The sequence below is a fragment of the Lampris incognitus genome, chromosome 7, assembly GCF_029633865.1.
Source record: "Lampris incognitus isolate fLamInc1 chromosome 7, fLamInc1.hap2, whole genome shotgun sequence".
Classification (NCBI taxonomy): domain Eukaryota; kingdom Metazoa; phylum Chordata; class Actinopteri; order Lampriformes; family Lampridae; genus Lampris; species Lampris incognitus.
In genome coordinates this window covers 49,925,298-50,042,903 of record NC_079217.1, presented here as the reverse complement: position 1 = coordinate 50,042,903, position 117,606 = coordinate 49,925,298, and the positions used below count along the sequence as shown (strand labels likewise).

Here is a 117,606-nt window from a genome sequence, read left to right as displayed (position 1 = left end):
TTTCAGATACTTCTGCACTGAAGTTCTCAGGGAGGAAAAACGAAACATGCTGAGGTAAGACTGACCAGTGTGGACATCAGTTTTAAAACTTCTCAATAAATAACTATTAATTTCCTATCTTAAAACATTGTGTTGCTTCATGCCAAGAGTGAGTGCTGTACAGCAAAGTGGACCTTGAATAACTTCACTGGATTTTTATGCATTTGATACTTGCAAGCAAAACGGAATTTTTCTCAGATTACTGTTGAATGAGTCGGTGATCCGGTTTTTGGGACCCAGCTGAACTGTAATGAGAGCATTACCCATTTCAATAGACAGGAACAAGAAGGGAGGAATAATGCTGAGTAAAACAGACATTAAAGGCGTGATTACAGAACTTGGAGATGTAAATATGTCTGCCTTGATTTTGCAATACCTTTCCCCATTAGCTATAAAATACAAAACAGTTAAGGCTAAGTCAAGTCAATTTTATTTGTATAGCTCAATAGAATAAATTACAAATTTCCCTCAGGGGGCTTTGCAGCAACACAACATCCTGTCCTTAGACCCTCGCATCGGATAAGGAACTCCCTAAAAAAAAAGAAGAAACTGCAGGGAGAGAAACAGAGGAGGCATCTCTCTCCCAAGACAGACGTGAAATGGATGTTGTGTTTACACAATTTACAGAATACATTGAAAGAGGATAACAAAATTCTAAAATATATGAAGAATGTGATGAGGTTGTCCAGATGCCACTGGAACAGCCCAATACCCAAGGAGAGTCCAGGTGGTGACCACCATCACCATGAAGACCTGGGAGGAGGACAGACTGCACATGCACACAAGGGAGACTCCCATCACACCATTCACACACAGAAGAGAAAGGAGAAGACATTCAGAGAAAGAGAAAAGATAAGAGAGAACAGAACAGTTTGCAATAGCTAATAATCTCATCAGCAGAACAGTGCTTGGTAAATTCATTGAGACAGAAACAGACCCGCCATGCAGTATAAGTTGTGAAGCACTCAACTTAAAAGGCAACTAATTGTAGGCTAAGGCAAAAAAGATGAGTTTTAAGTTTGGATTTAAAGGACTCAAAATACTGATTGTCTGATGGCAGGAGGCAGGTAATTCCACAAGAATGGGGCCCAATAGGAAAAGGCCCTGCTACCAGCTAACTTCTTTTTAACGTTGAGAACACACAGGAGCCCTATATTTTGAGAGTGAAGAGCCCGAGATGGAATGTACAGTTAAAGGAGATCAGACAAGTAAGATGGGGCAAGCCCATTTAGGATTTTATAAGTCAGCAGAAGCCCCTTGAAGTCTGATCTAACAAGGATAGGAAACCAATGAAGGGAGGCAAGAATTGGTGTAATATGGTCAAATTTTCTAGTTTCAGTTAGAATTCTAGCTGCAGCATTCTGAACCATCTGAATACGTTTAGTACTAGCATGTGGCAGACCTGAAAATAGAACATTACAATAAGCAAGTCTGGATGAAACAAATCCATGTATTAGTCTCTGCATCAGCCATGGACAGGAAAGACCAAATTTTAGCTATGTTACGCAAGTGAAAAAAGGCAGTCTTGGTGATTTTTTTTTATGTGCTTATCAAAGGAAAGGCTGGAATCAAATTAACACCAATATTTTTGGCTGCCACAGATCGCAGAGTTGTTGGTTGTTATTGTTACTTGATCAAATTGGTGTCAGTGTCTAGCAGGGCCAATGACCAGCACCTTGGTTTTATCCAAATTTAAAAGCAGAAAGTTTAGTTGCATCAGATTTTTAACAGCAGCCAAGCAGGCCTCTAAATTAGTCATTTGGGAATGATCATCAGCCCTTATAGGCAGATACAGCTGAGTGTCATCAGCATAGCAATGAAAAGTTATTCCATAACTGTGTATAATTTGGCCAAGAGGTGAAATATAAAGAGAGAAAAGTAGAGGGCCAAGAACTGAGCCCCGATGTACACCATATGTAACATCAGAGAATTTTGATGTAATATTACTACAGCAGACACAATGTGTTCTTCCAGATAAGTAGGACTTAAGCCAAGAGAGAGCTAAGCCAGGCACACTAAAATTGCAATTTAATCTGTGTAATAGTATACAGTGATCAATGCTGTCAAAGGCCACACTGAGGTCTAGTAGTAGAAGCACAGAAGTGGAATCAGAGTCCACAGCTAGTAAACGATCGTTCACCACTGTGGTCAGAGCAGTTTCAGTGGAGTGACAGGCCCTGAAAGCCAATTGAAAAGGTTCATATAGATGGTTTTCTTCAATATCGGTCAAAGGTCGTTGACAGAAGAGTCTCTCTAGTACTTTAGAAAAGAACTTGTTTATGATCTCATCAACCTGATTGCAGAAAAAGTCTAGAAACTCATGGGCCGTGAATGGTGAGTAGCTAATAGACAGCTGCTTTTTAGACGGTTTAGATACAGTGTCAAAGAGAATCTGGGGTTATATTTATTGATATTGATTGAGAGAGATACGCTGCTTTTGCAGCAGATAAAGCGTGCATGTATTTCAATAAACACTCATGCCATTATAGGTAAAAAAAAAATTCCAATTTTGATTTTCACCATTCATATTCCAGTCTCATGCAGGCCCACTGAAGGGCAGGGGTCTCATCATTAAACCAGGGTGTAGGCCTCTTTAGTCACATAGCTCTGGTAGTGACAGCTGCAACTGAATGGCGGAGAGTAGAGAGGGCCACATTTAAGTCACTGGTGAAATTTTCAACACTCATTCGCTCCAGTGAAAGGAGCCAAGACTTATGGCAGCTGCTGGCCAAATGCAGCCACAGTGGCTACTATAGCTACAGGAGTGGCGAGTGGCAATCTTTGCCGACATTACCTGGACAGGCCAATAATGCTTCAAATTTGATGAGAAAATGATCTGGCACAGCAGATGTGGTTGGAAAGACATTCAGATCAGAAACAGCTATCCCTTTAGATAAAACCAAATCAAGGGTGTTACCACTGCAATGAGTCGATTCTTGAACAAACTGAGTGAACCCAAAAGTATCAACAAGCACCAGAAAGGCTTTACTTTGAGGATCAGCAGCCTTATTCAGATGAATATTGAAATCACCAAGAATTAGAATCTCATCAGAATGAGTAACAAGGCCTGAGACAAATTCTCCAAATTATTCAAGAAATGGTGAGTAAGAGCCAGAAGGTCGATAGGGTGTCACAATCTGGACTGAGCCGAGTCTATTCATAGCTAACCAAAGTCTTGTTCTTTCTTCTTTTTTTTTTGACCTATGCTTTTGGCAGGCTTGGCATACAACACAGATTTTTGCATGCCAATGTGTCCTAGACAGAGTCTAACCAGTGTCTTACAGGTCAGGTGTTGACGTCTGCTTGAGTCATTACAGCTCAAGTAAATCCTGACTGCACAGAGGAGATGATATAGCTCCACCTTTAAATGCTTAGCTTAATGTAGGCAATGTCAAAAGTGCAACAGATGTGAAAAGTATCTACATATTGTGGCAATCCAATTAATTTTCAGGAGTACTTCAATCTGCTCCAAGTGGCACTATGCAAGATGAATGGAGTCGAGCCGGGTACACTACAGAATTGATGCAAGAATAGCTCATATACAACAGTTTCATTCCTTAAGCTGTGAGGTTCTTCAACAGCCTGAAAACTTAGACCAGGGGTGGGCAATCTTATCCAGAAAGGCCCAGTGTGGGTGAAGGTTTTTGTTCCAACCAAGCAATTACACACCTGTGTCTCCTAATCAAGTTCCTCAGCAAAGACTCTACTGGTTGATTAGTGGAATCAGGTGTGTAACTGCTTGGTTGGAACAAAAACCTTCACCCACACCAGAGCCCTAGAAAGAGAGAGTTGCGTCAATGAGGGTTCAGAACGTGAGAGGTTCATGTAGCCGCCGAATAGTTCCAAACGAAGCTTGGCGGGTCATTTAAATGAACTGCTTAGCCGCGATTTCTGGTTACTACTAACCAATATTTTCAGATTTTTACATTTATATATAGATATAGATATATTCCAACGTGACACATATTCTATGCGCACTGTTTGGAACTATCCGGGGCTCCCATGATCCGCCATTGCTGTGGCCCATTGACGTCTAGGGAGTTGACGTAACACTCTCTTTCTAGGGCTCTGACCCACACTGGCCCCTGGATAAGATTGCCCGCCCCTGAGTTAGACCTTCCATAAAATGACTTTTTGACCTTATTGCTCACTGTACATGTCAGGTGTGCTTGTGATGTTTAGGTCTGTTAAGTAATTTTTGTTTTGAATGCACTTTTTGTTTTTACATTTATTGCATGTTATTTGTTTTTATGTGGCACTGTGATTAACGTGAAACATAATGTCGTTCCCTTGTAATGTATGACACATATATATAAGGCAATAACAAATAAAAGCAGTCTAAGTCTTAGTCATTTCATGGATATTCACATTTAGGGGTACAACAAAAAAACAAGACATCGACTTGACCTAATACATAGGTCAAGTCAATGTCTCTTCACAAGTCATTAACCACGTTCCCTTTCACATAAGTGAATTTCAGATTTGGAAAACAATAAAATGCAAATGAGGTGCGTTTCCACGAGTTGTTTTTTTTTTCTTTTTAGCAAATAAAGAGTGTGTGGCATGAATATGCCACACAAACTCTTAAAAACAAATCAGGAAAAAATGCAGAAGGGTGTATAAAAACTAGAAAAGGAGCTTTTCCTGAAGAAAATGCGTTTGATTGTCATATGTTAATTAGTTTGGTTTTGCATTGATGTCTTTTGCAATAGTTTGGCATTATATGCATTTGAAGTGGTCAATGTAGCATAACATTTGGGTGACTTATATTTGCATTTGAATGCAGCCATTTCCCATGGCTCTGTGTCATCATTATGAGTGTGCATGTTTGATCAGCATGTACATATGCTGAGCATTTAGAAAGTTGAATGGAGTTTCTACAGTATACAGTTGCTGTATTCTAAATACAATGGGAGTGGATGAGACTTTGTTGATTTTATAACTCAAACTATACATGTCAACATGAGAGTGTGCATGTTTGATCAGCATATCATATTGAGCATTCTGAAATTCAGAAGGAGCATCTACTGTATGCAATGGCTGACTTATAAATACAGTAGAAGTCTATGTAATTTTTTTATACAGTTGCTGAATTATAAATACAATGGGAGTGGATGGGGCTGCATTGACTTCCGTGTATTTCATCAATATAGTTATGTATGTTTGATTAGTATGCCAAATTGAGCATTTAGAAATTTGAATACATTTTTTACTGTATAAAGTGGCTGACTTACAATGGCAGTGGATGGGCTTCTTTGACTTCCATGTATTCCATAAATTAAACTATGCATGTCATTATGAACGTGTGCATATTTCATAAGCATGTCATACTGAGCATTTATAAATTTGAATGGCATTTCTACTGTACAGTGAGTGACTTATAAATACAATGGAAGTCTATGATATTGTATTTAAACGTTAATAACTAAAAAGTACAAGTTGTATCAATTAAAAACATGATAGCATACATCTACAAACGATCTCGCAACTCATCAGCTATTGTCTGATGATGATTTGCCTCTGGGGACAATGGTCAATATATCGGGGCTTCCGGTGTAGCAGCTGGCTGCTTGCTTCCACTTCCTCTGCCATGCACCCATCATTGTTTACAGTTGGATTAGAAACTTGAGATGTGAAAATTGAGTTGGAGTTCAGAGACGACTGCTGGGATAGGCTCTAACATCCTGCGACCCCAATTGGGATAAGCGATTTGGATAACTGGAGTTCAGAGACGACGTCTACGACCGGATTGTTTCACAAACTAGTCAACACGAGTCAAACGTTTCTCCACACAACACACAAACATCGATACTTTTTGTAGGCGTTTTAGGTCCAGACGATATTTCGGCCAATGCGTTCCACCTCTTTTGCTCCCCACATGGAGTGTTTAGTTGCATGCAACCAAAGCATGTTCCTGGTCAATACAAATCGGACTACAACAGACTACAACAAAAACGGAAACCAGAACACTTCCGATACCAAAATCTTGTCCCTTGCCAACAGATTCTATATTAATCTACAAAGAATTCTGCACGGTTTGACATATGGAACGTCTTCATAATGTAGCCCCTTTTACCCCATGACTATAGAGGGCAGGGCTCTAGGTTCTCTCACTATAAGCCAATTTACATTGATCTTAGTTTGGGTTCCCTAATTATAACAATTCCCAAGAAATGAATAACCTTTAGATAAATAATCAAATGAGACAAAGTTGCCTTCTTGGAGTCCCTCGGTGGTGTCCTGGATACGGCTCCGCCTCGGGACTCGATAGTTCTGCTGGCGGACTTCAATGCTGATGTGGGCAATGATGGAGAAACCTGGAGGGGTGTGACCGGGTGGAACGACCTCCCCGATCTGAACCCAAGTGGTGCCTTGTTATTGGACTTCTGTGCGAGTCATGGATTGGCCATAACAAACACCATGTTCGAACATAAGGTAGTTCATAAGTGTACTTGGTACCAGAACACTTTAGGCCGGAGCTCGATGATAGACTTTGTGGTCGAATCATCAGATCTGCGGCCATATGTTTTGGACACTCGGGTGAAGAGAGGAGCAGAGCTGTCAACTGATCACCACTTGGTGGGGAGTTGGATCAGATGGCGGGCAAGGCTGCCGAACAGACCTGGAAAACCCAAACGTGTAGTGAGGGTGAACTGGGAATGTCTGGCAGAGGCTCCTGTCCATGAGGTCTTCAACTCCCAGCTCCAGAAGAAGTTCTCGTGTATCCCGAGGGAGGCTGGGGACATGGAGTCTGAGTGGGCAATGTTCAAAGCCTCTATTGCAGACAGAGGCAGGTTCTGTGGTCATAAGGTCATCGGTGCCTGTCGAGGCAGCAACCTAAGAACCCAGTGAGGAAAGCCATCAGGCTGAAGAAGGCCTTTGAGGCTTGGTTGGCCCAGGGGTCTCCTGAAGCAGCAGACAGGTACCGGGAGGCCAGAAGGGCTGCGGCTTCGGCAGACGCGGAAGCAAAAACTCGGGTGTGGGAGGAGTTCGGCGAGGCTATGGAGGAGGACTTTCGGTTGGCCTCAAGGAAGTTCTGGCAAACCATCCAGCGACTCAGGAAGGGGAAGCAGCAGGGCTTGACTCAGGCTGTGTTCAGCAGGGCAGTTGAACTTTTGACCCGGACTGGGGATGTTGTCGAGTGGTGGAAGAACAATTTGAGGAGCTCCTGAACCCGGCAAACACATCTTCAGTGGAGGAGGTAGAGTCTGAAGACTCAGAGGAAGCCCCACCCATATCCCTGGCAGAGGTCTCTGAGGTAGTTAACAAGCTCCTTGGTGGCAAGGTGCCGGGTGTGGATGAGATTTGCCCTGAGACACTGAAGGCTCTGAACATTGTTGGGCTGTCTTGGTTGACACGCCTCTTCAGTGTTGCGTGGAGGTCGGGGACAGTACCTGTGGAGTGGCAGACTAGGGTGGTGGTTCCTATATTTAAAAAGGGGGAATGGAGGGTATGCTCCAATTATCAGGGCATCACGTTGCTCAGCCTTCCTGGGAAAGTCTACTCTAGGGTGCTGGAAAGGAGGCTTCAACCAGTTGTCGAACCTCGGATCCAGGAGGAACAATGTGGATTCCGTCCTGGCCGAGGAACAATGAACCAACTCTTTACCCTTGCGGAAGTGCTGAGGGGGACATGGAAGTTTGAGCAGCCAGTCTAAAGATTGTTTTGTGGACTTGGAGAAGGCATACAACCGTGTACTCTGGGGGGGGGGGGGTACTGCGGGAGTATGGGGCAGTTGCTACAAGCCATCCGGTCCTTGTATAACCAAAGTGAGAGCTGTGTCCGCATTCTCGGAACAAAGTCAAACACGTTTTCGATGGGTGTCGGACTCCGACAAGGTTGTCCCTTGTCTACGATTCTGTTTGTCATATTCATGGACAGGATCTCAAGGCGCAGCCAAGGTGAGGAGTGTGTCTGTTTTGGGAACCTCAGAATTGCATCTCTGCTCTTTGCAGATGATGTGGTTTTGTTGGTTTCATCAGAACGCGACCACCAGCATGCACTGGGGCACTTTGCAGCTGAGTGTGAAATAGCCAGGATGAGAGTCAGCACCTCCAAGTCTAAGGCCATGGTTTTCTACCGGAAAATAGTGGATTGCCCCCTCTAGGTTGGGGATGAGTTGTTGTCTCAAGTGAAGGAGTTCAAGTATCTCGGGGTCTTGTTCACAAGTGAGGGTAGGATGGAGCGTGAGATTGACAGGCGGATTGGTGCAGCATCAACAAAATGCAGATGTTGTACTGGACCATTGTGGTGAAGAGAGAGCTGAGCCGGAAGACAAAGCTCTCCATTTATCAGTCTTTTTTCCAGTCCTCACCTATGGTCATGAGCTTTGGGTAGTGACTGAAACGGCGAGCTCACGGATACAAGTACAAGCGGCTAAAATGAGTTTCCTCTGTAGGGTGTCTGGGCTCAGCCTTAGAGATAGGGTGAGGAGCTTGGACAGCCGGACGGAGCTTGGAGTAGAGCCGCTGCTCCTTCATGTTGAAAGGAGCCAGTTGAGGTGGTTTGGGCATCTGATTAGGATGCCTTCTGGGCGCTTTTTTTTTAGGTTTTCTGGGCATGGCCAACTGGAAGGAGACCCCGGGGTAGACCCAGAACTCGCTGGAGGAACTACATGTTCAATCTGGCCTGTGAACACCTTGGGATCCCCCCAGGAGGAGCTGGAGGGCGTTGCTGGGGAGACAAGACATCTTGAGTGCCCTACTTAGCTTGCTGCCACCGCGACCCTATCCCGGAGAAGCAGCTGAAGATGAATGAATGACAAAGTTGCAACTCGAAATATTTAGTTATTGTAAAACAAAAAAAAACAAAAATCAATAAATAGTGCACTTTCCCTATATCAGTCTCAATGCAGTTCAAATACAAATCTAGAAAAATGCTTTTCTACAGGAAAAGCGTGTGAATGCTGAGCTCCTGAAAGAAATCGCGAAAGCATTGCTGAAAATGGATAAATAGGAAAAGTCAGAAAATCACTAGCCTACCTGAAATACCTGGAAACTGAAATGTGAAATGGCTGAATATCTTAAAAGTTTTAAAGGTATAAAAAAATGAAACATTTGCCATAATGTGCTAAATACATAAATAGTTTGGTTGTTGAATGGTTTCTGTAGTTTAAAGTATGAAAAAGTGGAAGTGGTGCCACTAATAAAGGACTGCAAAGCAATAGCGGGAATGCCCAGCATTCACACTAATTAGGCTGGCAGTTGAGTTTCAAACTGATATGTGACGTCACGATAGGACTGAACATTCTGATAAGCAAAGTGTATGGCAGAATTGCTCAACTTTAGAGCTGAATTGTTCAAACACTATAAAATATTTGTAAAATCTGAATATGATTCTGAAAGAGCTGAATGTCCTGAACTGTTTAAGCTTTAAATGGGGTTTCTAGCTCAAAAAATGAAGGAGGACATACAGTTCAAAGGTGATGAGGGTTTCAACCTTTCCCTATAGACTTCCATTGTTTTGAAAAAGTAGAAAAAGCTTAATATGTCTAAAAGTATAAAAAATGTCAAAAAACCGAAACGTGAGCCTTAATGGGATTAAAGAGATGAACATTTTGATACCTGAATGGTTTCAGTGGCTAAAAGTATGAAGGAGTAAAAGAGGTGGAAAGGTTGCAAAAGTCCCCCATTGACTCCCATTCAAAAAATGGCTGAAAAAAGTTGAATATTTCAAAAAGTTCAAAAGGTATGAAAAATCTGAAAGGGGAGCAATAATGTCCTTAATGAGTTGAACATTTTGATAGTTGAATGGTTTCAGTAGCTAACAGTATGAAGGAGCTACAAAGTGTCCAAAAATGGGTGGAGGGAAATAAATAAATAAATAAATAACTGCAAAGCAATAGTGTGAATGCTGGGCATTCACACTAATTAAAGTAGGTTGCAGCCAGTACTGGACCATGCATTTCAAACCTAGCCTTTGGTGAGACATCACTTACCCAAAGACAGCCACCATATTGCCATGCTACAATGTTTTAGTCGCAAAAGTGGTTATCACAATCATCAAGTTATTTGACACTTTTCACTTTCACAACAGGGACATCGTGTGGCGACATGGTGTAACGTACAGCCTTACTGGAAGTAATCCCACTGGGCATATAGTAAATATGTTATCAAGAAACTCAACAAACACATCCCAGCCGAGCCGCTGAGCATAAAAACAATCAAACATTAAGCAAATCAACTAACTGTACAAAAAAATACATTTGACTCACCAGTGTTGTCTATTTTAAGACAAAAATACATTCTCCTTTCTTTCTGGATGAAACGGTCGCGCACACGGTCATAGAGCACTCCTTTGGCTTTTAAATCCATCAGAATATCCTTTAGCAATGGAGGCCAATGCTGTGAGTCGTGTCTGTCCCGTTGTATTCCCGGAATATGTTTTTATTTTTAAGTGATGAAAATGTCCTTTCAACAGATGCCGTGGAAACCGGGACTGTCACAGCTAAACAAGTGAAATGCCGCACATACGTCTTGAAAATGGTGTGACTAATAAAACTGCGACCACATCATTCACAAGTTCTCCTTGAGACATTATTGTCATTCACGGCTAGCTAGCTTAGCTAACTAAACCAACAACACAAACGCTAGCTACCATTAGCCACCAACTACTGCGATGTGCTGCGGAATACAACCACACCGGTTTCAACCGCAGACCTAGACGCTGCTGCTGATTGGCTGAACAGTCGGTCACGTAGGCTGTATGCAGCGAAGGCCCTATGACGCTGGGCAAGTATAAAAGAATACGCCCATCCGCTACACATCAAAATCTGATTGGTTGAGTAATCTATCAATCCAGTATTAATGCCTAACTAATTTAGATATTGGACACCTTCACTCGAGATGCCGAAGGCGCTGGTAGGAGGAGTCTTCTCACACGGTTACAACAGAGGGAAAAAGCTGATTGGATAATTTTTTTTTTGGCCGAGGAACTGCAAGCAGAGACTCCCGAATTCGTATGAGTAGTCGAAATCGAAATGTAAGGCGATATTAACAAATTGATTAGAAGATTGTATTATATTTATTAAAGTGCTTGCCTTTTTCTGTGGAGTCTTGGGCCTTCACCGAAGGCCTAGAAGGCCCTGACGGTTCGCCGCAGGTTGCAGCGGACTATATTGGCAAGATTCACCATAATAGGTTGACATTCTGCATTAGGTAGACGGGGGCCCTTTAAGAACGTGCTTTGATTGATTGATTGATTTTTTTTTTATTTCGAACATGCTAAAATAACAAAATAAAATACACAGGCAGGAATACAAGAACAAATGGAAATAATAGTGAACATATTTTGCAAACTCTGTAATAAAACAAGTAATAACTAGACCATGTTCGAAAAGGGCGTAGGATGAAGTTTTCTGGTCCTACCCCTTACTTATACTTTATCAATCAAATCAAACCAAACCAAAACTTTCAGGACAAAACAAAAGTGGCAAAAAAGAAAAGAAATGCCAATGCATAGAGCTCCAAATAAACACAACAGTACAAGTCAAACAAGGCACCCTACACGTCATGTATCATGTCATGTTACTCCAGTCCACCTCTTTGTTCATCCATCCTATATCTATTCAATATGTTGTTTTCAAAGAGTTGTTTAAACTTACTTATTGATGTACACATCTTTATTTATTTTTTTGTACAGTTGTTCCATAGATTGACTCCTTTGATGGATATACAATGAAGTTTGGCATTTATCCTCACTAGTTGTTTTCTGAATATACATATTCCTCTGAGATCGTGTTTACTTTCCCTCCTTTGGAACAACTTTTGGACACTGTTTGGTTACTGCTGTTTTTTTTACTCTGTGCATGATTTTAATTGTTTTGAAGTCAACCAAATCCTCAAATTTCCCTTTCACACTTGAAAGTCCAAACCAAGGTCTGAACCAGTCTGGTTCTGTTGCTTTCACGTTATTTTATAGTCATTAGGTTCAGGACTTTTGCTTTCATACCAGCGGACCTTGACTTGAACTTTTGGCTCGTTGTTGCCGCCAGACGCGCTCGTTGTTGCCAGGTGCGCTCGCTGTTGCTAGGTGTTACTGTTTGTTTTATCACTTCCTATGATTGATCCGAAAGTCCGAACCTTTGATTTCACATTAGACATTCATGAACCTTGGTCTGAACCGAGACTACCTCCTGAGTTTGGACCAAAGACCGAGTCTTTGATCCCTGTACCCTGGTCCAAGAGGTTTCACACCTGGCAATCTGGTTCGGACTTTTCTGGAAAGTCTGAAAGTCCGGACTAAACAACATAAGTGCGAATTAGTGCTTTCAGTGTTTTAGTGTTTCCGGGTTGACAGGGCGGAGCTAGGACTATGATCGTTGGAGCAGCGCCACGTTGCTCTCGTGGTGATTTCGTACGTTAGAATAAATGGCACACGCGTTCGTGTAGTCGGTGAGAGAAATCGTCCGTCTCCACTTTCCTGCAATTTCCACAAGGCACCTTTTTCGATATTCCAAATCAAACACATTAAACATTAACTAAACGAAAGTCGGCATCTATCAAACGAATAGAGAGGTCCTCAAAAACCCAATCTCTTCGCAGGCCTGATTTCACGATGTTATCGTCACTCTTGCGAGCTAAACGGAAAAACGTACTCACTCAGTTCAGCAGAACGGCAGTTCAGAATGTTCCCACAGCGACCGGAAATGGCGGTGCGCGTGTATGGTCCAGGCGGTGGGAAGCAAACAAGGCTACTACGTTAGCTACTTTAGCTAACTAGCTGGCTAACGACAGTCACGTTGAACTGGAGAATGACGCAGTAACGTCTAACCGACGTTCACTTTACATCCACCAGTAACACACGTATATCTTACACCTTCGCATAATGTGCGATTAAATTTGTAAACCATACGACTGACTTTTGCTACGTTTTCCAACTATCTCCTCTTCACAAGCCTTGAATCTCCCGTCTCACCCCTTCTTGCTTCTTCTTCTTCTTCTTCTTCTTCTCTCCTCTTCACAACCGCTTGCCCCGCCCTCCCTCACCGTGACCCTTCCCCCTTACTGCTGATTAGCCTTATGTACAACAGGTAAGTAAAATAAAACATATATAATCATATATACATATTTGAAATAACATTGACCATTTCAACCTATTTTAATCACATTTCAATATAGTACACCTGTACCAAAATAATAAACTTTATGAAACCAAAATAATAACCGGGTTACAAGTGAAAAAAGCCACAAAAGAAAGTGTGTGCTAAGGTTTTCACACTATGTGCTGACATGTGGCCTTGTTTATTTGTGTAAATGTGCAGGTCTCTGAGTCTTTACTGTAGTGCTATTGGCTTCCAGACAGCTTAGCAGTAATAAGGAGTTCTTTGCATAAATAGAAATTATAATCTGACTGCCTGTCTGGTGCCAATCAAACCTACACTGCATCACCTTCATCCCCTGGAGACAAAGAGAGGAATAGACAGAGAAATCGAAATGGAGAGACATTGAAAATTATCATTGGAAACAGGACTGGAGGGGGAGAATAAGATGCAGTGGGGACAGAAGACCGAAATATTCAGTGAAGAGACAAGAGTAAGAAAGAATCAAAGAGGAAGGCAGAGCAGAGGGAGGAGGGCAAAACAACAAAGGAGGATACAGAACATTCAGCAATAAAACGTTAACATCATGGATTTTACATTGAGTCACTTCAAGACATGACATCTCAAATGAGAAGGCATAACATGGGGCTGCAAATTAAAAAATCCCTTGTTAATGCTAGCACATTTAGACAAATAGTCTAAAAAAGGATTGCTGGCGACAATATGCAAAAATATAACTCAGAAACTAAGGTACCTTAGTGATTACAATAAGTAATACTACTGTAATAATGTAAGACCTTGTGATAAAACTTGGATGGAGGTCATTTCTATGCATGTTCAGGGGAAAATTCATAGAAGGCAGGGAGGCGAAGAATGTGTAGGACATAACATTGCCACTGTCAGAAATCAAGAAAATGACTTACAGGATGAGATAATGGGATTTAAATAGCTTGTGCGGACAAGATATTACAGACTTGTAAGGTGTGCATGTTCTGTTTACTGACTGTGAAAATGAAATGACAAAGTGTTCCTGATTCCTGATTATGACCAGGACAGGAGAAAGGAGAAGAGAGTAGGAGGAGAGAGCAGAGGAGATGAGGACTGCGACAGACAGATGAGACACCCAAAGAGCTACTAGAGAGGTGAAGAAGAAGAGAGTATATCACATAGATAAGACACAGAGTTAACACAGTTTGTCACTGTTCAAATTTGTCACAGTTCAAAAGAAGCCCTTGTCACACAAGAGAAGTAGAAGCTATCAAACCAGGGTTGGTCAGTTTTCAAAATTGAACAAAGCATTGGCAACATACTGTCTAGTATATGACCAGGCTTGGTGAGTAACGGAATGCAGTAACCTGTGTTATGTAATCAGGATACAAAAAAATGTAACAGTATTCCAATAGATACATTACATTACAGTGACTTTTTTTTTTACCTTCTTCCTTTTGCACAATAAACTGCACTGTCAGTCTAAACAGCACACCTACCTGCACAACTATCGCTGCCAGAAACTCCATACCGACTCTGCTGTCTGCGTTTGTACGTCTCTGACATAGGCAGGCTGGATCTCCGCGTCCCCGTCGCTCGTCAGGAATGCACACGCCTTGTTGCTCGCCTCCTCGGACACTTGTCGCGCGTCGTCCCGCCGCTGTCTCCGTCTGCAGGTTGCGTCCCGATGTGTGGTGCTTTTGCACCGACTACACCACCGCTTGCGTCGACATGCTCTGGCTTTGTGTCCTTTCAGGCCACATCTGAAGCACACTATGCCCGCACTCGCGGCTCCTCGATCAGCAGCCCTCGCCAGAGCGGGTCTCGCACACGGCTGCACTCGCGCCTTCGTGACGTTGTCGTCGGATGCTGTTGCGCGCATTTTCTCGGGTGTCCTCGTAGCTCCGTAGTTTCGTTTTGAATTCGGCAAAAAGCACCGTCACATCACTTTGCGTGACATGTATAGCGAACGGTTTGAATGATTCTGGTAGCCCCATCAAAATCATTGCTACTGTAAACTACTAATAAGACACGTTAGCCCCTAGCTTACGAGTCTTAACCCTTTAGCCGAGCGGTTAGGGATGTCGCCTTGTGGTGCAGCACACCTCGTCTCGAATCCCGCACCGGGCAAGAAAATAACCGGTTACACCACCATTCAACAGCCCATCAATGTCTCACCAGCGTTTCTCAATGCGGTGATGGCTGTCTCTGCGCGTATAACGTATTCAGTCACACTCTCACTGCTCGACTTCTGAAGTGACGTCAGTTCTGTGTACAGGCTAATTATACGCGGCTTCCTTTTACCTGCATAGTAGTCTCTCAAAAGTTTCAGCGCTTTCCGCCCATCGTCCGCTGCTTCCCGCATTACCAGCGACAAACTTTTATCATCCAGAAACTTAATTAGCTCCGCATAGACCTCCGGCATTTATACTTACTGCCCGCCCATCATTGTCGGTAGGCTCGTTTAAAAAATAGTGTCCTTCAGCACTTGCAATCGAAGATGGCCCAAACAGTTCATCTCCCACAGTTCACAGTTCTTTTCATCTCCGTCAGACTAGTCGAGACCAACGGCTACTCGGATCTTTCCATCCTGGGTCTTTCGCCCCTGCCATTTGACCCGGCGACCCCTCTACTCATGGTGCTAGCATGCTAACCGACACACGCAAAACGCTTGATAACTATCTCCGGGTAACTCTGGGCCCATAACCTGTCGTCAGAGTTGAATCGTTCAGCGATTCTGGCGTGTATACCCAATACCAGACCGAAATAACTGTTAACTTTACGGAGGAATAAATACACAGCGGAGCGTCAGCTCTGCTCTTACCGGGCTCAAACGTAGAGACTTTAATGACAGATGCGCTGTTATATACGCACAGACCACGTGTCAATCTCCGCGCATTTCATTGGCTGTTATCATTGTCCGTCACACAGTACCCGTATGTCCTCATGAAGTTTGCCTGCGTTAATACAAAAATTAAGATTTACTTCTATAATTGAGAGCACACATTTCATATATGTCAACACAGAGTAAAAAAATCAACTGATCTGAAGCCTGGAAATTTTTATTTAATCTTAGATTTAAACTTCTCATTGACTTTCTTTTCCATAGATGAATACAAATAAGAGTATTGTATTCCACTTAAGAGTTTCTGTATAAGACACTATCGTTGCTCAAATAAAGACTATATCCATCCATCCATCCATCCATCCATCATCCGAATTGCTTATCCTGCTCTCAGGGTCGCGGGGATGCTGGAGCCTATCCCAGCAGTCATCGCGCGGCATGCAGGCGGGAAGACTTTATCCATGTAATCCAATATTTCAGATATGGCTCGCCGTTCAAATATCGGCTGAAACATGTTTAATACTGAACCACTTAACAATAAAGACAAACAACTGAAACTCAAAGGGCCAAGGGTATGCATATGCTTTCCAAATAATTATTAAAGTTATGTAGGTAGGTAGGTCTTTATTTCAAACACAGCAAACAAGCAAACGTTACATGTGTGAAAAGGAGCAGAAGGAAGTTTCTACTTATAATATCCTGCCCCCTCTCCGATTCTCAATCTATACAGTGTCGTTAATAAACCTTTTTTTACACATCAGAGTATGCCTTACTCGTTTATCTTGTCAATGGGTAAAAAAAAGTTTTTAATAGTAATGATGGAAATTAAAAATGAAATAAAAATAAGAAAAATAGTGGAAAAATGAAATTAAATTGTGTGTGTGCGTGTGTGTGTGTGTGTGTGTGTGTGTGTGTGTGTGTGTGTGTGTGTGTGTGTGTGTGTGTGTAAGCAAAGGAATTAAAGCAATAAAAATGCCAAAAACAAGCAAAAAGAAGCCCAGACAATAAAAGCATGTAATAACGGTGTCCCATTAGAAAAAGAACGGTGACAGCAATGAAATACTGAGAAAACGAGAAAAAAATCCCCAATAATAAAAAAACAATAAATAAATAAACCACCAGTTAAATAATGTTATAAGAACGTTAATTCAAGTACATCAAACAGTTTGCTCCATGTCAACTAAGCCTACACGGTAAGTAATGTGCTAAACAAGCAACACAATTTTCAGAATTAAGGTGAATAATTCAGAAAATACCCCTCGATTTCTTCTTGTTAGTAGTTAAACAACTTTTGATGCAGACTCACAATTAGCAAACAGAGCTGATCCAAAAGTGTGAAGCAGTGTTACTTCTTTCATTTTATTGAGACAAGTATGACAAGAAAATGCAGCGTCATTATTATTTGGTTGTCCATCATTCACAGTGACACACAGCAGAGGCAATCGAGCTCTATCCGTCTTTTAAAGGAAAGAGAAGACACAATCATCAGGTTTTAAACAGAAACCTCAGGTGATTCCAAGTGGCTGGATAACACTGGGCTTCAATTGTTTTGTTTTTTCAAGATTATGCCTCCTACCGAGACACACAGCAGCTAAACATCTGCATCTCCTTAGCCAACGGACACCGGTTGACTTTCAGTGTAGGCAGCTACCAGCACATTGCACTGACAAACTAGTACGTTCTCTTGTCACGTATTTCAGATATACTTGTAAGTAGTTATTGCCATGAAGAATGTTTTAATGAGATTTTAAATTTAGGTATTTTATCTATACATGTGTGGTGTATAAATATTTCCATGTAAGCGAATGGAAAAATGAAAAGGGCACATCAAATGGAATAATACCGGGACACAACACGGCCAAATAGAATAGAACACAAAAAAATTCCCAGCAAACAAGAAACCAACAGGTCAAAAGCAAAGGCCACACGGCAATAAGGAAATTCTTCTCTCATGCAGTTTGTTACTGCACCGTCATGTTAGGATAGTGTTGGGAGGAGAAGCACAGCTGGATCTTTATAGTGAATGAGTGACGAATTAGCCTCAGATGCTTTTAATTCAAGCATGCATGTTAAACATGACTTTTATTTTCTATTTTTGCTTTGGAAAACAATATAGAAATGCACACAGCAAAAGTGTGGCAAAAACAACTTGGGAATCAATATTGAAGAGACAAACCCCCACCCACTCAAAATTTCAAAAATCATGTTTTCAGAGTGTTTTTTCCCCTGTGGTTCACACCCCTGGTCACCACAAGTAGAGCAAAAGAATAGAAACTCTACTCCTGCCAAACATGGCATCCAACCAGAAGGTCCATCACCTCATCCCACACCTCGTCAATAATCAAATGGGCACTGATTCATAAAAACTTGATTCTCTTTGTTCCAGTGTTTTTAGAATTTGGGGAATAGCATAGTCTTATTTTACTTTTGCACCCTGTTGAAGTCTTATCACACATTTTGGTACTTTTGCAAAGACTTCATTTAACTGAACAAGTCAGTTGAAGTTAATTTGAAAATTTCCGGCATTTTTGAGTCTATGTCCACTCACAGCCTCTGTGGTAGAATCGTCTTTTTTGTTGTTGTTGTCGTTTGTTTTGTTGCACAGGGGAAGTTTTCATGATAACACGGGTGTCCTTTCTCTCCATCTTAATTCTGTAACTCCAACATTTTTAATCTCATCTACTTCATGCAACTCAAAGATGTCTCATTTCGGGGCATCCAGGTGGCGTGGCGGTCTATTCCGTTACCTACCAACACGGAGATCATCAGATCGAATCCCCATGTTGCCTCCGGCTTGGTCGGGCGTCCCTACAGACACAATTGGCCGTGTCTGCGGGTGGGAAGCCGGATGTGGGTATGTTTCCTGGTTGCTGCACTAGCGCCCCCTCTGGTCGGTCGGTCGGTCGGGGCACCTATTTGGGGGGGGGGATAGTGTGATCCTACCACATGCTATGTCCCCCTGGTGAAACTCCTCACTGTCAGGTGAAAAGAAGCGGCTGGCGGCTCCACATGTATCGGTGGAGGCATGTGGTAGTCTGCAGCCCTCCCCGGGTCAGCAGAGGGGGTGGAGCAGCGACTGGGATGGCTCGGAAGAGTGGGGTAATTGGCCGAATACAATTGGAGAGAAAAAAAAAAGATGTCTCATTTCCATCACAGAGTTATCCATATTCCATGGTAACTTCCTTAGCAGTAGTTAGGCGACAGGCATGGGCGCAAGTCCATGAATGCTGGAATGTCATTGAGCGGTTTACCTGTGCCCCTGTCCCTAGGGTTAGTGGTTGTGTCAGGAAGAGCATCTGACGTAAAATTTTGCCAAATCAGTATGGCTTGACAAGACCATACTGGATCGGCCGAGGCCTGCCATTAGCGCTGTGCCCTCATAAGGTGCCGATGGAAATTATAAAATCTGCTGTGGTGATCCCTGAAAAAGAGGGAACAAGCCGACAGAAGAAGAACTTCCTTAGCAGTAGCAGAGCACAACAAACTTTTATCAGTAACTCTCATCTCTGGCAACTCAGTCCCGAATTTTAGATATCTTTCTGGGTCAGTTCTCTGAGGCACTCCTTCAGGTTGTCTACCCTCTCTACTGGGGCACTCTGTATCTTCTTCTCCAGTAGCCTCTCCACCTCCTCCTGCCCGCTCACCTGCACGGCACTGTGTTCAAAGAGAAACGACCTCAGGAGCTGGATGTGGTTGAGCGGGGAAAGCATACCGCTCAGGAAGCGAAGGGTCATGTCATATTGACCAAACGGGGAGCTGAGGGTCCGCTTCAATGCACTGGTGAACATCACCGCCAACCTAGACTCATCTTTGGCCATGTGAAGTCTGGAGATAGACTTCTTGTGATGCTCCAGGACATTCTTCCCTTCCAGGCGGAACATTGTAAAGATGTAGACAGCAGCCATAAACTCCTTGAGAGAGAAGAGTTTTTTAGAGTTGTTTCAAAAAGATTTGTCACTGGACATCTGGTTGGCTAAATTTGTTATGCATGTACAATGAAAAAAGCAGATAGATCCCACACTCAGCTCTCTTTATTTTTCCCCGTTTAAAAACAGATGCCGCAGCTTGTACGGCATGATAGGGAAAGTATCATCACAATAATCATAGGGAATTTTACACAATATTGATAGGCTAAGATATGACATCTGCTAAAATATGCAAAAATACCATGTTTAAGAACCCAGCTAAGGTTCATCACATTGAACTGTTTGGTAATGTGAAGTGTGATATCAAACCACAGATAGTTTTCAAATAATATTCCCTCAAACATTTCAATCCTCATTTTGTGGGAAATTTTAGGTAACGGATTCTTGTTATCCTTAATTTGGACAACAAAGCTATATCAGAATATCAAAATATCAAAATTTCATTCTAGTACAATACCATTGAAAGAAGAAATGATATGAAATGATACTTAATTATTGCCCTGCCCTTGTGTCAGCCCACCTCGGCCCTTGGTCTGGTCTTGGTTAAAATTTGAAACCAGAACTTTTTTTTAGCATTTTGGGAGATTTAGTTGGAAAAATAAAAAAATAAATGCCTGATATTTAAACATCTAGACTGGTGTCTATGGATTCTTTAAACATGTAGGATAGTTTTGGTCATAATTTTGATGTTACTTTTTGTCTTCCCTCTTCCAATATACCTGACTGAAAATCATTATTGTGAATAGGGAGATAGTATATCACTGCGGTGTCTGATTTCTCTAAACCTAAAGGCCATTTTGTCAAAAAAAAAGATAAATACAGGAAAATAGGGAAAGGAACAGGTATAGGAACCCAAGTGCCTGTACAACATGAATTGCAAGACCCATCTCAACTGCATCGACAAAGAAAGAAACGCGCTTCATGTTTGCCTCGCTACCAGCATCTCCAATAGCTTCTCCGATAGCTTCTATTTTCGTGTGAGTTTGGTGTGTTTGGTTTGGTTCAGTTGCAAATGACAAGTCAGGTGATGTGTTATCCCTTGTCTTGCATAGTCGCTCACCCTTCACCGGAACGGGACTATACACACTACTCAGTACCTTACTCTGTCTACTCCAGAATCGACTAGTTTTTAATGAGTAATGGTGAGAGCCACAGGGTCAAAGAGTGTAAAACTGGGGTGGCAGATGTATCAGATCATAATGCGACCAGCTTGACAATTCACCTGAATAGTAGGAAAATAAAAACGGTATGGAGTACCGCAGATAAGGCCAATTGTGTCTGTCGGGATGCCTGACCAAGCCAGAGGTAACACAGGGATTCGAACCAGTGATCCCTGTGTTGGTAGGCGACAGAATTAACCGCTACGCTACCTGGACGCCCCAAGAGAATATATTTAAAAAGAATTGGGAAAAATTAAATATTTATATGGAAAATGACACCAACTAAATGAATGCCTAATTAAATATTTGTTTGAATATTGAAATATTCCAGACAACTATTTATTGTTTTTTTTTATCTTACTGTATTCTTATCTTGCGTTGACGTTGTTGTACTGTTCTGTTTATCGTTTTGAAAACTCAATAAAAACTTAAGTGAGGAAAAAAAAAACGTCCTCTTTGGCTTTCCTCTTTTCCTCTCCCCTGGCAGCTCCATAATAATAATAATAATAATAACAATAATAGTGTCCTATTATTTAGTGATATTTTTACCTGATAGGTGAAGTGTATGAAGCAGAACTCCCTCTGATGCGAGGCCACGGTGGGGAGCTCGGTGCACAGGCCAGAGAACACAGTCACCTCCTTCAATCCTAAACCCACCTCCTCCACGTCCTCCTCAGAGAACACATTCGTATTCTTCTCCAGCATCTTCAGGGCCATCTTTCCCATCTTCGTCAATATACACCTGTCCTCATCTGACCATTTCTAAAAAAAGGAAACAGGCCATAGAAACCAGGCATGCAATTATTTGACTCCAACTTAACCACTGCGGGCATAAAAGCACAACTCATTGCCAATAACTTGTCATTTTTATTGACTGCTGTTAGACTTTGCCTCAATGTTTTTTCTATTGTCATCTTGAATTTTTGTTTGTTTCTTTCTCTAGGCTGAGACATCTTTATTAGTTCCTAAATCTTTTTAAGTCATCTATAAAGTCTAAGGTTAGGTTTTTTTTTTTGTGGATTTTTTTCCTTCTTTTTCTCCCGAACCAATTATACCCCACTCTTTCGAGCTGTCGAGGTCACTGCTCCACTCACTCTGCCGATCTGGGGAGGGCTGCAGACTAGCACATCCCTCCTCCATTACATGTGGAGTCGCCAGCCGCTTCTTTTCACCTGACAGTGAAGAGTTTCGTCAGGAGGATGTAGCACGCGGGAAGATCACGCTATTCCCCCCAGTTACCCCCCCCCCTTAACAGGTGCCCCAACCGACTAGAGGAGGCACTAGGCAGCGACCAGGACACATACCCACATCCGGCTTCCCACCTGCAGACATGGCCAATTGTGTCTGTAGGGATGCCCAACCAAGCCAGAAGTTACACAGGGATTCGAACCGGTGATCCCAGTGTTGGTAAGCAACGGAATAGACCGCTATGCTACCCGGATGCCCCTTTTTCATCTTTTCTGTACTGTATTATTATTATTATAACAGACAAATAAATGTAACCATGAGCACTGATGACCTAACCTGCCATGGTTGTTGCTGTTAACAGGGGTGCCGCCAGGGATTTTGCACCCCTATAAAGAATATGACTGAGCGCCCTTTATTTATTCAATTAATCAAATCATTATTTTATTATTTTCCTGACTTCTCTCAACATTAAACCCCTTCCTCTACCTTCATCCCATGCTACCAGCTTGCCCAACAATCCCCTCATCAACAGCTTCTCCAGTAAGGGACCCATCTTCTTAGTTTGACAAATTCACATTTAAAATGCTCTTAACAAAAAGGAATGTGATAACACCATAGCCCAGATTAAACCTGTGGGCTCTTTCCTGTGGATCGTGAATCAGAGAAGTCTTCGACAAGATCTGGCCATATGCCATTGGGTAATCGAGTGGGATAAGGGGAAAAACTAGAAATAAATTTATTACAAAAATTTTGAGCACCGTTGTGGTGCCCCCTCTTGTCTGGCGCCCTTAGAATCTTCATAACATTATACCCACTTACGGCGCCACTGGCTGTTAACCATGTTAGTCTCATCATCATCATCTGAACGTCCAGTGTTTTATAAAATTTAACATTGTACCACAATGCAGTAAGAAAACTGAATATCAACATTACGAGCTGTACTCTACCACATTGTTTTCCTGCTGTCCATAGTAGTGACACAGCTTGCGGTTTGTCTGGATGACCAAGAAGTGGATGTAGAAAGGTGTCAGCTTGGGTGGGTTTTGCCCATAGCCTGGGTCTTGGTAGAACCGCTCAAACAACGTAGCAGCCATCCAGCAGACAAGCGGCTGACGGCAAAGCATTTTAAGAGAAGGCGTGCATCTATAGTGGGCCACAATCTTTGCGGCTAACTCCTTATCATCAAAGCGCTGGGTCAAGAAATTGTCCTTCATCTCATCACTGTTGGACAAAGAAGATGAATTAATCAAGAGTTCAACTGAATTGGCTTGAATTAGAACTGAACTTAATGCTAACAGTTTTACAAATATTCTGAAAGGTCTTAGTATTTAAAATACAGCAACAATGCACGAAGACCACAATCAGGGTGAGTGTGCAATACCATGGATGGAAGCAAGAAACAGATGCCAGCATCAGCCTTAGGACAACAGCTATGTCAATAAAAAGCAGAAATCATCTTAACGAGGGCTGCACGATATATTGTTTCAGCACCGCCGTCGCAATGTGCGCATGCGTAATAGTCACATCGCAAAATGTGCAATGTGAAGTACGGCAAATAAGTAAGGCAAACTCAAACACCTCATGATACAATTTTTTGCTGCTTGATACAAAAAGAAAACTCACATGGTTCTCATTTTCCATAACTTATCTACAAGAGAAGTCTGTCCGATACAATCAAGGCTCAGCGTTTTCGGTTTTTACCGATTTTCACCGAAAAATACCCAGATTTTTTAAAAGGAGCAGATCGGCTTAAACAGATTTTCCCTCCGGATTTTATGTTTTCACGGATCCAAAAGTTGTTCCTGTTCGTGTGAGGTTATGTAACAGTGTCCTCTTGTGGCGAAATTCGGCATGCCGGATGGCTTTGAAAAATAAAAACCAAAAACGCTGAGCCTTGGACACAATTTACTCCCATTTCACTCCGTTTAGACAAATGACACATCGACGTGTTCATCCGCTTCTCGGCTAGTGATGCGTGGATTGCAGTTACAGGTAGTCCCCGGGTTACGAACGAGTTCCGTTTTGGGGTCTGTTCTTATGTCGAATTTGTATGCAAGTCGGAACAGTTATGTACAGTTCACATCTAGCATCAATTAGTCAAGTGTTTGTCTTATTTTACCTAAGACATCATAAACATAATAATGCAGTAATAATAATAAATGTAACTACAGTACAGTAAAATTGAGAGAGAGAATGTGTGTATAGGTATAAAAACACATCAATTACTGAAATGCTTATCTTAGTATATACTGTTGTAACCGAGTATTTTCTTGCCCGGTGCGGGATTCAGTACGGGGTGTACTGCACCACAAGGCGACATCACTAACCGCTCGGCTAAAGGGTCAGACCAGTTAGCTAGGGGCTAACGTGTCTTATAAGTAGTTTACAGTCGTCACCCTCTCTCGGAAGCGTACCCTCGCACTTTGTTATTCCCGCGCTCCGAAGAGACTTCTGAGGATCTGCACATTTCCAGATCCCACCGCTGCCACCAATGTAACCGAGGGTTTGTAGATATCGCCTATACTGTATGAAACTATAAAATAACAAATACGGAGGTTCCACTTTCACACGAGGACCACTTTATTTGGATTCTTCCCCCAACAGAACTCCACAGCAACAACACTGCGTACAGCACTTCCGCTCTCTCTTCAGCCTTCAAAATAAGAGCTCAAGGCCTATACTGTGGCATCAGCTTATAACAGGAACTTAAAATCACTAACAGGCAAGTCCAGAAAAATAGGTTACACTATATATTGTTCACCGTTATTAAAAAAAGCACACTTCAAACCATACAATGGAGCGTTGCTTTATTCACGGCTGTTGTTGGCCACAGCCACACCACACAGACAGCCATTAAACCTGACTCACATGTCATCTCTCTCTCCAAAGACCCGACCTAACCCTTGACCCAGCAACAGTATACCACCACCACCCCCCAGAACAGCAAAACATCTCCCCCAACTATGTACAACTAACATTTATGCCTCCCTCCCTTTATACCCCCCGGTGAACCTGAACATGCTAAAATATTTGACCTAAAACATCATGAACATATTGTGGCGAATTCGGGGGGCAGCCCGGCCGGACTGTCACATGAACTCGGATCTCCCGCACCGCAGGCGACAACGTTAACCAGTCGACTAAAGGGTCTGACCCCTTATCTAAGGGCTAACGTGGCTACTTATTCGTGTATGCTTACACTACCCCCCTCCTTCGGGATAGGATGTCCCCAGCCGGACCGTCACAGCCGGGACGCGAACTCGTATCTCCCGCACCACGGGCGACACGTTAACCAGTTGACTAAAGGGTCCGACCCGTTAGCCAAGGGCTACCGAGCCTATTCATCCGTGATCGTTACATTGCCCCCTTCCCTCGGTTAACGTTGTCGCCCGCGGTGCGGAATACAAGAGTTCGCGCCCCGGCTGTGACGGTCCGGCCGGGGATGACCTTCCCGAAGGAAGTGAACATATTTTAAGCTTCGTTTTTCGTCAGCCATGAATTACCAAACTAGACTCTCATTGTGGCGTCCATTTGCCTTACGCATCGATGGACACAAGAAAGATCTGAGAGAAATTTAAAAAAGGAAAATGCTCTATGTGTATGATAGCCACAAAACTGGTACCTCAAACATGGTGTAATATGTTACCATATCATCACGCTTGCATGTATATCCCACTGAGAGATAAAGGTAATGTGTGCTTGGGTGCGGGTCTCTACATCGGAGAAGATAATTCGTTCGGGTAGGTGGCGGTTGGATGATTTATATATGCTATGTGCGAATTTGGATGACGTCAGAGCCGATCCACACGCGACTATTCTCAGCCGTCGCTCCGCATCGTCTGTCTGGCTCCAATGGCCAAAATAGGCATCACTTTTTACAATTTCACAACTCCCCTACAAAACCACCCCAATCATTTTAGAATGATTCATTCTTTCCAAATAGAGCTGTTCAAGTCATCTGGTGAAAATTCCTGTATTTTTTTTTTATCACAACATAAATCGCAGAAGAAAAAAATGCAGTGCGAGTCCCCCCCCCCCCCCCAATATCGTGCAGCCCTAATTTCAACGGTCTTGGAAAAAATCATTAGAAAAGTATCACTGTGTAGATGTTTTTATGTATGAGCCCCTTGCAATACCACACACACAAATTTACACAGACAAGGTAGAATGGCAAATATAGGCACACACCTGTAGCCCTGTATTTCTGTGACAACATCTATAAGCTCAGCTGGTATATCTGAGACAGCCGCTCTTCTCCCCAGGATCCATATGTGGGCAGCAGGGAGCAGGTTACCTCGGATAAGATTTACAATCAGTGTGTCTAGAGGTACCGGGGTGTAGATGTCTGTTATGATGGGAGTACTCTAGAAAGATGGATGAGAGAGAAACAGAGACATAGAGGATTACCATTTTTTCATATATGCTGCGGTTTACCATTCGTTATCCTACCAAATAGCTCTTTGCTCACAGGAAATATGGTATGCATGCTTATTTGACCAATGCCATGATGTATACATATAGGTGTAACCACTGACCAACCCCTAAAAAAGAAGTCCAAAAAGTTAAAATAAACCAACCTGCAATCATTTAGAATTACTTAAACTGCACTATCAAGCAGCGAGAATATGCCCTACACCCACACATCAGGCAACTGACACACCAACAGCAGCCCAAATGCACATCAATTGTTGGAAATCTGTCATTTTTTTTCCCTTCATTTTATTTCCGCATTCACATGTATCGCCAAAGGGGAGCTTGGGGGCGCCCTGGTGGTTCACCTGGTAGAGTGTGTACCACATCAGGCCGAGTCCTTACTTCAGCAGCCTGAGTTCGAATCTGGCCCAGACCCTTTGCTGGATGTCATCACCTCTCCCTCCCCTGCCTTTCCTGTCTCTCTACTGTCAAATAAAGTGGAAATTGCTGAAAAAATAATCTTAAAAAGAAGAAAAAAAGCGAGCTTGAGGATAGAGTATTCTATTAATAAGAGGTTATTCAGTGATCACCAACTTATACAAGCCTAAGATCACATCCCAAGTCCAAATGTAAACCAAGATCTACCACTTGCAAAATGTGACGGAAAAAAACAAGCCCTCCTTTCTCTTACAGTGGAGTCTCTGTCAGCATACAAGCTGCCTCATATTTCTGGAGGATGTTAGGAAGTGTTGTGTTGCCAAAACTGTGGAGGTCTTGCATTTCTTGAAGCCAAAGTGAAGGATCAAAAATTAAAAATACTGTAATAAATGTAAAATCACTGAAGGTCCATATTTCCACTGTATTTTTGAGTGCCCTTTTATTAATGACTTCTGGGTCAAACTATGTAAATAAATTGATACTATATTAAAAAAAAAAAACGTTCCCTTGACCCTATTCTCTGCATTCTGGGAACACATTCAGCTGACCTAAATCTTAGACCTTCTTCACTGAAGCTGCTTAAGGTGCTTCTTAAGGTGCTTCTTTTTGGTGCAAGGAGATGTGTGCTTCTTCAGTGGATTTTGGACTCTGTCCCTATGGTTTCACATTGGATTCGGAGTGTTATGAAACTTATCCCTTTAGAAGCTATAAGCTTCTGAAGTGAGTGACCCCCCCCCCCCCCATCAGTACTGGTCACTCGTTGACAGACACCGGCTGTCAACATTTAAACTGAAATGGCACTTTAATGGACTGTGCTGCACCTGAATGGACTGTGTTGTTAAATTTTTTCTAAATTTCCCCCCCTTTTTCTCCCCGATTGTATCTGGCCAATTACCCCGCTCTTTTTGAGCCGTCCCGGTCGCTGTAGAAACACCCGACCAAGCCAGAGGTAACACGGGGATTCGACCCGGCGATCCCGTGTTGGTAGGTGTGTTGTTAATTGTTTGTGCTTTTTTTGTTTTGTTCTCTCTGTTTTTATGTTTTTAGTGGTATTATTTTTAGGGATTTTTTTTTCTTCTCTGTTGCACTGCTGTGGGCTGGCAGAAACGACATTTCATTTTTATTTATGTGCGCAGGTACATAATGAAAATGACAGTAAACTAAATCTTGAATCTTCTGGCTCAAGCACAAGCCATTCAAATTTTTTTCATATCTGGGATCCCTTTCTGGACTATATTGGAGACGACGGGGCCCAGGCCCTCTGAAGTGGTCTCTATGGTCCAGTATGGAATGAGATCTTGTATTACACCTCCATATAGGTCCTATTGTGATATGCCATTATCCCATCATCATACCTGATTACCCAAGCTATATCTAATTGTATTAACCTTCTGTCTTGATGTCTTATTTGTTTCGTATTTATGTATATGTATGTATGTATGCATCTGCATTGATAAATTGTTAAAATGTAAAAAAGAAAAAAGTGATATTGGTGTTGGTCTCGGACTGAAAATTGCAGACTTTATGAGGCTGTAGCCAGACTAGGGTTTGAACACCATGGGCCAGGGTCAGGCTAGTGCTGGAATTTTTGGCCTGCAGGGCTCTAGTGGGCAGGTCTATTAAACCTGCGAGCAAGTTCGGGTGGTTCCAGAGCTGACCCGCACATAACTAAATCCAGACTTAAAATATATCAGCTGAAATATAGTACAATTCTTATCATAAGGGGTTCCAACTTAAAACAGGGACAATTTTGGGTCAAGACCTGAAAATGCAAGAGACGTAACTACATGACTAAAATTTAACGTTCCTTGATATTGTGTCCGGAGCAAACGTGTGTCTATGTGTGAAATCACTGAGAAATACCTTCCAGTCTAGTGCATCTTGGTAACAGTCATAGCTATCCATTATGATGAGACATCTGCAGTCAGGCTCCTCAAGATATTTCGTGCCACAGAACACCACATAATAATACTGTATTACTTCCATAAGGGACATCTTCTTTGAGGGTGGAAGGTGATAATTTTGGAGAATCCAGAGGTTACTGAAAGAGAGGGGGATCACAAACTGCATGTCCTGTGAAAAATTGATGAGAACAAGATATTAGATACACAGAGAAAATCTCCCATAAAACACAATCCTCAATTGTCCTCATATAAAATAACCAGAAGGATTAAAAGCTGACAACCGATGTGTAATTCACTTGTCATATGCTTTGTACCTTCCATTATAAACACAAGGATGTGGAGCGGCATACTGTGTCATATATCAATGATAGTGCTTGAAACAACCTCTGTAAGGCTCAGGGATTTTCTGTCAACACTGGAGCTTCCTATGCCAAATATGCCTGCTCAGCTCATGTTGTGAGGTGCTTAATATCAATCCCCACTATCTAGGTTCATAACCCAGCCACTGAGGATGCACAAGCCAGTGCATTCTTAGTGCCGGTCCCAAGCCCGAATAAATGGGGAGGGCTGCATCAGGAAGGGCATCCGGCATAAAAACTTTGCCAGTCATGCGGCTCATAAATCAGATGTCCATAACAGATCGGTTGAGGCCCAGGTTACCAACAACCGCCACTGGTACTGCTGGCCAGCAGGCTGTTGGTGGAAACTATGCTACTGTCGGGCAAAGTAGAAGGAGAGGGGAAAGCATGTCCAGAGGCAATGGGAGAGGAGGAAGGGTAGGAGTGTGGAGGTGAGAGTCAAAACTTTGAATGTTGGCACTATGACTGGTAAAGGGAGAGAGCTGGCTGATATGGAAGGAGAGTAACGGCTAGGCGCATTGGCGTTGGGTTCAAACTCTTCTACCATGGTGCAGATGGGAGGAGAAACGGGGTAGGGCTACCTCTGAAGAAAGAGTACATCAAGAGAGTGCTGGAGGTGAAGAGAGTGTCGGACAGAGTGATAAGTATGAGGCTGGAAATGAAAGCTGTGATGATTAATGTTATCAGCACATATGCCCCCACAAGTTGGGTGTGAGATGGAAGTGAAAAAAGAATTCTGGAGTGAGTTGGATGAAGTGATGGAGATGGTACCCAAGGAGGAGAGAGTGGTGATTGGAGCAGACTTCAATGAGCATGTTGGTGAAGGAAACAGAGGTGATGAGGAGGTGATGGCCAAATATGGTGCCAAGCAGGGAAATGTGGAAGGACAGATGGTGGTGGATTTTGTGAAAAGGATGGAAATGGCTGTGGTGAATACATATTTCAAGAAGAGGGAGGAACACAGGGCGACGTATAAGAGTGGAGGAAAGTGCACACAGGTGGACTATATCTGAAAGGGATTGGAGACTGCAAGGTCGTGACACAGGAGAATGTAGCTAAGCAGCATCGAATAGTGGTCTGTAGGATGACTTTGGAGCCAAACAAGAGGAAGAGAGTGAAGGCAGAGCCAAGGATCAAATAGTGGAAGCTGAAGAAGGAAGACTGTTGTGAGGAGTTCAGGGAAGATTTAAGACAGGCACTGGGGTGATAGTGATGAGTTGCCAGATGGCTGGGCAACCACTGAAGAAATAGTGAGGGAGACAGCTAGGAAAGTACTTGGTATGTCATCAGGACAGAGGAAGGAAGACAAGGAGACTTGGTGGTGGAATCAGGAAGTACAGGAAATTATACAGAGCATAGAAGAATTGGGATAGTCAGAGATGAAGAACGTAGATTAGCAGAGAAGTTAGCATAGAAGAAGTGGGATAGTCAGAGATGAAGAAAGTAGACAGGAGTACAAGGAGATGCGGCATAAAGTGAAGAGAGGTGGTGAAGGTATATGGCGAGTTGCATGAGAGGTTGGACACTAAGGAAGGAGAAAAGGACTTGTACTTATTGGCTAGACAGAGGGACCGAGCTAGAAAGGATGTGCAGCAGGTTACGGCGATGAAGGCTAGAGATGGAAATGTGCTTACAAATGAGGAGTGTGTTGAGAAGGTGGAAGGAGTACTTTGAGGGGCTGATGAAAGAAGAAAATGAAAGCGAGAGAAGGTTGGATGATGTGGGGATAGTGAATCAGGAAGTTCGGTGGATTAGCAAGGAGGAAGTGAGGGCAGCTATGAAGAGAATGAAGAGTGGAAAGGCGGTTGGTCAAGATGACATACCTGTGGAGGCATGGAGATGTTTAGGAGAGATGGCCGTGGAGTTTTTAACTAGATTGTTTAACACAATCTTGGAAAGTGAGAGGATGCCTGAGGAGTGGTGAAGAAACATACTGGTACCGATTTTCAAGAATAAGGGTGATGTGCATAGCTGTAGTAAGTAGGTGGCAGAGTTGAAGATGCTAAGATTTTCTTTGGGTGTGACGAAGGACAGGATTAGGAATGAGTATATTAGAGGGACAGCTCAGGTTGGACTGTTTGGAAACAAAGCATGAGAGGCAAGATTGAGATGGTTTGGACATGTGCGGGGAAGAGATGCTGCATATATTGGCAGAAGGATGTGGAATATGGAGCTGGCAGGCAAGAGGAAAAGAAGAAGACCAAAGATGAGATTTATGGATGTAGTGAGGAGGACATGCAGGTGGCTGGCGTGACAGGAAGATGCAGAGGACAGGAAGAGATGGAAACGGATGAGCCGCTGTGGCGACCCCTAACAGGAGCAGCCAAAAGTAGTAGTAGTAGTAGTAGTCGTAATAGTAGCAGTAGTATCTATGTAGGTTCATATAGTAGGGTGTGGGGACTTTCAGGTGTCCTTCAGGTTTCATTGGCTCCCCAACAAAATGAGGCCTAGTTAAAAGATGATAGGGTGCACAGCAAGACTGTAATGAGTTCCCTTTTTTCCAATGGGCTGCATTCCCCAGAGCTGACAGTTATGTTAGTCAGAACTACTACATCATTGCTCACCTGGTAGAGCACATACATGTAAGGTTGAGTCCTTACCACAGCGGCCTGGGCTCGAATCCAGCCTGGGCTCTTTGCTGCATGTCATCCCCTCTTTCTCCCCTGCTGTTTCTGTCTCTGTCTCGACTATTGCTATCAGATAAAGGCAGAAAATGCCACAAAAAAAAATCCTAAAAAGAAAGAACTATTACATCATAACTTAACAACTGAAGCTTCCTTAGATGAGGATCCCTAGACCAACTTTTTAAGTGGCAGTCTTTGGCCCTGAGATTAACTATTTAGGATCACTGGGATTCAAACGTTAGGTAAACCATGCACAGTATGCAACACAAAAGTCAGAAGTCCTTTAAGGATTATCCCACCCTATTGAAGCGGTCCTGTGCCCAATCCCGGCAGAATTTTGCTGTGACAACAGACAAGCCGATCCCTGGGATCCCGGTGGTCAACACTGTCCTGACCCGCTGGCTGTTATCTTTCTTCAAATGGAACAGATTGTTCACCCCTACAAAGCTGTCCGGGCTGGGGACCTGGCAAGGCATAGGCGGTTGCAGTCGGAGCTCGTGGTAGGGATCGACTCCTCCATGACCACACGTTGAGATCTGGGGCTCAACATAGATGGCGTCAAATAGGTTGTGCCTCCCATGCCGGGTAACCCCTTCATAGAGGTATTGGTGTTTTCTGATGAGGTACTGTTTCATGTGAAAGCGGATCACCCCTGTTAATAAAAACAAAATGAGAAAACCAACCAGAAGCTGATTAATAATGACATGACAATTTACTGACCTAGCAGGGTAGTTTTCTTTTCACCTGCCCATCCTCCACAGAGCACCAAGTCTACAACGGCAACCTCTACAGCTGGTAGAGATTCAGGCCTATATTCATAAAACTTACTGACAGGGTTAACAACACAGTACTGGATAAAAGCATAGCGGTACCGTTGTCCCTATTCATTAATGAGGGTGACTGCCTCACTTTTATCCCTTGTGTGATTATCACCTCCTCACCTCCTTTTGATGATTTTCCATAACACGCATATCTGTCATCTTCCGCAGTAGAAGACAGACATGGAACTTACATAAAAATACTTCAAAACTATAATTTTGGGGATTTTGGATGGACTTGTGAAAATGGTAAAGACAAATTGCTAACACTAGACTAACGATTAAAAAGTATTAATGCTCGGCTTCTGCAAAGGTGGTATTTCTCTTCTTTTGACAGGAGCTGTTAATGATCCCAGTAGACATCCAGAAGCTGACATAAACTGGGCAAATCTAAACATTTAGCATACCTTCAAACTACACACACGGACATAAAAAAAAGAAGTTATTCGCCAGTTTGTCTGACTCTATGTACAAACCCCCATTCCAATGAAGTTGGGACGTTGTGTAAAATGTGAATAAAAACAGAATACAATGATTTGCAAATCCTTTTCGACCTGTAATCAATGAATACACTACAAAGACAAGATATTTAATGTTCAAACTGATAAACTTTATTGTTTTTTGCAAATATTCACTCATTTTGAATTTGAAGCCTGCAACACGTTCCAAAGAAGCTGGGACAGGGGAAACAAAAGACTGGGAAAGTTGAGGAATGCTCAAAAACACCTGTTTGGAACATTCCACAGGTGAACAGGTTAATTGGAAACAGGTGAGTGTCATGATTGGGTATAAAAGGAGCATCCCCGAAAGGGTCAGTCGTTCATAAGCAAGGATGGGGTGAGGTTCACCACTTTGTAAACAACTGCGTGAGCAAATAGTCCAACAGTTTAAGAACAACGTTTCTCAACATACAATTGCAAGGAATTTAGGGATTTCATCATCTACAGTCCATAATATCATCAAAAGATTCAGAGAATCCGGAGAAATCTCTGCATGTAAGCGGCAAGGCTGAAAACCAACATTGAATGCCCGTGACCTTCAACCCCTCAGGCGGCACTGCATTAAAAACCGACATCAATCTGTAAAGGATATTACCACGCGGGCTCGGGAACACTTCGGAAAACCATCGTCGGTTAACACAGTTTGTCGCTACATCTACAAGTGCAAGTTAAAACTCTACCATGCAAAGCGAAAGCCATATATCAACAACACCCAGAAACGCCGCCGGCTTCTCTGGGCTTGAGCTCATCTGAGATGGACTGACGCAAAGTGGAAAAGTGTGCTGTGGTCTGACGAGTCCACATTTCAAATTGTTTTTGGAAATCATGGACGTCGTGTCCTCCGGGCTAAAGAGGGAAAGGACCATCCAGATTGTTATCAGCGCAAAGTCCAAAAGCCAGCATCTGTGATGGTATGGGGGTGTGTTAGTGCCCATGGCATCATGGGTAACTTGCACATCTGTGAAGGCACCATTAATGCTGAAAGGTACATACAGGTTTTGGAGCAACATATGCTGCCATCCAAGCGATGTCTTTTTCAGGGACGTCCCTGCTTATTTCAGCAAGACAATGCCAAGCCACATTCTGCACGTGTTACACCAGCTCGGCTTTGTAGTAAAAGAGTGTGGGTAGTAGACTGGCCTGCCTGCAGTCCAGACCTGTCTCCCATTGAAAATGTGTGGCGCATTATGAAGCGCAAAATACGACAACGGAGACCCCGGACTGTTGAGCAACTGAAGTCGTACATCAAGCAAGAACGGGAAAGAATTCTGCCTACAAAGCTTCAACAATTAGTGTCCTCAGTTCCCAAACGCTTATTGAGTGTTGTTAAAAGGAAAGGTGATGTAACACAGAGGTGAACATGCCCCTGTCCAAGCTTCTTTGGAACGTGTTGCCGGCATCAAATTCAAAATGAGTGAATATTTGCAAAAAAAACAATAAAGTTTATCAGTTTGAACATTAAATATCTTGTCTTTGTAGTGCATTCAATTTAATATAGGTCAAAAAGGATTTGTAAATCATTATATTCTGTTTTTATTCACGTTTTACACAACGTCCCAACTTCATTGGAATTGGGGTTTGTAAGTAGGACACAAAGTAAGAACCTCAGAAATCGAACTATCCCTTTAAAAGCATAGTTCAGTCCAGCTAACTATACGTTAATGATACATGCAAAGAATCCCACTACTGCAAAGCAAACAGTGGCTGTTGCTTTGGGCTGTGGAATGCAAAAAAAAAAAAAAAAAAAAATCTGACTAAAAAAAATTTTTTTTAAAGCTCTTCCCCCTTAAAAAAAACTTAAATAAAAACAAAAACAAAAAAAACCCTTCTTGAGCATCAATAACTGCCCCATCAGTGAGTGCCACACAATTTGATCAGTTACCTCTGCTGCATTTCTCCTTCAGCTCGTTTGCCTCCGATGTCTTTTGGAGGCCCTGTAAAGTACTGATAGCCGTCCTTACGGCGTTATCTAGACCTGTGTGACATAATGGGAAAAAAAGTCATCAACAATTCTGAGTCCTTATGAATTCCACAGGGGCATATCAGGTGCTATTATCCTACTGCTACCAGGGGTTTCCTCATCTATTTGATGTTTAGGTAGGCCACCATGAATGTTCTTCCACCGCCTAAAAGAAAGTGCTAAGAATAAACAAAAAGCTGGTATCAAAAAATGAAAACTTTAACCGCAATGGCGTCTGGATGCACTGACTGTTGACTAGGTAGAAGGCAGCATAAATGGAAAATAGGCAACCAGAGTAAACAAAAAGGATTTTGGTCTCTGCGGTGTCTGTTTCATGCTTCTCGATCCCTGTGGATGTTGAGGCAGCAGTTTTTAACCATAGTATAGATGGCATAAATTAACTTCTAACTCATTTAACTGAATTGTTTCAAGATACGGTAGTTTGCAGGAGCATGATTTGGGAATTTTATTCTACCATTTCCTTCATAAATCTTCATAAATCACTTTTTTTTCCCAAATTCATTGTATTGCATTTCAAAATGCAGTATATTGTCAAGAATACTGAGATGTCAGACCAACTCCATGGCGACGCGTCTGGTCTTCAACCAACCCAAAACAGCACATGTCACTCTGCTGTTCATATCCCTCCTCTGGTTCCCAGTTGCTGCCTGCATCAAATTCAAAACCTTAATGCTCACTTACAAAACAGCACCTAAAACGGCTCCCACCTACCTGAACTCTCTCATTCAGGTCTACACTCAGTCCTGCTCACTACGCTCTGCCAATGAAAGGCGCCTGGCACTTCTGCCAAAATGGGGCTCCAAGTCACTAGCCAGACTCTCTTCTCGTCTGTAGTTCCCCGGTGGTGGAATGAATTACCAAACCCATTTGATCCACTGAATCCCTCTCCATCTTTAAGAAGAAGCTAAAGACCCAGCTCTTTCTGAAACACCTCCACACCTGATGGTATTATTAAAAAAATGAATAAAAATTTGCTTCTATGCACCCTATGCATCACCTTTGTGCACTGCCTGTTGACACTTATGTCCTATCAGATTTGAACCAAGTTATTTTGGCATTTACTTGCATTGTTGTCTCCTGACTAGATCCTTGCTTGTGTTGTATTAACTCTCAGATGTAGTATGTCACTTTGGATAAAAGCGTCTGCTAAATGAAATTGTATTTGTAGGCAATAAAACAATGGTAAGACAACAGCTTATGTTTTAATGTAGCTACTGAGTTGATTTCCAGCTGTGACTGATTAATCCTACTCTTGAAATTGTATCTTTAAAGTGGAGTTTTAACATTGCAGTCTATGGCACCTCCACTTTTAACCCCCCTCATGATGTCTGTTAAACAAACCTGGTGGCTAGGTGAATAATAAAAAAAAATTTTTTGGTTCATCCAGTGGTTCTCCAGTTCTCCTGTGCTGAGATCAGCAGTGGATGATTTGCTGACTTGCGAAATACGATCGATGTCTCGTTGACTTTCAACACTCATACCCGAATACATACACTGAATCAATAATGTGCATGCGTGCAGCGACAGAGAGCAGTGTCGGCCAAGCGAGCTAGAGAGTGAATGAGAAGCGAGAGTGACAATAGTCAGAACAAACGTTTTCCAAAGATTTTTAATCACCGCAACCATGAGAGGTTCTTGATCATAGTCATAACTGCACAAAATAAATTAAAAAATAGGCTGATTGGTCCAGTAGTTTGCAAGATTAGCCGCGGACAAAATGCTGGAGTTGAATTTCCACCTCACTTGAGAGGTTCGTGGTGGCGTTCTCTCTCAAAATTCCTTTCGGTAATTTAGTCCATTTGGGAGAGCGTGTAAAAAATAAAGCAGACAATCCTACCAGATTTGCAAAAAACACGAGGTAGAGCAGCAACAAGCTCGTTAGTAGCTGTCAATGCAGCAGCCATTAACCTTAGTTTGCTCACAACCCGCCAAAAGCTCAAGCTCAAAGTTGATGACAACGCCGGGGCTAGCACCAACAAATCGCAGAGCCCTGAGGAATTCTGTCACTATACATCAAAATTTGATTAGCTGAAGTTTTGGTGAGTCAAAGTTTTAATCAGTTAACAGCTTCAGGCTTCAATGAAAGGCTAGCAATAAAAACTACTGCTGGTCCAAGGAACTGTGATGCATTTAGATGACATAGGAAATCCCCGTTCAGCCCCAGGAGAAAACAAGTAATTGAATTCAGACATTTCAGGCACACTTCAATTTAACTATCTCCTACTACTACTTTCGGCGGCTCCCGTTAGGGGTCGCCACAGCGGATCATCCATCTCCATCTCTTCTGCATCTTCCTCTGTCACACCGGCCACCTGAATGTCCTCTCTCACCACATCCATAAACCTCCTCTTTGGCCTTCCTCTTCCCTGACAGCTCCATATTCAACTTCCTTCTCCCAATATCCCCAGCATCTCTCCTCCACACATGCCCAACCCATCTCAATCTTGCTGCTCTTGCTTTGTCTCCAAACCGTCCAATCTGAGCTGTCCCTCTAACATACTTGTTCCTAATCCTGTCCTTCTTCATCACTCCCAATGAAAATCTTAGCATCTTCAACTCTGCCACCTCCAGCTCCACCTCCTGTCTTTTCGTCAGTGCCGCTGTATCCGAACCATATAACATAGCTGGTCTCACAACCATCTTGTAAACCTTCCCTTTAACTCTTGCTGGTACCCTTTTGTCGCAAATCACTCCTGAAACTCTTCTCCATCCATTCCACCCTGCCTGCACTCTTCTTCACCTCTCTTCTGTATTCCCCAGTAATTTGTACAGTTGAACCCAAGTATTCAAACTCATATGCCTTCGTCACCTCTACTCCTTGCATCCTCACCATTCCACTGTCCTCCCTTTCCTTCATGCATAGGTATTCCGTCTTGCGCCTACTGGCTTTCATTCCTCTTCTCTCCAGTGCATACCTCCACCTCGCCAGGCTCTCCTCCACCTGCAACCTACTCTAACCACAGATCACAATGTCATCTGCAAACATCATAGTCCACGGAGAATCCAGCCTGAGCTTGTCCGTCAACCTGTCCATCACCATTGCAAACAAGAAAGGGTTCAGAGCCAATCCGTGATGTAATCTCACCTCCACCTTGAACCCATCTGTCTTTCCAACCACATACCTCACCACTATCACACTTCCCTCATACATATCCTGCACCACTCCTACATACTTCTCTGCAACTCCCAACTTCCTCATACAATACCACACCTCCTCTCTCGGCACCCTGTCGTATGCTTTCTCTAAATCCACAAAGACACAATGTAACTCCTTCTGGCCTTCTCTATACTTCTCAATCAACATTCTCAAAGCAAACATCACATCTGTGGTGCTCTTTCGTGGAATGAAACCATACTGCTGCTCGCTAATCGTCACCTCTCTTCTTAACCTAGCTTCTATTACTCTTTCCCATATCTTCATGCTGTGGCTGATCAACTTTATACCTCTGTAGTTACTACAGTCCTGCACATCACCCTTATTCTTGAAAATTGGTATCAGTGTGCTTCTTCTCCACTCCTCAGGCATCCTCTCCCTTTCCAAGATTGTGTTAAACAATATTGTTAAAAACTCCACTGCCATCTCTCCTAAACATCTCCGTGCCTCCCCAGGTATGTCATCTGGACCAACTGCCCTCCCTCACTTCCTCCTTGATAATCCACTGCACTTCCTGATTCACTATCCCCACATCATCCATCCTTCTCTCTCTCTCATTTTCTTCATTCATCAGCCCCTCAAAGTACTCCTTCCACCTTCTCAACACACTCTCTCACCTGTCAGAACATTTCTATCTCTATCCTTGATCACCCTTACCTGCTGCACATCCCTCCCAGCTTGGTCCCTCTGTTAGGCAATCAGTACAAGTCCTTTTCTCCTTCCTTAGTGTCCAACCGCTCATACAACTCACCATACGCCTTTTCCTTTGCCTTCACCACCTCTCGCTTTCCTATGTGCTCTATCTCCTTGTACTCCTCTCTACTTTCTTCATCTCTGTCTATCCCACTTCTTCTTTGCCAACCTCTTCCTCTATTCTTTGCTATATTTCCTTATTCCACCACCAAGTCTCCTTGTCTTCTTTCCTCTGTCCTGATGACACAACAAGTACCTTCCTAGTTGTCTCCCTCACTATTTCTGCTGTGGTTGCCCAGCCATCTGGTAACTCTTCACAACCACTCAGTGCCTGTTTTAACTCCTCATTGAACTCCACACAACAATCTTCCTTCTTCAACTTCCACCATACAAACTGGTGCTGGTCCAAGGAGCTGTGATGCATTTAGATGACATAGAAAATCCCTGCTCAGCCCCAGGAGAAAATAAGTCATTGAATTCAGACATTTCAGGCACACTTCAATTTAACTATGAAAAACAAATTATGGTTTTGATTTTGACAGGGCCAGCAGAGAAGGCTCTGATAGCCCACCACTGATTAAATGCTTGCAACAGCTGCCTGTTTTGAAGATGAACTACAACTCAAGTATGTGCATGGTAGAATGTCTGTGTGCTACACTCATCACAGTTGAACATTTTCCTTCTTCTACTTCTTCTTTTTTATGTTTATTGGTGGTTAGCAAACAACAATTCCATGCATTACCATCACCAGTTGGAATGGTGAGTGGGCCAGAATGACAATTTACTAAAAGAGAAATTTAAAAAAAAAACAACTCTTCTCAAGTAAACAGGTTATTTCTCAGGTTTCTGGGAGGGACTAAAAGCCTCTTTCAGCAGCTGCTGCACACCTTCTTCAGAAACACCTATTACACCCAGAAATGTCCTTGATGCATCTACAATTGTCAGTTCTCTCCACTTTTCTTTCTACTCCAGCAGTACAATTAATTACCATTGCCAAAAATGCCAAAAACTTAATCTGGTGCTTACAAAAGCAAAACTCAGCATGCTTCTTGACTGGCTTGTCCTCCTTAGGTTCTTATCTCACATCATTCTTGTTGTTTCTCCACCTTCCTTTCTTCAGCATACTTCAATCTGTTTTTTGCTCTCATCTTATTCACTTTCTCTTCCTTAATTATTTTTGGACACTGTGCTGACCCTGTATCATGATTTCCCTTGCAGTGCAGGCACTTTGCTTGCATTTCATGAACTTTACAATCTTCCACATTGCAATTGTCCTTCCCACATCTCCCACATCTTCTGACTCCATTACATACCGCTACAACATGTTCATATTCTTGACAGCAAAAACATCTGAGAGGAGCTCTCTCATACGGCCTCACCCTGTAACTCATATAATCCTGAGCATTTTTCCCGCACACAATCATTGGAAAACGAGCGACTGTAAAATGGGTAAAACATTTTTGTGCATCATAATCCCCTCGAAATGAATTGTTTTACTATCAGAATTTGATCCACTTCGTCCGATAACATTTGGAAAGTCTAGAAGAGCTGCACGATTCAATTCTTTTATCCCATTCAAGTTAGCGGAGGTCTAAACTGGACGTTAGCCAGCTTGGGTGGCATCGGCAAATATCTCTCATGTGCATGCTCTACAGCAGGGGTATTCAATCACCGGGCCATGGACCGGCACCAGGCTGCAAAGCATTTGCTGCCGGACCGCAAGGAAACAATACGATATACAATATTCAAATAAAAGCCCGGTCCAGCCATCTGGACCGTGTAATGCTAGAGGGCTTTTAATTTGAAACGGATACTTAAAATGTGTACAATAATGTAATTTTATCACTCATTCACGTGGCATTCGGCAGACCAATGGTAATGAACTTCATAACTCAGAGACACACTCAGTCAACTCACTACTAGCAGCTAGTTAGCTACCATGAGTACCAGTAAAAAAAACAAACATCGCTTGAGAGTTTCCTCAGAAGAGGGAGGGGAGATAAAAGGTCTAATGAGTTTTTGTCTGTATGTTGCACTGCTGTGGGCCGGGGGAAACAGCATTTCACTTCACTTCATGTGCGCAATTACATGAGGTGAAATGACAAATAAAGTGAAATTCCGGAAATGACAATGATAACGCAAACAGCAGAGGCTGAGACAGCAAAAAAAAAGGAAAAACAAAAGTAGGAAATATGATGAGTCGTACCTAAAATATGGCTTTATCGTGACTGGTGACTCACATGCTCCGAGCCCCCTGTGTGTGATATGTGGAGACAAGCTCTCTAATGAGGCAATGAAGCCCTCAAAACTGTTTCAGCACCTTGAGCCCAAGCAAGTGGGACAGAAGCAAGTGCTGAGAGCCACCACCACCTCTACAAATGCTGCTGCTCTGACAGCATCATACTTAGTGGCTAGTCATATTGCTAAGGCTAAGAAGCCTTCCACTATCGGCGAAGAATTGATTCTGCCTGCTGCCAAGGACATGTGCTGTGAACTGTTGGGGGAAGCTGCAACTAACAAGGTGGCAAAGGTTCCTCTTTCAGCTAAACATTATTATAGATGTTATGATACTATTGACTTATAAGCCTAACCTATGTATATTCTGGTCGTTATTAACCCCCCCCCCCGCCCCTCCCCCCTGGTCCACCAGAATATGGTCAATATTAAACCGGTCTGTGGCGCAAAAAAGGTTGGGGATCTGTGCTCTACAGGCACTGGAGCCGGTGGGGGATTCCCCAGGCTCTGGGTGACTGACTGGACACGAGTGACAGGAAAACCCAACTCTCTTCAGTGAATGACTCATACAAACTAGAGTCAGTAAAGAGTCAAACCTCCCATCACTAATCAATCAGCACACCTCACCCTGATCCGCCACTCCCGCACTCTCGCTCGCCCACTCACTCACATCGCTTATTTGAACATTAGCCAGTTAGCCATTAGTCTGTACACTGGTGCTGAAACACTAGTGGTACCTAAAACTGTCAAGACCACCCAACTAGCAAAGTCCTTGTTCTTCAACACAACTGCTAACAAAATTTTGTTCTTAACTTGCAAGCTACAGCTACCAACACAAGTTTGTTTACGCTGTCTTACTGTCCCACAGATGGCTCAGCTGCCACCACTGCCAGTCAAACACACATCCCTAGCTAGCTACCTACCTAGCTTACTGGCTCACTCACTTCTTTGACTGTTAGCGCTACTCCCAGCAAAAGGACTGGTCCCAAATAAACTGGTCTAGAAGATATAAACATTAACTGCATTTATTAGAACATAGTGGAGGTTGAAAAGGTTTCATAAATCGAGAAACACACTTCATATAACCTTTAGTATGTGCTGATAAATGTATTCCAGGTTCATTAAAGTATAACTGCTCCTCTAGACAAGGTCCTGTGTACCCCCTTACACTTGGAGAAGTGTAGTTTAGTAATTTTACACCCACTGAAACTACTATAGGTTACTTCTGCTGAGTTTTCTTACCAAGGACCTCGATCATCTTGTCCACCAGGTCAAGGACGTCACAATCAAGCAGCGACGCAGAGGAAAGTTTTTTATGAGCCCGATACAGGTCCCTTATAAAGATGGTCAGGTCTTCCTTGGACAGCACAGACAAAACACTCTGAATGCTCTACAGAGAGAGAAGGTACAAAGGAGGGAAAGAGCGATAGCGCAAGAGAAAAAGGAGTGATTGAGAGCACTTGGAGGGTAATTCAAAGGGTGGGGTGAGTGGAAAAAAAGTGATGAGGTAAGGGGAAGGGTGAAGCAGAAAATTAGTTAGAGCAGTTGCAAGGATGACAAAATAAAGAAAAGGAAATGAAAAATAAAAAAATGATGAGTAAAGGGAGGAGTGGAGAGAGAAGGATGGGTGGTGATGGGATGGAGAGAGGAAGTGGGAGAAGGTAAGAAGGCGGGAAAAACTAATTGGCAAATGGAATAACTATAAATGAAAATGCTCATATTCACATACATCCTTCACACTCATCTGCATGTACCTTGAATATATAGGACAAGTCCTGCTCTGGATGTGGCCTGCCTGGCTGGCAGTCTTCATCCTCAGTCTGAATTAATTCCTCTGATTCCAAAGGAGGTGGCGGCTCTGGTGAGTCTGCCACCACAATGTCATCATCCTCCTCCTCTATTTCCTCCAAATCCTCTGGATCACTAAGTGACCTGAGGTAGAGAAGGAATCCATCAGGTGAGTGATTGCACTAAAAAAGGGCCCAAGATAACGGTTCCATGTGTAATACTGTGACATTCTTGAAGCACAGTGTGGCTGAAAAACAATAGCAGGGCTTGCTGATATCTGTAAACAACTCACCCATACACTCCTCAGATTTTTGCATTTAAAAATTCAGCCCAACCAATTCTTTTTAATGTTGTTTTAATGCTCAGTCAATTAAAAGACTTGGCTCAGATTGCATCCCATAGAGAACTTTGTGGCAACCTCACCCAACTCAATTTAAGGAGGGTTTTCCAAAATGGCAGATGTTACAATTTGCTTGATTATGTTGCTTTTATTTGTTGTTGTCACATTGCTGAACAGCAGAGGTCAGGATTCCAGTAGAAATGAGAGAGAGAGAGAGAGAGAGAGAGGAGAGAGAGAGAGAGAGAGAGAGAGAGAGAGAGAGAGAGAGAGAGAGAGAGAGAGAGAGAGAGAGAGAGAGAGAGAGAGCATTCTGATTGTGACAGTTTGATAAATTTGTCGCTACGGGAATCTCACTCCCGAATTTCTCCAGAGCAGAAAGCAAAACCAGTAACGCTGGATCTTATCAACACTCCTGGTTTTAATAAGTTAGAAATTGTTCTCATTTAGAACTGTGTTTCGAGGGAACGCCTATTGATTAGTCTAAAATGATTTTTGTTCTTAAAAGAAGTGAATTAATCTGCCAAGGAAGAGAGCTAATTTCACTTCTTTCCAATACATTTTTACTTGTTTGGAAAATGTTTTCAATGAAAGTGAAAACTCGTGTAAATTACTGTTTTCCCTCACATTTTCCTGAGCTATAACTGAAAGGGCTAAACAGAACTGACCGTTTTTCTTTTGTTTTAGTCACAGGATGGGTGTGGTACCCTAATTTATTTTCCCCTTTTTATGAAACTGTCTAGACATGAATTCAATGAGACCTAGACAGGTCTTTTGAGTTCCACTGGACTGGACACCTCAGCAACTTTAACCGTTATCTTCTTTCACCTACTTACTTTTATCTTGTTTTTTTCTGTTAATATGATCATCCCATGGTTATCAAATTGGTGCTTCTAAAAACCAATATTTTAAAGGAAAACAAACTCCTACATTTACAGTGGAAATGCTTAGAAATTGCATTAGCAGTTTCCCAGTTGAATTTCTTTGATAGTCTTAGCTTTTCTCTAGTGCACAGAGAACGCAGCAGTAGGCTATCAGATAAGGCCAGATGCGGAGGGTTTTGTGCTGAGTTTTTGAGCGCAGGCAGAGCCAAGGATCAAATGGCAGGAGTTGAAGAAGGAAGACTGTTGTGTGGAGATCAGGGAGGAGCTAAGACGGGCACTGGGTGAGAGTGAAAAGTTGCCGGATGGCTGGGCAGCCATTGCAGAAATGAAGAGGGAGACAGTTAGGAAGGTACTTGTGGTATCATCTAGACAGAGGAAGGAAGACAAGGACACTTGATGGTGGAATGAGGTAGTACAGGAAAGTATATGGTGGAAGAGATTGGCAAAGAAGAAGTGGGATAGTCAGAGAGATGAAGAAAGTGGACAGGAGTACAAGGTGATGCAGCGTAAGGCAAAGAGAGAGGTTTGAGAAGGCAAAGGAAAAGGTGTATGGTGAGTTGTATGAGAGGCTGGACACGAATGAAGGAGAAAAGGACTTGTACCGATTGGCTAGAAAGAGGGACTGAGCTGGGAAAGATAGACAGCAGGCAGGGTGATGAAGGATAGAGACAGAAATGTGCTGAGAAGCGAGGAGCATGTGTTGAAGGTGGAAGAAGTACTTTGAGGGGCTGATGAAAGAAGAAAATGAGAGAGAGAGAGAGAGAGAGAGAGAGAGAGAGAGAGAGAGAGAGAGAGAGAGAGAGAGAGAGAGAGAGAGAGAGAGAGAGAGAGAGAGAGAGAGAGAGAGAGAGAGAGAGAGAGAGAGAGAGAGAGAGAGAGGTTGGATGATGTGGGGATAGTGAATCAGGAAGTGGGGTGGATTAGCAAGGAGGAAGTGAGGGCAGCTATGAAGAGGATGAGGAGTGGAAAGGCAGTTGGTCCAGATGATATACCTGTGGAGGCATGGAGATGTTTAGGAGAGATGGCCGTGGAATTTTTAAGTAGATTGTTTAACACAATCTTGGAAAGTGAGAGGATGCCTGAGGAGTGGAGAAGAAGTGTACTGGTACTGATTTTCAAGAGTAAGGGTGATGTACAGAGTTGTAGTGACTTAAGAGGTATAAAGTTCATCAGCCATAGCATGAAGGTATGTGAAAGAGTAGTGGAAGCTAGGTTAAGAGGAGAGGTGACGATTAGTGAGGAGCAGTATGGCTTCATGCCAGGAAAGAGCACTACAGATGTGATGTTCAATTTGAGTGTTTATGGAGAAGTATAGAGAAGGCCAGGAAGTGTTACATTGTTCATGTCTCTGTGGATTTAGAGAAAGCATATGACAGGGTGCTGAGAGAGGAGGTGAGGTATTGTATTAGGAAGTCAGGAGTGGCATAGAAGTAGGTAAGAGTGGTGCAGGATATGTATGATGGCAGTGTGACAGTGGTGAGGTGTGCAGTAGGAATGATGGGTTCAAAGTGGAGGTGGGATTACATCAAGGATCAGCTCTGAGCCCTTTCTTGTTTGCAATGGCGATAGACAGGTTGATGGACAAGATCAGGCAGGAGTCTCAATGGACTATGATGTTCGTAGACGACATTGTGATCTGTAGTGAGGGTAAGAAGCAGGTTGAGGAGGCCTGGACAGGTGGAGGAATGCATTGGAGAGAAGATGAATTAAAGTCTGTAGGAGCAAGACGGAATACACATGCCTCAAGGAGAGGGAGAACAGTAGAATAGTGAGGATGTAATGAGTAGAGGTGATGAAGATGGATAAGTATAGATACTTGGGGTCAACTGTTCAAAGATAACAGGGAGTGCTGAAGAGAGGTGAAGAACAGCGTGCAGACAGGGTGGAGTAGAGTGTCAGGATTGATTTGTGACAGAAGGGTACCAGCAAGAGTGAAAAGGAAGTTTTACAAGATGGTAGCAAGACCAGCTATGTTATATGGTTTGGAAACAGTGGCACTGACGAAAGTTTTCACTGGGAGTAACAAAAATGGACAGGATTAGAAATGAGTATAATTAGAGGGACAGTTCAGCTCGGGCAGTTTTGAGACAAAGCAAGAGATGTGAGACTGAGTTGGCTTGGACATGTGCAGAGGAGAGATGCTGGGTATATTGGGGGAAGGATGCTGAAGATGGAGCTGCCAGGCAAGAGGAAAAGAGGAAGACCAAAGAGGAGTTTTATGGATGTGGTGAAGGAGGACATACAGGTGGTTGGAGTGTCAGAGGAAGATGCAGAGGACAGGAAGAGATGGAAACGGTTGATCCGCTGTGGTGACCCCTAATGGGAGCAGTTGAAAGCTGGAGAAAAATAATGCCCCCCCTTTTTCCTCACCAATTGTAATTGGCCAATTACCCTATTTTCCGAGCTGTCACAGTAGCTGCTCCACCCCCTCTGCCAATCCGGGGAGGGTTGCAGACTACCACATACCTCCTCCGATACATGTGGAGTCACCAGCTGCTTCTTTTCACCTGACAGTAAGGAGTTTCACCAGGGGGACGTAGCACATGGAAGGATCACGCTATTCCCCCTAGTTCCCCCTCCCCACCGAACAAGCGCCCCCGACCGACCAGAGGAGGCGCTAGTCCAGCAACCAGCACACATACCCACATCTGGCTTCCTACCTGCAGACACGGCCAATTGTGTCTGTTGGGACGCCCGACCAAGCCGCAGGTAACACGGGGATTCGAACTAGCGATCCCCATGTTGGTAGGCAACGGAATAGACGGCTACGCTACCTGGACGCCCCAAGAATGTGTTTTTGAATGTTAAACAAAACAAACTTTTAGGGTTTAAATGATAAATTCACCTATTGGTACGGATTAAGAGATATGAAAATGTTGCTGGGACCAAGTAAACTAACTTAATGTGGAACACTGGGATATTTTAATTCTGCAGGCGATGGAGAATATTTTGCGACCACCAACTTTTTTCAGTAATGTGTGAAGTTCAGTTTAAAAAGAGTTTGGTTTGGAGAGGTTTTACTGTACAAGTATGTGTTTCCCATACCAGGTTTCTATGATGCAGGCCTCCTCGTTTTTAGAGTGCTGTGTGGTTAAAGTGTAGATGGTCTCCGGTGACTCTATGCCCACCAGCTGTAGCCTGGTAAAAAACAGAGGGGGGGTTGGGGGTGGGGTGAGAGAACAACACGATAACAATTTTAGTCTGCATCTTGTGTTTAACATAAAAAAAATGATGAAAACCTTGCTTTTAAAGATCTGGTATGATTTACTCAAATATGGTCCACACAGTCCCTCAAGAAGTTTGTCTTTGGAGATGCAAATATTGCTCTGCCAAAAGCAACTGCAAATGCCAATACAGGATACCAGCATCCACATTTATGCCAAAACAAATATATGCAATAAATTAGCATAAGGCTACTGAAAAATTATTGGCATGTAATGCATTTTCTAATTTAAGAAAAAAAATTCTCAAGAAACATACATACAAAACATAATGTTACAGGACTGGTCCATAAAAGAAGAAAAAATAAACAAACAAACAAATAAATGAGGCACAGCACTTACACAAGAGAAAAATATAGTGAAATTAAATGATAATTATTGTATACATGGATCCCATTCATGCCCAATGTCCCGAATTCAATTATTTGTCCACATTTGTTACCCGCTCAAGTCCAAGTTATATTTAACTCCCAAAGATTCCAACGATTTCTTCCATTTCTGCAGAAAAAGAAGAGCCCTTCCATCAATATAGTGTTCTTTTTTTTTTTTTACAGAATCGGAGATCAGAGATTTCCACATGGAAGTAGGAGGGTCATCCCCGACTCCGACCCACTTCACCATGATGGCTTTCCTCACCAGCATTAGAAGTGACTGAACCACTGCCACTGTACCACTGTACATTACAATAACATACCGCAAAGTTCGAACATGACCGTTTGCTGCGTCTACTGCACTTGTTTCCAAAATGTACAGTGAAGAAGTGCAACAGATGGAGTCATCTTCAAAGTCAAAATCACCTGTAGATCCATCCATCCATCCATCCATTATCCGAACCGCTTATCCTGCTCTCGGGGTCGCGGGGATGCTGGAGCCTATCCCAGCAGTCATTGGGCGGCAGGCGGGCAGACACCCTGGGCAGGCCGCCAGGCCATCACACAGGGCCGACATATATATATACAGACACACACACACACACACCTAGGGGCAATTTAGTACGGCCGATTCACCTGACCTACATGTCTTTGGACTATGGGAGGAAACCGGAGCACCCGGAGGAAACCCACGTAGACACAGGGAGAACATGCAAACTCCACATAGAGGATGAACTGGGATGACCCCCCAAGGCTGGACTACCCCGGAGCTTGAACCCAGGACCTTCTTGCTGTGAGGCAACCATGCTAACCACTGTGCCACCGCGCCACCTCACCTGTACATGCCATCGAAATATCAGATCTAAACATTTATTTCATCCCATTTAAACATTTTACCCCGCCAGTTGGAATGCAGAGACCATGGGGATCACGATGAAACCTACAGGAATGCTATAGTTGACTGAAAACGAGTATGACACAGCATTTTGATTTATTCCTCATAGGACTATGGTAAACTTATGTGACCCCCCCTCCCATCTTAGAGTAACAGAAGGCTATAAATAGATGGGTTCACACATGGGGAAGGGGCGAGATGTTCTACAACACTGACACCTCCAGACTAACCCAAACCAGCATCACTGTCCACTTCATCTACTCCTTTTTCTTTCTATTAATTCAACGAACTTATCAAAAACACTGCGTGCTTCATGTAGAATGACTCGCAAGGAGGCAGTGTTAGCGTCTAGGCTTAACATTTAACTAGAAAAATGCTTTTCTACAGAAAAAGCGTGTGAATGCTGAGCTGCTGAAGGAAATCGCGAAAGCATTGCTGAAAATGGATAAATAGGAAAAGTGCCTACATGAAATACCTGGAAACTGAAATGTGAAATGGCTGAATATCTTAAAAGTTTTAAAGGTATAAAAAAATGAAAAATTTGCCATAATGTGCTAAATACATAAATAGTTTGGTTGTTGAATGGTTTCTGTAGTTTAAAGTATGAAAAAGTGGAAGTGGTGCCACTAATAAAGGACTGCAAAGCAATAGTGGGAATGCCCAGCATTCACACTAATTAGGCTGGCAGTTGAGTTTCAAACTGATATGTGACGTCACGATAGGACTGAACATTCTAATAAGCAAAGTGTATGGCAGAATTGCTCAACTTTAGAGCTGAATTGTTCAAAAACTATAAAATATTTGTAAAATCTGAATAGGATTCTGAAAGAGCTGAATGTCCTGAACTGTTTAAGCTTTAAATGGGGTTTCTAGCTCAAAAAATGGAGGAGATACAGTTCAAAGGTGATGAGGGTTTCAACCTTTCCCCATAGACTTCCATTGTTTCGAAAAAGTAGAAAAAGCTTACTATGTCTAAAAGTATAAAATATTTTAAAAAAACCGAAACGTGAGCCTTAATGGGCTTAAAGAGATGAACACTTTGATACCTGAATGGTTTCAGTGGCTAAAAGTATGGAGGAGTAAAAGAGGTGGAAAGGTTGCAAAAGTCCCCCATTGACTCCCATTCAAAAAATGGCTGGAAAAAAGTTGAATATTTCAAAAAGTTCAAAAGGTATGAAAAATCTGAAAGGGGCGCACTAATGTCCTTAATGAGTTGAACATTTTGAATGGTTTCAGTAGCTAAAAGTATGAAGGAGCTACAAAGTGTCCAAAAATGGGCGGAAGAAAAATAAATAAAGAACTGCAAAGCAATAATAATAATAATAATAATAATAATAATCGTTGCAGGGGAACTCAGGTACAGTGTACAGGCATGTGGCTGTGTATAAGGCCGCCACTAGGCTGCATGATCACGTGACTACGCTGTAGGTACGGAATGCCGGTCAGTACAAACATAACGCTACAAGGTTGTCCACGCCTCACAACCTACCCGGTGACGCAACCGGAGGGTGTTTCGGGTAACGCCAGGACACCTGCCGAGTCCGCCTCTACGTCGTCGCTCCTCATGGAGCCATAGCTGGAAGGAGGCCGCTGCGTCCCGCCGGTAGTGTGCCTCCCGTCTGTCAGCTGCAAGGCTCTAGAGATAGAAATGAGGGCGGGCCTGCGGTCAGGGAAACGCGGGCGCACACAACAGCATTTTCGACAAGTCAGTGTAAAACACACGTCGTGTGTGTAGCAAATGTACACTTTCCAACAACAAAACAAAACGTCACACACACTGAAGCGGTTCTAGTAGGTACGCGCAAGTGTGGAGGGATCGAGGGTCGGGGTACGGGGGGGGGGGTATATTGCCACCACGTACCTCTCGACCTCAGCATCGGAATCCATGGCTCGGTCCCGCGTGTCCGTTTACCCAAACGAGCTGTCGCACGTCACCAAATTTAAGGTTGCACGAGCTATCAAGTAAAACAATTCGGCCCACATTCCTCCTTCGGCCTTCGGGTCCCTTCCCTGCGTCGCTTTTTTTTTAGTTTCGGTTTCCGTGCCATAAAAACAAACCTGCATTAAATGTGTTTGAACACACGGTGGCGCTATATCACAACAAATGGGCATTCGTGAAAAAAAGACAGCGTTGGTAAATTGAGTTTATTACATATCATGAGTTTATTCATATTCATATAATCGTATATATCGTAAAATGAACAGGCGTTTGAAAAGCAATAAATCATTCCCTTAAAAAAAGAAGCTTTTAATGCAATGATAGTCCTGGTCATTTCAGAAGACAGGACACCGCCTCTTAACACACCCAGCAAGGTACCAATTAAAATCCCCATAACAGAAATGGCAAGCTATAAACACTTTCATACCAAAAGCACTCATATCTGTGGTTTTACACGTTTATTTTACAAAAATAACAAATGAAAGTGAAAACGTATTTTACAAAAAAACAAAGATCTCAATAAATCAACATAAATCAACCCCCTGATTACCAGTGACAGTGAAATGCTTAGTGAAGTAGTCTTGGATTAAATCCAGAAAAGTCGTTAAAAACAAGTCTACCGGAAAATACCAATGTACTCTGATAAACCAAAACAATAAAGGTACACTTTATTCAAAATGAAACAGTTGCACACAATTCTTTAAAAGTGAAAAGGGAAACTGATGTGGCATTTGAAGACCTTAGACCTTCATCTTGAATCTCATTAGCTGTGGAGCAAAACAGAAACAATTAGATTTAGAACAGTAATCTGCACATAGAGTGGCATTCTCATTCATATTTCTTTAAGGAATGATACCTTAGTGATTTTATGCTCCAGCATAAAATGATTTAATTCTTTTTAATAAAGCAAAGTTATCTTTCTTGACCATAATTGTGTTTTGCATTAGTCTTCTTGAGCAGGTCAGTTGCGAAGGAAACCTGTTGGTCATAATGAGCTCTCATTCTGTATATGAACCAGTTATTAAACGTGCTCACCTCGGCAAAACTACTACATGCGTAGAACATCAGCATGTACCTCGCCAGTGTTTCTATGCCAATGTATCAAAGTGTATGAATGAAAGAGTATTGGATAAAAATTGTGTGTTCACCTTGCGGGCACTAGCAGTAATGCCTGGTGACTTGGCTGTATTGACAGCACGTGGAGACTTCCTCTGCCCTCTAGCTGTCGTCTGGGGTGATTTAACGCTACCATTCCTGGTTCGTCCCATTCCAGAGCGGGATACCACGGTTCTTGGAGCTTTATGGGAAATTGTCTGAGCTGGCGACTTCTTGGATTTTTTGCCTGGAGATTTGCGGTTAGAGTTAAGTAGTTTGTTCAGCCCCTTCTGTAGGTAAGTGTTTTTCTTAGGGGTGTTCTCAACGGTGAACATCATGGACTGCCTTCGTTCAGCCTGGGATAAAGACAGGGTAGTCTTAAAAGCAATACTTACTAGGGAAAAGCAAGAATGTGGGACACAAAGTAATACTTAAAAAAGAGAAATCTTAATTTGAAACCAATGGAATACAAAAATGGATGGAGAAGCAAAATTACTTTCCATCTGTCAAACATTGTCCCCTGCCCCCAGAGGTAAGAAGAAAGAAAAAAGAGTACCATCATTATTGTCTGCACACTTTACGGTATTAGCACATGACGTTGATTGTGTGCATTAGACTTACTGGACTGAGGGCAGAGCTGGAAGGTCCATTGCTGATCTTGTTTTTGGGAGTAAGGGGAAAGCACCCGGCCTTAACCTTTGTCTGTTACATTGAGGAGAAAAGTGTTACAAAACAGAAAAAGAAAATGACTGCACAGACGAATTCATATGGCTTATGTGTGGTCCTTTCACATGACATTATTACACACATTGAGCAGCTGACTGCCTTCTCCAGACTAACCTCACAATTAATACCACTACAAGTTTAAATTATTATGTCCCCAACTGTATGTGCAGGCAGCAGTTAAGTGTTAAATATAGCAAACATTCACGTGCCCTGCAGCAATATTCGATCAAACCCACCTCGGGAGAGGACTGAGGTTGCAACAGTGTAGATGACGGCCGCTTTGTGCCTCTTGGGCTTTGCAGTTTTGCAGAACTTTTGATTTTGGATGGAAGCTGGCCAGGCATTAGGGAGTGACGGAGGGAATGGGTACCAGTCTGTCCCACCATGAAGGAGAGGCGGTTGGAGAAAAGAGAGTCCTGCAGCTGGCCAGGTATCATGGATGCCCTGCGAATTGTCTCAGATGGGTCGCCTGTGCGGAGGTCTTCATCCGTGCAAATAAAGGCAGGGCAGAGGCCAGGCTGAAAGGAAGGATGCCAACAGTGACTAAAAGTGGGTGGCTGAGCAGAAAAGTAAGGGGACTATTGTAATGACAATCTATTCTTTTAACAATATATTTCTAACTGGTGTGAACACATTCTGAAAAGACATACTCTCCCTCATCTAATTGAGACCAATAGTTAAAAAAAATAATGATAATTACTAACCTTACTGAAATCTAGTGGGTGGTAGCACTTAAAATGTTAAAAAAAAACTGACACAACCAACATCTTCACTAATTCTGCACTCTGTAAATTTTGTATGTATACTGTTACAATATCCAGGTGGGGCTTTTACCCCTTACTAACTTACCCTAGACTCCACAGGGTAGCTGCTCTTTAGATGGGGCAGGCAAGACTTGTTTCTTGCCTGGAGCTCAGCAATCCTCATCCAATCATCACCTGCACTGTCTGGCTCATGCTCAGCACCAACACAGAACGTACTTGTGCCTGGAATAAAATATTTCAGTTAAACAAAGAACATTTTACGTAGCAATGCTGAAACCCCAGTGATGATCACATCAAACTTAAAGGGATTTTTCATCAGTCCAATGAAAAACAACAGGTAAAGGCCTACAAAAACTACCTGGATAATCTACTTAGCAAGCTTCTTCTAGCTTTCAAACTTTTTCAGAATCAAAGTTAGGTTTATTGGCCATGTACATCTGCACACACATGGCATTTGACTCGTTTCGTGGCATAATGACATACTGGATCGGGTGGGCTGTGACAGGGGTCAGGCAAGGCACCAGGAGTGGCCAAGCACAAAAGTGGTAATCAAAGTGTTGCCCCAGGTCCGACAAAGCAAGGTATGGGCAGACTTTTTAACAGACCCTGATAGGCTGCAGAGCTTCTCCAACCTGCTGATGGAGAACTCGTGCTCCCACTATCCACCGCTGCTACCTGTGAGCATGGCTTCAGTGCCATGAAGCGCATTACAACATATTGGTGGAGCAACCTATCAGTTGAAATATTGTGGAAACTGCTATACATTAGCACTGAGGGGCCAACAGCTGCCAATTTCGATGCGGAGCGTGTTGTACAAAGGTGGTTGTCAGTAGGGCCGAGAGCACATCGGTGTAATTAAGATTTGTATTTGTATGGTTTCATTAGGTTATTAGGTGCAAACCGTCTGCTATAGCCTGTTCTTTCACTCACTCACACACAGTTAAGCTCACTCACTCAATCTCTCACAGTTAATTAATGAGAAGGACGGATGGATGGATGGGGGGGGGTGGTGGATCATACCATTTTCAATATACAAGAATGTTTGTTGCTACGCATCTATGACACACTTTGTCCTTGTTATGTTTCATTTACTTAAAGATTAAACATGACAATTAACTATCGTCTTTGTCGTTATTTGATAGCCACTAATAAATAAAACAATTTGTACAGGGGCAAGTAAAAATTGACTTTGGGCAAGTAGATTTCTGACCCACTTGTCCGACCGAGCATGTGAAAAAAACCCATTAATGTTGAACCCTGTATGGCCGGAGCAGAGGGCCAGCTGTTCAACCTTCCATCTATATGCAGACTCTTCACCATCCAGGATAAGGCCAATGATGGCTGTGTCATCCGCAAACTTCATGAGTTTAACAAACGGGTCTCCTGAGGTGCAGTCAATTGTGCAGAGGGAGAAGAATAGAGGGGAAAGCCCACATCCCTGGGGGGCATCAGTGCTGATTGTCTGGGTGCGATTTTCCCCAGCCTCACCTGCTGCCTCCTATCTGTTAGGAAGTTTTTTAATCCACTGGTGGATGGGGGCTGGTACAGTGAGCTATGTGAGTTTGGAGTGGAGGATATCTGGGACGATGGTGTTGAACGTTGAGTTGAAGTCCACAAACAGGACCCTTGTGTGTGTCCCTGGGGAGTCGAGGTGTTGAAAGATGTAGTGCAATCTCATGTTGACTGCATCCTTCACTGACCTGTTTGCTCAGTAAACAAACTGCAGGGGGCCTATGATTAACTTCAGGAGGGCCAACACCAATCTCTTGAAGGATTTCATGACCATAGACGTTAGGGGCAATAGGCCTGTAGTAATTTAATCCTGTGATACGGGATTTCTTGGGGACCGGGATGATAGTGGAGCTCTTGAAGCAGAAGGAGACTTCACACAGCTCCAATGATCTGTTGAAGATCAGTGTGAAAATGAGGGCAAGCTTGTCAGTACAGACTTTCAGACAGGAGGGTGACAGGCCATCTGAGCCCAGTGCATTCCTAGTTTTGTCTCTGGAAGAGCTGGCGCACATCTTCAACACAGATTCTGAGTGCGGGGGGGGGGGGGGTGCAGTTGGTTGTGTGTTGTGGCTGGAGAGGTTGAAGAAAGTGAAAGTGCGCTTATTAAACCTGCAGTAAAACCCATTTAGATTGTCAACCAGTTGATGGTTCTCTGTACTGTGGGGGGGATGGTCTCCTGTAGTTGGTAATGTCTTTCAAACATCTCCAGACTGATGCTGGGTAGGCTGAAAACCTTTTTTTCAACTTTTCAGAGTAGCACCTTTTTGCCACTCTGATCCCCTTTGTGAGTGTATTTCTGTCTTGGTTGTACTGGATCCTAGTATCTCCACTCATTGTAGGGTTCCTCTTTGGCCGGACAAAGCTGCCAGAGTTTTGCTGTGAACCAGGGCTTATTGTTGTTGAAGGTACAGAAAGTTTTGGTGGGTACACACGTACTCACAAAAGCAGATGCAAGATGTCAGTGTCAATAAGTTCATCCAGTTCTGTAGATGCAGCCTCAAAAACACTCCAATCAAGGCAGGCCTGGAGCTCCAGTTTTGACTCATTGGTCCATTTCCTCACAGTTTTAACCACAGGCTTTGCAGATTTTAATTTCTGCCGGTAGGCTGGGAGAAGACGAATCAGACGGTAATCAGAGAGTCCCAGGTTGCACAGGGGACAGAGCGATAGGCATCATTTAATATTGTGTAGCAATGATTCTGAATGTTTTTGTTCCTGGTGGGACATTTAACATGCTGTCTGTATTTTGGCAGTTCGTGGCCGAGGTTTGCCCTGTTAAAATCACCAAGGATAATGAGAAGGGAGTCTGGATATTTGCGCTCCATGTTTTTAATATGCTCAGCGAAGTGTTTTAACGCCTCTTTAACACAGACCTGGGGTGGGATATAGACACCGACCAGAATAAATTGTGAAAATTGAATGAATTGATGCGGTGAATAAAAGGGTTTACAGTCGATTAAAAAGGTCTTTAAGTGAGGACTGCATGATTTCTTCAACACTGACTTCCATACACCAGCCTTCGTTTACGTAGAAGCATATGCTGCCACCCCGCACCAACCAAAACTCTGGTAATAAATTTTAACTCTGTAGGAGTATACCTTACAACAAATAAAAGTTCAAACCGAGGGGGGAAAAAAATACTGCGCCAAGACCAGGAACATGGCTCCCTCACTAGGTGAAAACAATGTTATGCAGTCCAAAACGAGATGGCTTGTGCTTGCAAACTCTCGCTTGCACATTGGGCAGTAAACAAGGCCCAACCTGGAAAAAAATAAAGTCTTTAAAAAGTCCATCTTGGGGGAAGCATCTCATGCATTTCCTATGATCCTATTTGACGAGAAAAATACAATCCCCATATACGCAACAGCAGGTCCCACTGGTCTGGCTTAAAAAAGAAAACATTTATCCCATCCTACTTTTCTCCTCTGGATACAAGGCCCTGTCCTTTCCCTTAAAGCCTCATTTCAGCAAGCCAATCTGTGCTACTCACCTCGTGGGTGCGCAGTGTTGTGAGCAGCGCTCCGCCTGTACCCTGGCAGACTGAGCAGCTGGTCACTGGCAGTACCAGCCAATCTGGCAGGCGTGTCAAACGGTTCCATTGAGATGGGATGAGAAAGGTTTGGCTGTGAGTGGGCTGTGGACAGACTGTAGAAAGTCTCATCACATTCATTCCCTCCACGGCCTGGAGTCTTCTGTAGGTGAAAAAAAAAAAAAGCAGTTGTTAAAAGACATTTGAGAGCAACCAACGAGCGAGAGTGGGGCCAACAATGATCAATTTGTAACCTATGCACAAAATCCCTGTGCACATACAACTACAATCTAAATCATTAAGATGATTATTTCAGAATGACTCAGTAAGAGGTAGTTACTAAAGGATTATTTACTGATATGTACTACTAGCATTCCCCCAGTTTTACTCATCAATGTCTTTCTGACTTCCCACATGTCTTTTGGTGTTAGTCTTTTCACCCATGTAGTTATTGTGTGTCGGTATGTACGTGTCCAAGTTCCCTCCACCTTGGTCATGGTGATGTTGACAACTTGTGTGGTCCTGCGACGTTTGACGGAGGAGGTCAGATTCTTCCTTGCAGAATCCAGAACAAAGTCACCTGGAGAGGTCAGGGTGTGCTCCAGATTGCATTCCATGCTGGTCCTAGGGTTCAAGGTTATTATAGTAAAGGAATCAAAGTGTGGTAGAATTTTAATTATAAATGCATGGGATCTGGCAGCACAGGCACGTGGTTAGCACTGTTGCCTCACAACAAGAGGGTGCTGGGTTCAATTCCCGGCCATCTGTGTGGAGTGCTTGTTTTCCTTGTTTGTGTGGGCTTCTCTTCTACAGTCCATACACATACACAAATTAGGGTCGCTAAATTGCCCATAGATGTGAATGATGTTAGCCTTGTGATGGACTGGTAACCTGTCCAAGGTGTCTCCATGCCTTTAACACAATACTTCCTGCAATAGGCTCCAGTCCCACACAACCCTTAATTGGGTTAAACTGGTAAAGACAATGGATGGATGGACGGATGCATGGGAGCTGGGCTGTGCAGTTTAAACTGAAAAAAAAAAAAAAAAAAACCCAAAAAACCAAAACAAAACAAAAAACACTTAAGGTAGAGGTTCAGGTATTGATAAAATTATGGCACAGACTTCTCGTCTACTAATTTAATATTTGCCAGGAAGTTGCCTGTGATTTCTCCATTCTTCACACTGCTAAATGGATGTGGAATCCCAATGCAGCAATAGGCCAAAACAATATTCAGCAACAAAGTGGCACCTCTCAGTCAGGGCCATTAAACCACAGATGATATATATTTTCATCTGTTCCCAATCCAGGTCAGCCAATTAATAACACATTTTTACTCCTTCATTAAAAAGAGAAAACCATGACCAATAACCATTTATACACTGATAATAATAGAAAGTAAAAAATAAATAAATAAAAACAAATAGCCAAAATATCATCTCAACTCGTCTGTGAATGTTCTCATTCATCCAGGACATGGTTGAATCGTCTCAGCTCATTTAACTAAATTACCATAGGTTTATGTTTGCAACTCACGTTTTCATTTGTTTGCTGTTCATGGGTGTGAAGTAAAGGGTCTCGAGAGACTCTGTCCCCAAAGCCCGACGTTTGGCGGCCAGGCGCTCTGAGCTGCGAACAAGAGGAGTGCTGGACTCCCCTGGTGCTGATGGTCTCCTACATCGATGGACAACAAAAAATCACTTCAAACTGACAGTGATGTGATAAGGGCAACATGCAAATAGGTGGCCCTATGATAGAAACATAACATTTGAAATGTTAATTGAAGGAGATAGGTGTGGAATCCCTGTTGGATTAGATTCACTCATATATAGAATAATGGAGAAAAAAAAAAGGTTAGGCAGTTAAATGCCATTATTGGAGGACTGCTGGGAGACAGACTGAAAAGGCCGTAGGTAGTTTGCCTGTGTCAATGAATTTACTTGTACGTAAGACTGGGCAAAAGTCGACTATTATGTTATCATCCTCAATGTTATTATATCAGGATGAAATTCAGCTGTTGTTATATTGTGATAAACAATTTTGCAGTCCATAATAAGAATCTATTAAATTTCTCCCAAAACGGGTGTCCGGGTAGCACAGCGGTCTATTCCGTTGCCTGCCAACACAGGGATCGCCAGTTCGAATCCCCGTGTTACCTTCGGCTTGGTTGGGCGTCCCTACAGACACAATTGGTCATGTCTGTGGGTGGGAAGCCAGATGTGGGTATGTGTCCTGGTCACTGCACTTATGGTCAGTCAGGGCTCCTGTTCAGGGGGAGGGGGAACTGGAGGGAATAGCGTGATCCTCCCAAGCACTACGTCCCCCTGGTGAAACTCCTCACTGTCAGGTGAAAAGAAGCGGCTGGCGACTCCACATGTATCGGAGTAGACATGTGCTAGTCTGCAGCCCTCCCCAGATCGGCAGACGGGTTGGAGCAGTGACTGGGATGGCTCAGAAAAGTGGGGTAATTGGCCGGATACAATTGGGGAGAAAAAGGGGGGAAATCCCAAAAATAAATAAATAAAATCTCCCAAAATGGTCTGAAATACACGAGTATTGTTTAGATTCTGTTTGGTTTGACATATTTTACATTATCAAACAGTTCAGTGTGATGAACCAACAGTTGGATTCTTAAAACATGGTATTTTAAAATATGTAAGCAGACATTGTGATACATTGGTATTGTGTAAAATTCCATATGATTTTAATGATATAGTTTCCATATTGCCCAGAACTACTTATCTGCCACTTTTTATAAAACAGTATTAGCCAGATGTTTACCTACTGACAAATATTATTTTGACTAATGCTTTTGAAAAAACAGTTAAGGGAAATAAGTCTGTGGAAGTCAGGAGATTTATACCTTTTCCAAAATCAGGTCCTCGCCATACATTTTTTGAAACGAGGACAGAACATTTTGAGTGGCTGGGCCAAAGGACAAAAACGGGTCATAACTCTTCAAATCTTTTGGTAGTTATATCATAAAATTCTAAAATGTTTTATTGCACCAATGGGATGTAGATTACCTTGTGGTGTTTAAAGAGTCTTCCAGTGAGCTTTGTTCTAGACTATCGGAGCTGTTGTACTTTTCCATCTGGGCCCGAGTCTGAACCCTTTTCCGTACGCTGGCGGTATCGAGGTATGCCAACTCCTTGACTGATCCTTCATTGCCGTGAATCTTGTTTTTTTCCCGAAGGTTACGGTCAGCAAAGGCAAGCTTGGATAGAGATATTGTAAGTTATTGTTTTATTATCAGCAGTATCCTCCATCTTAGAACCAAGTAGTTGCTCAAGGTTAAACAACAAAAAATGTATTAGTGGGAACAAACCACCTAAAATATGGATTCGCTATAAAAAGCAAAAGTGATTCAACACCTTGAATTCGTTTCTCTCTCGCTCATGGCTTGACATTTATATACAAGATAAATTATAATAAATGATATATATCAGGTGGTACCATGTCGACATTGTCATTCAGTGTGTATGTTCATTGTAGTATTCTATAGTTTGTGTTCAGATGAGTTTCAAAGCAGTACAAACCTGTGATTCCAAACTGGCTACCCTCCTCAAAAGGTTGTTCTCGTTGCCTCGGGTTGTCTCCAAATCTAGCTGCAGCAGTGTGAATTCAGTTGTTACTGCCTTTAGTTCATATTCTTTCATTTCTAAGGAGTGCTGCAGTTCAGTCGCTTTCTCCAGACTTTCTTGAAGAAGCTTCTTCTTGCCATCATAATGGCTCACAGCCTTTTCCATCTGAGGATATATGATGTTAAACATGTATGTTAGCCCCTACTTGCCAACTGCTGTTCAAAAACTAATACAGCAAAAAGCAGCATGTAGGCTATGGTGGAACACAGCAGCGAGGTCACACTAACCTGAGCTTTATAGTGTGCTGCAGCCTCAGATTTAGCTGTCAACTGTTCCTGTAGGTCTCTGGTCAGCTTCGCCTGTTCTTCAGCTTTCTTTCTCTCTTGCATACATATCTTCTGCTCCTGTTTAAGTGAGGTAAGCTCCTGCTGAAGTATCAACTTCAGCTTATGGGAGGCTTTATTCTCTCGCTCCAAAATCTGTTTAGCCTGGTCAAGCTTATCTTTCTCCAGAGCACAGACTTCGAGATGTTTCCTCAGAGCTTCATGACTCTGTTCTGCCTGAAGAACCCTGGCCAGTAGAGCTTCTTTCTCCTGAATGATAACTTCCTTGGCTTGTAACTGCTCCTCAGCTTTCCTGAGTGAGGAACGGAGACTCTCCAACTGGCTATTTAAACCTTGGATCTCCTGATGTACAAGTGCAGATTGATCTGAGCTGTCCTTCTTCAACAGATGGAGCTGTCTCTCTCTAGCCTGGATCTCCCCCTTCATCTTCTTCACCTCTTCTTCAGATGCAAACACCTGCTGCTGCAGAATCTCTCTCTGATGAGCATTCTCCTGTTCCTGCTTAATAAGCAGATCTGACTGAATTTGAACCTGCTCATCAGCTTTTTTAAGACAGTCACCAATACTCTCTACTTGATTTTTCAAATCTCTTATTTCCTGTTGTAGTAGTTCAGAGTGCGATAAACACTCATTCTTCAGCAAAATGAGCTGTTGCTCTTTTGACTGGATCTCCGCATTGAGTTTCTTCACCTCCTCTTGAGAGACTACTATCTGCTCTTGGAGTGCTTCCTTTTGTTTTCTGTCCTCTTGTTGATTCTTAGTTAGCTGGTCTTCCTTAGCCTGAACATCATCGTTTGCTTTTTTGATAGCGCATGTTTGACTTTCTACCTGGTCCTTCAAGACCTGGATCTCACACTGGAGAACTTCCTGTCGGTGAGAGCCTTCCTGAAGTAACTTTGCCAGCATATCTTCTTTGGTTTCAATCTCGGCCTTGGCTTTTCTTACTGACTCAGTTTGGACAGCAACCTCATCTTGTAAGATGTTAAGCTTTATTTCTTTATCAGCACACAAAGAGTTGGCATTCGACAATTCTTTCTGAAGATGCTCGATCCTCTCCTCAGCCTGAAGGAGGAGGTTTTCATTTGCTTTCCGAGCTTCCTTGAGTTTTTCCATCTCTACTTCAGAGGCAACAAGACGTCCTTGCAGTATATCCCTCTGTTCAGTTTTCTCCTGCTGGAGCTTGGTCATCTTCTTCACCTCTTCTTCAGATGCAAACACCTGCTGCTGCAAAAGCTCTCTCAGATGAGCATTCTCCTGCTCTTGCTTAATAAGCAGATCCGACTGAAATTGAACCTGTTCATCAGCTTTTTTGAGACAGTCACCAATACTCTCTACTTGATTTTTCAGATCTTTTATCTCCTGTTGTAGTAGTTCAGAGTGCGATGAATACTCATTCTTCAGCAAAATGAGCTGTTGCTCTTTTGATTGGATCTCCGCATTGAGTTTCTTCACCTCCTCTTGAGAGACTACTATCTGCTCTTGGAGTGCTTCCTTTTGTTTTCTGTCCTCTTGTTGATTCTTAGTGAGCTGGTCTTCCTTAGCCTGAATACCATCATTTGCTTTTTTGAGAGAGCATGTTTGACTTTCTACCTGGTCCTTCAAGACCTGGATCTCACACTGGAGAACTTCCTGTCGATGAGAGCCTTCCTGAAGTAACTTTGCCAGCATGTCTTCTTTGGTTTCAATCTCTGCCTTGGCTTTTCTTACTGACTCAGTTTGGACAGCAACCTCATCTTGTAGGATGTTAAGCTTAAGATCTTTATCAGCACAGAAGGAGTTGGCATTAGACAATTCTTTCTGGAGATGCTCCATCCTCTCCTCAGCCTGAACGAGGAGGTTTTCATTTGCTTTCTTAGCTTCCTTGAGTTTTTCCATCTCTACTTCAGAGGCAACAAGACGCCCTTGCAGTATATCCCTCTGTTCAGTTTTCTCCTGCTGGAGCTTGGTCATTTTCTTCACTTCTTCTTCAGATGCAAACAGCTGCTGCTGCAAAAGCTCTCTCTGATGAGCATTCTCCTGCTCCTGCGTAATAAGCAGCACCGACTGACTTTGAACCTGTTCATCAGCTTTTTTGAGACAGTCACCAATACTCTCTACTTGATTTTTCAGATCTTTTATCTCCTGCTGTAGTAGTTCAGAGTGCGATGAATACTCATTCTTCAGCAAAATGAGCTGTTGCTCTTTTGATTGGATCTCCGCATTGAGTTTCTTCACCTCCTCTTGAGAGACTACTATCTGCTCTTGGAGTGCTTCCTTTTGTTTTCTGTCCTCTTGTTGATTCTTAGCTAGCTGATCTTCCTTAGCCTGAATATCATCATTTGCTTTTTTGAGAGAGCATGTTTGACTTTCTACCTGGTCCTTCAAGACCTGGATCTCACACTGGAGAACTTCCTGTCGGTGAGAGCCTTCCTGAAGTAACTTTGCCAGCATGTCTTCTTTGGTTTCAATCTCTGCCTTGGCTTTTCTTACTGACTCAGTTTGGACAGCAACCTCATCTTGTAGAATGTTAAGCTTAAGATCTTTATCAGCACAGAAGGAGTTGGCATTAGACAATTCTTTCTGGAGATGCTCGATCCTCTCCTCAGCCTGAAGGAGGAGGTTTTCATTTGCTTTTTGAGCTTCCTTGAGTTTTTCCATCTCTACTTCAGAGGCATCAAGACGCCCTTGCAGTATATCCCTCTGTTCAGTTTTCTCCTGCTGGAGCTTGGCCAACTGCTGCTCTTTGGCCTTAATATTCTCCTCTGCATCATTGATGGAGGAACTCATGCTCTCCAGCTTTTCTAAGAGACTTTTAACCTCATCATGCAGCCCATGCACTTCCTCTTGAAACATAGTTATCCTCTCCTGCAGAGCCTCTTGGATTTTAGAGCTCTCTTGCTGCTGTTTGTTCAAGATATCCTCCTTGGTCTGTACCTCTTCCTCAGCCTTCATCACTGAGGAATGAAGACTCTCCACTTGGTTCTTCAATACTTGGATCTCTACATTCAGCAGTGCTGACTGCTCAGAGTGCTCTTTTTTTAGGTTATCCATCTGCTCCTGCTTAGAATGGATCTCTTCCTTCAGTCTTCTCACCTGCTCCTCAGAAGTTGCCTGAGCCTGCTGGAGGGCTTCTTTCTGTCGATTATATTCCTGCTGATGCTGCTCATCTTTGGTTTGTGAATCCGCTTGAGCCTTCTTCAGTAAGGCACTAATGCTGTCAACTTGGAGCTTTAAATCCTGGATCTCCTGTTGTAATACACATCTTTGCTCTGAGCTCTCTCTTTGCAGTTTAGCCAGAAATTCTTCCTTGGCTTGCATCTGTTCTTGGGCCTTTAACACTTGCTTCTCCATACGTTCTTTTTGCTGAATGATTTCCTGTTGATACTCAGCCAGCTGGATTTCTTTAGCCTGAACTTCTAACTCTGTCTTTCTCAAGGAGGCGACTGTACTTTCCAGCTGGTTCTTCAGACAGTTAATCTCCTTCTCAAATACTTCTCTCTGCTTGGATAGTTTGAAGGGCATACATTTTGGAGTTGATAGTTATTAATCACTGAACAAAAGGTAAAAAAAGTTCAAATTTAATTTGAAATGAAATTAAACTTAACCATTTTCAATTAATTAAAACCAAGAAATTACACCGATTGTCAGACTAAAGATAAACCATTATGTGAATCCTGTTTCAGGGTCAACCGAGCTTTTATATAAAAATCACATACACTTTAAGGTTTGTAGCAACAAAATCATACTGTAGAGGTTTAAATTAAGTGTATCTTCGCACCTCCATAATGGGCCCCATATTTTCTCCTCTCTCTTCTTCTGTAGCGCTGGTCATTTGATCTTCCAAAGACAAGATCTTCCCCTGCAGTATCTGAATTTGTTCATTCAGGAATTCCTGTGGGCCATGGAAGGGAATAAGACAGGGGTGGCTAACCATGTGCCATGGAGAGCCATGTGTATGCAGGTTTTCATTCCAGCTGGACTCCACACCAGGTGATGTCACTGATTAGCAACCCTTTAATCCAAAGAGGAAGAATGTATCAGTGAAATCACCTGGTGTGGAGTCGGCTTGGAATGAAAACTTGCGTACACATGGCTCTCCATGGCACAAGGTTAGCCACCGCATAAGACATCAGGTAAACCACAAAGACTACAGTGTGTTTTATTAATTAGTGGGCTAACTGAAAGCAGCAGCAACACGACTGAGGGACCTCTGCAGGATACTTTTCCTCTATTTCTTTCCAATGCTATTCTTCATACAGTTATTTAGCTTCTACAGAAAATCAACGTCTACAGTGCTGTTGTTTTTCTTGCCCTTTTGTATCTGTTTAAGAAGGAGAGTGCTGCTGGTGTCGAGTGTGGCTGCCGCTTCTCACTCTTGTAGCCCCCCCTTCCCATCCACCCCTGTATGTTTGTGCTATGTTTATCTGTTGTCTTGTTTCACCCCGTTTATTGTAAAGCGTCGTTGAGTGTAAGAAAAGCCTATATAAGATTGATTTATTATTATTATTATAATATTAAGACCCACAAAACTTTCGAAACTCAAAAACCTCTATCCAACCCATGTTGCTTGTACAGCTAGTTAATATCTCACTCTGTCCCAGTGTCCCCCAAACCCCCCCCCCATTTTCCCCATTTTAAACTTTTTCTATTTTCCCTATAGACTGGAAATTGGACCAACTTTCTAAGTGCCCCCAGATCACAACATTCAAGCAAGCAAAAGAAACATGCTTTGATGCTTCCAGCCCTGGCCAAGAAGTGCACTTCTTATTCTCACCACAACAACCCCTTCTAATCCCTTCTTTTCAGCCCAATTTACTACAATTTTTTTCAGCTACCAACTACTACAGCTATAGAGCCCCTACCATTGAAGAAATTACAGAAAATTAAATGCAATACCCAACAAATCAAAATGAACATGAATCAAAATGAACATTAAAGCAAAATATTTAAGATTATGATGGGGCAAGGGTTGAACAGACAGGCAGACTTTATAATCAAGATTCTTGTTGGGAAAACAGGATTTAAAAACCCAAGAGTTTTTGTTAATGCAGCGAAGTTAAGTTCAACTGTAAAACTCTGTCCTGACCTTCTCAGCCATAGCGTGGTCAAGTTTAGACTGAATGTGGCAAGTGTTGAGGCTCCACTCCTTTTGAGCAGACTCTTCGTTCTCCATCAGTCTCCGAACCTCAGCTTCAGATAACACCAGCTGTGAACATACTTCTTTGACCTGATACAAAAAGAAGCATTTTAATGGAAATTAAAAATCAATTGAAGAGGTTTAAAAGAGGATCATAGTAGGTAAATGTCCCAATGATCATCATTCCAAGTATTGTAAAAAAAAATATAAGACAATTAAGGAAAAATAATGCAATATTAAACGGTTTCATTTAGATTCTCTTTACCTCTTAAATACTCCTTGCCTACATACAAGCAAAGCGAGAATGGTCCAACCCCTTAATCAGGCATATCACATCAATGTACCGTAGTAGAAAAATACAGAACCACTTGTTCCTATTTAGATGTCACGTACTGCTCACATGTTTTGCCTACAACTGACCCTTCCACAGATGTCAGCATGTCCTTATAGCTCTGCAAATAGGTAAGGTCACAGCTGGCTGATATCAGTTAGGGTGACTTAGACAACATGTACCCTTGTATTTCTATAAAAACTTTGTACTTCTCCTGTTCACTGCTCTCTCCCTTCTTCCTATCCATATGGGGTGAGCCCATTTGCAAATGATGAATTAAACTTACTCAGAAAGACAATACTGACTCAGGATTTTATTTTCATTTTATAACAAAGTTTGCCACCACAAACTTGGCATTGTCGGCAGGATCACTCATGTGAGGGGGACTTCTGGGACTCAGCGTGGCAGGCAACTGAGTGTGCATACCCTGAAGTCTGGAACTTCAGCATCAACCTCCCCATCAAAGAGGGTAGAGAAGTGGGGGCCTGACGTATGAGGATCAGACTCACTCACCCCTGTGATCCAAAAAACCAAGGTGGTAAACTATGATCTGTCTTTCTGGTAAGTTAATTCTTTGTGAAGATGACTGTGGGCAACTTTGTGACAGATGGCATAGTGATGTCTTTTCATCAGCTCAGAGAGAAGTACAATCTTCCTCAGAATAACTTTTTCAGATATTTGCAAATACGCAGCTCTATCACTTTTGCTATTAAGTCACACCCCAGTGGGTTTTCTCTTTTGGCTGTGAAGAATGGTATTCAAAATCCTGGTACCAGAAAACTCGTGAAGAGGGAATGATCATCCATGAACTGGGGGGGGGGGGGGACCTAAGAGTACATCTGTCGCCATCTTACAATGTTGTGATTGCAACTATTCCCAAATCCCCTGTGAATAGTACACATGGCCATTGTAACTCTAGTTAATGGTCACGCCATATTTGCATATGAAACTGATCATTGGTTTCAGTTGTTATGCAACTGTATTGTTTATAAGTGGTGAAGATACCTGCAGTCAGCTGAGACTGAAGAGGTCAATTAGATGAGTGATGAAACATATCTGTAAATAAACATTGTAGCCAGATGAACTGATTCAACTTTCATTGATTTTCTTACCTGGATTATTGAGCATGTATATATAGATTTCCAACACTGTTTCATATTTGATTCTGAGTGTTATGGAACTTACCCCTTTAGAAGTTATAAACTTCTGGCTGAAGGAAAAACCAGTAAAATTATTTCATATTTGGGACTCCTTTCTGGACTATATTGGAGATGACAGGGCCCAAGCCCTTCGGAATGGTCTCTACAGACTAGCATGGACTGAGATCTTGAGATAAATGTCCATGTAGGTCTTAGTGTTTAATATGCCATTATTCCTTCATCATTTTTATATTTACATAATTGTATAAACCTTCTGTCTTAGTGTTTTGTTTTTAATTATTTACTCATTTTTGTTTATCTTGTATGTATGGAGAATTTGTTCTGGTGTTGAGGGTAAGCTGGAAAAGAGGGTACATATTTTTATCACGCAGTCTCATTCTTGATTTTCTGGCCCTTTGAAAATCAATAAATATACTCTTTAAAAAAAGAAACTTTTCAGAAGATTTGTTGGTACAGTTTGCAACGAATTTTACCCTAATGAAGTTAACTGATTAAGTTCCAAACAACACTGGGGGCTTTCCAAGTCAATTATCAAGAAATGCTCTAAAACCAAATTTTTTAATGATTTTTTGGTAGTTCCAAGAGAATAATTCATGACATGCCAACAAATTCTAATTAGACCAAGATTATAAAGACAACAGGTGTTGTCCAATTTTGAGTGTGACAGAAAGAAATTAGTAGCATGATTACATTTAAAAGGTGCAATATACGAGATTTCAAACATTAATACAGCATCAATCAACTACAGTTAAGTCCATAAGTATTTGGACAGTTACACAATATTTGTAATTTTACCCCTGTACACAATCACAGTGGATTTGACATGAAGTATTTGAGATGTGATTGAAGAGTAGACTTTCAGCTTTAATTTAAGGGGTTAGATAAAAATATGGTATTAACTGTTCAGGAATTACAGCCATGGATATACAGGGTCACCCCATTTTCAGAGGCTCAAAAGTAATAGGACAAACAAACATAACTATGATTATAACAATTATATTTAATGTTTGGAGGAAAATATTTTGCAGTCAGTGACTGTCTGAAGTCTGGAACCCGTCGACATCTTCAAATTCTGAGTTTCCTCCTTTGAAATGCTCTGCCAAGACTTAACGGCAGCTGCCTTCATTTACTGGTTGCTTGCGGGTCTTTTGGCCATTCGTTTTATCTTCAGCAAGTGAAAAGCATGCTCAATTGGGTTGAGGTCAGGTGACTGACTTGGTCACTGATGAATATTCCGCTTATCTGCCTTGAGAGACTCTTGGGTTGCTTTCTCAGCTTGTTTTGTGTCATTATCCATCTGCAGTGTGAAGCACCATCCTCTCAGTTTTGTGACACTTGGCTAAATCTGAGCAAATGGTATAGCCTTATAACGATCACAATCCATCCTGCTACTTCTGTCAGTAGTCACATCATCAATAAACACCAATGACCAAGTTCCATTGGCAACCATACATGCCCATTTCATAACACTACCTCCACCATGTTTGACAGATGATATGGTATGCTGAGAATCATGAGCTGTTCCTTTTGTTCTCCAAACTTTTCCTCTTCCCATCCCTCTGGCACAAGTTAATCATTGCTTCATCTGTCCAAAGAACCTTGTTCCAGAACTGGGTAGGTTTTTAGATGTTTTTAAACACAGTCTAATCTGACCTTCCTGCTCTTAAGTGACACAAGTGGTTTTCACCTTGCCGTAAACACTCTATTTATTTTCATGCAGGCGTCTCTTGATTGTAGACTTGGACAATGATACCCCTACCTCTCAAGAGTGTTTTTGACTTCCCTGGATGTTGTGAATGTGTTTGTCTTCACTAGGGAAAGAATTCTGCGATCATCCACTGTAGATGTGTTCTGTGGTCTTCCAAGCCTTTTGGTGTTGCTGAGCTTGCCAGTGCATTCTTTCTTTTTTAAGAATGTACCAAAATGTTTTTTTGGCCACTCCTGAAGTGATTACTATCCATCTGATAGATTTTCTTTACTTTTTCAGCCTAATGATGGCCTCCATCACTTGTATTGACACCTCTATGGACTTCATGTTGAGAGTTCTGATGAACAGTTACCAAATGCAAATGTAAATACTTGGAATGAACTCCAGACCTTTTTATCTGCTTAATTTGTCATGGAATAATGATGGAAAAGGTCTTACTTGCCCATGAAACCAATTGTTAGTCAAGCGTCCAATTACTTTTGATCCTCTGAAAATGGGGTGACCATATATAAAACTGGCTGTAACGGCTTAATGCAATATTTTTTGTCCAACCCCTTAAATTAAAACTGAAAGTCCACCCTTCAATCACATATTGGTTCCTTCATTTCAAATCCACTGTGGTGGTGTACAGGGGCAAAATTACAAATATTGTGTCACTATCCAAATACTTATGGACCTAACTGTATTTGCTATGTAAAGAGATAGTGGAGTAATGGCGTCCTGAGCACAGAATGACATCACACTCCATGTGTGTGTTGTAATCCGAGCTTCTGATCTTTTTTTTGGAAGCCGGTCCAGCTGTGCGTGCAATGTGTCAAGGCATTCAGTCTATCACAGACTACAAAAGCTCCAACAGCGGTCCCACTGTCCGTGATGCCTCCCTGCCAGACAAGCCAAATCATTTCTACGCCCACTTCAACAAGGGCAATACTGACCCAGCCACAAAAATCCCCAGCCATCCAGAAAACCAGGTGCTAACTCTATCGATCGCAGAGGTCAGAGAATCACTGCGCAGAGTGAACACATGGAAGGCCGCTGGACCAGACAGCATACTGGGTCAGGTCCTCCGGGAATGCTCCGACCAACTGGCTGAGGTCTTCACAACTATATTTAAACTCTCATGGTCCCAATCCATAGTCCCGGCATGTTTTAAGACTACCTCTAATATTCCTTTCCCAAAGAAATCAACACCTACATGTCTGAATGACTACCAACCCATAGCACTCACCCCCATTGCCATGAAGTGCTTTGACAGACTGGTTCTGGCTCACATCAAACATCAAACACTACCCCCCCCCCCCCCCATAATCGACCCACATCGGTTTGCCTACTGTCCCAAAAGGTCTACGGAGGATGCCATTGCCCCTGCCCTGCACTTTGCTTTGACCCACCTTGAACTTAACAGCATATACATCTGGATGCTGTTCATAGATTATAGCTCTGCCTTTAACACTATCACCCCCGCTCAACTCCTCTCCCTTGGCCTCAACCCCTCCCTCTGGACCCTGGACTTCCCGATCAACAAACTTCAGTCTGTTAGGTTAGGTGACCACTCCTCCTCCACCCTGACCCTCAGCACAAGTGCCCCTCAAGGCTGTGTTCTGAGCCCCTCCTTTTCTCCCTCTTTACCCACGACTGCCTGCCAACTCCCCTTCAAATGTAATAGTTAAGTTTGCGGATGACTCCAGTCATTGGCCGTATCACCAACAATGATGAGACGGCCTACAAGGACGAGATTCAGCACCTCACATCATGGTGCACTACCAACAATCTTGTTTCAATGTGCAGGAGACGAAGGAGCTGATTGTAGACTTCAGGAGGTCTAAAAGCTGCAGCCACTCCCCCATATACATCAATGGGGTGGAAGTAGAGCATGTCTCCAGCTTTAAATTCCTTGGTGTCTACATCAGCGAGGAACTTTCCTGGACATCAAACACCCAGGCCCAACGCCTGCATTTCCTGAGGAGGCTGAGGAGCGCCTGTCTATCCCCCAAAAGAATCATCAACTTCTACCACTGCACTATAGAGAGCATCCTGACCAGCTGCATCTCAGTGTGGTACGGTAACTGCATATCAGCAGACCAGAAAACACTGTAGCGGGTCGTCAAGGCAGCCCAGCATATCACCAGTATCCAGCTCCCAGCCATAAAAAACATTCATCACAAACGCTGCCTTCGAACGGGTCTCAGCATCAGCAGAGATCCCACCCACCCCAACCATGGACTGTTCTCCCTCCTGCTCTCTGGGAAGCACTACAGGAGCCTCAGAACAGCACTACCAGGCTCAAAAATAGCTTCTTTCCCCAAGCTGTTGCCCACCTGAACCTGGCAAGTTGTTCATATGTTACTTATCATATAAAATAAGGACACGGTTACATTCAGTCACTTGCCCGTGACAATTGATGGAATGATCTTTTTCTTTACATAGTCCATAGCTTGGCGGCATCCACAAACTCTTCTCGTTGTTGTGGGAAATGCGGAATCTAGCGGGGAAGAGTATTCCATAACAGACTCCTGGTCTTCCTAGGAGAATCTTCCTGACATCTGTGAAAGCTGCTCTGGCTTTAGCGACATTGGCTGTGTAGTCCAGAAATATGGCGATTGGATTGCCGTTGTAATTGAGTTGGCCACCCTGATCAACGGCCTTCCTCAGGATGGCCATGTAATTTTGCAATGACCACACCCGGCTTGTCTCCTGGCTTTCTCTGACTTCGGTGTGAGCGCTCGATCTGTACATCTTTGTCCATCTGGAACACTTCCTTAAGAAGCTTGGAAACTGCCACGAGAGCTTGATCCTGGTTGCTCAGCAACCCCCATGATCCGAATGTTACTTCTCCTCATCCTCCCCTCCATGTCCTCACATTTTTCTTTTAAGTCTTCGACCTGCTTCTTGAGGTTTGTTGCAGTGATTTGTACAGATATTACTTCATCCGACCATGTTGAGTCCTTCCTCAGTGGCTTTTACATTAGCTTTAATGTGATCTATTTCTGCACGGATTGTGGTTTTAGTGTTTGTAATTTCAGTTTTCACTGCCGTTATTTCATTTTTCAAAAACCTTTGAAACCATCCGCTCTTCTCTTATTACAGAGGATCTTTTCTTAATGAGGAGAGGATATCAACTTTGATCGATGCAATGTCCATGGTCGGATTTACTGCGGATGTGGGTGAGGCTTGATCGGGGTTACCTGAACTCTTCACTGGTGGATTGTTGGGCCTTGCATTGATCGGACTGTCGTGTTTATATTTTCGAAGATTGGATGCTATCCACATTGGTTTTACTGATCCTCAGCTATACTTTGGTTTATTAATAACAGATTTAAGTGTTTTGCATAATATCTACACTGATGATGTCGTTAAAATATGGAATTAGCAAGGATTCTGCAGAAGCACTAAAAAGTAGGTCTTACTCCATTTGCCGCTCAACTGGAAGTGGGGGAGGTTTTGTTTTAAATTGGTCTGAGATGCTGGTGCTGAATATCGTGTAGCCTCCTGAGATCCAGGAAAAATAAGGTTTTTTAATTATTATTTTTTTTACATAAATTAAGTGTTGGGGTGGTAAAACACATTGCAAAGAAACACATGTTAAAACTTGATTTTGTTCAAATTTTACATGTCCACTGTAGTGGACACCCCCCCCCCCGACACACACACACACGACGTCATTTTAAAGGCACAGTTGTCCTCTTTTAAGGGAAAACAGGACTGAATACAGTGGCATGCATAGTATGACAGATATGAGCAAAAATGCTACGTCCACTACAGTGGACAAAAATGTACTGCTGGGTCACCCCGCCTGTCACCCAATGACTGCTAGGATAGGCTCCAGCATCCACGTGACCCTGAGAAAAGCGCTATAAAAAATGCGACTTGATTGATTGATAAGCAGTTTGGATAATGGATGTTCTCAAGAATATAGCACCTTTAACAGTAGAGGTATTCTGTGATCATGTGTGTGAAAACCATTACCTGTACAGAGAGTATTCCATTCTCTTCCATCAACTCATCCAATTTACGTTCCATATGGGAGGAATTGCTCTTCATATCATTATTGTGCTTGAACAGCTCATGAACACGGCTTTGTAACCTATAAGACAATTGGAGAAACGTACTTTAAACAGCATTTTTGGGAAAAGCAGGCTGCCAGCCTTTAAAGCTCCTCTTCTCTAAACTCTTGCAGCTCAAAAGAGCAGAACCAACTCGGCCAATAAGCTACAGATCATGTTCTCAGGAAAGATAATGTTATAATCCTTCATGGTTTATAAGATAAGTGCTATATAAATAAATAGTTATGATTATTATTTGCTTGAAATCCTCTTCAGGCTTTTAGTTGTCTGCATTTCTCAAATACAGACCCAATGTTTATCTGACAGCTGCGTTAGCTTTTTTTTTTCTTTTTCCAAATTACGGACAAGACTTCTTTGCCTTCGCTTGTGCATCCAGACTTAAGTCAGAAGCTGACCTGTTTACTAAATGTTAAAAATTACACAAAAACAGATACCAAGTAACATAAGGTCCCCACACACTGAACAATTGTGACCATCTTCCATGTTTACTGTACGAGAAGAGTCTTGAGAATAAATCATATAATAAATCATTGTTTTTATCCCCTGCCACAGTACACGATTACTGCTGACATTTTCCGACACTGCTTGAACTAGGGCGGTGCTTCTCACGATAAACGACTTGCCCACGTCAGGGATATTTCGTTTGGAATGGCCTTATGACTGCCCATATCGCACAGTGTGTGGGGTCATTTAAGTAATTTAATGAGATTGCGACCACGTCGAGTTATTTTGGCATGCGATTTCAAGCTTGCAGTTCCTCCGCACTTACATCCCTCCCCTCTTCCCCCATGCAGACTGCGAGGACCATGTGGACTCAACTATATTGGGTTTATAGTGGAATGCAGAGGTTGTGGAGTGAATGGGTGAGGCGGACAGTTACTATGCGCTAATTGCAGATTTGGTCTTTAATGATAGGTCCTTCCACAAAGGCGACCATGATGACATTAAGATCTCTCTCTTTAGCTCTGGAACCAAGGCCTATTATATCGTCAAGGCAAAAACTGAACCTGATTTACGTACGAGATAGACTGTGAGCACAAAATATTTTAACTCTAAATCTTTAAAGGCTTTCTCCTCTTTGAGCCAAAAGGTTTTGATAATTATGAATTTATTCTCAACATCCCTGAAGAATCAACGTCAAAAGCAGAAACAGCACTATTGTCACTTGACAACATTAAGTGACTTTGCCCTCTTACCAAAAGATCTGGACATGTTCAGACATGGGCTGAATTGGACAAGATGAAAATTAATTTAATTTTGCCTGCAATAAAATAAGGAAACTGAAAATGTAATAATGATGGCTCATGTCTCTAAATGACAACTCTAAGGGCAAGTTCTCCTTTCAAGTGCTTACATGTCGTTCTTGGCCTGTAGTTCCTGTAGTTGTTCGCCGGCAACCTTCTCCTGTTCACTCTGTTCACCCTTCAACTTATCCAGATGGTACTGTAGCTGGTTAATGTGGGATTCTGTGGAAAGGACAAAAAGGAGAGCTTTATCTGAATGAAATGAGGAACACAACAAGTACACATACGGTGACTGCAAAGCCATTGTTACAAGAGAAAGCACAAGAAATTTTATTTTCATTTTAATCCTATTGCATTAATGATGACTATGGCCATTTATCTAGTCCTGGAAAGTCATTTTTCCCCCCCTGAGGAGAAAGGCACCTTGGATGGCTATAGAACAGTGTCATTAGTAGGGACTGTAGTGTTTTCATAATATGCATTTATGCAGTAAAGATTTTTCCCATCGTGAGGGCTTGGACCAAGATACTCAGGTTAAAGACAGCATTCTCACAACACCAACCTAAAGTCCCCCCCCAAAAAATCATTGTATACGAGTGTTTATATCTATATATATATCTATATCTATATATATATATATATATATTAAAAAAAAATTATATAAGGGTGTTGCATTACACTGATATATTCTGTACCTCTCTGTGCAATGAGGGCCATCTTGCTAGCCAACTCTTTCGCCAGTTCATCCCTGTATTCACTGTCTTGGGCCATCTGCCTTTTCAGCTTCTTCAGCTGGAACTGAGGAGTGTTCATGACATATTGCAGAGGAGACTTGCTGCAGGAATAAAAAGAAAGCAAAATATTTACACTACCGTTCAAAAGTTTGGGATCACATTGAAATGTCCATATTTCTGAAGGAAAAGCACTGTACTTTTCAATGAAGATAACTTTAAACTAGTCTTAACTTTAAAGAAATACACTCTATACATTGCTAATGTGGTAAATGACTATTCTAGCTGCAAATGTCTGGTTTTCGGTGCAATATCTACATAGGTGTATAGAGGCCCATTTCAAGCAACTATCACTCCAGTGTTCTAATGGTACAATGTGTTTGCTCATTGGCTCAGAAGGCTAATTGATGATTAGAAAACCCTTGTGCAATCATGTTCACACATCTGAAAACAGTTTAGCTCGTTACAGAAGCTACAAAACTGACCTTCCTTTGAGCAGATTGAGTTTCTGGAGCATCACATTTGTGGGGTCAATTAAACGCTCAAAATGGCCAGAAAAAGAGAACTTTCATCTGAAACTCGACAGTCTATTCTTGTTCTTAGAAATGAAGGCTATTCCATGCGAGAAATTGCTAAGAAATTGAAGATTTCCTACACCGGTGTGTACTACTCCCTTCAGAGGACAGCACAAACAGGCTCTAACCAGAGTAGAAAAAGAAGTGGGAGGCCGCGTTGCACAACTGAGCAAGAAGATAAGTACATTAGAGTCTCTAGTTTGAGAAACAGACGCCTCACAGGTCCCCAACTGGCATCTTCATTAAATAGTACCCGCAAAACACCAGTGTCAACATCTACAGTGAAGAGGCGGCTGCGGGATTCTGGGCTTCAGGGCAGAGTGGCAAAGAAAAAGCCATATCTGAGACTGACCAATAAAAGAAAAAGATTAAGATGGGCAAAAGAACACAGACATTGGACAGAGGAAGACTGGAAAAAAGTGTTGTGGACGGATGAATCCAAGTTTGAGGTGTTTGGATCACAAAGAAGAACGTTTGTGAGACGCAGAACAAATGAAAAGATGCTGGAAGAATGCCTGACGCCATATGTTAAGCATGGTGGAGGTAATGTGATGGTCTGGGGTTGCTTTGGTGCTGGTAAGGTGGGAGATTTGTACAGGGTAAAAGGGATTCTGAATAAGGAAGGCTATCACTCCATTTTGCAACGCCTTGCCATACCCAGTGGACAGCGCTTGATTGGAGCCAATTTCATCCTACAACAGGACAATGACCCTAAACACACCTCCAAATTGTGCAAGAACTATTTAGAGCAGAAGCAGGCAGCTGGTATTCTATCGGTAATGGAGTGGCCAGCGCAGTCACCAGATCTGAACCCCATTGAGCTGTTGTGGGAGCAGCTTGACCGTATGGTACGCAAGAAGTGCCCATCCAACCAATCCAACTTGTGGGAGCTGCTTCTGGAAGCGTGGGGTGCAATTTCTCCAGATTACCTCAACAAATTAACAGCTAGAATGCCAAAGGTCTGCAATGCTGTAATTGCTGCAAATGGAGGATTCTTTGACGAAAGCAAAGTTTGATGTAAAAAAAATCTTATTTCAAATACACATCATTATTTCTAACCTTGTCAATGTCTTGACTCTATTTTCTATTCATTTCACAACATATGGTGGTGAATAAGTGTGACTTTTCATGGAAAACACAAAATTGTTCGGGTGATCCCAAACTTTTGAACGGTAGTATACTTTCACAACACTTTGTGTTCACTCAATATATAAGGGTTTTGTAGGGGCCCTTTAACCTTACATTTCTATTATATTATATAGATGGTGGTGTTCTCTCGGGTTCTTTAATTTCCCAATGTCTGCACAAATGCAATTAGGTGGCGATATTACTATCCAAGCAAGGCATGCTACAAATATGAGAAAATATTTAAGACAAAAAATTTTAACCCAAAAAATTCAGTGAGTCCTGAGCCATCTGAAATCAAGCAATAAATACTGCACAAAAAAGAGAATCCAATATATGGTGAATAGTTTTCTAAATGGCCATGTTTTGATTTTTTAGCAAATTTACATGAATAAAAGACAAATCATTATTTTCTTTTTGGTAAATATTGCATTCAAATGCTTGCCATGTACAATTTCCTCAAACATGTCAAAGGAAGCAGAGCATGGTGTCATGAATATACTGAATGATACCTGACAGATGAAGAAGCCACAGTTTGCAGTTCCATAAATTTGACTTTTGGAGAACGGTGGAAGACTGGGGACTCATCCGAGAGTGAAGAGAAAGTTGATGGACTAGTAATGGATGATGTGTCAGATCCATCTACATTTTTAGCTGTCACAGACAAATCTGAGGTTAAGAGAAAAAGATCGTAAAGATACTGAAACTAAAACTGTTGTACTATACCCCCCCATTTAATTTTGCCTGCAATAAGGAAACTGAACATGTAATAATGATGGCTCATGTCTCTAAGTAGGAGCTTCTATTACCTAACATATGGAAAGTGAAATAGATTTCAGGCTTACATTTCTTTCCTAAATAGGCCTCAATCCCACCGTTCAGGAAAACATGGCCCTCACACTCCAGCACAAATCGGTCAGTAAGAACTGCAATCTCCCGCTAATGGTGGTGATGTAAGAAAGAAGAGGCTGGTAAGAACTTATATCAAGAACAGAATGAAAGTTGTGAATGGAGACGATAAACCGAAGTACTGAGGAGCAGCCACAGAACAAGTTATAAAAAGGATTTTTAGCTTTATAGCTTGCCTTACCTCAACTTCGTATTCCAGCATATTTAAGGTACAGCGGTCATTCATCATGTCGTAGTACACCAGTAACAAAAGCACCTTAGGTCACAAGGGTTGAATCAGAACACAGCTACATTCAGAAACATGTTGCTTTTTTTTTACATTTGCAGGCAAGCAAACCAATCAAAATAATCTGTGCATAGAAAAATGTATTGATAAACATACCTTTGATATTTCTACTGTTAATTTGTCACCATTTTTTATGTCATCCCATGACACAGAGGCTCCTCTGTCAGGACTGAACCGACAGTCTCCTAAAATGCAACAGAGATGAACAAGAGAGAGAAACACAAAAAGACACTTGAAAAACAGTCAAACAGGCCAACAAACCATAGGGTGTGGTAGGTAACTCAAAGATTGGCTTTAGCATATAAAAAGATTATTCATCGCAATAAATTCTCAAGTTTGTTTAAAAAGATTTTGAATGTGGTCAGAAGAAGGTTCACATTGCTCAAAGTTAACCAGAAGGTTAACTTTGAGCAATGTGAAACATCTTAAATGGATCAAAGAAGATTAAATCAGTTCATCTGGATTTTAACTATGTTATGTTAGTGAAAACAGCCAGTCTTGGTGATTTGAGTGATGAAACGTTTATCTCAATAAACGTGTCCAGGTGAACTGATTCAACTTTCTTTCATTTTTTTTTCTGGATTATAGAGCATGCATAAAGACTTCTTGGTTTCAAGGTTACAGGACTGCAGATAAGCGTAACATTTTATGGCCAAATTAAAATTAATCCAGTAAATGAAAGAATATACTATGTTGGTTTTAAAAGTCAAGCATAGACCTAACCATAATGACCTAATACCTTCCTAAGTCATAATAAAATAATGTTGCTCTTAGTAAATACCGAACCAAAAAAAATTTCCACCGATCAAAATTCAAATTGAAAATGAAAAAAAAAAATCCAATCAAATGTTCTTGCTCATTGTTCAAAAGCTGGGTGCTATTGGATCCTAACATTTACAATATATTCCACATTATCTGATTTACACTCTTAAAGATTCAAAAAGCACCTTACAGACTGACACTGAAGGAAGCCAGTCTTTTTCTTAAAACAACAAAACTCGTCTAAAAATATCATTTGTGACATCTTTCGATAATGGATGTGAGAGAAACAAACTTACTTTCTAAGAAGTCAGCGATGATCTGCAATCGAGCCTCAATTGACAAATTCAAATGGCCATGTGTTTCATCTTTCCTGAAATGTGGGAAGAATAAACAAAAAAACGTCATTCGCGGCATCGGGTGGAGTTTTGTTTAAATTGTAGGCCGGGGTCACGTGATGTAATGTTATTACAATGATAACGTCCTTCAGTACATGGCTTCTACTCACAATTTATGGACGACTTGCAACAAGAATATCCCATCGTTTAAATCGTGGACGCTTAGCTCTCGCTCGGCCAGTTTCATACTGTTGAACTGTCCAAGATGGGCACACACACAGAAAGAATGACAAGTCAGTCTTCCAGCACTGTCTCGAAACATGTGATTCAACTTTATTACCCACCCACAGTATTAAGAGATCAACTTACCCAGGCGAGCAGAGCTTTAACGCCCATGTTCATTGCCATGTTGGCTGTTGCTTAGGGTGCGTTTGCAACCTGAAAACACAGAAATGTTATGGGTGTAGTGCTTTATTCAACGTCAGCAGTGTAGCAGGTTGTGTAAAAAAAGAGGACAAAAAAGGGCACATTTAACTGTGCTTTAGTTGTACAAGTCAACAACTGTACCTAACCTGCAACTTAGGTGACGCCAGCGAACGTCAACCAGTGTCCGTTCGTAACAGAGCTAAAACATTAGCATGAGTTATACAACCTCTTGGTGGTGGTAGAACTATGAAATATTAACTTTTGCCTGCTAGACTCACTATAACTAAGCTAGGCAGCAGATCGTACATGCTAGTTTATCTAACTGGCCAAGCTAAAACCTGTAATCTAGTTAAAAACACACACCAACATTCGAACATCAACTTACCTTTTCAGCAACGTAAATAACCGAGGCCACTTCTGTTTAAAACTCTAAACCAAAGTGATTAATGCTCGTTTAGGCACACCGCCTTAGAGCTCTGTTAAACGCACTGTGACTCTGGCAAAATTCAAATCTGGAGTGCGTGACCGAACCAACCAATTCTCTTTCAAAATGGCAACACGTGACACGATAGGGGAACCTGATTGGTTAAATTCGGGGCACGCTGCTTCGTCTCGGACTCAGACGCTAGAGTCATTTCCGGCTTTTTGTCAATTTGCTGTTCAGTGAAGAACATGCATTACGGCAATTTTTTTTGTACCGCATTTTCTTACATTGATTTTATTGTGATAGTGAGAATAGAACGACTGCATTAGCTCTAACATGGTGCTATTTGCAGAGTAAGGGGAACTCTGTGTTACCTTACATTTTTGCGCGATTTGTATTTGATTTTGATACTATTGTAACGCGCATGGATAAGTAGACACGTTGATCCATGACTAACGGGTCGGACTCGGACCCTTTAGTCGACTGGTTAACGTTGTCGCTTGCGGTGTGGGAGCCACGGGCTTCCAGACTGACCCCCGAATTCGCTACACTATCAAAGAAAAAAATAGTCGGCATTTATGGAACCGCCCTCAAAACGTCACATCCGTTTATACCGTGGGGGGGGGGGTGGCAAGTCATTCGAGTTAATAGTCCATGGGCCAGACCGGGTACTGGTACCATCTGAGTGGACAAATTCTAGTTGTGATTTTTTTAATACCTATACATCTCTAGTTTGTGTTTTGATATGATAGACCTCTCAGACTGGTAGCTTTTTAGTGGTTACCACCTTGTGGGAGTGCAGGAATGAGGAGACGGAGAGATCGAGTCGAGTCAATTCCGTTTACTCGCCACACAAAACGACACCGATACAGCACAATCTCGTGGCAACCAGCTAACTGCTAGGCTGCTCCAAACATGGCTCCACCTCGGAGCAGTGCCCACGTCAGCACTCTGAACGTCTGCCTTAAAGGAGCAGCAGCCCCTGGTGAATCTACCCTCAATTGTGTATCACCAGAACCTCATGAAGAAAACCACCCCTGAAAGTAAACTGCATTTTTGCCTCAGGTGCATATCCTGGTTTAGGTTCATGGTGAAGACACTTTTCAATGTTTTATAATATTGTGTTTGGTATCATATTAAAGGGTGCTTTCTAAGCTTTCATTCAAGCTCACTGGTGAAGCTCTCTGATAAACATATAGGTCACTGGAGCTCTTCAAACCATCAAAAACACATATATGTGAATGTTCTCATTCGTCCAGGTCATGGTTATCCAAAGGAGTTGAAGATAAGGGGAGATGCCCAGTTATCCTAAACACAACAGACTACCACGCCGAGATCACATCACTACTCAGCGACACCGACACCTATGAACCTCTGAGACGGGATCCTACTAGTGGTTACAAGAGGAGAATAATAGCGTACCTACAGAAACTACAGAAAGGGGGAACCATCGATCGGATACAATACCACCGTCTCTACCCACAAGATAACATTCCATGAATATATGGACTCCCTAAGATCCATAAAGATGGAACCCCCCTCAGGCCCATCGTCAGCAGCATAAACTTGGTCACGTACAACATTGCCAAACATATAGCCAACATCTTGACCCCTTTAGTGGGCGAAACACCTCACCATATCCAAAACTCCATTGACTTCGTGGACAAGGTCCAAGGCGTAAAACTGGAACCGAATGAAACCATGGTATCCTACGACGTGACCTCATTATTCACCTGCATCCCAACTATGGAGGCTTTGGAAACTGTGAGGCAACGTTTGCTATGGGACGACACTCTCCACAATAGGCCCAAACTCAGCCCAGACCAGATTTGCCAACTACTGGAGCTTTGCCTGAACACTACATATTTCCAATTCAGGGGCCAGTTTTATAGACAGAAACACGGCTGTGCAATGGGCTCACCAGTATCGCCCATTGTGGCCAGCGTATATATGGAAGAGGTAGAACACAGGGCCCTGAACTCCTTCAGAGGAACACCTCCGAGCCACTGATTCAGATATGTGGACGACACATGGGTCAAAATCCAAACACAAGAAGTGCAAGCGTTTACCAAACACATCAACTCAGTGGACAAGAACATTAAGTTCACAAGGGAAGATGTAAAGAACAACGGTTTGCCCTTCCTGGACTGTGACGTCCAAGTTGGGGAAGACAGGAGCCTCCACATTGGGGTTTACAGGAAACCTACACACAGAGACCAATATCTACTTTTCGACTCACACCACCCGCTGGAACACAAACTGAGCGTCATCAGAACTTTGCAACACAGAGCTGACAATGTGCCCAGCAGCAATCAGGCCCAACAAGAAGAACACAAACACCTGAGGGGAGCTTTAAAAACCTACGGCTACCCCAGTTGGACCTTTGTGAAAACTGCAACACGTTCCAAAAAGACCAACCGGGTGAGCGACGAGGAGAAAAGGAACAGAAGGAATAGCACAGTCATCCCGTATGTTTCTGGGGTCTCCAAGAAACTCAGGAGAATTTTCAACAAACACCGCATCCCAGTATACTTCAAACCCAGCAACACACTCCGACAAAGACTGGTTCATCCCAAAGATCGTGTACCACACACCTGGAAAAGCAATCTGGTGTATGCCGTACAATGCAATGAGGATTGCACTGACCTATACATAGGAGAAACCAAACAACCACTACACCAATGGATGGCCCAACACAGAAAGCCAAACTCCTCAGGACAAGACTCAGCAGTCTATCTACACCTAAAGGAGAAGACACACTCCTTCGAGGACAGCAACGTACACATTTTGGACAGAGAAGATAGATGGTTTGAAAGAGGGGTGAAGGAAGCCATCTATGTGAAACTGGAAAAACCATCCCTCAACAGAGGAGGAGGTCTGCGTCACCACCTATCTCCCACTTACAATGCCGTCCTTTCATCTCTACCCAGGAGACTCAAGAAGCCAAGCCTCCAAGAACAACAGTCGGTCACTAACGGCTCCAACGACTCATGACCACTGAACAATGAAGTCGAATCTAACACCCCCAACGACGGTCGCGGCTAAACAAATGCAAATCAATAGCTCCGATGGCGACAGGCCCGCCTGGACATCGAAGCACAGGAGAGCCACGCATATCAATAGCTCCGATAACGACGGGCGCGGCCATAACATCGGTACACAAAAGAGCATAATTATACACATAATTATACACTTACCTACTTTACTTACCTTTTATAGCCTACCTGTGAAAACAACATGGTTATTGTTAAAGTGTGTTGTTACCTTCTACTAATGAGACGTTACAACTCGTTTCAACCCCACGGGGCTATAAACTTTAATAATAACTTCGGCACGTAAGGTTATGCATCACGCTCGGTCCGTTATTCCAGGTGCAACAACCTAAACGACCCCTGTGTAAACAAGGAACTAAACAATGGTTCCTAACAATAGTTCCTATTGTTACATCCTTTCTCTTTTCAGTTTCTTCTTTTTTTTTTAGAACCTTTAATACATTTGCACAACATTTGTGATTCACTTTTTTTTCTTTTTCATTCATGCCCCCCCCAAAGTCCATTAGTGCTACAGATCCATTCATCTATGTGAGGTCACAAAGTCTTTGTATCGCTGCGGCTGCACAACAGAGCGGCCTGATCTGGTGGTAACAGGGTTGGCCCTGTCACCAGTGTCCTTGGTTTTGTTTCCTGCTAAGACACTGCGAGAAGGAACACTCTCTGAATGTCCGGGTTCAACACTCTCTGGCTGACTGGGGCTGCTGATCTCCATGTCCATAGTGTCAGTGAAGATTGCCCCTGGTGCATGCCTGAGGTGTCTGCGATTTCTCCTGATGACACCACCCGTGTGCAGCTGGACCTCATAGGATCTCCTATCGACCGGCCTCAGCACCTTGCCCACTCTCCAGGCAGTGTGGGGTGTGAGAGGCTGAACTCTCACACATTCACCTGGGGCAAGCGTGTCCAAGTCTTTAGCCGACCTGTCGTAGTATGCCCTCTGCCGTTGTTGGTTATTTTGTAAATCCTGTTTCACCTGCACAACTTTCGGCTGTAACAGGCTTGCCTTGGTTGGCAGTAGTGTTTTGGTACAGCGACTGAGCAGCCGCTGTGCTGGTGTGGTATCAGTACCCTGTGATGGTGTGTTGCGGTGGTCCAGAAGGGCGAGATAAGGATCCCGTCCAGCAGCCTTGGCTTTGAGCAAGAGTCTTTTTGCTGTCTTAACAGCTGACTCAGCTTTGCCGTTGCTTTGCGGGTAACCTGGTGATGAGGTTTTATGTTGAAATCCCCACAGTCGACTGAACTTCTGGAATTCTTGTGACGAATACTGTGGGCCATTGTCCGAGATTACAATATCTGGGATACCTTGGCGGGCAAAATGAGCTTTCAGTTTCCGTATCACTGTGGTTGACTTGGTATCTGCCAGGTAATCTATTTCCCAAAAATTTGAGAAAAAATCAACAATTATGAGGTAGTCTTTGTTTTCAAACATGAACAGATCCGTGCCCACGGCCTGCTTGGCACATCATGTGACATTAGTGTTTCTTTTTGTTGTTTAATGTCCATTGATCTGCAGATGTCACACTTTGCTATATATGATTTTATTTGGTCGTTCATGCCCTGCCAATAGACACACTCCCTAGCCCTCCGTAGGCATCCTTCCACACCCAGATGTGATGCGTGTAGGCGGCAAGTGATGTCTTTCCTCAACGCATCAGGGATGACAGCGCGCTCACTCCTGAACACTATTCCATCTTGGTGGCTTAACTCCTCTTGGAATGAGAAGTAGGGCTTGATTTCCCTTGGTGTTTTTGACTTATCGTCAGGCCATCCTTGCTGCATCATTTTGATGAGAAGTTGCAGTGTTTCATCCTCTTTTGTGGCAGATCGTATATCATGTAGCCTGTCTGCTGCGATAGGTAAGTGTTGTGCCATGTTGACAGTCTCTAGTTCTGCATCCGGTGCACTCTCAGGAAGATAAGCTCTGCTCAGAGTGTCTGCTAGCAGCATGTCTCTACCTGGCACATATACTACATCTAGATCATACTTTTGTATGCGCAGCATCATTCCCTGCAGCCTTTTGGGTGCACTTAGTAGAGGTTTTCTCACTATTGTTTCCAACGGCTTGTGATCACTTTGCACCGTCACTTTTCGGCCGTATGTGTACTGGTGAAATCTTTCCATGCTAAAAACCATTGCTAAGAACTCCTTTTCTATTTGTGCATACCCACGCTCTGTTTGAGTGAGTGCTCTGCTTGCAAATGCTATTGGCTTACCCATCTGCATGAGCGCTGCGCCTAAACCTGTGTCTGAAGCATCACACTGCACTGTGAGTTCCTCATCTGGGTTGTAATATTTCAGTACTGGGACCTTTGCTATAGTCTCTTTCAATTTGAGGAAAGCCTCCTCATGCTGTGCTGTCCAGTTCCACTCCCTGTTTTTGTGTGTCAAATCTCTCAACACTATGCACTGGTCTGAGAGGTGGGGACAAAACTTGGCTAGATAATTTACCATACCTAGCAGCCTTTGCACTCCTTTCACATCAGTCGGTGCCGGCATCTTCTCAACGGCAAGCACTTTCTCTGGATCCGCCCTGAGTCCATCAGCCGTCAGGCGGTGTCCAATGTATGTGGTCTCCTTTTGTCTCAGCTTGAATTTGTCTTTGTTCAGCTTGATGTTCTTTTGTCTGCATCTTTCAAGAAACAGTCTCAGTTTTCCATCATGGTCACGCTCAGCTTCCTCCTGTGTTTCCCCTTGGCCTGTGATCAGTACATCGTCAGCTATAATGTACAAGCCCGGTAGACCGTCCAGCGCTTGTGTGAGCTTTCTCTGAAAGATTTCTGGGGCCGGACTTATCCCCATTGGCATCCTCAGCCACCTGTAACGTCCGAATGGAGTGGCAAATGTTGTTAAATAGCTGGACTCCTCCTCCAGCTGCACATGCCAGAATCCACTCTTGACATCACACACTGTGAACACTTTTGCTTTTGACAAGTCCGGTAAAATGTCCTCAATGGTTGGCAGTGGGAAGTGACTGCGCTTTAGAGCTTTGTTCAAAGGCTTGGGATCGATACACACTCTTGGTTTCCCACTTGGTTTCTGTACCACCACCATTGCACTGATCCAATCTGTACTGCATTCCACAGGTGTTATGATCCCTCTTTGCTGTAGGTCCTGTAGCTCGTCCTTCAGTGGTTTCATCATGGCGACTGGGACCCGCCTCTTTGGCAGCTGTACTGGTTTCACTGTGCTGTCCACCTCTATTTTGTATTTTCCCTCGAGGCAGCCATCGCCAATGAACACATCAGCATACTCATCTTTAATTTGTCCCATTATCCACTGTCCTGTTGTTGTTTCTGTTGTGACAATACTGTCTATTGTCATGATGTTTTCATATTGCACTTTTATCAATTTCATGGCCTCACTGGCTCTCCTACCCAGCAGAGGCACTGTACCAGCTGCATTCACCACCTGGAACTCTAAGCGATATAGCTTGTTGTTTCTCGGGTTTCTTATTTTCACTTTACATTTTCCCAGTGGTTTTAATTTGGTTTTATTGTACATTACTAGTACACTCTTCGTGTGTTCTAATTTGGCATCTGGATTCAGCAGGTTAATTGGGATGATATTGCAACTGGCACCACAGTCTATTTGGAATTTGATCATGTCCTTGCCTATGTAACGGGGGCAGTCCTATGCTGTTCTATGCTGGTCAGACTGCTGCATGCCCGTCACTTCCATCATCAGCTCTGCGTTGTGTTCTATTTTCGGTGGGGTCCCAGGTGTTATGGGGGGCCCTCAGTCTCTCATCATCATCATCATCATCATAATCAAGGAAGGAGGGGGGACACACAGGACTCTATTTGGCTCACCTTGCCATTTATTTTGGTTTCAAACCCTTCGACAACCGTCCAGTCCTCCAGCAGGAGCGGTGTTTCTTACGGACGTGGGGGTCGAAGTTCAACCACTGCCCGGACTCCACTCGTGTGCGTTAGAAGTAGAAACCGTCCACGGGACTCCGATGTAAGAAAGGATAAACAAGTATTTTATCCCACAGCTTGCAGTATCTTCTTACAGGGATACTCAAGGTTACGTTCTCCTCAACCCGCAAAACTGTCCCACGGTAAGAAACACGCGTGGCTCGGCTCGATTGCTGCTTGAGACTCCTCCCACAAAACAAAAATGGCCTCTCCCGCGTTCCGTCTTCCGTGTACCCATAAGACCTCTCTCTTAAAACGACAGTACACGTATATGACGGTCGTTGTAAAACACATAAAAGTAAATAATGACATAAAATAAAATGTAGTAAACACAAATAACAGCACACAGACAGGATTTGGTGATATTTCATACTCAAACAAAATAAAATAAAAACATTAATTTTAACCTGGTTACATTCACCCCTCCTGAAATTCACCAACATCCTGACAGCAGGATAAAAAGAGAAAGAGGAAAGGAAAAGCCCATCACTGACTACTGGCACAAGTGAAAAGAAGGACCTAGTCCTCCAGTCAACTTAGGAGCTACCTCGGTTACGAGGTCCAGAAAATAATGAGGTTGATCAAGTCTCAGAATTCCCTTAGATCAATGTGACGCCTGATACGCCACACCATGCACTTGGCCCAAAACAACCCTGTCTGATAGACACCTAATAACTCACATTAAACTAGTTTGAATGACTCCAACCTCCATCAAAGTTCAAACCCTCACACTCCGTAGAAATGGCATCTGAGCCATAGATTCTATTAACCTGTTCACTGACCTCACCACCCTCCCTGTGCGTGTCCTAACCCGACCATCGCTCTCTACTTGTGTGCGTGAGACAGTGCGAGCTGCAACATCTGTATCGAGTGAGGGTGGTGCCCCTGTGTGCGAATCAGTGTGAGATATAACACCTACATCGAGTGAGTGTGATGCCTCTATGTGTGGTGCATGTGTGTTGTGTGGTGCGTGTGTTTTGGGTGGAGACTGAGCAGTGGCCCCCACAGGACTGACTACCAGACTAGACGGAATGAACTCTTCCGCTTCTGCCCACTCAGATCTAGGTGAGTCTCCAAGTGATGAGACTGCTAGCCCCACTGCATCCCCTGAGACCGTCAGGCCATCTGCACTGTCCTCCTCATTGGACCCTGCGCAGTCAAGCAACTGACTGGTTGTACTGGACTCCTCACCCTGATCTAACTCAGGGAGGGGCAAGAAGTTGACCTCCAACAAACGGTTCCTGTGCACCACCCTGGTGTGCCCCTCTGCATCCTGAATCTTGTAGACGTGGATATTGGGGTTGACACCGACAACCGTGTACACTCCGTTCTCCCATTTGTCAGCCAACTTTCTCTTCCCTCGCTCACTCTGGTTCGCAACCAAAACACGATCCCCGACAGACAGGACAGTGCCCTTGGCATGTCTGTTGTACTGTCGCGCCTGATGCTGCTGCTCAGCCGTGGAGTGCTTCTGAGCGATCTCCATTGCACTCCTTAGACAGGAAAGCAGAGACTGAGCATAAGAGTCATAATCAACAACGTGAGGGTCATGCAAAACCTGCCTGAACATAACATCCACCGGCAGTCTTGGGACACGCCCATACATCAGGAAGAAAGGCGCGTAACCCGTGGTCTCGTGAACAGTGGCATTGTACGCGAGCGTGAGAGAATGGATCTGCTGAGGCCACTGTTGCTTCTGCTGAAGCGGAAGGGAACGGAGCATATTCCCCATCGTGCGATTAAACCGCTCTGTCCCGCCATTACCCATAGGATGGTAGGCCGTCGTGTGGGACTTCGCTACACCCGCCAACCTGAGAAGCTCTGCAATCAGGTTGCTCTCAAAGTTTGTGCCCTGGTCAGAATGTATTCTCTCCGGAAACCCGTAAACACAGAATACATGATCCCAGAGTTTCTTGGCGACCTGCTTCGCTGTCTGATTGGCGCAGGGGAATGCGTGAGCAAGCTTAGTGAAGTGGTCAGTAACCACTAGGACATCGACCGACCGCTGCTTACTGTCCTCAGCGGACCAGAAATCCATACACACAAGCTGCATCGGTGCGGAGGTTTTAATGCTCTCCAGGGGCGCGCAAGCAGCTGGCTCTGGGGTCTTCCCAAACACACATCTCCGACAGCATCTGACATATGCTCTGATATCCCTCTCCATGTCAGGCCAATAAAAACGCTGCCTTGCAAGAGAGAGAGTACGGTCCTGGCCCTGATGACCAGCGTGATCGTGGATGCCAGACAGTGCCTTGTCTTTCAGACTCAGAGGTAAAACATACTGAGACCTCCTCTGCTTGGACACTGGGTCCTTTGTCACCCTGTACAAGACACCATCATTGACTTCCAACTTCTCCCACTGTTTCAGCAGCCTGAGGACCTTCTGGTCAGCACCATGCCTCTCACGCCTCGATGGCCGCTTCCGAACAGCGACAAAGGGCAACACCTTGGAGATGCAGGGGTCCTGCTCCTGACTCAACCTGAGCTCCTCGGTGGATAACATTGGCAGTGTAACCTGACCACCCGACAGATGCTGAACGTGCTGGACCAAACTGAGTGCTGTGAATACTGATGCATCAGGCCAGTCACATTTGGCTTGACAAAAAGCCCTGACCTCAGCTGCATCACAAGCAAACCCAGATCGCGCACTACTCAGTGTTTGGGACTGGCAACTGAGTCTGAAAACATCCTGCACAGAGTCCCCCTCAACCCCGTCGGCTTCCTGAACAAGGGCCGGGTAGGGCTCCCTAAGTAGCCTCTGACTGACGGGCTTGGAAAAAGGGTCGCGACTCAATGCATCCGCCACCACGTTTTTCTTCCCTGGCAGGTGTTTGAGATCGAAGGTGTAAGACGCCAACTTAGACACCCAGCGGATCTCACACGCGTCAAGCTTCGGCTTCGTTAGGAGATAAGTCAGCGGATTATTATCTGTCCAAACGGTGAAGCTTTGACCCTTCAGCCAGTGGCTGAACTTTTCACAAACACTCCACTTCAGCGCCATGAACTCCAGTCTATGAGCTGGATACTTCCGCTGTGAGGCACTGAGGGACTTGCTTGCAAAACCAACAGGTCTGGCCTTGGACTCTCCTCGGGGCACTTGAGACAGCACCGCGCCGAGTCCGTCCAAAGACGCATCGACCGACAAAATGAAAGGCACCTCAAAGTCTGGATGGGCAAGCACCACACACTCCAGTAACATCGTCTTCAACAGATCAAATGCTTCCCCACATTCCACCGTCCAGTCTGCGGAGGTAAGCTTACGGAAGCTGCCATGGGGCTTCTTATCCTTAGCCGACCTCCCCCTCCTCTTTTGTCCAGCTGTAAGGGCGAACAGGGGCTTAGCCACGGAGGAGCAGTTCGGGAGGAAATGCTGGTAGTAAAATACCATACCAAGGAAAGATTTGATCCTACGAACAGAAGGCGTGCACCCATCACCTTCCATGAGATCCTGCACTGTCATGTTGGAGATGACCTCTACTTTGGAGGGATCGACAGACACACCTCCACCATCAACCACGTGGCCCAAAAACCGCACCCGCTTCTGCAGCAGATGACACTTCTTCGGAGCCAGTTTCAAGTTGTTCTCCCTCAACCTCTGAAACACAGTGCGGAGCCTCGACAGAGCCTCAACCTCTGACGGCGCGAAGACAAGAAGATCATCAAGATAGCACAAAAGCTTCGTGAAGTTCAGATCCCCAAAGATCCCAATCATCATTCTCATGAAGGCTGCAGGGCTATTACAAAGGCCCTGTGGCATGCGATTGTATTCATGCAACCCAAGGGGAGTCGTGAAAGCAGTGTACTTCTTGTCATCTTCATGCATTGGGATGTTGAAGAAGCCAGAGGTGAGGTCCATCGTACTAAAGAGGCAGTTACCACCCAGCGCGGCAAGACAGTCCGACTGGTGTGGCAAGGGATGAGCGTCTTTCAAGGTCCGAGCATTCAGCCATCTGAAATCAGTGCAGATCCGAAGCCCGCCATCCTTCTTCCATACCATAACCAGCGGTGAAGCGTATGCGCTCGAGGACTTCCGGATAATCCCTTTCTCCTCCATATCAGTGAGAACCTGTCTCAACTTCTGATAGTGGGCTGGGGGAACCCTCCTGTAGGGCAAGCGAAAGGGGCGCTCATCCACCAGATGGATGCGATGTGTGTATCCTGTGACCTCGCCACAGTCCAGAGAGTCCCTGGAGAAGATGTCATGGTACTCGGTGAGCAGCTGAGTGAGCTGGGACTTGCATGCCTCACTAACCTGACAGGAGCTGAGGTCAATGTCACTGAGTCCGAGCTCTGACAAACTCCTAGCCGGCTGGACAGGGGGACAGGCACTATCTGTGGCGTTGGACTCATGCCTCCCTGCAACTGATTGCAGTCCCTGGAAAACATTAAAGTCCTCAATCGCCAAGCATGGAAACACATCAGCCAACTTGCAGTTCCTTTTCAGTGTGATGGCTTTGTCAGATGGATTGACAACAGTCATGGGTACCCACCTATCACCCCAGAGCGGTGTGACAAGTCGACCTACGAGGACACTGCGTGGCATGGCCTTGGAGTCTGTCGGCTCCACAACAACAGTGCTTCCAGCTGACATAGGCACCTTAGCAGGAAGTCTGCCCCAGACTAAGTGCTCGTGCCTCGGTAAGAGTGTCACGGCCTGGGTGAGCTTAACAGTACCTATCTTCTCAGGAACTGCACCACCCCTCCAGCGCTCTACATTCGTGAACATGGACAAGAACTGTTCAACGTCAGGACTAGACAGATGTTCCTGTCTGGACGCGATGTCCCAGTACTCAGTACCACTCTTGAGTACATGGGCCACATGTTTAATGACGTTTGTGCCGACTATCAGATCATCATGCTGACCGGGCACGACCAGAGTGGGTATGACAAAGGAAACACCATAAAGCTGCATGTTGAGGTCATAAAAACCATCAGGCCTAGTCTCCAGACCACCGCAGCCAATCAAGACAATGTTCTCTTCAGGCTGCTGCTTCTCAGGTAAAACACCCCCAGAGCGGAGCTTCTCTACTGCATTTTCACTGATACTGCATGACATAGAGCCAGTATCCAACATGCCATTAAGCTGCACACTCTGGTTGATAAGAACAGGAGCATAGAACAAGTCACTGAAAGCCTGAATCCTCTGTGTCGCCTGAATGACCATACGCGAACCCTGAGGTGCTTTGGCACACTTGTCTTCATACAAGTGAGCCAGGTCGGAGACATCAGTGAGGGATACATCTACATTACCCACACCATCCCTCTCTAGGTGTGGGTTTAGTAGTTTAACGGACGAGACTGACGACCAGCTCTTCCACCAGGCTGAGAACGGAGCTGGTTGGGCGGCTGAGGGTGAGGACAGTCCCTCTTCCAATGACCAGGAGACAAACAGTTTATACATCGGTTCTCCCGGCTGCAGTGGGAAAATGTGGAGTGATCCGGAGACTTACAAACCCTGCACAACCTCTGCGGTGCGTCTGACACCTGCCCTGCGGCGCTAGCTGGCGGTTGAGTCTGCGTCGGTGTCCGGACTGCAGCGCTAACTGGAACCTGAGTCTGCATTTTGACCAAACGGTCTAGCAAGCTCACCAAACTCCTCATATAATCATCACCGCCAGAGACAGGTGCAGGAGACGGTGTAGGAGACCTTGCACAAAATGGTATAGGAGATGACGCATGAGCCGGGACGGGAGATAGCACCACCGGCACGGTCGTGTTCAAGTCGGGAGCCATGTCGACTACAGGGACATGAACCTGTGAATGGAACCTACGCTCTACCGCGCCTGCTTCACGTTGTCCACCTGCAGCAACACGGGACTTCCTCTGCAGCATGTGCTCATCAAGCCTCTCCTGGATCTCGCTAGCAGACCATTTCCCTGCGGACTTGAACTTAAAAACATTGGCAAGAGACTGATCTGGACAGTGTTTGATAAACATCATGCTTACCTCGTGGCTTGGCTCTTCAATACTACGGCCCTGCCACTTCAAGCATTCGTCAGCCACCTCCACTGTCTTATTAAGCCTAATCCAATACTCCATAGCGTCCTCACCTGGCTTGGGCAGCGTACTGTAAAAGTCCGCCAGGGGCATGCTCGAGTATGTGAAGTCACTAAAGTGTTGCTTCAGTACATCAAAAATAATGTGGGGGTTCGCTATGTGGTCGACAGATGTGTTGCGCAGCTTTATCCTCACCACGTCCCCTGCTTTCCCCATAAGCTTAGCTAGAATCTCATGTGACTGCTCACTAACTGGAATGGCTCGCTTCCTCAAATACAAAGTCATAAGGCTCTCCCACTCATGAACTGTAAACTTATCAGAGCTATCGCCCCTGAAAATAGGAGGCTCCCTAGCGTCTGTCTGCATTACTACTCTAACACTAGGAGCTGTCTCCGAACACGGTTCAGCAGACCTAGCACTGTCTGTGTGTGTGTTTCTAAGCATTTGTGTTTCCTGCAGCTTAGCAGTGATTGACTCTCCTATCTTCTCTGCTAACCGAGTAATGAGCATGGCTAACTCACCCACTGGCTGCTCGCTGTTACCCAGCACAGCCCCTTCGCTGATAACTGGCCTGGCCCATTCTACGTAGCGTGTGGAGGTGAACTGAGGAGTGCCAAATGTGGTCGGGTCTCTAGGTCCTGGTGCTCTGGTGTCTGGTTCCCCGCCCTCTAAGAGCTGCCCGAAACTCCTACCTACACCTAGCCGTAAACCCCCACCCACATCTAACTGGTACCCCCTCTCCATAGCACACTGGCGATCCAAAAGATCCTGATCAGCAATGTTACCCCCACCTACGTACGAACCACCCTCTGCCATGTTCCTACCTCTAACACTCAGATAAAATAAAAAATAAAATAAAAGTGAAAAGCTCAATTCATTTAAATAATTGAATCTAGAAATCACTAAGAGATTGAACAATCACACACAATCAACAAATTCACCAATAGATTAATCACATATGCACATATCCAGTAGTTTAGATCAATAGATTATTCACACGAGTCCTTCAATCACATCAACATTAACCTTTTTTTCCTTTTTTTTTCGTGTGTTTTTCTTCCTTCAGTATATACAAATGTCCTGTTCACAAGCCCAGTCCATGGTAACCACAGCTATGACTGTTCAGTGTCCACACAGCTCAACTCCAGTCCACTGTAACATGAGTGTACAGTCTATAGAAATACCTGAGGACGTCTGGGGCTTGATGACGACAGCAGCCTCCCGCGGCGAGCAACTGATGTCACTCTCAGAATCCAGGAGGGTCACGGCACCAATGTAACGGGGGCAGTCCTATGCTGTTCTATGCTGGTCAGACTGCTGCATGCCCGTCACTTCCATCATCAGCTCTGCGTTGTGTTCTATTTTCGGTGGGGTCCCAGGTGTTATGGGGGGCCCTCAGTCTCTCATCATCATCATCATCATCATAATCAAGGAAGGAGGGGGGACACACAGGACTCTATTTGGCTCACCTTGCCATTTATTTTGGTTTCAAACCCTTCGACAACCGTCCAGTCCTCCAGCAGGAGCGGTGTTTCTTACGGACGTGGGGGTCGAAGTTCAACCACTGCCCGGACTCCACTCGTGTGCGTTAGAAGTAGAAACCGTCCACGGGACTCCGATGTAAGAAAGGATAAACAAGTATTTTATCCCACAGCTTGCAGTATCTTCTTACAGGGATACTCAAGGTTACGTTCTCCTCAACCCGCAAAACTGTCCCACGGTAAGAAACACGCGTGGCTCGGCTCGATTGCTGCTTGAGACTCCTCCCACAAAACAAAAATGGCCTCTCCCGCGTTCCGTCTTCCGTGTACCCATAAGACCTCTCTCTTAAAACGACAGTACACGTATATGACGGTCGTTGTAAAACACATAAAAGTAAATAATGACATAAAATAAAATGTAGTAAACACAAATAACAGCACACAGACAGGATTTGGTGATATTTCATACTCAAACAAAATAAAATAAAAACATTAATTTTAACCTGGTTACACCTAGAAGCATGCCAGCATAGAGAAGCTGAGTTTTCTTCATTTTCTCAGTTTCTTTTACACAGGTGATCATATTTTCATATTCATCACTCTCAGATTCAGTTGTTATTTTACTCACATATTTCTTTTTCCTTAGTTCCGGTTTTACTCTGCATTTTGCTGCAAAGTGGTTCTCTCTTCCACACTTTGTGCACTTCTTCCCAAACGCTGGGCACTTTTGTTTACTTTTCTCATGCGTTTTTCCACAATATCTGCACTCCACAGTGTTGCTCGTCTGTTTCCTATAATGTGCTCCTTGCACTGCATGTACCTCTTCCACCATCGATCCCGAGATGGTTTTCACATTGTCCTTTGAGAGCTCAGCGGCTCTGCACAGCTGCAAACATGTGTCCAGTGTCAAGTTTTTCTCTCGGAGCAGTCTTTCTCTTACGATTGTGTTGTTACCTCCACACACAATCCGATCCCGAATGAGCGAGTCTCTCACTGTCCCAAAGTTGCATGTTCTTGCCAACACTCTCAGTTTCATGACATAATGGTCTATATTTTCACTGGTGCCCTGGGTTTTTGTAAAAAAACGATAACGTTCCACAGTCTCGTTAACGCTGGGGTCGCAGTGATCATCAAACTTCTCGATAACGTCATCTAACGTCCATGCATCCTTCGGTGTGTCGCCCAGTAACGTGTCCATAAGTTCCCTGCCGCTCTCCCCGACAAGATAGCTGAACAGTTTCACCTTCTGTTTGTCATCGGCGTCAGCCATGGCTAAATCCACATACAGAGCAAACTCGTCCCTCCAGGTCTTCCATGTCCTCGAAAGGTTGCTTGAGTCCAGACATAACGTTTGCGGTGGTTTAAGCTCATCCATGTCACACGGCAGTCTCACGCTAGCAGCTAATGCTAACATATACTGAACGTTGCTTAGGAACACTAACCACTCTCCCGCTCCTAGAAACTTTTCCGCACCAAACTTCAAACCGAGTCGTCCGCCGCTGCCACCATGTTAAAGTGTGTTGTTACCTTCTACTAATGAGACGTTACAACTCGTTTCAACCCCACGGGGCTATAAACTTTAATAATAACTTCGGCATGTAAGGTTATGCATCACGCTCGGTCCGTTATTCCAGGTGCAACAACCTAAACGACCCCTGTGTAAACAAGGAACTAAACAATGGTTCCTAACAATAGTTCCTATTGTTACAGTTATACACTTACTACCGTACTTACCTTTTATAGCCTACCTGTGGAAACAACATGGTTATACACTTACCTACCTTTCTTACCTTTTATAGCCTACCTGTGGAAACAACTTGGTTGTAAACTTACTACTGTACTTACCTTTTATAGCCTACCTGTGGAAACAACATGGTTGTAGAGCCGAAGTAACGGAGAAGACCGTAGGTTCACACTTTAGCCGTGTAGGCAACTTTCTTTAATCCACGGTAAATCAGCGAGACAAACAAAACCCACAGCTCGACTGAGCGGAGGTGGCAAGAATAACCAGAAAACTGGCTGGACAACCATAACTTAACCCTGCGTTAACCTGCCAGGGCAACCATGACTTAACCCTTAGTTCCTGGGTTGAATTCTGTCCCCAATACGTGTCCACCACATGAGCCCCCCCAGAATTCGCCCTAGTAATCGAAGTCAGGCAGGCGCGGGTGGACGACAGGCCGTCCGCGGCGGCTCCGGATAACAGGGGCCGGAGTGTCTGTGGGAGGAATTGACGCGGGCCTGTGGAGGTCGGCCTGAGGAGCAGAAGAGGCAGCTCGGGCCTCCACGGGGGGAGGAGGCGGAGCCGGGGGACGACCGCGACGAGGAGGTTGGGCTAACTCCAACGGCTGCGTCAAGTCCAGGTGTGCGGGTTTAACTCGGTCCACTGAAACATGCTCGGCCGTGCCCCCAAAATCCACCACCAGGTGCTTAGTTCCCCGTTCCAGGACGCGGAAGGGGCCGTCATAAGGGGGTTGCAGAGGGGGGCGGTGTGCGTCGTGACGGATGAACACGTAGTCCGCTGACTGCAGACCTGGGGGCACCTGGGACACCGGAGCGCCGTGTTGGGCGGTAGGGACGGGTGTGAAAGCTCTGACCCCGTCCAGCAAGGAGGCTCGTTGGTCCACAGCTGACCAGGGACGCGTTGCATTGGGCATGAAATCGCCTGGGACTCGCAGCGGCGTGCCGTACACCAGCTCCGCAGAGGAGGCTTGTAGGTCTTCCTTCGGGGCGGTCCGCAGGCCCAGCATGACCCATGGGAGCTTGTCAACCCAGTTGCAGTCCTTGAGAGTAGCCCGAAGCGCAGCCTTCATGGACCGGTGGAAGCGCTCACATAGGCCGTTCGCCTGAGGGTGGTAGGCGGTAGTGCGATGAAGCTTGACGCCCAGAGCCTCACCCACAGCATTCCATAACTCTGAGGTAAACTGTGGCCCACGGTCAGATGAAAGGTCGGAAGGCGTACCGAAACGTGAGACCCACGACCCAATAAAAGCCCGGGCCACATCAGCAGACGTCGTGGATGCCAGGGGAACAGCTTCAGGCCAGCGCGTAGTCCTGTCCACCACAGTGAAGAGGTAGGTGAACCCATGGGAGGGGGGTAGGGGACCAACCAGGTCGACGTGGACATGGTCAAATCGTCTCTCCGGCACTGCGAAGCGTTCCAGGGGCGCCTTAATGTGGCGGTGTATCTTAGCCCGCTGACAGGCAACACACGAGTCGGCCCACGCTTTCACGTCTCTCTTAAGTCCCTCCCACACAAACTTAGCAGAAGTCAGGCGCACGGATGGCTTACCGCCTGGATGAGAGAGGCCGTGCACAGCTTCAAATACGGGGCGTCTCCAGCTGTGCGGGACGATGGGCCTGGGCTGTCCTGTGGAGACGTCACACAGGAGGGTGACACCTGTGTCGCTGAAAGGAACGTCCTGCAGGCGGAGCCCCGTGTCGGAGGCCCGGAGACGGAGGATGCTCGGGTCCGTGGCCTGGTCAGCAGCCATCTGTGCATAGTCAAGGCCTAGGTGGACCGCTCCAATCACTGCCCTAGACAGGCAGTCAGCTACCTGGTTAGACTTACCAGCGACGTGCTGGATGTCGGTAGTGAATTCCGAAATGTAGGAGAGTTGTCGCTGCTGGCGAGCGGACCATGGCTCGGCCGTCTTGGACATGGCAAACGTGAGGGGCTTGTGGTCCACGTACGCAGTAAACTCGCGGCCCTCTAGCAGGAAACGGAAATGCCGGACGGCGAGCCAGAGACCGAGGAGTTCCCTGTCAAAAGTACTATACTTGCGCTCTCGGGGTGTAAGCTGGCGACTAAAAAAGGCCAAAGGCTGCCAAGCCCCCCCCACCCACTGTTCGTGAACCGCACCAACAGCATAGTCCGATGCATCCGTGGTTATGGAAATAGGCGCTGTAGGTGAAGGATGCGCTAGCAGGGTAGCCTGGGAGAGCGCAGCTTTAGTCTCGGTGAACGCACGGTCCCGCTCTGCTGTCCAGTCGACCGCCTGGTTGGGGGACATGCCTTTCAGCGCCTCGTACAGTGGCCGGATGATAAAGGCGGCTCGAGGAATGAAGCGGTGGTAGAATGTCACCATCCCGATGAACTCCCTGAGCGCACGAGCTGTTTGGGGGCGCGGAAAGGCCGCCACCGCTTCCACCTTTGAGGGCAGGGGGACTGCCCCGTCCCCAGTGATGCGGTGCCCGAGGAAATCAATGGCTGTCAGCCCGAACCGGCACTTCGCCGGGTTGACGATCAGCCCATGCTGGCTGAGGCGTGTGAAGAGGGCATGAAGATGGGACAGGTGTTCTTCCTCGGAGGCGCTGGCGATGAGTATGTCGTCCAAATAGACGAAGATGAAAGGAAGGCCACGGAGCACTGAATCCATCAGCCGCTGAAAGGACTGGGCCGCGTTTTTGAGTCCAAATGGCATTCGTAGGAATTGAAATAGGCCGAATGGGGTTGTCACCGCTGTCTTGGGGATGTCTGAGGGGTGCACGGGAACTTGATGATAACCACGGACCAGGTCGACTTTTGAGAAGACGCATTTGCCAGACAGGTTTGCAGAAAAGTCCTGGATATGCGGGACAGGATAGCGGTCAGGCGTGGTGGCGTCATTTAGTCGGCGGTAGTCCCCGCATGGGCGCCAACCTCCATCAGGCTTAGCGACGATGTGGAGTGGGGACGCCCACGGGCTGTCAGAGCGGCGGATGATCCCCATGCGTTCCAGGTGCTCGAACTCAGACTTGGCAATGGCGAGTTTGGCGGGGTCGAGACGCCTGGCTCTGGCGTAGACCGGGGGCCCCTTCGTAGCAATGTGATGCTCCACCCCATGCTTAGCAGTGGGTGCAGAGAAGGTAGGCTGGGTGAGGTCAGGGAACTCAGCGAGGAGGCGGGTGAACTTGTCTGCCTCTGAGAGAGAGTTGGCTAGACCTGCATAGGCCGCTTCCCTCCGCGTACATGCGAAGGAGGAGAAGGTTAAGGCATCGACCGGCTGTTCTGAATGTCCACTAGCAAACCGTAAGCGCACAAAAAATCAGCTCCGAGGAGGGGAAGCGTTACATTGGCCATGACGAACTCCCACGTGAAACGTTGTCCACCAAAACACAGTTCTACAGACCGCACGCCGTAGGTGTGGATAGGGCTGCCGTCAGCCGTCGCCAACTGGGGGCCCCGCTCCCCGCCCATGATGTCGACGTCAGTAGCAGGGAGCACGCTTCTCTGTGCGCCCGTGTCACAAAGAAATCGCCGACCGGAGATGGTGTCGAGGATGAAGAGTAGCCTGCTCGTATCGCCAACACTCATGGCCACTACTGAGTGTTGGCCCTCTCGTTTCCCGTCGGCCTGTAGTTGCAGGGGGAACGGCACCGTTTAGCTTTCGCACCAAATCGAGCGTGGTACATACAGAGTCCAGAGGGCTTGTAGCGGTCTGATGCTGTGGCGCCACCGTCGGGCCACGCCCGCGATGTCGGCGGGGGGCCAGTGAAGGTAGGAGCCATCACCCCGGCATGGGAGGAACGTTGTGTAGCGACGAAGAATCGGTCAACCTCCTTTGCCAGCTCACGGGGATCAGTGATGGTGGAGTTAGCGAGCGCAGTCTGGACGTGGGGCGGCATGTTGCGCAGAAACAGCTCCATAAACAGGAAACATGGCTTTTCTTGACCCAGTAGGTTTAACATCCTGCTCATTAGCTCCGATGGTTTGCCATCTCCCAAGCCCTGAATTGCGAAGAGGCGACGTGCTCTCTCCGTTGTTGACAGTTCAAAAGTTTCAAGGAGGAGATGTTTAAGTGCGGCGTATTTACCATCGGCCGGTGGGTTGGTTATGAAACCGCTTATCCTGGAAGCCGTAGCGCACCCCAGCGCTGCCACTACGTAGTAGTACCTGGTCTCGTCTGCTGTTATGTCTCTGAGCGCGAACTGCGCCTCAGCCTGCGCGAACCATGTAGCCGCGGAAGACTCCCAAAACTCCGGCAGTTTAATTGCAACGGCGTTCGTAGCCATAATGTGTGTGGTTTCAGAAAACTTATCCGAAAACCGACGTCGGGGTCACCAGTGTAGAGCCGAAGTAACGGAGAAGACCGTAGGTTCACACTTTAGCCGTGTAGGCAACTTTCTTTAATCCACGGTAAATCAGCGAGACAAACAAAACCCACAGCTCGACTGAGCGGAGGTGGCAAGAATAACCAGAAAACTGGCTGGACAACCATAACTTAACCCTGCGTTAACCTGCCAGGGCAACCATGACTTAACCCTTAGTTCCTGGGTTGAATTCTGTCCCCAATACGTGTCCACCACATGGTTATATTTACCTACCTTACATAGCCTACCTGTGGAAACAACATGGTTATACACTTACCTACCTTTCTTACCTTTTATAGCCTACCTGTGGAAACAACTTGGTTGTAAACTTACTACCTTTCTTACCTTTTATAGCCTACCTGTGGAAACAGCATAGTTATACACCTATTACCTAACTTACCTGCAATAGGTGTGGCCAAAAATGTCCATACATTTACTTGGCAAGGCATACTTAAAGAGCTATGGAAACACAATTTTACATTTACCTAACAAACCTATGAAGACAACTTGAGAAATTTCGGCCAGAGTCATCCCTCTTATTTTAGGCCTGAAATCACATCTAACAATGAAGTAGTATGGGTATAGTATACATTTCCTAAATCCTTGGAGGCCTGTGAGGATTCCAGTTTTTGTCTTTTGTGTCTCTGATGTTCCCTGATACCACAGGGCTTAAATAAAGTGTATAGTTTAGGCGAAAATTGTAGAAAAATGTGTGTTTTTGATGGTTTGAAGAGCTCTAGTGACCTATATGTTTATCAGAGAGCTTCATCAGTGGGCTTGAAAGAAAGATTAGAAAGCGCCCTTTAAAAAGATACCAAACACAATGTTATAAAACATTGAAAAGTGTCTTGACCATGAGCCTAAACCAGGATATGCACCAGCGGCAAACATGCAGTTTACTTTCAGGGGTGGTTTACTTCATGAGGCGATAACCACTAAAAAGCTACCAGTCTGAGAGGTCTATATCAAAACATAAACTAGGGATGTATAGGTATAAAAAATCACAACTAGAATTTGCCCACCCAGATGGTACCGGTATGTCATATTTTGGGTCTTGGCCCATGGACTGTAAGGCGGCTAGACCATTTGAGGTGGTTGAGCTTTGCTATTACTATTACCATTATTATTACTATTGATCTTTGCTCGCTACCATGCCGAAAAGTTGTTGTGTAGCGTTCTGCACATCAAATAAATTAAAAAATAAAATTGTATATACTGCCAAATAAACTTATGGAAGCGGCAAGGAGAACAAAGTGGCTGCAGGCTATCAGGCGGCAGGATATGTTAGGACATTTATGGGATCTACATCTCGACGTGTGTGTGTAGCCGGCACTTCATAACAGGTAACTTTGCTTTATCCAAGTGTTATATTATTTCAGAAGTAGCATGAATGTTGGATGACTTTTGTTGTGGGTTGTGTTGTGGGGCAGGAGCCTCGGACGTCCATTGTGAGGAATTCTGATTTCCTTTCTCCGAGGTACCACCAAGCTGGAGATTAGGTCAGTTTAACTTGAAATTTTGTTCATGTGATGTGAACTGTTGAGATCTTTTCATAGTATCATTACTATAAATGTGTGACTTCAACTGCCTTTTTCTACTGAAAGTATTTGAAGTCCTGTAGTCCTGTATTGGGCTCTATTACCATGTTTTGATGGAATGTGTCTGTGTAGTATCCTTATATTGTGTTTTTTTCATTTCAGATTCTTGCTGACAGAGGTTTCACTTTGAAGGACGACTTCGCTGCTCTGGGTGCACAACTTATAACTCCATCTTTCACATGGGGGCAAAAACAGCTGTCAGCAGAACATGTGGCAAATTCTCATGTCACGTCAAACGTCAGAATTCAAATTGGTATCATTGAGTCAGCAGTCAGTTCTCCATCACATGAATGCTTAAGGAATCAGAAATAAGATATTGTTAGTTTTTATAGTTTTATTGTATCTAAAGTAACAAAAGAGGCGTAATAACAGATATATGTTCCCTGCATAGAGTAATAGGTGCCTTGAAGAACTGGTACCACATTCTGGATGGCCCACTCCCTCTGCAACTGGTGGAGAGCTTGAAGGATGAGAGAGAACAGAGAAGAGGCCATAATTGACCGAACTGTACATGTTTGTGGGGCATTAATGAACATGTCTGGCAGCGTTATGTACAACAGTGATTAAATCTTAAAGTAAGGGTACAATAAATGGGCCAAAATTTAATAATAATAGTAATAAATGTGCCATAATTTAATTGGCTGATCCTTAGGGCAAAATACATTGTTATTTTCAACATGCAACTTGTTTTTACACAAGAACTCATTCTTGCATTCTGACTGTACCAGCTGTTGATTGTCTGTCCATAGGTCGCTGATTTACTTCAGTGCTGCTCTACTGGTGCAAACCCTATCACCCTGCCTCTGCTGCATGATATGCCACCTCCTCTTCTGCTGTCTAGAGTACCTTCTCCTCTGCTGCCTGATGTGCCACTTCCTCTGCTGCCTCCTTGGCAGCAACATGTACATATATTTACATAGTCTGTGTTGCACAATTTTTTGAGCACACGTTTTTCATCCCTAATACTATTGGTATGAATTTAAATAAAGTTACAAATTTTACATAGTCGTTAATACTGTAACAAGGTGTTAAAGTATGTGTTACAATGTGGACCAAAGTGTTACTTTAAACATGCTGTGAGCACACAATTTGGAATATAAATACATGAGTTTCATTTAGAAATTACAGTTAAATCGGTGGTGTAGCGGTCTAAGCATCGGCTTTGTGTCGATGCAGTTGCCCACTGGGGACTGGGGTTCGCGCCCCGGTCTCGTCAGATCCGACTATGGCCGGACTCAATGAAGCAGCAATCATTGGCAACGCTGTCTTCGGGAGGGGGGCGGAGTCGGCTTGTGTTCGTCACGTGAATGCGTCTCTGTGTGTGTCAGGAAAAAACAGTGGTTCGGCCTGGAGTCGCCTTGTCACAAAAGTGGGGAGGCGGTCTCCTTCGAGACTGCCGGCCGGAGAAATGCAGTTGGCGAACGCATGCAGTACGAGGGTGGGTGTTTGAATTAAAATAGGGATCGATTAGCCACTAAATTTGGAGAAAAGGGGAAAAATCAGAAATAAATTTATATATATATATAAAAAATTACAGTTAAATATTGACATTTTTTATAACAATTAAATATGTAACTTACAGTGATGCCTTATTTGTTGCCATTTTTACAATCTGATACAAAATAAAACCACCTATCTGTGCATGTTTCAGCTCCTGAAGTTTTGGAAAAATGTAGAATGACCAAAACCTTTCCATTACACTGACTGCATTACTGATGAACTCCTCATCTCTTGTGACCCTGAATATCAGACAAGCCTGAGGAATCCATGTGATGAAATCAGCATATGCCCTTTGGGTGACAAACATCTGCATCTAGATCTGATAAACAAAGCCAATGTACATAGAATTTTCATATACATGCAATTTCAATTAACCAGAGGCTGCCTTGTCGTCTGGCCTCTACCCTTTGACCTGCCCGGTAGTTAGACCTTCTGGATGCAAATGCTCCCACCGGTATAGCTCTCTGGGTCATGGAGACACAAAGCCTCTCTACCACATCAAAGTGGCAGTCATAAGAGAAGACTGTACAGCTGGCACATACACAATCAAATGCAATGCAAGCCTCTTGGCACTAGTATTTACAATGTAGTCATTAATCTGTCTCTAGATGTACGATTATTACACCAAATCTTGAAGCACTATGCTTACTTTAGGTGTACAGTTGTATGTAGGGAAAAATCTTAACACTTATCTGTGTGAAATATGCGTGGCCCCTCTTCAAACTAGTCAGGCTTTCCATGTGTCTTCTATTGTCCTCAAGCCACTGCTGGCATCCGCTAGAAGTGTTTTGCCCCCATCTGTAGGGGCACTTGACTTCTAGTACACCCTCACCACAACACTCACAGGACACATAACCATCACACGAGACTCCCATGTATGGCATGGCCTGGCAAAGTCAGAAGCCAGCCTTCCTGATGACCAGGTTCATGTGTGGTTTGTCTACTGGTGCACAGATGTATATGGTCGATGATATGTTGGCTGTGAAACTTCCAACTCCAAGAGCATAGCGGTATGTGTTGATAGCATCCTGCTCATGGTGTCTCCCCCACTGGATCTATGGCTTCATAATAGGCCTGTGTCTTTGTTGGCATATGTCATTGATTAACGACCTGCCTGGGTTGGCAGCAGTCAGGACATGGTGCACTATGAGGCCTGTAATGCGACCCACTCGCTCCTGATGCCACTGCACACAAGATGCCTGGCTGATGGTTGCTCTCTCCACCTTGTCCACCTCCTCTTCGGTCACTTCATGCAGGCTGAAACACCATGGCTTCTTGGATCATGTGGCAAAAGCTTTGAAAATGTTCAGAACCACTGCATGTGATGATCTGTCAGCCAGCATGGTCAGAAATTGCAGCTGCTGTGAAGTAGAGGCTTTTGGGATTGGGGCTTTCCTTTTTCCTCCTGCTGATGTTTGCTCAGAGTAAAAAGTTATTTCTGCTATTAAACCCCATCCTAACGCAAGCCTCTAATTTAAAAAGAACAGCAGCGACATGGGAACACGACTCACCCAGACTAAAAAGAAGAAGAAGTAGAAACAGTAGTTATAGAAATACCAAGTGTGAAATAGATCAAGCTTAATATTCACAGGCACTCCAGATACACCACTTACCCTGCATGCAGTCGCATGACCTGTCAGAACTGTCCCATCCCTCTGCACGGCAACCCAGGTCTGATGAGGCTTTTCGGTATCTCTCCAGGATGGCTTCACATTGCAGCAAAATAAATAAATGTCACACCCTGACATTTTGTGATGTAACACCACCCCCACAAATCCACTGGTAGAAAAAAGTGTGAGCCTACAGGGACCTGTAATTCTTCAGGGTGCAGTGCAAGTAGATCCCTGTGTGATATAGCACATCGCCAAAACATAGGCTAATAGCATTGAGTAACGTCGCTGCTACAGTCGAAACTGCGCATGGAATTCACTCATTTTTGTCTTAACATGCTAAGATATACTAGTCTTTTATATCATAGCTTTAATGAACGTAGGATACCAATATAGACCGCAGGATGACCGTAGGATACTGAGATTTCAGTCAGTTTGCGTAATCACATCTACGGTTATAGCAAAGTGTCTCCTGCCTGAAGACTCAATCAGTTTTCCCCCATGCCAACTCCGCCCTCACCACGCCCCCAACTATGACTAGACACTGACTGTATCTATTGACGCAAGGGTGCACTCTCAAATAAGTCGGAATAAACAACTAAAAAAAGTATCACCTGTAAAAAAAAAGAAAGAAAAAAAGTATATTTTTAGGCAATGTTTCTAATTCATGTAAAAAAAAAAAAATAAAGCCCATCGTTGACTACTACTTAATGAGCAAGGCAATTTGGATATGAAACCGATCAGTTTTCCGTCGTTACACCACTGCATTGTTTATAAGGGTGGGGATACCTGCAGTCAGTTGAGACTGGAGAGGTCTTTTTTTTCTTCTTTTTTTTTTAAATTGGATATATGTGTTAGTTTGGATGTGTGTTCTTGAAGTTCTTCTAGTTTATGTGTTTTTGTGTTGCATTGCTGTGGTCTGGGGGAAATTATATTTCGTTTCATTTCTACCATACAGCTCTAAATTATCTAATACCACAACTACACTTTCCCTATCGCTTCCTGTAACTATTCTGTCATCTGCATTCTGATAAACTAAACTCACCTGCCCCCCTGGTAACTACTACTACTTTCGCCTGCTTCCGTTAGGGGTCAACACAGCGGATCACCCGTTTCCCTTTCTTCCTTTCTTCTGCATCTTCCTCTGTCACACCAGCCACCTGCATATCCTCCCTCACCACATCCATAAACCTCCTCTTTGGCCTTCCTCTTTTCCTCTTCCCTGGCAGCTCCATATTCAGCATCCTTGTCCCATAATACCCAGCATCTCTTCTCCACACATGCCCAAGCCAACTCAGTCTTGCCTCTCTTGCTCTGTCTCCAAACCGTCCAACTTGAGCAATCCCTCTATTATACTCATTCCTAATCCTGTCCTTCTTCGTCACTCCCAGTGAAAATCTTAGCATCTTCAACTCTGCCACCTCCAGCCCCGCCTCCTGTCTTTTCGTCAGTGCCACTGTCTTCAAACCATATAACAGCTGGTCTCACAATCATCTTGTAAACCTTCCCTTTAACTCTTGCTGGTACCCTTCTGTCGCAAATCACTCGACACTCTTCTCCACCCACTCCACCCTGCCTGCTCTCTTCTTCACCTCCTTTCTGCACTCCCCTTTACTTTGGACAGCTGACACCAAGTATTTAAACTCATACACCTTTGTAACCTCTACTCCTTGCATCCTCACCATTCCACTGCCCTCCCTCTCATCCACACATAGGTATTCCATTTTTCGCAGGTCTTTCCATCTTTGAGAAGTTTGTAGGACCGAATAATGAGAAAGTAAAGCTTGGATCATTTCTTGTCCTGGCTTGGTTGCGAATAAATTGTGAGAAGAATGCAAAAGGAGGAAAGGCAACATTGTGGATATACTTGTATTGTGACCCCACAGTGATCCACTTTTCTTGTAATCCATATGGCAGCTTTTCCACAATGGGGTTGATGCCGCATGCAGTGTCAAGATATCCAAGTCCAGGTAAATAACCCTCTTCTTTTGCTATTTTCAGCTCCATGAGAAGGTTGGCAAGTTCCTGAAGCTTCGGATGTTCTTTGTTGGAGATTTTGGGAAACTCCTCAATTATCTGAAATAACGTGCCTTCTATTGCCTCAGGTGCACGATAGGTCTCTACAATACATGTCTGTGAATGTTCTCATTCATCCAGGTCATGGTTATCCAAAGGAGTTGAATCAAGTGCAACTGGACAATACGTTTCCACACCATGGAGAGGCCTGCTGTCGGGTTTTCAGCATGTACAGAGCTTATTATTTTTGCCTGTTTCAATGACTTAGGTCCTAGCCACTTAATTAGAATATCTAGCTCTTCTCTTGCAGACAGGGTCAAACCTTGGGCGATGCTGGTAAAAGATGATTTCCATCCCCAGTAGTTTTGTGGGCAATCATCAAACCTTTGTAGACCTGATGTCACAATTTCTCTTTTGGTCAGATACTTGAGTGTATCTGACATGACTAGCATCTCAATAAAGGAAGTTTGCTCTGTGGTTCACAGTTCTGTTTTGGCACAGGACCTGGTTGCTCAGGCACAAACTTAAAAGTTGAAGGAGAGAGGGACCAGTCCCCGGATAGGCTGGCTGCTTCTCAGGGGTTGGAAGTTGGAGTTTGAGTGCATTAAGTCCATAGCAAATGGTCGACCACAAACAGTATGATTAATTTTTGACTCTTGTATCATGAAATTCATCCAGATGTCCTGTATATAGTGTGGCTTGACTACTTTGTGCATGGGAAAAGCCTTGTACATACTCACTGGTACGCTGTGCCGGACTGTAGCAGGGGACTGGAATATTCTCTTCTTTGCAAGATGGTTTGTCATCTTCTATAGCAGCCTCCAAAACGGCAGCTTCAGCCGAAGTGTAGCAGCCCCCAGATGCAGTTTATGCCCTTAAATTACCTCAGTAGCCATGTTTTGATTTGTTGTTTGATTTGCTAATGTATGCTTGATTTGTGTTTAAAGTTTATCAGTTATGTTGCATGTATAGCTGATATTGGTTTGTTTTCTTTTTAGTATGAGTTTCTTCCTTTGCTCTGAATTGGTTAGTTGTTTGCTGAGTGTGAGGAGGCAAGTGGACTGATTGGGATTATCTGTTGCAGGTGTGCTGTTACATGAAGATAGAAGCCCTGTGTGCATTCTGGAGTTGGAGCAGCACGGAGAAGGTATTATGACCGGAAAGTTGTTGTAAAGTTACTATTTGTTGTTTTATTACAACTTGATTTTATTAAGATTCGCTGATCCTAAGCATTTTAGATTGACATCACCGTGACGGCACCCCGGACAGTGCGAGTTGTAACTGGAGACAAACTTCATTGTTTGGTGTAGTAGCTTTTAATCATCTGATCCGTACTGTACCAATTCTGTCGTTTTTAATTGGGATGCATCTCTTAATTTTGCTGTATATTGAGGGGTTCTTTTTGACATTGTTCAATGCCTGGGAGTGCTTTTTAGTCCATTGGTATAGCTGCCTTCTTATAAGACACTGATTTGTTCCATTTATGTTATTTATTGTGTTTACTCTTTGTATTGTCTGGGGTTTGTCTTTTACCTATTTGTCTTTGTCTGTTATGGACCCTGAGTCTGCAATAAAGTTTTGAATTTAATTTAATTGAATAACACTGCTGGTTTGAATGTTTGTCATAACGTGGATCTATAATTAACGTTTGATATCAAGTTAAATTAAATGTGTGAGAGGCTGGCTTCAATTCACCACCTCACCAACTGCATCGCCAATTCCCCCCGTCTCCAAAATGTTCGTACACATGGGTCAGAGTTTACGTACAGGTGTGCACGTTCTTCCATCAAGTTTGTTTTTATAGCTCACAGCGGTTATAAATGAGACATAACCATTGCGCTCAGTTGTGGAGCGTGCCATCGGCCTCCTCAAATGCCGATGGCGGTCTTCAGATGACTCGGATGTCAGACTTTTTTACAAGCCGACAAAAGTCTGCAACATCATCAGGACGCGTTGCGTTCTGCACAACATGGCTCTGAGGATTGACATTCCTCTCCCTCCTGGCTCCCCCCCCCCCCCCCCCCCCCAGCATGAGGACCCTGACCCACAGTCCCCTCCCCGACAACTAGCCTATCAACAGGGAGCAAGGGTCCGTGAGGATGTAATGCGGTGTTTGTAAAAAGACAGCAATCACGCTTGATATCACAGCTCTTATTTGTTTCAGCTCATCTGCTATAACATTAATTGCACTGATAGTGCAATTAATATCATAGTGCTAAAAATGTAATGAAACATAATCCAGTGTTTACAAGTTGTCTATCTTTTACTTAGACTGTAAACTCTTGAAATTTTGACTCTTTCTTAAAATGGGGTTTTTGATCTTGTACTGTAAGACAGAAGAAGGGCATAGACGCAGGAATCGGCAAGACCTTGAAAAATTAAACGTTCTCGTTGGTCTTTACAGGGTTACCCTACAAACTAAGGGTGATATCCATCCATCCATCCATTATCCGAACCGCTTATCCTGCTCTCAGGGTCGCGGGGATGCTGGAACCTATCCCAGCAGTCATTGGGCGGCAGGCGGGGAGACAACCTGGACAGGCCACCACACACACCATCATCATCATCGGCGGTCACTCGGGGTCGAGTATGACTGTCCTTCTTGGTTCTTGTGGGTCTTCAGGTGGGCGAAGAGGCCAATCCTGGAGCCGCATATTTTGGTGCAGTGTGGGCAGGGGTAATTGTGGGATTGGTTTTGGCCTTTTTGGTGGAAACTCCCTCCTTTCTGAGTCTGCGCTTGTCTTCTGCAGCACGTCGGAGATCATTATTATAAAGTGCAGCTCCTTCCCGGACAAGTTTTCTCCAGGTCGCCCTGTTGGTTGCTGTGTCTTCCCAGGTCTTAGGGTCTATGTGGCATTTTTTGATGTTCGTTTTGATGTTATCCTTATACCTTTTCTTTTGACCACCCGGGGCACGTTGTCCTGTGAGAAGCTGAGAGTATAGGACTTGTTTTGGAAGGCGAGAGTCAGGCATACGGATGACATGGCCAGTCCATCTGAGCTGGTGTTGGGCAATGGTGGCAGTGATAGCGGGAATGTTAGCCTCCTCCAGGACGCTGGTGCGTCTATCTTCCCAGGTGATCTTGAGGATCTTTCGGAGGCACCTCTGATGATGTGCCTCTAGTGCCTTCAGGTGCCTGCTGTACGTGGTCCAGGATTCTGATCCATACAGTAGGGTGGGCAACACTACCGCTTTGTAGACCAGAATTTTCGTTCTGGCCTGGAGGTCTCGGTTTTCAAAGACCCTTTTCCTCAGTCTTGAGAAAACCCCACTGGCACAGCTGAGGCGGTGGTGTATTTCCTCATCAATATTAGCTTTGGATGATAGGAGGCTTCCGAGGTATGTAAAGTGGTCCACATTTTCCAGTCTGGTTTTGTCAACATAGATAGTTGGGGGTGGAGCAGGGTTATTTGTGTTGGGTGGTGGCTGGTAGAGGATCTGGGTCTTTTTTAAGTTAAGGGCCAGACCAAGCTGCTTGTATGCCTTGGCAAAAGCATCCAGAATGCACTGTAGGGCCTCTTCTGAATGGGCCACAAGGGCATTGTCATGGGCATACTGCAACTCCATGATGGATACGGTGGTGGCTCTGCTTTTAGCCCTGAATCTGTTGATGTTCAGGAGTTGTCCGTCGGTTCTGTACATGATTCTGACTCCTTGTGGCAGGTGTTTACCCATAAGATGGAGGATAGCAGAAATGAAAATGGAGAACAGGGTAGGAGCAATGACACAGCCCTGCTTGACTCCAGTGTGAACCCTGAAGGGTTCCGTTTCATCTCCACTGCCACTGAGTGCTGTGGCTGACATATTGTCATGCAATAGTCTCAGTATCCAGATGTATTTGTCCGGGCAGCCAATTTTTGCCAGAACCAGCCACAGAGCCTGACAATTCACAGAGTCAAAGGCTTTGGTGAGGTCTATGAAAGCCATGTAGAGTGGTTGATTTTGTTCCCGGCATTTTTCCTGTAGTTGGCGAAGCAGTGAAAATCATGTCCATGGTACCTCTATTTGGGCGAAATCCACTCTGAGACTCAGGGAGAATGTTTTCTGACAGGGCGAGGAGTCTATTAGCCAAAACCCGGGCGAGAGTTTTACCAGTGGTGGATAGGAGGGAAATGCCACAGTAATTTCTGCAGTCTGCCTTGTCTCCCTTCTTAAAGATGGAGACAACGAGGGCATCCCCAAGTTGTGCAGGGATTTCCTCATTTTCCCATATTTTGAGGAGCAGGGCGTGGACGTGACTAAGGAGAACTGGCCCACCATCCTTCAGGATTTCTGCTGGGATGCCGTCAGGTCCAGTGGCCTTGTTGTTCTTCATCTTCCTTATGACATCCTGCACCTCATTCCGACTGGGTGGTGCTCCCATATTCTCATTGATGGGTTGTTGAGGGAGTTGGTCAAGGGCCTCCATCTCAGTAGTTGTGACCCTGTTCAGTAGCTCCTCATAGTGCTCTTTCCATCTGTTGGTAATTGACTCATTGTCTTTCAGCAGCATTAGCCCATCTTTGGAGCGAAGGGGGGCTAGACAACGGTGGCTGGGGCCATATACCGCTCTTGTGGCATCAAAGAAACCTCTGGTATCCCCACAGTCAGCAAGCTGCTGGATCTCCAGAGCCTTCCTTGTCCACCACTGGGTCTTCAGTTGCCTAACCTGAGATTGAACAGCTGCCTTTGCTATGGCATGTGCTACTCTTTTAGCCTTGCAGTTGATGTCATTTTGCCGGGAAATGAAAGTTTGCCGCTTGATGTCAATGAGCTGTTGGGTTTCGTTGTCATTCTCATCGTACCAGTCTTGATGATTCCAGGTTTTGTAACCAAGAGTGCTTTTGCAGGAGTTCATGGTGATAGACCTAAGCAGGTCCCAGTGTGTATCAATATCTTCTGGGTATTGCTTGGGCAGAGCAGCGCTGAGAGTAGCCTGGAGCTGTTCTCGAAAGGTGGTGTCACCCAGCCGTTCGATGTTGAGCTTTGGCTGGCACAGTCTTTTTTGCACCCTTCTTTTCCGCGTAAGACTGATGGACATGATGGAGCGGATGAGGCTTTGGTCTGTCCAGCAGTCATCCGCACTGGTCATCGCTCTGGTGTTAAGCACATCATGGCGGTCTTTGGCGCGGACGACTATGTAATCGATGAGGTGCCAGAGCTTAGAGCGAGGATGCATCCAGGATGTTTTGAGTTTATTCTTTTGGCGGAAAAGTGTGTTGGTGATGACCAGGCTGTGTTCTGAGCACTTTGATAGCAGTAATATGCCATTGGAGTTCGTGTTGCCCACTCCTTCCTTCCCGATAGTACCTCTCCATAGATTGTGGTTTCGTCCCACCCTCGCATTGAAATCTCCAAGCAGAATTAGCTTGTCCTCCTTGGGGACTTTGGTTAAGATGTTGTCCAGGTCAGCATAGAAGGCCTCCTTCACTTCATCCTGTGCATCAAGTGTTGGAGCGTAGGCACTAACAACAGTGGCCTTTTGGCCACCTGCGAGCGTCAGGCGTATGGACATTAGGCGTTCATTGATGTCCACAGGGAGTTCGGAGAGGTGGTTGATGAGGCTGTTCTTAATATCAAAACCCACACCGTGGATCCTTGGCTCATCAGCAGGTTTTCCTTTCCAAAAGAAAGTGTATCCGCCTTTTTCCTCCTTCAGCTGCCCTTCATTAGCCAGTTGGGTTTTGGAGAGTGCTGCTATATCGATCCGGAATCTCCTTAGCTCCCTTGCGATGATGGCAGTTCGCCTTTCGGGTCGATCACTGTGTTTGTTGTCCATGAGGGTCCGCACGTTCCAGGTTCCAATGCAAGTTTGCTTCTGTTTATGTTTCTGACCGCTTAGTGGTGATCCTTCTGGGTGCGGTAGCCCAGACAGGAGTTTTTGAGGCAGGCTATCTTTAGGGCACCTTTTCCAGCCCCTTCCCCTACTGGGGTGAGCAGAGTGGATCCTAAATAGGGCTGCTCAGTCGTGGGTACAGCTGCCGAAAAGCTCTTTCTGCCTCAGCCCAAGAGCTTAGCGACTGAATCAGACACCCACCGCCTGTGTGTCAGGTTGTGGCTAGGAGCTGCCAGACTTCACGGTCCTGCCCCCGTCACCACTTCCTGATCGCCACAGGACTTTGTCCGGAATGTTAACGGTCTGATTCCCTTTCGGGAGGATGCCTGTGCGTGGCATCTTTTAATGTGGGGAGGCTGGTGCACAGGTAGCCTCCACACAGTCCTTGGCATAGAAAGGCCAGGATCCAGTGGCATGGAGACCAAGACAACTGGGGGCCCTTCTTTGCTGCAGCCTTCTTCCGCCTTTGCGGCCGTTGTGGTGCTCCTCACAGCCACCATCTTCCGCCCACTCCGCCGTTGAGGACTTATTTGCTATTAACCCATAGCTGGGGCAGTGGTTGAGAGACGCCAGGGCGTGTCCACACACCGATGGGCCTGTGCGCCTTCTCTCTGGGGCCCACTGCTGCTCCGAGATCCCCTGCAGTTTGGCCTGAGACCGCAAAGTACCCAGTTGCCATGTGTGGCCACGAGGAGGCACTGCAGAAGTCTTGGCGATGGAGAGGCTATGTACCGGCAGGAGGAGACTTACGCACTCGACTCCTCTTTTCACCCCCTACAAGAGGGCTAGCTGGCAGCAGTAGCTGAAAACAGAAAGAAGCAAGCAGAAGCAGCATGCACTAACTACAAGCACTACTGCCCCAGTACTACTGCACTGACGCGTCACACACGCCCTGTGTGCTGTCACACACACACACACACATTCGTACCTAGGGGCAATTTAGTACGGCCGATTCACTTGACCTACATGTCTTTGGACTGTGGGAGGAAACCGGAGCACCCGGAGGAAACCCACCCAGACACGGGAAGAACATGCAAACTCCACACAGGACGACCCCCAAGGTTGGACTACCCCGGGGCTCGAACCCCAGACCTTTTTGCTGTGAGACGACCGCGCAAACCACTGCGCCACCGTGCCGCCCTAAGGGTAATATTATCATTGTTATTATAATTCAGCTTTGTATACACAGTTGTGAAATGAAAAGTATTTGCTTCATGTTAATGCAGATTTTAGAAAATCTCTACTTTCACATTTTTCTTATACTTTATCTAAAACTTATTCAACTTTTTTTTATAAATGCAGTCTTTAAACGATAATTTTTTTTTAAAGTAAAAAAAGTTGCCATGACGGTGTCTCTTTGTGTCTGTAGGACAGCGTCAGTCAGAACCCGGCCACTTTCAGACGCGCCATGTGCACAGGACGCACTGGTGCTGCGGAGAACCGGACGCTCTGTGGCTACAGCCCCTCCGCCGGGACTCTCCTCGCCGGGAACCTCCTCACCGCCGACCGCTCCCAACTCTGGAAGAACTAAAGGACACAACACATTAGCCCGTCTGTGGTTTCAGCCATGTCCGTTTCTCCCTCCTTCTCCGACACTATGCCACGCACACTTGCTTCTCTGAGAATTGAGGCTATTTGACTGCTGGGATACACTGTAAAAAAAACAACAAAAAAAACCAAAACAACGTAAAAAAACAGTCAATGACTGGCAGCTACGGCTGCCAAACAAAAACCGTAAAATTAAAGTAAACTATCCTAATCAAATTAAATCCAGAAACATTACTTTTACAGAAATTTTCATTTAATGCTCTGCAGAAAAATACCCTTATTTTACAGATTTTTCCTAAATTATTACGATCAAACACTTTTAATAAAGTGACAATGCTAAGAGTTCTGCAGAAAAATACCGTTATTCCATAGATTTTTCCTAAATTATTATGATCAAACACTTTTAATAAAGTGACAATGCTAAGAGTTCTGCAGAAAAATACCGTTATTCCACAGATTTTTTCCTAAATTATTACGATCAAACACTTTTAATAAAGTGACGATGCTAAAAGTTCTGCAGAAAAATACCTTTATTCTACAGATTTTTCATAGATTATTACAATCAAACACTTTTAATAAAGTGACAATGCTAAGAGTTCTGCAGAAAAATACCTTTATTCTACAGATTTTTCCTAAATTATTACAAACACTTTTAATAAGTCTTAAAAACCACCTTAAAAAACAGTCTGACTGGCAGGTACGACTGCCAAACAAAAACCCTAAATATGTTCACTGTTAATTATTATCAATTAAAGTAGGGTGGGGAACTTAATTACAAATGAAATACACACCACTGTTGATTCTAAAACCCCTTTATTTAATGTATTGAGTTGTAAATTTACAATATCAACCAATTATTCACAAACAGTTCTTCAGATCCCCCCAGGAGGAATTGAAAAACTAAAAATTCTATTTCTCCATATGTGTATCTTGTCTGTTAACAGTACTATCATGATGAGGTCATGATTTCACCTTTGAAACAGGTGGAGAGTTTTTGGGCTGAGGGGGTTGTGGTCTGTTGTTTTTTAGCTTGTATTTTCCATTTCAGTTTTGTTTTCCACATTATTCTCCTGACCCTTGGGGGCTCTGTATACTGTCGTTCTGATAATATTTGTAGTATTTGTGGACAAGCATTACATTCTTGATTTAGAACCCTAAATATGCAGTGTACTACTAAGTAAAATCAAAACATACCAAAGGTCAATGAATCTGTACCAGAAGTGACAGTGCAACGTAGCAGATAAAGAAGAATCCTCCTCCAAATTTCCAGTAATCAGCTGGATCTTTGGTGCATCTGGGGGTGGGGGAAGGGGAAAAGGAAAAAGTAAGATCCACTGAAAAGTCCTTACTATAAAAAGTAAGGTTTTTTTTTTTTACCATTTATTTAAACAACCATGAGGAGTTTGCAGTTTGCTATTTTGGGGTGTGACCTTTTTTCTTTTTTTGCAACTTTCGAAAATAAAAGCCATAAATATGGTGTGAAGATGTGTCACTACACCCTATGGTTTAATTGATTGAGTGGGGATATGGGGTTCGAATCCCACCTCTGGCAGGACATTTTCACTTACCAACAAACTTCTTTTCTTTCAAACAAATTTAGTTTGTTTAAAACTGCAAGTGAGAGACAAACTTGTTTGTTTCTTTAAAACACAAAATTAGCAATGGATTTTGTGTCTTTCAGACTGAAATTAAAACAGGATAAGGCTGACTGTATGTATTGTCAATGGCAAGAGACAAATAATTTTTTGATCCTGTTTGAATTGAGCCTTGATTCACACATACAGTATGATGTTGTCGATTTAAAAGATAATTTTGCTAGTCAGGGAAGTCAAAGTTTATTGTAAAACTATTATTGAAGTAAAAGCCTGTGAAAATACGTAATTATAAAGACGACACGGCCACGACTCACATACGTGACGTTGTCTCGTTCAACATTCACAGAAAGCCAGTCCTACAAGCAGCTCTCACGGACTTAACTGCCTAACTCTTCTTTCACAGCGCTGCAGCTCTCAATAACAGCAGACTTGTAGTCATTTTCATCTCTTTTAATACTTTTTCCCTCATTATGTGTCGAGCTAATGGCCATGTCGCTGTTAATGACTACATGGTTCTTTACTATATCTACGACAAGCTACGACTTTTTTTACTTGTAAAATTATCTTTTAAAATGACAAACATCATGTGTGATTCACGGCTCAATTCAAACAGGCTCAAGAAATAATTTGTCTCTCACCATTGACTGCCATACAAAACTCTTCTGAAATAAGGTCCCATGGGGTACACCAGAAGGGGCGTCACTTCGGCTCTCTATTATTGTAGTAAAACTATTTACAAATGTGTGCGGAGAGTTGTGTCTGTATCGATTGTAAATGTGAAAAAGAATCACACGCACACAAATCACCACACACATTTGCAAATCTTCTGCGGCAGAAGTGTAGCAAAAGTCACGTGTGAAAAGACAGCCAATTGAGAGGCCCATGTGAGTTGTAAATTATGACTTGTCTGTATTTCCAGCTCTTGGAGCAAAATATTTAGACTTTTCCACCAAGGCTTTTAAAGATTTGTCTACACTTACAGATCTCCATCATAATGTAAGGGATAGTGGATAACATTGACTAATATCTTGTCTTATATACACTCACCGGCCACTTTATTAGGCACACCCGTCCAACTGCTCGTTAACGTAAATTTCTAATCAGCCAATCACATGGCAGCAACTCAATGCATGTAGGCATGTAGACATGGTCAAGACGATCTGCTGCAGTTCAAACCGAGCATCAGAATGGGGAAGAAAGGTGATTTAAGTGACTTTGAACGTGGCATGGTTGTTGGTGCCAGACGGGCTGGTCTGAGTATTTCACAAACTGCTGATCTACTGGGATTTTCACGCACAACCATCTCTAGGGTTTACAGAGAATGGTCCGAAAAAGAGAAAATATCCAGTGAGCGGCAGTTCTGTGGGCGAAAATGCCTTGTTGATGCCAGAGGTCAGAGGAGAATGGCCAGACTG

The 117,606-nt window shown here is 44.0% G+C and overlaps 2 protein-coding genes across 2 annotated transcripts; both read right to left on the bottom strand.

The window, feature by feature from the left end:
- Positions 1–16,220: 16,220 nt before the first annotated feature.
- nlrc3l (NLR family, CARD domain containing 3-like) lies at positions 16,221–50,822 on the bottom strand. Its single transcript, XM_056283516.1, has 12 exons — positions 50,662–50,822; positions 50,290–50,436; positions 47,359–47,451; positions 43,059–43,236; positions 42,547–42,694; positions 35,124–35,216; positions 32,223–32,575; positions 28,900–29,109; positions 26,374–26,549; positions 23,133–23,406; positions 21,547–21,759; positions 16,221–19,822 (listed from the first exon to the last, which is right to left on the bottom strand). Exons 1-12 carry the CDS (start codon positions 50,685–50,687, stop codon positions 19,439–19,441), a joined length of 2,295 nt encoding a protein of 764 aa, XP_056139491.1. The 5' UTR covers positions 50,688–50,822; the 3' UTR covers positions 16,221–19,438.
- A 657-nt stretch (positions 50,823–51,479) lies between these two features.
- numa1 (nuclear mitotic apparatus protein 1) lies at positions 51,480–79,547 on the bottom strand. Its single transcript, XM_056282878.1, has 23 exons — positions 79,509–79,547; positions 79,310–79,395; positions 79,101–79,174; positions 78,139–78,227; positions 77,938–78,012; positions 77,693–77,786; positions 77,360–77,516; positions 75,112–75,251; positions 74,527–74,638; positions 73,075–73,192; positions 65,859–65,999; positions 64,551–64,664; positions 60,737–64,270; positions 60,405–60,614; positions 59,892–60,082; positions 58,402–58,539; positions 57,354–57,489; positions 56,827–57,028; positions 53,410–53,546; positions 52,797–53,078; positions 52,456–52,536; positions 51,888–52,211; positions 51,480–51,506 (listed from the first exon to the last, which is right to left on the bottom strand). Exons 1-23 carry the CDS (start codon positions 79,545–79,547, stop codon positions 51,480–51,482), a joined length of 6,501 nt encoding a protein of 2,166 aa, XP_056138853.1.
- Positions 79,548–117,606: the final 38,059 nt, after the last annotated feature.

Bases quoted from the DNA above. Each gene is read 5' to 3' on its own strand.
- nlrc3l (XM_056283516.1), bottom strand. From the start codon at position 50,687: ATGGATTCCGATGCTGAGGTCGAGAG. The intron at 42,695-43,058 runs GTACATGCAGAT...CTCTCTCTGTAG, and splicing joins ACTTGTCCTATATATTCAAG to AGCATTCAGAGTGTTTTGTC. The intron at 32,576-35,123 runs GTAACTGATCAA...TTTTATTAACAG, and splicing joins GAAGGAGAAATGCAGCAGAG to GGGTGATCCGCTTTCACATG.
- numa1 (XM_056282878.1), bottom strand. From the start codon at position 79,547: ATGGCAATGAACATGGGCGTTAAAGCTCTGCTCGCCTGG. The intron at 74,639-75,111 runs GTACAGAATATA...TCCTTTCCACAG, and splicing joins GGCCCTCATTGCACAGAGAG to AATCCCACATTAACCAGCTA. The intron at 64,665-65,858 runs GTCAGGACAGAG...CATGGCCCACAG, and splicing joins ACCACGCTATGGCTGAGAAG to GAATTCCTGAATGAACAAAT.